Genomic DNA, 105,528 nt, shown 5'->3' on the forward strand with positions numbered 1-105,528 from the left:
CTTGTATCGCACATAGTTTATACATGTATAAACGATTAGAATAATTTAATATGTTTGCCGTTTGTCATTTTCCTGGATAAATAATACCAGGAAAAAGATGCCTGGAAGGTGACGACAATGACTGTTTTTAGGGTTCCGTACCCAAAGGGTAAAAACGGGACCCTATTACTAAGACTCCGCTGTCCGTCTGTCCTCTGTCTGTCTGTCTGTCACCAGGCTGTATTTCATGAACGGTGATAGCTAGACAGTTGAAATTTTCATAGATGATGTATTTCTGTTGCCGCTATAACAACAAATACTAAAAACAGAATAATATAAATATTTAAATGGGGCTCCCATACAAGAAACGTGATTTTTTTGCTATTTTTTTCCGTAATGGTAAGGAACCCTTCGTGCGCGAGTCCGACTCGCACTTGGCCGGTTTTTTTTACAACTACGGTTAAATCAAACATATTGATAGAAGTAGGGTAGATATTTAACCAAATCAAAATAAATCAGTAAATTATTTTCTACTATTCTAAACCAAAACTATTTATTTTTATGAGAAGTAGATGAATGTGGAATAAATTCGTATTTATTGAGAACATTTATTAATCGTATTTATTTATTTTTTATTTATCTACTATTCTTATATGTACTATACACTGCACAATATATCTTATTTATTAAATATTTATAGGAATGTTTCGGGGATGACCCGGCCGTATATTTAGTATAGTTTTAGGCTCCAGTGATAAAAATTAGTATTTATTTACCTCATTTCTCCAACTTCTAGCTTATAATAAATGAACTATTTAATTGAAGTTAAGTGTTACTAAGTGTTGATATTATAAATTCAGGCCTAGGTACATGTTTTAAAATAATTTGGGATTTGAGATTGAGTATAACAAGTCCCTTCGAATGATTGTTTACGCTTATAACCACAGGTTTTTAAAACTGTTGTGATTTTATTTATTATCTTGTCGTATTTAACTAGATCTGCTGTAATTTGTAATTGTTTGATTGTGATATTATTGTTATGAAAGTACAACTTGTTTACCAGAGCTGTGAAAAAAGATTAATTTATTTTAATGTGATTGTTTCAAGTCCTCAACACTTGTAAAGTATGGTTTGTTATGTCGAGGTTTTATTATATCAATAAAAAGTCGGTAATTATTAAAGATGTGTTTTTTTAATTATCATTTTCGTACGTATTCTTCAGATAAAATACAAAATGCAATACTAATAAACAAATTTACCTACCACAATTTCGTTACCTATACGAGGTCGAATCCATGTTATATATAAACTTAATTCGTATGACAATGAATGTGCTAGGAAATACATATAATACATGGATGGAATAAATCGATAAATGCGATATTCAATTGACGATATTTTCTTCCAACGTAATTATTTTTTGGAAAAGACCAGTTTCACAACTTATACATGTACAAAGTCGCGGGAGAAGCTAGTGTAGAACTAAGGTTGCATTAAATTTAATTAAACAGGTACCTTATAAAATAGAAGTCATTTACGGGCTTTGAAGTAAATATACAGTAAGTAATATTTACCCATATTGTAGGGTTACTACATCGTGAAGAACGCTTATACCTGATTTATTATATACACTGCTAAAAATATCGGTCTTCCTACTAATACTACCCAATCCTAAAATAAAAATTGGTCAGATATATATAGATATTTTATAAGTATTCAATATTTCAGATATTTTCGTCTAAAGGACGAGTTGACCCATGAAATGCGAGTGACAACCCTATTTATACCGAAGCTATATCAAAAGCAATATGGGCGCTATGTACAGGCTATATTAAAAGAAAGTGGCTATTAAGAGGCCGTCCCCACTAATAGGCATTCCTGAACGATACAACAATAAACCTTTTACTTCTTAGTAAGCTACTTCTAAATTGCTCTTGAAATAAACTAGATCTAAAATTCAGTTACTATATTTTTAAAATTTTAGATCACGATCAACATTCGATTTAAAAACGATTGTATCACACTTTTTAAATGTTTTGCAATACAGAACAATATAATACTAATTATAATGGAAGCAGAAAGTAGTTCAGCCTAGAATGAGTAGGACACGCAAATACAATTAGCGTTTTGTATATTGTAGTAATCTTCACATTTTTGGTAGCTTTGATGTATTTTTAGTTAGACTAACTTACTGTGGACAGATTACCATATCAGGTTAGGGCTTTATCTATAAAATCATTTAGAAATACTAATTTTTATATTTATCTAAAACTTTCAGGAATTATGAGGTATTGAAGGTGAGAAACTACTGCAATTCAAACCATTTCTGGTCATAATTATTTCTCATTATGTCTCTCACTCTATATTCCCTACCGTCTACAGTTTCAGCCAGTAACTATGGCATCTATAGTTCATACGAGATGAATCACAGGCAATAAGGCCTCAGCGTAAATGCCACGGGAAGTGGCCATTACGCCGACTCTCCTAATGGCCGTTCAACGTTTTAGTTCAATATCTACCCCCAACAAATATACATGCAAGTAGTAGTAGTGCATGGTATAATAATATACTCCGGAGTATATATTATACCATGTAGTAGTGTATTGGCTCAATTTTATAAAAGCGGATGGCTGTAGTCGCCAACATCCGTCGCTACGACAATCTGATTTAGAGTAAAGTGACTAGAATGGCTTAATTTGACCTAAGAAACAATCGTGCCGAGCAGGTCGCCTAAGGTAAGTCCGAGGTATACCATAGTTTATCATACAAATTACTGAAAAATACATATAGTACGTGCGTGCCTATCTAAATTTTATAGGTAGTAATAGATTAGATCGCGTGGTGATGGTATTTTACTGGGGTTTAAAATATACCACTACAGAATACGACCAGAAATGAATGTAAAAAACCCGAAAACTAGAATAAAATTGTTTATAAACGTGTGTCTACCGATCCCTTTGGTTGACCATAGACCTAACCAATCATTCAAAAGTTCGTGAAAATAGGTAATGAGCGCATAAATGAGTTTAAGGTGTACTGAGTGGTTTTAATTTTCACCAGTTTATTATGGCACAACCATCGCGCGTGTACAACGCAAACGTAAACAGTGTAAACACTCGTGTTTATGTTAAACGAGGGAACATAATTGTATAAAGAAACTTTGCGCACGCTTGCGGGATTAAACAAAAACAATTAAATTACCGGATGTTTGTTTACCGATAATTTCCTCGTAGGTGATACATAATTTAAATTGGCTTGAGGTTGTAAGCATTGTTTCATAATGTATTAAAAAATAAGTTCCAGAAATAAAACAAAAAAATTACGTTCTAAAAAGTATGAAACAAGACAAAATTCTTATCAGAAATTATAATAGAAAATATTACTATTAAATAATTGCGACGTAACATAATAAATTCGGGATACTCGTAGCCCCGATAAAATGTAAAGGCTAATAATTTATTATCAATCTAATATTGTCTTCGGTTACCGCGATAGTTACTCATAAAATAAAACTATGAAAACGGATTATATCGCGTATATTGAATTTATAATACATCCCGACGTTTCCCGACGTTTCGAACCCTTTACAGCGTTCGTGGTCAACGGGTGCCCACATAGTAGAGTATGTGGGTATTTTTTGCACTTTGTAATTTTTCCTCAGTCACCCGTTGACCACGAACGCTGTAAAGGGTTCGAAACGTCGGGATGTATTATTAATTCAATATACGCGATATAATTCGTTTTCATAGTTTTATTTTATTATCAATCTAATTAAATGTATTTAAGTGGTACACAAAGCGGATACTGCCCTTACCCGGAGGTATCATGGGACGTGTTCAAAGTATAGGTAGGTACTATGTGCCGTCTGAACTTTTCCAAAATTGCGAAATTTCCTTTAATAAGTTTTTAACATTTTGTACCGGAATCAAAAAAATCCGTTAACAAAATGGATTTCTTAATTTCTTGTGAAAGGTTCCTCCATCCTATTGAGTTATTGGTATCAATGTACAGTAATCTGTAGAGATAACTGATCCTGCAAAAAAAAAAAAAACCGATGCAGGGGGGTCAGTTATCTCTGCACCTTACTGTACTAGTTTATTGAAAACGATTGACTTACTAAGAAAAAAGGTTGCTTATTAATTTTATTATCTAAAATGTAAGAAAACGAAAATCATAATATTCATAATATTAATTAAAATGCAAGATATTCCTGTCTTTAAATATATTTTGTATCAGAATTTGAGGTATAAATTTGATGTTTCATGTGTCCTCTATTTACTGGAAACCCTATTTTAAACAGACGTTCTCACCATGTGACCCAGTTCTGGGCATAGCCTTATTCCTAAATGCGCTTCATACGTGTGCGTCAAAATTATATCAAAAATGTATTGATGATGTTGTCTTTCGCTTTATGAGTTCATCCGTATGTGTGCGGAGACGGGGCGATATTAGTATTGCATTGGTATTATATTAGAAAAAAATTTCGTTTTTGAATACAGCTCCTACGCGACTCCTACCACGGTTAACTTTATTACCGCCTGAGACGCTGCACATTTAAAGCTATTCAACAACTCAACGTAATTAGATTTGTAACTTTAGTAGCACTAGCAACTCAGTTTGAAACTCATTTTGCCAATAAACTGCTGTGTAAGTGTACCTCTCTGTACTCTGCTACCTACTAGAACCTACATAAACTTTCATTAAACAAAGTGACTTTGTCAAAATCCGTGTAGCTGGGGTTCATTTTTGTGCACGCAAAATGTAAATATTTAAGCGGTACGACCGTAGGTAGAGATCCTGACTTTTATATTTAAAATACAGCATTTAAAATCAATCTAAGATTATAATGGGTTACTTATTTTAATATGTCCGAGTCTCACAGGATTTTATTTGTTAAAACTTCTAAAATATTGATTGAATAGGGAGTATTAATGCGATGTCCTGCCGCCAGTGCAGCACTCGTGCACATGCATAGACATGTACATGCTAAACCATAGAGTAACATACTAACTATATACTACCTATGTCTTAAACAGTTTTTTGACAAGTTTTCACTATGACATTGATGCATTAAGGCCGTTTGTTTACAGGTGGCCTACCGCGAAACCCGAAATTTCGTTATCTGCCTCTCTATCGATCGAATAAGCAAGAGTGATAGAGAGGCAGAAACCGAACTTTAGATATTCGTGTTTCGCGGTAGGCCCTGTGATTGTGCTAGTGACGCCCTAGTCCCTAATTTTATTAGTCTAATAACGTAAAACCACCCAACTACAGTCCAAAGTATCCCAACTATGGTCCAAAACTAACTCGAATATCTTGGTTTACTATTATTTGAATTGCTTAGTTCTGAGGCAACATATAGTTGGTCAAACCAAATTGTCAGAAAAAAAGAACAAAAAAAAAACTCATGCTTTTCTTTTGGATGCTGGTACTAGTGTAAGATAAAGATAGTATGATTCTCTGTCTATTTTTGAAATGAGACAGTCCATTGGCAAACTATAGTTTCATAAATGGCGGAAAACACCCAGAAAATACTAAAACTATCATTGGTATTGGTACTTAAGATTCCCCGGCAAGCTCGGCCGAATTGCACCTTCCCATGCAAACGTAGTTCCGCTCTCATTTTAAAACTACGTGTTGGATTGTAATGAAACTTGGCACATACAATGACATGAGGTATATCTAGGTCTAAATTAGTTTATATAGCTCCAGTTTATAAAACAAACGAAATAGAGCAAAAACAAGTTTTGCATGAAAAACTTAAATTAGCAGTTTTTTTTTAGCTATGGTATCCGAAGCTACATAAATTAATTACAGACATAGATATACTTTATCCTATTGTAAGTACAAAGTTTGAGAGCAATCAAGCTAGTCGTTTTAAAATGGGAGCGGAACTACGTTTGAATGGAGAACCGAGCTTGCCGGAGACCCTTGTGTTGAACTTGTGGACGATCATGGTTGTAGTATAGGACTAAAGTTTGGTTGTTTTACATAAAAATTTAAGAATTTGATTGGAGGCGAAATAATAATAAAATTTTCCAAAAAACAACCTACATTTTATAATAATTCAAGTAAATTTGGTGTCATTCTTATTTTACGTATTTTTTGTCATTCGTTTTAACTTATTATGTGGCATACAATCTTAGAAACTATTTTAATTTGTCTAGTATCAATGTCATTCAAAGAAAATGTTTGTAGACTTATATTGACTGCCAAAATAATAACGTTTGTTCAAATATTCACATTACGTAACTTACTTCTTTGTTCATAATAAGTTATTCACAAGTTTTTGAGATCAAAATAGTTTGATTTACTTTATTTTACAAAATAAATGAAAACTGTGCAGGTACCTACCGTCAAATGACGTGACAGGGGACAGAGGCGTTACAGTAAACAGTTTATTTTCATTATTATTTATAAAAACTAACTCGGGGCTATCGCAAATGTGGCTGGTTGAAAAATTGGCCATTAATTAGAATGGTAACTTCAGATTGTAAACAGTACAGTGCTGTAAGACGCATCCATATAATTAGAGAGTACCTATAGGACACATCGGTGGCAAATCTAGAAGCTAGATACTAAACAATCTAATATCTTAGGTACGTTTCCGTAAAATACCTCCTACGAATTAGGTAGGATTGTTTCAAATAAAGCAAAAATTGTTGAAATCGGTTCACATGATAAAGAATTAAGTATCCTTGAAAAACCAAGATACACACAGGTCGCGCAAAGTAGTTAGCCAATTTGCCGATAGATGGCGCTGTACACAATTACGCTTAGTATACTTCTGGTCAAGTCTTTCGTGATTCTATTTACATTTATCTACGCATCAGGGCGTCTACATACAATGCTATAAATAAACTATGTAACCTCAGGGATTGTACACAAATGGAAGCGAAAAAACTGCTTTTCAAACTGCTGCACTCACAAAATTATGCCGAGACAGAAGCCATATTTAACAATATTTAGTTTCAATATTGTGTCTAGATTAAGCCTTAGTTTGTAGTTTTAATTGTAACAAAGTCTGATATTTAAATTATAATTGGTTCCCCGCGATACAGGCACTGCCTAGTGCGGAGACCCCTGGAATGTCTGTAACCTTTAGCTGAAAATAAATGATCTTTATTCTTTATTCTTTCTTCTTTATGAGAAAATTGAAAGTTTGTACGGAACCCTCGGTGCGCGAGTTAAACGAACTCGCACTTGACCGGTTTTATTTTAATAGATAGAGTGATTCAAGAGGAAGGTTTATATGTATAATTTGTAAAGGTTTTGTCGTTTTGTGTAAATTATTTGAACTACCCGTGCGAAGCCGGGGCGGGTTGCTAGTTATACATCTGTTTATGCAAAGTACCTTTTTATAATACATTATAAAATATATAGTCTTGTCCCGTCTGACATTTTTATAAACGATCTCCTAAAGCTGTTGAACCCCAAGTCACGTCTCTAACGTATGGCTGTGTTCGGCAGTCCGTCTGTTGGTCGCAAGAAATGGACTCGAAATTCAAGGCGTAACGTACAGTTGCACACAACACTGAGCCTTAAATTAAAGCAGTAAAGTTTACTACCTATACGAATACTAGTACCTAAACAGTTTGTATACCTAAGTAAGTAGATAAGTAATAACTTTAATTTACAACAGTAAGTAAAGAAAGGGAGCCTATTTCTGCCTCCAAACTGTTATGCAGTTTGGCGGAGGTTGTACTTATATGAAAATATTCTGTTTCCATTAATAAATGTTACTTTTATTGGGAATATCCCAAACGTATCACTCGGACACTGCTGAATCATTTTGCCGCTACGACGAAGTCGTTTGAAGTTATAGCGAAAATCCTGGACTAGCCTGTGTAACATTACTAACAAGAAAGTTCGCAATCGGCCTTTGATTTTGATGCATCTTGCATCTTGCTAGTTAATGCATATTCATACTATTGGTGTTGATTTTTCAGTTACCAGATGTAGCTCATCAATGTGATATGATTACCACCATATGTTGATCACATTCCTAAATACGGCCTCAGTGCCACCAAGTCTCCAAAAGTGGCTCCAAATGGTTCGTGTAATATAACACACGGCCGCTGCGTCGCCAGTTCTCTTCTTTTGAACTTGGCTTGACACGCTGCCGCGTGTCTAGATAAAACTTCCCTGTTTGGTCGCATTTTGTAATCTCTATTATTTTCTTTATGTCGTAAATTCATGAAACCTACGCTACAATAACGCCTACGCTGCAGAATGTTCAATATACTAGAAATTTGCGAGTTACAGTAATTTTTTCCACTTTTCATTCATTTCTAAAGTGGTATCGTTTGCAAACGTTTCTGCTTTATACAAAATTAAGTCATAAATTGGGGTCTAAATGCCATTAATATTAACATCTTTGTAATTCTTTTTTCTTTCGTTAAAGTAACGAATGAAAACCGTGAAATATTAAGTAAATAATAATTATCTAAATATTGACTTACAACAGGATACAAATTTATAGGGGACAGGGTGTCGTAAGTCTTTGGCTACCGGAGTATTGGATGGATACCTTCATTAGCTAGATAGGTGTGACCGTAGTGTATTTTCAGTGTTAGCGCGAGCTGCAAAACGAGTCGAGTCTTTGACGTGCCTCTGTAACGTGACCTGTCGATCCGTAAGCTTGGAACCGTTCTTATACTTACTGACACGTTCGCTCGATCTACTTTCCCGCAGGCGTGCGATTGAAATAACGTGCCGTGACGTCACGGGTTAAATGCCGACAATGACGTCACTAACCTATTTAACGTCCTCTCGTGTCAAATAAATGTGTTGCTCCCGTTATGTGGCATCACTTACCACTCTTACCAGTATATCTGTCGATAGTTACCTGTTCTTGGTACCTAATGCTGCTTATATTCTTGGTAATACTGCATCTTTAGAGTAAAGGTGTACGGACTTCGATATTTTGTAGGTACATCTTACCTGAAAAGATTAAAACGTATTGAAGTCAAAATAAAATTTGAATACTTGCCATTGAGGAATACAAAAACATAATCAGTGAGAGTCGAGAATGTTAAGTACATTCTAAAGAGAGTGTAAAGATCCAGCCTCTTTCATCCATTAAATTTTACGAATAACTTCATTAAAAAATCCATCAACGTTCAATAGCTTTTATTGATAGACCGTATTCAAATCGGCAAATGGAAAACATAACTCGACATAAAGTGTATTACTAGTAGTTCGCACCGAACTGTGAACTCGCTATTAAAAAAATAATTAAGTATTAGTCACTGATAAAAAAAACACTCAAAATGCTGCAAGTTATACCACGCAGTGACGAGCGGCCATTTCGGGCACGGACAAGTTGTAGTGAAGACGTCTGGAAATATATATTGTAAATTGGTTGTTACTATGTATGTAACAAACGAATAATGTTAAAAATACTGGTACTAGTTTTTATCATCAACCCGGTAATATCCCAACACTATCTACTAACTTTTAGGTCTAAGTCTATTCTAAGGGGTCCCTTTTTTTGACATAATTATTGAAAGTCATAATGTAATGATTGTCATATTATCATTAGTCATAATTCTGAAACCGTTAACTTTTCAGGATTTTCCTCGGGTTATCATATAGATAGGTTAGGTTAGGTTTGTTTTATGTCAATCCTGAAAAGTTACGCGTTTCCGAGAAAAACCAAATTATGACTAATGATAATATGACAATCATTACATTATGACTTTCAATAATTATGTCAAACAATAGATACCCCTATTCTAAGAATTCTTTAGATCAGGGGCCCGTTTCTGTCACTGTCAGCAGTGTCAGCTTGTCACTTTTTGACAGCTTTTGTTAGAAAGAGACTTCCACTAGTATTATGTATTAGAAGCTATAATTTTTTTTATAGATAGAGTGATTTAAGAGGAAGGTTTATATGTATAATTTGTAAAGGTTTTGTGTAAATTAGTTGAATTACCCGTGCGAAGCCGGGGCGGGTCGCTAGTCAAGAATAAAGCTTAAATATACAAATACCTAGTCAAATAAACCGAACTAGTTTATTTTATATTATCAAGCTCTCTATTTTCAATATCAAGCCGTTGTTTACATGCATGCATACATTAAACTTTAGTGCAGTAGGTGATCTCTATGAGTGCTGATTTAATCGTTCAATCATTTTAGTTTATTTCTTGAACGTTAGTAAAGGGGCCCACTGACTATCAGTCCGCCGGAGAAAAAACGGCTTGTCAGATGTTCGGAACTGTAAAATTTTCTAACTGACAGGCCGATATCGTCCGGCGGACTGATAGTCAGTGGGCCCCTTTAACGTTTACAGATCGGCAATGATCAAAGCTAAACTGAAACAGTCGAAATGGGGGGTCGTTCCACGTGAACGGCGTTCTCAGTTTCCTGAAATGGATTACAAGTTATCAATCACTGCAATTTCGTCTCAAGGCTTACACTACTCGTATACTTACGAAAAACGTTAGAAGAGTTTTCTATACTGCACGTATACGTATACATGTGTCTGCACGTAGGGTGCTCCAAATCGCCTTGATGCATCAATGTCATATTTTATTGTCTCTGATAACTTGTCAAAAAACTGTTAAAGGCACAGTATGTCAGTATGTATAAGTTACTCTATGGGGCTAGTGCTGCACTCTGGTGGCAGAACATTGCAGTAATACACCCTTACCATTGCAGTAATTTCCGCTACGGATATACTTAATCAGCAGTTAATCGGCAATCACTTCGAATGGGAAATATTTCGTTTGGTTCTATACATTACGACTGAATCAGAGCGCACGGTAACTACGGTAAGTACCTACGTTAATCTGAACTCGAAGCCTTAATGACTTGTGCCATAATAATAAATAGCAATGATTCAAAACGTTACAGCAAAGTAAACTCGATATAGAAACATTTCATGTTGAACAGCGAACCGATGCGTTTTAATCACTCTGAGGCTGCATTGAAAGGGACGTACACAAACAAGCTCAGTAGAAATAAATATAAATAAATATACGTATAGGCTGACCCATCGTATGTGCATTTCTAGAATAGTAAATGTAAACTTTATTGCGTTATAAGTGCGTAAATTATACAATTGATGATGATGATGTATTTCTGTTGCCGCTATTTCAACAAATACTAAAAATAAATTTGTACGGAACCCTCGGTGGGCGAGTCCGACTCGGACCGGACAAGTGTCCGGTTTTTCTTGGGTTCTAAGAAATAAAGGCACAAAGTAGTACAAACATGCGTAAGCACAACTTCTAAGCGCTTGCCATTGTCTTGCTTTCCTTCGTCAATCTGGTAACACAATTCTATAATTCCTTAACTACGTCTGATATCTTTGTTTGTTCTCGTAATCTCGTCGACAATGATAATGCGAATGACAGCATTTCACTTTCCGCTTCACTGAAATGCACGACGTAATGAAAACAGACTTGTTTATCTATTCACAACACAAACAAGATCAAATGTATGGTACTGCCTGAGTAGATACAAAACTATGTTTGGACTGTACTGAACCTAATCATGTTGTTAACCACTACGATTTGGCTGAACACCTATAAGTATGTAGAATAAAGAATAGAATAGAGAGCGTTTATTCGTGGCAAAATAAAAGAAAAAAAAACAACACGTAACACCACTTAACATAAAAGCCACGAAATGGTCAATGGTCTAGTGTACAATCTGTGCACCTACGACCGATCAATTGCATCAGGATAACAAGTTTGAAATTGCTGCTAACTAATGATTCCCTATTGCACCCCATAATCACAATTAGATATAAAGTAGAAAAAAGTAATCTACTTTCACGTCTCTGTAATAATCCTTCGAGAGAACTGAAAGAAAAGTTACGAGTAAAACTAGATGATTACATACGAAAAAAGTAAAAGTTGTTTCTGCTGTCCCCGAATAAAAGGTATAATAAAATTGAGCATTAAGTAATTTGTGATTGTGTCTAAACTTGGTTTATCTTATCAATCACGCGGCGGCTTTACTAATGCTCTTAACTTTTAGGTAAAGAAAAAACATATTAGAACCTAAATCCAAATCCAGCAGTACCTACATACGTGCGTACGATAGATTTGCGAGAATCCTTTGTCAACTTGATGGTTGCTAAAATTGTTTGATCTAGACCTCTACAGAACACATAAAATAAGAAATCTTATTTGTCACATTACTTATGTACAGAAACTACATCCTATTTTCCAAATAAAGACTTACCTTTGGAGGAAAACTAGTTAACAAAATCATAGTACCTAAAAGACTAATCCCAATGAGAAATGAACCACTTTACAGGCGAACCTCCGGCACGTGACATGCATGTAAATAAAAGTGTTTGATTATAGTCACAGCCGAAGGCCTGTATTTGAAATATGCAAACGGATAAATCTTGAGCATTTCGACACGCGTAAGAGCTGAATGAAAGTAAACTTTTGTACCAGTGTTTGGGAAAAAAATATTTTGTTACTTTTTAGGGTTCCGTACCTCAAAAGGAAGAAACGGAACCCTTATAGGACCACTCGTGCGTCTGTCTGTCCGTCTGTCAAAGCCTATTTTCTCCGAAACTACTGGACCAATTAAGTTGAGGTATACATATGTAAGTTTGTGACCCAAAGACGGATATGTAACGTAAACAAATGAATTTTAAACACGGGGGCCACTTTTGGGGGGTAAATGAGTAAATTATAAAATAAAGTTTTTCAAACTGTAGCGTGAAGAGCTCATTGTGAAAATCTCAAATATATATTTTTTATAATTTTACGATAAACAGTTTAGAAGTTATTTAAGAAAATAGGCAAAAAATTACCATTCCTCCCTTTATCTCCGAAACTACTGGGTCAAAAATTTTGAAAAAAATACACAAAATAAATCTTTACCTATATATAGATCACAGGACCTATTAGAAATGTGCAGTCAAGCGTGAGTCGGGCTTAATTACTTAAAGTTTTTGATCCGACCCCTACGGGTTTTTTGAAGACATTTCACTCACGTTTTACATAAAAAATACATGTTTAAATTGTGTAATGTACGAAACCCTTGGAACGCGAGTCCGACTCGCACTTGGCCGGTTTTTTACCTAGACCAACTAGTTATTAAGAAATAGTCGGAAATTAATATCGGACTGACATTATAGGAAGCCCGTAACTTCAATATTTACCTATAAATAACTCTGACAATGTTAACTGTATAACTTTTATACTCGTAAGTTTTTATTATATAAATAAATAAAACTGTAGGACCATTTTACATAGATCGACCTAGTCCCACAGTAAGCTCAATAAGGTTAGGTATTTGTGTTGTAGGTACTAAATATACTACTGTTTTTTTATAATTTTACATTTTTGATCAATAAATGTTTGACTTAGTGTTTTTTCTAAATATACTACGATATATAGTTATATAAAAATACATATAGTTATACATAAAAAACACTCATAACTCAGGAACAAATGTTTATGATAAACTCACAAATAAATGAACTTACCGGGATTCGAACCCGGGACTTCCTGCTTCGCAGGCATATCGAAATCAACGAGTTGGTGGGCGGGCCCAATATCATCGGCGAAACGAAATCCCACAGACTACCTACTATACTATATACTATACTATTAAAAATGGGAGAGGATCGGGCTGTCAAAAGGGAAGCCCGACCGACCGACTGGTGGCCGCCCGGTAGGTCGCCCCAGATAGGTACCTCTGGGGAGAGTGTAGAAGCGGATCTGCTTCAAGCCGATAATTGGCAGGAAACGGCGCAGGATCGGGAAAAGTGGATTGCTCTCGTTTCGGAGGCCAAGACCCCCTTTGGGACGCTGAGCCATAATAGTTAGGCATAATATTATCATCTATATTTACATTCTTCACTCACATACTCGACTTGTGAGTATGTAGATATTGTAGGTAGGTAGTTGTAACTAGTTGCGTTGCGATAACTTTATCCATGAATAAGTATTTCCAAAATAGTGCTTTAAATTTTAGGGGTGAAAAATAACTAGCCAGTTAGTAACTAACTCTCATCCATTAAGAATAGTAAATACGTCAATACTTATCTTTTGCCAATAAACGTAATTAGATACTTAGTCAGCGTGTACAGAATCGATCTGCTATCGACGGTATTGAATAAAAAGGCGATAAGTTATCCTAATTCATCAATCAGGCTCACAGGGTTCGGCATGTCGGGCGTTATGTGTCGGGCCCTGCTCCTACTCGGGTTGGCCTAGCTCCCGTGGGGTAAGCCTAATTCGATATACCCTTTTTGTCGAAAATCCTCTCGAAATCTTAGGCGATTCACATTGGTAAAATTCTAGTCTGAAAATTACGACAGGGAGCTAAATTCAGGGAGCTTAGTTGCTCTCTCCATGCAAAATCAAAAGGCATTTTTCGAATATGAGGAGTGAAGAATATTACGTTTCACCTTTCAGAGAGAGAGAGAGAGAGAGAGAGAGAGAGAGAAGATATGGTTTTCATCTTGCCATCATCATCGTAAGCTAGGAATTTGACGACCGGCCTGGCCTAGTGGGTAGTGTTCCCGCCTGTGAAGCGGATGGTCCTGGGTTCGAATCCCGGTAAGGGCACTTATTTGTGTGATGAACACAAATATTTGTTGAGTCATGGGTGTTTTCTATGTAGTTATCTATATAAGTATGCATAAGTATAGTATGTATTTATCTATATAAGTATGTATATAGTCGCCTAGCACCCATAGTACAAGCTTTGCTTAGTTTGGGGCTTGGTTGATCTGTGTAAGATGTCCCCTAATATTTATATTTATTTTATTTAAATAAATCGATTACTAAAAACTCGTTGTTTTTTTTTCTTACTATCGATAAATTAAATTCGCTCTGTGAGCAAGGTTGGATGGCTATGGAATTTAAGAATTAGACATGATACATTTTTTTTTTCAAAGATCGGAGATATTTTGTTAAGTCTCAATTATGCTCTAGTTATCCAGCTGACCTCAAGTAATATACAAACTTTGTTATCCGCCACTCATGTAACGGGTAATATTGTTACAAAGTTTAAGTAGGTAATTAAGTAAAAACAAATTTCATCGTGTATTTCAAAACTAGCACAAGTTACTTAACTAACTTCCAACCAAATTAATATATAATCAACTCTATGTCCCCTACTAACTTAATCAACTGCTTCTGATTGTATAAAATAAAAGTGTTCTCAAACAACCCGCTTCCCTCAGTTACCACAACTTTGATTATGTAAGACAGTCAATCGTAAATCTTAATTGGGACGTTGGTTTTAGGATCTCATTCATATGGAATCCGGTCATTAGTAGATGTAAGCGGAAACGAATGTTGCCGGTTGAAAAACCGAATATTGTTAATGTTGTGTGTCAACCGACAAGTATGCAAAACGTTGACAAGTTGATAAAGTTGAAAAACTCGCGAAGCTAGAAGATGGTGATGTCAACTTTACCCAGTCTTTCTCCGAGACCACGGGGACAATGCCGTCCTGGAAACGCCGGAGGTACCTAATTTTAAAGTATACACGATTAAGTCCCGTTAAAGTAAATAATGATATGTAAGGAAGTGAACTATCCATTCAAATTGTGTACAAAGTTTTTAATTTTTGAACTGGTTTCAAAACAAAACAGCACCCATCAACAAGTTCATGTAGAGGGGTGCAGAAACTATACTCTGTAGCAGCAGACGTATGTCATGGGGGTATTTTATGGGGCTACAGACCCTATAGGCCCCGGGGTATTTTAATCATAGATTAAAATACCCCGGGGCCTATAGGATCTTCAGTATTCGTTGTCACCCTTATATGCTACCTGGACCTGCCCTACAATTCAGTCATAGAAAGATACACCGATAAAGAATACTGTGACCGCTAAATAGCCTGCCAAGCCTGGCCAAATACCTAAAAATAGGAACCATTGAGATATTGGTGCGCAACGCACATATAAATACACGCATACTCATATACACTCAGCCAAGCAGTTTATTTGGGGTCGACTCCGCGGGGGCCTCTGTAAGTCCGCGGTTAACTCTCTGTGGGTAACAAAGTGCTCTGTAAATATTCCTTGACTTTGCTACGTAAATATATTTTTTATTCCGAAAACGTGTTAAATTTACATGATGTTGTTTTGTTTTTGCAGAATAAATTAAAAACGCCTACTTTTATAAGAAATTTTCAGGCTGAAGCGACACAAAGTAAAACAGTGAATCCTAAACATCATCATATAAGCATTCATCATCATGGGCATCTAATTAGATTAGACGCCCAATATTATGGAGATTGTGCGTTATGTATCTTCCAACGATTTTTTGCTATTACTTAGTTTATTACATCGCCATCAAATATATTGGAGCGACCAAGGTGCTCAAGAGATGTATGGAAGTTACTCCACCGACAAGAGCTAGGCTCTTAAATTAATGATGATGATGATGAAGGTGCTCAAAATATATTTGATACGTCACCTAATAGGTCTATAATATGATATTTTTTTATATGTGTATTTAGGTCGAGCTTTCTTAGATGGTTTAAAGCAAGTTTGTAGGTACTTATATACTGTTAACCTAAATCACTGTTGCTCACGCGAAAAGAAAATTGCATTTGTAACATTTACCTAATTCCGCAACCGCCGCAGTACCGCTAACGCCAGCATAATATTTTCTATAGAAGCATCAAGTGTAAATTACGTACTTCTATTTGTTTATTAGTTATTTTCTTTGAATAAATAGGTGCAAAATGTAGGCTTAAAGACTCTGTATTTTAACTAGTCAACTATGAATAAACCAGAGACTTGCAGGGCAGGTTTTTTGCTTGTTATAACATTAATAGTAATGCGGCCATAAATACATAAAGTAAAGTGGATAAAAGGCAGGACTCGGTCATAATAAGTTGGTATGTTGAACACATTTTTTAATGTGAGGTTGGCATATATATGTTTTTAAAAACACTGCATACTTTGAATAAAATAACTTTAAGCCCAAGCCTTTTATCTAGATTAAATTCTAAAAATAATTTTAGAAGTCGACATATGCCTAGTAGCAGAGTTTATGGTGAGAAGCCTCCATAAAACTTGCAAGACCCGACAGTGGGGACGTAAACTTAGATTGAGTTACCCGCTGCAACTGCTCTCTATTACGTGCTATTACCATATCACTGTTTGATGAATAAACATTGCGAATAGCCCTAATATATATATATAAAATTGATTAAGGGTCCCCGGCAAGCTCGGTTATTCATACAAACGTAGTTTCGCTCTCATTTGAAAACGAGTAGCTAGTTTGCTCTGAAATTTTGTACTTACAATAGGATAAGGTATATCTATGTCTGTAATTAGTTTTTTTATACCACGTCGGTGGCAATAGCATACGGCCTGCCTGATGGTAAGCAGTTACCGTAGCCTATGGACGCCTGCAACACCAGAGATGTTACAAGAAACTACACAATTTCAGATAAAATAGTTGAAAAATACAGCGATAAATTCGTCAGCGATAAGTTTTTCATTCAAGACTTGTTTTTGTTCTATTTCGTTTGTTTTAGAAACTAGAGCTATATAAACTAATTCTATATATATTTAGGTATACCTAGATATACCTCATGTCATTATATGTGCAAAGTTTCATTACAATCCAACCCGTAGTTTTAAAATGAGAACGAAACTCCGTTTGTATGGGAAGGTGAAATTCGGCCGAGCTTGCCGGGGACTCTTAAGAGTCTACAAATAGACAACAAACTACTTATACAACACGAACGTTATTGAGCTTATTTATGAGGCTTAGTAAATTTTTGTAATTATGTTCTACATATTTTTTTTTATTTATTTTTTAGCCTATTTTGGTGTCCCACTGCTGGGCAAAGGCCTCCCCTCGTTTTCTCCACTCGACCCTGTCATCGCCATTTTCCCACCATTTGGGGTAGAATGCGTCCAAGTCGTCCCGCCATCTCCTTTTTGGTCTGCCTGAACCCCGGCCTGTTCTACATATACCTAATAGTAATAACAAACGACTTACCTGGGGTGTTCTCAACCTATTTTAATCAAAATGAGATATTCTGATAGTAATTAAAATAGTAGGTAAATAATAGCATCAACAAGGCCCTCGGTGTGCAAGTAAAGCTTTCATTCCATCGAGTTTATTTTTACAGCGAACAGATGTGGTTTACCACAGATGTAGGAAAGGACAGTCGAGGATTCATCTCTTTACAGAAGTTGTGTATTAGCATTAGCTGACTTATACGAGCATCCCTAATAAAAGTAATTTTTCAACACATGGAAAATCTATGAAATTTACAATAAGTTAATTTAATCTGCTCTAAATATCAAGATTTTAAAATTCCACGTAAACTAAATTGTAAAACGTCATAAATATGATTGCACGGTCAACAATTTGAAGTCGATTTCCCTAATCAGCCTGCCCAATTTAAAGTAAGTTAAAAATTTCGTTAGCGAAGTCATTGAGTAGTGTCGTGTTAATTCAATTCGGGCCCTATCATCTTTAGTAACCTTTGTGACTATGTAGCAACTTAGTTGTATCTTGGGAATAAATTCAAGATTGTGCAGATAGATTAATGTAAATCAAACACGCTAAGTTATTTAAGGCTGTAGAATGGCCACGGTAGAGTTAAAATTGGAACATAACAACTACAAGAATATTATTTTCTTACGGGCTTCGCGATACGAGTACCGAAATGGCGAGAAAAGCTGTAAGAAGAACACATATCACCTACAAAATTTTATAGCGTAGTGCATTTTTTTTCAGCAAAAGTACTGTACAATTTAGGAGGCGTTACTGAATGTAGGAGCTGAGGTGTTCAGCGCGGGCCGGTCAAATATTATTTGGAAAACGAAGCCCCGAAAATTTTCCTTAACGAGAAAAGTTCTAGCACCCATTTTCAGACCGAAACTTCAATGACTTTTTTGACTTGAATATCCAGGCGACATCCTTATAACACTTGCAAAGTTTAGTAAAGTAAAGTAAAGCTTAATTGGGGATAATAAATAAGTAAAAAGGTTACTTTAAAAAAAAAGCTTGGGATAGTACTACAGGTACTTACTATCCCAAGCTTTAGCAAGCACTAGCTACAGGCTAGTGTGTGTGGTATCAATAAATATATGTTCTTACCTAACGTTATGTTACGTTACGACCGTAAGTTATAAGTTACCGCTAATTGTTTTTGTAGTTTTTTCATGTCTCTATTCGTCGTATTTTTTTCTATTTAGAAAAAGGATAATAATTGAAAGATGCTGGTGCGACGTTGCAACACCGGGAAATGGGATATGGCATGTCAATTTATTATTTAATATGGATATTTCGATTTTACAACAGTCAAATATTCTTATAATGTGTCTATCTTGTAATCGCTCATAAAATCGACAAATATGTAATTGAAGTGAATAAAAACTGAGGGCTTGGTCATTTATGCCATACTCGCCCTGCATACTGTGGGTTGAGCGTGTTTCAGGGTTCCGTACCCAAAGGGTAAAAACGGGCCCATATCTAAGACTCCACTGTCCGTCCGTCTGTCACCAGGCTGTATCTCATGAACCGTGATAGCTAGACAATGAAACTATCACGGATGATGTATTTCTGTTGCCGCTATGACAACAAATACTAAAAACAGAATAAAATAAATATTTAAGTGGGGCTCCCATACAACAAACGTGATTTTTTTGCCATTTTTTGCGTAATGGTACGGAACCCTTCGTGAGCGAGTCCGACTCGCAGTTGGCTGGTTTTGTTTCATTTCATTTCATTTCATATCTTTATTGCTATCATGTTCATCATAATACAGGTGTTACAATAAATACATTTGTAGGTACATGACACCCTGGTAGGGCACTGCAACATTCTTAAATCTAGGTGTATTTTTACATTTCTAGTACTAATCATAATATGTACTTAATTAAAATAATATCATTAATACATAAATTGAATAAAAATCGAATTATTAAATATTAAATAATTAAATATGCGTCAAAATATTGGCTTACAATCTTTATTGTTCATGAAGAATTTAAATTAATTAGAATTATACTTTGAAATTTTAGTGTTAATTATATTAGGTATGAGAGTAAAGATACTGGCAGGTAAAAATGAATTATTAGTTTTCCGAAAAAAACTCTTTAGTAGAATAAAAGTTTCATTTCAAATACACATTCCAAGCGACCTCTGAGAACTACTACTACCGCTAGGGGTTGAGAATGTTTTAGTAACTTTTTATAGGTATTACTTTTCTTTGCATTCCGCTTTTATTTCAAGTTTGATTGTTGTTTGTATCTGGGAGCATGGTATTGCCCCCGGCAAAACAAGCCACTCGGACGGACCATCCACATATATTGTGAGATTTGTGAGTTTGTGAAGTTAGGGCTTGTAGAGTAAGAAGCTTGGCTCTACATGAGATCTGATAACTTTTTGACAATGCGAGCCATAAGGTCTTGGCAACATTTTACATGAAAATGTTTTTGGTGGGATTCTTCTTGCTCTTGGAAATTTGGTCATTTGGAAAGAATGCCGGTTTCTATGCTTCCTGGAGACCCAGCGATACAGGCGAAGCCCAATTTGGAGATCCCTGACATAGCCTTCTAAGTCCCAGCTTTTTTTAAACGTCATAGTCCTAGAGGCCTCTTGTTAATTTTTTGCACATAATAAATATTTGCTGTCAGTTCTGAACAGACTATTTACAACTCTATGGACTGTCAGAATATTCCGCGCGAGCATTCAAATTTGAATGCGGGGGGCATCTAAACATTTTGTACCGAAATATGTACTATCGGTGTTTATTACTATAGTACTTTACTTAATGCTGGGACTGAAGGGTGACTTTTATTATGTACAAAATTTGGTACCGCAGGATCAGGACAGGTGAATTACTATGTTCTTTGTTCTATTGAAAATAAACTTTTATTACTTCTTTTTGTACAAGATAGAATCCTACTGCAGATGCACTAATAAATAGAGAGATAGAACCTACGTAAACAAATTAGATGCAATAATAATAATACCTATTAGATATTGTTGGGGCTTATTTTGTTCATATCACCATCTGTCGGAAATAAATTTGGATACCGTTTTACTAGACAGGCGTCGGGTTTCTCATTAAATAACCCAATACTACATCGCTTTCATTCTACAGCCTAGTACATTTGAAATTGCATTACCTCTCAATACTTTTAAGGTAACTGTTTTTCGGCCACTAGTTGCCTGAAATACAGATTTTCATTTCATTTCATTTCAGTCTTTACTAAAGTAAACACCATGGTAAACACTATGGCGAATGCTGCCTCTGCGGGCGCCCGACACGGTTAGGGGCAGCTTCCGCTTGGTGTACACCGTTTACAATTTATTATGTCGAAAATTTCTCTACCTGTTAGCTTCCGCTACACATACACTACCAAAACTAAATTAAGGCGCTTCGCGCAGTTTTTGGCCAAAAACTGTTACTTTTTAGAGCTTATAACTTCTAAATGAGTCAACCAAAAATTATGAAAAAAATATATATGCATCTTCACTCTATGGACAACAATCGCAACATTTGACTTTTTTCCTGAAATTTGTAGTTTCACCGAAAAAAAAATAACACGACAGGCCGTTTTGCGGCTAACTTTGCTTATAACTTCTAAACGGCTTAATCGATTAAAATTATTTTTAAACTAACAAAAATGTTTTAACAGGTTCTACAAATGCAACATAGCTTTTCTTAATCAAAAAATATTTTCTTAAGAAATCGAACGTTTTTCTACATTTCATGCGTATGCAGCCTGAAAATGGCGTGGCCGGCAGTCGTGTGCCAGCTTTGAGACGAGAAGGCTGTGTCGCTCGTCGCTCCGTGCCTTGAACAAGCAAAGTGCTATAATATCGGAGTTATTGTGGCCAAAGAATAAATAACTGCAGAGCGCTGATTTGGTTGCGACGCGCATTAGCGAGCGCAACACGGTATTTTGCGGTCTATTACTATGAATGTAATGATAATATCCGTATATATTATACTATAATATACGTATGTTTGAGAAAACTTCATTTGAAATAAATAAATAAATGTTTTCTAACCGACATATTATAATGTTAACCACTAAAAAAATAAATGACTGCAAAGCGCTGATTTGGTTGAGGCGCGCTTGTAATAAAAACCGGCCAAGTGCGAGTCGGAGTCGCGTTTCAAGGGTTCCGTACATTACTCAAATTAAACAATTTATTTTTTATGTGAAACGTGCGTGAAATGTCTTTAATAAACCCGTAGGGGTTGGATCAAAAACTAAATTATTAAGTCCGACTCACGCTTGACTGCTCATTTCTAATAAGTTTTCCTGTGATCTATAGGTAAAGATCTATTATGTGTATTTTTTTCAAAATTTTATACCCAGTAGTTTCGGAGATAAAAGGGGGGAATGCTCATTTTTTGCCTATTTTCGTGAATAACTTCTAAACAATTTAAAAGTGCTTGTTGCTAGGCCTATTTGAATAAAGAATATATTTAATTGAATTGAATTGACTGTTTATCCTAAAATTATAAAAAATATATATTTGAGATTCTCACAATGAGCTCTTTCATTTGATATGTAACACGATATAGTTTGAAAAACTTTTTTTTAATTTTCTCTTTTACCCCCCAAAAGTGGCCCCCGTGTTTAAAATTAATTTGTTTACGTTACATGTCCGTCTTTGGGTCACAAACTTACATATGTATACACCAAATTTCAACTTAATTGGTTCAGTCGTTTCCGAGAAAATAGGCTGTGACAGACGGACAGACAGACAGACAGACAGACAGACGCACGAGTGATCCTATAAGGGTTCCGTTTTTTCCTTTTGAGGTACGGAACCCTAATAATGATGATATTCCCACGTAATGATTGAGAAAACTTCGAACTTCGTAAAATAACAAATTTGTAGTAGTATATGAAGCTAGTAGGTGCTTTAATTTATAAGTTAACTATTAATGGCATTATTTATATTAATTTAATACGGATACAAAAAAACTGTATAAAATAAACGCACTGTACGCCTCAATTTAGTACATACCAAGCTTTAGCTATAAATCTTAATCCGTCGATTTGACTTAGGTATTTATTTGTAAGAAACAGATAAAACACAAATTAACTAACTGAGGCTTGTAAAGTATAATGCATAAGGGAATATATTTTTATTATAATTTACGACCTCCACTACACGCATGATCTACTCATACTCAAACAACAAAATATCTGCATAAGATACACAAATACGAGGTATAGCGCCAAATGCCGCGCGCCTCTGGGCTGTAGGTTATTCTTTGAACCTCGTTCCGCCGCAGTCGCCGCACCGAGACGAAATTCACGTACGATCGCAGTGAGCGGGGTGCGGGTACAGAGACGCTGAGACGCTCAAGGCCAAATAAGCGAGAATCGTCTTAATGAGAAATTGAAGAATTCATACTAACGTTTCATTATTTGCAGAATTCAAGGGGACAGGAATAATTCCCAATTGCAATCGGGTCTAAATAATGTACACAATCACTCACTGAACATTGTCTTAATAAGTACGTATAACTTATGAATAAAATCATAACGGTTTTCCAGTCAAGAACCAACATTTTGTAACCAAAGAGAATATGACATTTGACTGCAGAGAAATGACATAGACTAATGTGTGTGTAGACTAACCTATGGTTTTACTACAAACTATGGAGTGTAGAAGTAAAAGAACGAAAATATCTATGTATGGAAAGTGTCCATCAAAAACATTAAATAGGCGGCACCATACACCGAAATGAAATGTCATAGACCTTAGTATTGTATATAGATGTGCACCCGTGCGACCGTGTGGTACAGTAGTTTTAACGATAGGATGTATCTTTTATCGCGTCTCACGTATAGCGGCGTCCCTCTTGTTAGCCACTAAATTAGGATAGTGTAATAAGCTCTTTAAACCTTGCCCATAATGATTGTCAATGACTTGTTCTTTTTTAACGTACTACATTCTGTCACTGTCATGTCTTTTGTCATACAAATATCAAATATAAGTAACAGTTATATATAAGTTACTCTATGATAAGTAATTGTCTTATTTATAATATAGTTATATTGTTCATCGTTATAATTGAGAATCCATCATAATATATCATCATATGGCATCGAATTTCTCAAATAGACACAGCGAAAAGCGACGACTTGGATTGTTCTTAGCTTTGTATAATAGTATATCTTTCAGTGACATGGATACCTACTTCCCGAATAAATAAACGAAGAGTGCTTTGATTTGGAGTGTTCAAGAAAGTGCGTATCGGATTTTTGCGCAGGCATTACATGTTCTGTGATACTCAGTACCTACCTATATACCTAAAAACTTGGCCCAAGGAAGCACACCAGTGAGTGAGCCTACAAAATATTTCAAATATGAACTCATTATCACCCTATTGAGATAAGCCTATACTACAACCCTCACTCATTTTATACAATTTTCCACAACCTGCAAACTGCTCTTTCAATCTTTTCATCATCTATTTTTCTTAGAATTATTTACTCGGATGTTTAAAAAAAAATAAACGCCGTGCTAATAAAACATTTAGTTAATTACAACCATCAGAAAATAGTTTTATATGTTCACGCATTAAACTCTCTGAATGATTTTCTCGTAAGTGCTTCCCTATAAATCGCAAACGGCGCGAAATAAATGAGTGTTTTATACCTACCCATAAAAATCTGCCTTTGGCCGAGAGTCTTATAAGACAGGGGTGTCAGTGGTTCGTTAACATTGAACCGGTAAGATTATGATTTTTGTTTTATAGTTTTTATAGAGCTTGATCAATTTAATTTATTTTAGAGACATGAACATAATGCATAGCTTAACCCGTAATGATATATTCAGCTCGGGTTCAGGCTTCGTCATGTACAAACCAATGATGACACCGGCAACAGTCTCCGTAAGTCCTAGGCATATTTTCATACGAGTATATTCCGTGTACGAGTACAGTACACCCTAACCTACATAAATCTTATTATCCCATATAGGCTGGTGAATTAGCAGCGGTTACTAGTCCATTAATTTTCCTGTATTTAGACGTAAGCCTTGCGCCCAACAATAAGGGCCAAGTATACACCAATTGGCAATTATCCCTTTGCATTTTCGCTAGCGCACGCAGAGACTCGAGCGGCAAGTATCATTAACTCCGTCTTCAGCGAGTGTGTATGTGAGACGTGGTTTTAATTTCCGTAGGAAATGCTGAACAGTAGAGGTAACTTTATATAAATTCTACTCGTTTGTTGATAGAGAATAGAGATTAGCGTAAAAGACGTGTCTGATTTCTTCATGACGCCTGTCAAAAGGTGTCCAAGGCAGAAATGTCGTGTCGTTGTTAGCTAGCGTACACATGCAGGCCGATTTTATAAATCTTCAATATAAGGAAAAGAGCCTTATGTTTGCGTCTGTGCGTCTAAATTACAGAATGAATGTCGAATGAGATTGTATTTCACGATTCTTTTATACAATCACAGTGTTTCCTATCAAAATAGGTAAAACTTTTGTGATTATTAACAACTACTCGTGCGGACCAAATACAATTATACTGTAACATTTCTACTACTTATACTAATACATGTCAAATATTATGTATATATGTAAGTGGCCAAGAATGAATAGTTAAATCCCAAAGGTATCAAAGCCAAAAGCATATATAAGTACATATTGTGATATACACTGTACCCGTTGTAGTCGTTCGCATAGAGTTTGCAAACAAAGTTCGAGATAGATCTGATAGATCATTCCTGGTTGATGAGAAAAAGTTCCGGACACGTGTCATTCGAGTCCGGCTTCATTTTGCGGTGCTATTGGCGAGTCGATACATCTTTGACCGATTTTGCTTAGTTGTTTGTTGTAAGTATTGTAACGGGCTTGTGTGTGCAACGTTTTGTGTAGGATGGCACGTGTAACTCGTGTAGCTGTTACAAAACGTGATACATACAGTTTTATTAAAACCAGAGAACCTCTATTCAAAAGTGTAGAAAAAAAAGTTTTAAGTAAAAATGCGTAGGTACATTTTCTAAATCCATATTAATTTTGTGAATGCAAAGGTAGTATCTCAGTCTGTAATTCCGTCAGTGTTACCTTTTTATGGCTAAACTATTTAAACGATGTGTTATCTTTTTCATAATAGTCCTTGCAAGTCAAATGTAGCATTCCATCATAAAAAATATTCCCTTTTTTGTTACTTTTTGTTGACTGCAGCTTATCTAGAAGTAAATTAAATCGAGGTCTGCGCTGGCAATCCCATAATTTAATAAATTCGCTCGCGACATTCGTCAGGCGGAGAAAAACTTGGAACTTTTATGGCATAAATTTAATCAAAATCACCAATATTAGATGTTTCCTAGATAAACTTTTCATATTCCATTAATACCTACCGAGTTAAGAGTTGAGTTGACTCACGCTACTAGACCGGGCCGGGGCCGGGCCGGAGCTTCCGGCGCTTCGTTTTCTATAGAAAGCACCACGTGATCACCGATCAGCCGTCATAGAAAATGACGTGTCGAACGCCTCGGCCCGGGCCCGGCCCGGTCTAGCGTAAGTCAGTCTTTATGGTAAACGGAGTCCGGGAGACTAGCCCAGGTGAAAGACTTGAATATAGCCAATTCATTAAAAAAAGTGCCAAAATCAAAATATTGTATTCTATCATTTTTTTATAAAATGGTTCGTCTCACACGAGAACCCGGATTCCCCCTATAATAAAGATTTAAGAGTCATTGGGCACTGTGAAAAAAAAGAGATCGCAGTGAGTGACGTAGTTAATTATTTCTTTTTTTATTCAAGGCTCATACCAGAATTGGTTGAATGTTCCAAAACCTTTCAGGACAGACAAATGTGAACTAAATCTGATTACTAACTTATTTTGACGTACAACCGGCCCTAAAAGTTTATGTTGAATGTCTTTTACAAGACCCTAACCCTTACATATAAACAAACTAAAAACTTTAACTAGTTTTCACTGTCTTTAGTTCTGTTGGCCCCACGTCCCGGGTAATAGGAAGTTAACGGATCTACCACTTAGGCACCAATAATGTCAATTTATGTAATGAACTTAAGTACGACCTATTATTTTTTTATAAGTTTGTTGTCTCAACAATAACTTTATATCTCGTAGGTGTTACAATTTACCAGTCATTAACGTCATTATTTAACATCAAATAAACTTAGCGGGGTATCGTAGGATGCAGTAACATCTGAGTAATGGTTTCTACAATAATGCAACCGCTTTTATCAAAATTTTCGTAAGAAATTTCTCAATTGAAATCGGGTCTTTATCTTGATGAACGAAAAGTAAAAAAAAATAGTAAAAAATATATTTTTTATGGATTTGTTTCATTAAGTTGTCACACGGCTAGTAATGACGTTTTTAATACCTAACATCCCTCTGTTTAATTTATTTACCACAAAAACTACCAGAAAATTTAATAATTTTACTCTTCGCATACTTGGCAACGTCCAACATACTGGACTTAGCAAAAGTGCCGTATAATCGACAATGGGAAAAATACTGGACATTACACTTTTTAAGTGTGTTTTACCCATAAATACAACACATTTTTCAACACTTGCTCAAAACGACGTTTTTATTCCACGGATTTTTGGCTCATAATCCTAGATATTAAACACGCGTGCTCTTTCAGTGTATTATTCCACTCGTGCTTTTTCATTATATTATCCGACTGAGTTAAGAAGCTAACTGATTGCTAATAATATGCATGGAAGGGGCTTCTTTAATTGGCCCGGCTGGCCCGTCCGCCGCGCCGCCCGCGGCCGGGGCGAGCGAGGGCCGGCCGGCAGTACGAGTATGACAGATGACACACGATACTAACTGTTTTAACTATTAAAATTTGATTAATATGAAAGATTCTTTTTTTTCTCGCAAGTGTGTTGAAAAACGTCGTATGAAACGCGTGTGCATTGGTCATTATACACATCGGCTTTCTTATTGCGCGCTCGCTTACAGCTCGCGCGCACAATATCGCCTCGTGTGTAATGACCAACTTAGCACACTTGTATCATAATGTACTATTATTGTAAATTATACTGCAACGTAAGAAATAATTAGTAACCTATTATACTTTTAACGCTGCATAATACTGTCATATAAATAAATATTGAAATATAGGAAAAATGTCAGTCTGACGCATGCTTCCTTGCAAGCTCTACGTTCTGTAGGACTTTGACAAAAATATTATGATCACACTGGTACCCAATATTTTTTTATTTACTTAAAAAGACCATATTATTTACTTACGCTACCAGGAAAGTATCGGTATGCTTTAATATTTGGTGCAGATTTTTTTTCTTGGGATGTCCAGTATAGTGGACGTTATCGATTTAAGGGTTAAAAAAATGTGAATATGTCAGTCTTTGGTAGTCTAGCGGACTTCATCTGACCATCTTAGCATGAAATAGGAGATACAATACTACAATAGGCCCTTGCTCAAAATGATTTTTGGATGCAGTAAAATCACAGACTACATTTACTTTATAGTAAAATGGAAGAGTTCCATATTATAGATATACTTCTATAATTACTATACTAACCTTATTCCGACTACCGCGTCGGTTAGTTCTTGGTAGTTATTGCAGATTTCTCGCTTGATACGAATATTTTAAAATTACTACTTGTTTTCATACGGAAATGTTACAAATATTAGTAAAATGTATGTGTACTACATCAAAAAATATCTTCATCGTTGCACATTTTGTTAGCTTCTTATACATATGCCGTATATTTTAAGCTAGTGACAATAAAACTCAAATGACCCACTGTAGAATTAATATTCAACGCAAGAAAGGTCCTTCAAAGGCCCGAGGGAGTAATAAGTCTGAAATAAAACAACTCCGTATTTTCAGGTAATTGGGTCGGCCCGCGGGCTGACAAGTCTTCGCCTGCTATTTAGCCTTTAACATCGCTAAAAGTGTACTTCCATTTGAAAGAAGATAGCTTGCTAAATAATATTCATACAAGTATTGTTTGAGTATTTACAACAGGATCGACTTTTACCTACTTGTTTTCTTTGTCTTGAAACATATTATTATGGGGATTAGGAGCTAATAACAACACAGATCAAATAATACAAAATCAAGACATACGGATAATAACCAATAACTGACACTTTTTTTTTGACCTAAGAAAATAAGAGTAGGAAACCCATTTCTTAATCTTCTTACACCGATAATGTTCAGTACTAGAAGTTCTTTACATTATTGATTATCAGTCATTAACTGTGAGTGACTAAATTAAGAAACTTTAACTTCTATCAATTTAAACAAAAAGTTCAAACAAAATAAAACGGAGAATATACCTTTGTTTCATTATACCCTCGTGGTCACTGAAAATTCAGACTTATAGATTTATCCATAACAAAATTAGAGGGCGAAAATACCCTGAATGGCTCCGAGAAAAGAGGTTACGGCTGTGCCTGCTTTGTTTATTTTACTCGACTTGGCGGGTACACTCCCGTGGCCACTAGGTATAATATTTTCGCATTTTATGCAATATATCATTAAGCTTTATTGAACTTACTGTGGGACTTAGTCAATTTATGTACATAATAATGTATTTTAATAACAAAACTTCCGTGAGACACAGACATATTAAATATATGGGCAGCTTTTGGCGAGCTGACGGTGAGTGGCGACCTGGCGACAACGCGGACCCCTATTCCAGAGGGCCCTGTCATCTGGCCCTCGCCTCTGAGCTTGCCTTGACTGGCCGGCCAGAGTGGAGTCGCAAGAGCGGGACCTATGCTCCAGGTTGGAAGTGTAAAATGTCATGACGCCGGCGGAATGCTGAACGGATTACCGGGAACTGGCTACCGCACTCACCTCTCGACAACTTCACAGCCGCTCTGAAGTGTTGCTCTATTGTCGCACTGTGCGTGCGGCCGTTGTAGGGCCCACTAAATGAGTTGGCAAGTCACCACCTGTCTTTCACAATTTTGAAACTGATTGTCACGGCAGGTGTCCGCTACTCTCCTCCCATAACCCATTATCCAGTCCATCCAACTTGCATATCAATAGTCTATGACCTTAGTTGCCATCGCAGCACAAAAGTGCTGCATTGCAATAGTCTTTGCACCTGGCGGGGACCATCTCTGGATGTATCATATTGTGCGCTCGGGGATGGTATCCGCCATGTGTATCCCTTGCTTTTAGATTAAAATGTCTTAAAGGGCTTCTGCGCTGTTGGCAGGGGGGTGTCACTTCGCAGTTTAGGTACATTTGGCCGGCGCGCCTCCTGGGCAGGCGTATGGCAATAGGCTGCCGCTCGACTCGCGCAAAATTGAAAATGCATAATGCCTTCGAAACCTAAATCTATAGATATTGTTCTGTTTACGGATGTCTGAATAAACGGAAGAACAAGGAAGCAGAAATAACATTTTTTTAAATTCCGAACTATATTGACCGACATATTTTCAAAGGAATAAGTACTTCTGTGGCATACCTACTTCCGTGAGAATCAGATATACTATCTCCGGATAAAAAAAATATGTTTACAGAATCAACGTTTGTAATTCCTGTGCTGTTGGCTTCGGCCACAGAATAACTAATAGTACTTTTCGGCCCCACGCACGCCTCCCAAAGGTCCGGGACCCCATGGTCCCGAGATATGGAAAAGACACACAAATAATAATAATAATATGTATTATTATTATGTATTATATTATAATAATGTATTATTTTTATTTATTTATCACTGTCCTTACCTACATAAACACTATTATAGAATATGATACGTACGTCAACCGGAGACCACATCCATTAAACATATAAAACTCATAGTTTTAGGTCTTACGTAACACGTAACTATTAGAAGTTACCGACTATGCATAAGTAACTATATATAAGTAATTTATGGCTGAATAATAAATTAAACAACACTTGGGATTTATCACTATCTTTAGTTGCAAAATTAAAACTAGAGTATGTACAATTTGTTCCATTTTAAGGTGCTTCGTCTGATCGTAAAGGTAGGTACTGGTGACGTCTGCTGTACAAAGGTCGGCGGCCAGCTGGTGCTGGTGCCGGCGCTGGCTCCACGGAAGATCGCGATTGTGCCTGCTGGCCTAAAGAGCCTACAGGAATTGGGGTAACGGCATACCCTGCAGCAACTAAGGCTTGAAACTCCTCAGGGGTATATGCCTTGTTATTTCTGGGGGGAGGCAAATGAGCCCGCTGGTCGTCAAGACTCTGTCCGTGCTGCTCAATATTGACTTGTTCAGCCCTGCTGAGTTGCTCTGGTCTGTACTGCTGTACTTCTTGTCTGTACTGTTGCGTCTCAAGTTTAATGGGCTGGTCTACCCTTAGGGCCTGTTGTTGCCTGAGAGGTTTCTTCGGTGCCAAGTTTTTACTTACATATATGGCAGAATGGGGTGGTGGTTTCGTGGACTCGACACGGGCTTGTTCTAAACCTAAAGATTGCAAGTCATAACGCGGTCGCTGCTCTGTTCCTCTATACAGAGGTCGAAGGTAATATTGTTCACCAATAACTTGAGCCGGTTGAGGAGAGGCACGCACTTCTTCTGATGCAGGCTGTTCGTAGTATTTTACGGCGCGCAATTTCTCAGGTTCAGGGAACCTTTTCAGATAAGTAACAGGCCTTTCAATGCTGGAGGCAGAGATTCTTTGAGGTTCTTGTCTGGCAGCCTGAAGTCTCGGAGCTTCGACGATTCTGTATTGTTTAGGAGTAGCTTCAGCCTGTTGATATTGAGGAACAAATCGGTAATTGATTTGAGCGCGTGGCTGTTGCAGTTTGGGCGCTGGAACAATCTTAAGACCTTGGGGTTCTGGGTTTTGGTAATAAACTTGTTGAGCGGCAGCCGGTGTTGGCTGAATCGGAGTGTAGCGAAGAGCTTGTACAGTTCGTTGGGCTTGGGGCTGGGGAACGGGTCTGTACTGCAGCTGTTGTTGCTGAGGCTGTTGTTGCTGCACATTTGTTGTCTCTATTAAGTACTGCTGCGGGGCGGTTGAAGCCTGCGGTGGAGTGATTTGGACCTTAGAACGGAGTTTAGTCGGCTTTTTGCTTGGCTTAGTGATGTACCTGTCCACCTGTAATAGTTTGAAAATATAATGTTTTACTTATTTTTGCCAGATGACAAATATCACAAAATCATAATTGATAAACGGCATAAATAAAAAATAATTGTTATTGCTATTATAATTTGTACCTGTTGATATTGAGGTGCAACGCTCTGCGTAGAGACCTGTTGAATCTGTTGTTGTGCATAGGACGGCTGGTCTTGTCCTACAGGCTGCCCTAGTAGCGCCAGGAGCTCTCGGTCGAAAGAGCTGGGATTGGAACTAGAGTCGCTAACTGACAAGGCAGCGCCGACTGACGCTTCACCCCCTATGGCAGAGTAGTGGGGACGGGCGATCACGGCATGGGACGGGTGAAGAGACACCTGAAAGTAAAAAAAAATGTAAATACAAATGTTATTGCTTATAGACCGCGAGGCAGGCACAGATTTCCATGAACAATCGCCTCCCGGGCGATAACTCGTATAGTGGTTAACAGCTATGTATGATGAACCCTCGTGGACGTCAGCTGCCGGTGGGTTAAGGAATGGCAGCCACCGAAATACGTAAAAAAAATTTGTCATCGCCTCCCGTTTGATACTTTGTCAGGTGATAGTTAAGATGCTATTGTGCATAATAAAAAAACGTTAGCCGGTTGTATCGCGGTGGAAAGACCTTCAGCTGGTCCCATAAACATGTAAAAAATACGTACCGTACCTCATTATGATAGTGGTATCAAAATCATGAAACTTTGCATGTAGCGTTCAATCAGGCTTTTTTTATAAACGCCCCTGTTTCCACGCATACTTTGCGGACATGAAATAGTAAGGTGCTTATTTTATACATGTTCATGCTGCCAGCTCACGGACTTTCCACCGCGATATAACCGGCTGACTATTTTTTAAATTCATAATAGCATCTAAACTATCACGTGACGAAGTACCAACCGGGAGGCGATGACTGATGACATTTTCGCCTGGCCCGCGGTCTAAAAGAATTATAAAATGCCTACTATAACACTGTTGCTGTGGGAATTAAGTGGTAGTTGAACTCGTGGTTAAGCATACTTTGTATCGGGTTTATTCGCCCACTCACTACGCGTGAGCGTATTAAACTGTAGAGTTGTAAAAATAAATCCCATACCTAAACTTGAGGTTCTCTCCTAAACAGTACATATCTGATTTATTTAAAAAATACAATCATTTACTACTAGGTTTGGGATGATTGATTAATTAATCAAGCAGATAATCTCCTGAACAAGTTTGTCAAGAATTTACTACGTTTCTGTTAAATAAATACATAATATATGCGATTCCGCTAATGATTAATTAATCACTTATGTCGATAAATCCCTAACGTATTATCCACAAAAACTAGACCATGGCCGCAAAAATTACACAAATCATGCTCCCAAAGCGAATTTAGGCTCACTTAGGCTCAAGCAATCTTTGTAGTGAGTCGGTTTTTTGCCAGGCATGATAAATGTTATTGTTCGGGATTGAAATAAAAGATGAATCCTCTCACGTACCGCACTTATCGAAATTGAAATCCCATTTCATACCCGGAATGCCCTTAATGGCTTTCTCGTAGATTTACAATAAGGAGAAGTTATGTATAAATCTGAAATAAAGCTAACTACACCTGGCCCTGGCACACCTAGCATTGAGTTACGTACGTGCCTCCCTAGATAAAATATTATATCCTGAATATACAAAGTAAGTTTATGCCGCTGCGGCTCACTGCACAGCAGAAGCTGCTGCGGTTGCTGTCAGCTGGTGAGCGGTAGTTTTACAAACATGTTTGGAAGGATTAAGAAGAAAATACAACCTGTCGCACAGTCTGCGGTTCCACATAATACAACTGCTGCAGATTCTCCTTGTGCTGCAGCTGCGGCTCACTGAACAGCTGCTGCAGTTGCTGTCAGCTGGTGAGTGGTGATTTTCTAAACATGTATTGAAAGATTAAGTATAGAATACAACCTGTCGCGCAGTCTGCGGCTCCACATAATAGAACTGCTGCAGATTCTCCTTGTGCTGCGGCTGCGGCTCACTGTACAGTTGCTGCAGCTGCTGTCCACTGGTGAGTGGTGCTTTTCTCTCCGGCTGTAGCTCCAGCAGCTCTTGGGCATTGAGAGAGAAGACCTGGCCTGGCCGGTACTCCTCGGTGGCAGAGCGGCTGAAATGTTCGGTTATAATGGTTATACTCCAAAAATTGTATACTTTGTTTAGATTACATTATTTTTCATTATTATTTACTAAATAAAAGCGGGACGCGTAATTTCGTGCGTTTATACCTAGCTGAGATGCGATATAGTTTACTCGTAGACAACTAACCTAATTTAATACGCCATTTGTCAATTTATTTAAGAACAATTAATAATTAAGCTTGTTGTTTAATATATTAGTATTTGTTGAAATTAATAAAGGCATCTTTAAAACAAATGTTTTTAGAAAGAAAGAAAGAAAGAAAGAAAGAAAGAAAGAAAGAAAGAAAGAAAGAAAGAAATAAAGAAAGAAAGAAAGAAAGAAAGAAAGAAAGAAAGAAAGAAAGAAAGAAACAGAAAGAAAGTAAGAAAGAAAGAAAATACATTAATTTATTTAACGCCACAACAGATTACATATATGAAAAAGGAAACATACAGACAAAAAACATTGGACGCTAAAATAGGACCCCAATCAGCATAATGCCGCGGTAATCCGCGGCGCTGGTTTTCAGTGGGGACCTGACTTAAAACTATTAGTTGGTGGCGACACATACGCCAACGACACAAAAAAAAACAGACAAAAGAGTAAGTAACTACCTCAAAAAACTATACATACTAAACAACAAAAGAGAAAAAATAAAATAAACAATAATTAAATATAAAATACACAATGAATTATATATAAAAAACATAGAATGAAAACTAACAAAAATTTACAAAAAAAAAAAGAAATTGAAACTGTAACCGAAAAACTTTAAGGTTTATATTTTCTCATATGCTGTCAATTTAGATGATACATACAATTTTACATAACATACATAATACATACAAATGAATAATTTTGTTTACCCCAAAAGCCATACCTGTTAAGGCAATGTTAAGGCGATGTTAAGCCTTAACAGATATTCTAGAAAAACTTTTTTGTCCCTTAATAATATTGACTTCCTGAGCCATCATAAATAGGTTATTCATAAATCCAAAAGATAAAGCAAACCATCCTAGGTTTAAGTATTCGATAGATAGTTAAAATTTTATTGTTAGAAAGTTTCACAGGGTTTTGTTACACAACTTGTTCATAATAACAGGTACGACTTTAAATAATTAAATAATTCCAGAAAACTAACTTTCAGATAAAGATTTCTAGAAAGCTATCAGTTTTGTGAGTTTAGGATAATATAAGGCACATATTATTATTTGATTGAATTACTTGAGTAAATTCTAATTAATAAACTTTGAGAACTGATATAATGAAGGTGACCGTCAAGTGAAGTTTGAGACCCAAATCAGTGTCCGAGTGATATTGGAATCTGGAACGTATGTATATTTGAGTTCACTGACCACTGAAATTGGCAATAAGTTAAAATAAAGGATTTTGTTATAAATGGAATCAAGGCCTGGTTGGCACGTAGCCAATAAAACCTGAATAGATTGGCATATTTTATAAAATTGTCTTATTTTTCAGAAAAGAAAAGACCTTTTTACTAGTTATCGTTTGTTTTAAAAACTAGATTTTAGTTTCTGGGCCTTTTATATATTAAAAAATAAATCTGAAATGTATGCTAATTCGTTACTAATGGCTTGTTATTCAAGAATCGAGAAGGAAGGAAAGGAAATATTTTTCTTAAGATTTCCAATATTATTCATTTAAGATTTTAAGCGAAAGCAAATGTCGTGTCTTACAGGGACCTAAAGAACCTGGCCGAGGACCGAGAAAACTGGCGCATACTCCACCGACAAGAGCCATGCTCTTAAATTATGAAAAAAAAAAAAAAAAAGATTTTAGTCTTAGTAGCCTCTTTATTTTGTAAGTAAATTAATACCTTTTTTTACGAAATACAATAAACCAATAAAAGTTGAAAGTTTAATAAATTAATTCCAGTGTCAGATTATTGATTACCTGAGTCCCCTGTCATCATCTTGGGGCTCTTCTACAGGTGCCACTTGTTCCTGAAAAGAAAAACAAGAATGTATGAAGTTACATGGATTAAAAAAAAATTCATTCACTATACACTGATTGAATTTTTTACCATTTTTAGGGTTCCGTACCTCAAAAGAAAAAAAACGGAACCCTTATAGGCACGAATTAATAAACTAGTGGATGTGAAATGACTCCTATTTAGTATGAAAACCAGTGTCGCTAAACTCACACATTCATAGCCACGTTAAAATACGTCACACACTTACAAAATTGCTCTGATTCGTAGCAACTTTTCATACCAAAAGGTTATTACCGGTGGACATTTCTCGAACGAATATCAACTGTAGGCTACATGAGTGACGGTTTAAAATATAATGTCAAAGCTAGATGACATACGACTCTTTCATTATCTCATTCATCTCACAAAAGCTCGCTCAACGTTCACCTAATACAACTACTTGACACCAGATGGCGTTATTTTATATAATTTTAATATTACAGGCGAGAAAAGGGCTAAAAAACCAGTATAAGTAAGGTCTAATTACGCATGGTTTGTTACGGATCTCACGGTCACGTTACACTGGTCTTTTCGAGATCTCTACACGCCTGCGAGTAGCTAACCGTTGGAACTTCTTTCCATTCGACGATATAGGGAGGGGACAGTGTAATCGGAGTGTTTTATCGATATTTGTGTGTTCAGTTAGGTATTTATATTTAATTACCGTATGTTTTAACACATTTAGATGATACTTTATTTATGATTATAATATAGGTAGTGATAATCGTGATTGTATGAAAAATAATATGTAGTACAGTACAACAAATATCTAACTAGAAATTTGTTTCTTATTAATTGACCAACTAGGTTGTTAATGTGAACATTAAATATATCTTAAAGTCAAACAGATAAAATCATAGTTCTTTAAAGGTCTATTAACTCGGTATTGCTGTTATTTTGTAATCACAAATCTGCAATTACTTACATACGTAAGTATTCGTCTTTAACAATATATTTACTTGTAGCAGCATTTAAGGCCAATCTAGACGGGACAACCTGATTAAATTGTCAAATTAATTGTATGGTGTGAAAGCATACATGAAACTGGCTCATCGATCCCACTTGATTTGATTGTAAGATTGTGACCTATCAAATCAGAAAGGGGGGCGGCAAAATTCCAATATTTGACGCTAGTTTGCGTGGTACGGAACACTTTTTATTAATTTAGTGAGCCCGAATGTCACTAATAATTACTAAATTAGTAACTAAGTTTTAGGCGTGTGGACGCTAGATGAGATGTATGGCAATTTTATCCCCAGAAATCTTTCTCTAAGAAATGCTCCTAGCAAATGGTGCTATATTTTTGCGGAAACTAATTTTCTTGCCCAGTAGCATTGATCCATTTATTTTTAATATCGGCATCTTGTGGTAACCGACAATAATTAATAATAAAGAAATAGAAAATATAAAACGTTTATTCATGGCACATTGCATGCATTGTACGCATAAGTGCATTAAGTACCTAGTCTAATTATATAAACGATGAAAATATGATGGATGTAAAAAACAAAAACGTATGTAAAAGAATACGAAGGTTTGAAAGGTTGCCATGAAATTACCCCGACTTAACTTAGTGCTTGATGACCAGAGCTGCCATATTTACTAAGACATTGATTATCCCAAATAATAATTAGAAACGTGTCTAAAATAATAATTTATTACCGAACCAAACATCAAACTTGAAATATCGTAACTTTAACTTTATCGATATAAATATCGACATTGCGCAGCATCTGAGTAGCGAAGTTATTTGACATTTAGGATAGCGAATATTCCAGATCAACGTAAAGAATAGTGACAAAGGATTGTGAACTCTAAGTTCTAACTGATAAAATATAGATTTACTTAACGAACATTCGTAAATAATGCAAAATAAACAGATTTTTCGTATTTATCGGATTATATTTAAATAAATAACCACCGGTGATAGGAAATACCTCCACGTGAAAGATTTTTTAAACCGCTGTGATTTCTGCAGCTTAATACTGCACAATACGGCATTTTAAATTTAATTATCAATTTTTGTTAAGACGAGCGTACGTAAGACGTGAATGTCATTCGAGCATGAAGTTTACACAACAACTGAGCATAGTCTGTGCATAAAGTGAGTCGGTCGCTACTAACTGTCGGATAGACGGGAACGCCCACTTGCCATCTCCATCCTACTCCGTGCTTATAGGATCACTCTTGCGTCTGTCTGTCTGTCTGTCCGTTTGTCACAGCCTATTTTCTCCGAAACTACTGGACCAATTAAGTTTAAATTTGGTATACATATGTACGTTTGTGACCCAAAGACGGACATGTAACGCAAACAAATGAATTTTAAACATGGGGGCCACTTTTGGGGGGTAAATGAAAAAATTAAAAAATAAAGTTTTTCAGACTATATCGTGTTATATATCAAATGAAAGAGCTCATTATGAGAATCTCAAATATATTTTATTTATAATTTTAGGATAAATAATTTAGAATTATTCAAGAAAATAGGCAGAAAAATGACCATTCCCCCCTTTATCTCCGAAACTACTGGGTCTAAAATTTAAAAAAAAACTAAACAAAATAGATATTTACCTATAGATACCAGGAAACCTATTAGAAATTGCAGTCAAGCGAGAGTCGGACTTAATTACTTAGTTTTCGATCCGACCCCTACGGGCTTTTTAAAGACATAAATGATACATTATTTAAATTGTGTAATGTACGGAACCCTTGGAACGCGAGTCCGACTCGCACTTGGCCGGTTTTAAACATTATCTATATGTAATATAATATTTTACTACACTGTTGTTGAATATTCTATGGTTTAGGTTATGGTAGGTTAGGTTAGGAACTAGAATACGGTATGATGATACATTTAGCGATTGAATTTCATTGAGCCATTAATCTATAAACCGTCAAAAGTCAAAGGCTTTAATAAAAGAAAAGCAAAAATGCACTTGGAATTGGCGCTGCAATATCTGGACGGGTTTTTAAAACGCAGCACTGCTTTTAAGCCAATCGCCGATATGGAATTAACGTCCCGGGATGTCATTCCTATCGCTTAAGCCACGGACAAGTGTCTTAAATTACTTTTAACAAGTATTATACTTATAGTATAAGTATATATAATACTTGTTACGTCTCAAAAGGTCTCGTGACACTGGTTATACTAAGAACTGAAATAGACTGTCAATGGGAGTTCACTGTCAGCTCAGCCTCTCTTGCGACATTTGAACTTTAGCTTTACCAATGGATTTACTTAAACAAGGAACAATTCGTGGTGAACGTAGTTTCTGACATTGCTAAGCTTTTTTAAAGGTGTAAGCTTAATGCGGCTACATTAACGCGCGTGTCCTAATTTCTTCATGTCACGTCTCTAAATATAATAATTATAATACTGCGTAAATGTAGACATTCATGTCCTAAAACTTTTTTGCAACATTTGTGCTTCGTACGGAAGCAATGAAGCAACTATGTGTCAATCACCCTAATCAACACTCGGCCATTATAGTAATATGATCATCGTATTATGATTGATGACTGTTCCTCAAGAAATCGAAAGTTAGTTTGTAATCTGGTTTTTCAGTATGAGTTTACGATAATTATGTTAAGGATAAAGCTAGGTATACCTAAATACTAAACATGACATATATTGGTCCATGTATTATACCATTAAGTATGTCCAACGCGACGAATTAGCGATGTGACAATAGCACATATCATGTGTGTCAATAACACATGCGTACATTTACGCAGTGAAAGCCGAGGAAAAATGAGACAATGCTGCTATTTATTATCGGGCATTTTCGAAACTGCGCGGACGCGGCGGTACCTTTTACACAATACCAATAATAATTGACTACTGGATACCTGTTTAGTATGTATTTTTTAAAGCGTCTGATAATTACAAGCCCTGATTATTTGAACGTATATTGAACTAAATAATTTTATTAGATAAATTTTATTAAATAGTGTTAGAAAACGGGTCATTCCAGAAATAAGCGTTACAAAACGGTATGTCTAGTAGACATGGTTTTTCGTCGAAAGATTATCGGGGCATTATTATACATTTCTTAATTTTTTTTGTGCTTTTAAAACTAAGATAACATATACCTACTTCGTTACCGCAATATCTGTGTCGTCAATATGTGTACAGAGCACATTACAAAAAAAATATGACTGTATCTTTAACAATTTAATCTTATGAAATAAAACTATTAACTATTAATATTAATATTTAATTTCATGAGTAACTATCGCGGTAACCGAAGATTTATTAATTTAATCTTACTTTGGCATAAATTTTTTAAGCTTTCCTTTCGCCATACACAATGTTTACATAAAACCCATATTTTTTTTTATGAAATAGGAGGCAAACGAGCAGACGGATCACCTGATGGTAAGCGATTACCGCCGCCCATGGACACCCACAACACCAGAGGGGTTGTAAGTGCGTTGCCGGCCTTTAAGATGGGAGTACGCTCTTTTCTCGAAGGTTTGAAGGTCATATCGGTCCGGAAATACCGCAGGCGACAGTTCATTCCACAGTTTAGCTGTGCGAGGCAGGAAGTTTCTAGAGAAACGCACAGTTGAGGACTGCCAACCATCTAAGTGGTGAGGATGGTAATGTTATCGCGTAGGGCGATGGCGAAAAGAAGCGGCAGGTATTAATCCGAACAATTCCTCGGAGCACTCCCCGTTATACACGCGATAGAAAATGCAGAGCGAGGCCACATCTCTACGCAGCGCCAAGGAGTCAAGCCGTTCCGAAATACGCTGGCAGTCGACAATTCGAGTCGCTCTTCGTTGGATGCGGTCCAGAGGGAGAAGCTGGTATTGGGGTGCCCCTGCCCATAGATGAGAGCAGTATTCCATGTGTGGGCGAACCTGCGCTTTATACAGCTGTAGGCGGTGGGCCGGCGTGAAATACTGTCTCGATCTGTTGAGCACACCGAGCTTTTTTGAGGCTAATTTGGCCTTACCCTCTAAATGGCCGCGGAACTGAACTTCACCCGAAATGTCGACGCCGAGGATTCCAATGCTGGCTGCGGCAGTCAGGGGAGTGCTCTGAAAACGAGGTGACACGACAAACTCTAACTTTTTTGCGGTAAACGCGCAAACCTGTGTCTTGGCAGGGTTAAAACGGACTAAGTTTAGTCGACCCCATTCAGAGATTTCTTTTAGGGAAGTCTCAATTTCAGACACAAGTTTGTTCCGGCTCTCGATGACGTTTTCCCGAGAGATATTGGTGCGGCCGGTGTAAGAGGCATCACCCGTACTATCATAAGCATAACAATGAATTCCGCTGAAGGAATAGCGTGGGTGATAGCACACAGCCTTGAGGGACACCAGCATTCACAGACATGAAGTCTGAGCATTCACCGTCAACTACGACCTTCTGTCTGCTAGAAAGCTACTGACCCATACACATAATCTCTCGGGAAGCCCATAAGACGGTAGCTTCGAAAGAAGTGCTTTGTGCCAGACGCGATCGAAGGCCTTCGCTATATCCAAACTAACAGCCAATGGCCAGCCCTTTGTCTCGATCGCCTGTGCCCAACGATGTGTCAGGTAGACTAGAAGATCACCAGCCGAGCGGCCTCTACGGAAACCGTATTGTCGGTCACTAAGCAACTGGTGGTCCTCTAGGTACCGAAGGAGCTGGCAGTTGATAATGGACTCCATTATCTTCGAGAAAAGGGAGGTTATAGCTATTGGCCTGTAGTTGGATGGATTTGAGCGGTCGCCTTTTTTAGGGATCGGGTGCACCAAAGCTGACTTCCACGAGGTCAAAAATTTTACAGTTCCGAACAACTGACAGGCCGATATCGTCCGGCGTACTGATAGTCAGTGGGCCCCTTAAAAATTAATAATAATTACCTACCACTAAAATGCACGAATGATATACATAATACAGTCGAGTCTAAAATAAAACAACATGAGTCACACTAACTAAAAAAATGTACTGTGACTGTAAATGACGCGATATTTTTTACCGTATTAAAAGAAAATTACGATGGACATTAAAACACTTTGGCACTTTAATATCCGTTGAGAAAATCGAATCTTTTCAACGGCCGTAATGGCGGCCGGCAAAAATTCGACCTTCATAAAATACTTGCAGTAAACTTGTCTCACAGAATAGATATCAAAAGAAAATTCACTACACGTTGCTAATGGGTACTCGTACATGTAGTGGGAATATTTGTCTATTAAATGTAAAAAAAATAGTTCTACCTATAATTATTTCTACCTAAATATGTTCGTTGACTAGGTGCATGAAGTCGCGTTAGATTGATTTAAAAAATGGCACAAGCATTTTGTATTTATTTGAAAATTGTCGTTAGCTTTTCTGTTGTTAAACAATATTTACATATGGGTATGGTAGTGTATGGTAAAAATAAAATATAAATTATTTTTACACTGCTAATACAAGTATTGACATCCAAGGGTAATAGTTCGAATATAATAAAATCACCACCCGCGTCCGGAGCTTGGAAACACGCCGGTGACAGATGTTCACTGTTCAGTGCGTGCAGCACCGCGCCGATAGTTCCGACTCGAAGTTTGCTGCCAGTTGTACTCGTAAACTATTATGGCTAACTCCCTCAACTTTTTCCGATAAAGTCAAGCAAACTTCCGTTTCAGATTTTACGATAGTTCTAAGTGGAACCGATAAATGAAAAGATTTATGTTTATTAATTTTCTTAAGAGAGTTTATAGCATCCAATCCCTTTACTCCTCCATATAAAAGCGTTTTACTTATCTCCTCTCCGTCAGATCTTCACATAACATTTTACAATGACTCGTTTACGCTACGAGCTGTTCGGCTGTGGAACGCCATACTCATACTGTTAGACATTAAATGTGCAAAAATAAGCTTTGAAAACCTACTGAGGAATCATTACTTGTCCCTTCCTTAATGTGCTGCTGATGTGTATTTTTTTTTATACCTAGTCGGTGGCAAACAAGCATACGGCCCGCCTGATGGTAAGTAGTCACCGTAGCCTTTGGATGCCTGCAATACCCTGTATCAATACTAATATTATAAATGCGAAAGTCTGTCTGTCTGTCTATCTGTCTGTCTGTCTGTCTGTCTGTCTGTGTGTTCCCTCTTCACGCTTAAACCGCTGAATCGATTTAGATGAAATTTGGCATAGAGATAGGTTGAGTCCCTGAGAAGGACATAGGATAGTTTTTATCCCGAAAATCATCCCTTAAAAAAGTAAAAAGCGGGGTGGAATTGAGATAATTAATGAAGTGTCTGCTATAATATGCTCAAATTGAATAATTGCTATAAGATTTTCTCCAGGCGCTATTCTTACTCTAGCTGGGGTTACTAAGTCCACGCAGACGAAGTCGCGGGCAAAAGCTAGTATATTATGAATGTGTATTTATTTGTATCAATCATATATTTTACTATTTGATTTGGATGTATTGATATACCTAACATGTACCCTGTATAAAACCTTATTTTATGGAAGAGATCGCTCACAGATAAGACCACCTGTTGCTAGCTTTACCTACATTGTAAATCTATTTCGTTTTCTTTTGTGGTGCAATAAATAATACTAACTTACTTTAAATTATTATATTCCTTATAAGATTGCTTAATCTATGAGCCTTAATTAATTTAAAATTAATTTAGCGTGTTCCGCTATTTATTTTCGCAACAACTTATCTCAGACAATAGTGAGAAGACTTCGCAGGGAACAATGCCAGATAGGAGATAACCTAATAGCAGAATGAGGCTGATTAGAGTATTAAAAGATGATCTACTCGTACTACTTATATGATGGCTTATGTAACATCTAAATATGTTACATTAAAATACGGTTGGGTCAAAGATGATAAGAATTTGTATATTTATTTTTGTGTATTTCCTAATTTTTTCGACGACTTTTAAGAAAGGATTATGGTTAGAAATTTAATATTTTAATTGAAATTTAAAACTATTAAGAAGTTGCCACCACCAGCACTTTAGCGCTTTGACAATAAAAGCGTGTTTAGATATTTGTGAGCACCTTGGCCGCTCCCATATATCTAATGGCGACTGTACTAAGTAAAATGTTTATTAATAAAGAAAAACATAAACAAATAAAGAATATTGTCAGCAATAGCCGTAAGTAATTTTGCAGTGATAAATCGCGTTTTATACACATATATATATGTTTTCTTGTTCCCCCTGCGTACGGGATTTTATTTCGTTAATCAGGAGATAGTCATAATTATTTGGGCTAAAGTATAATAACATACCTAATTTATAGTACGAATAATGTCAAACGAATGGGTCAAAGAGCTTACGACTTCATTTCCACGAGAAATGAAGTGTGTGTAGCCGTGTGCGATACAGTAGCACTGGATAGCCCACGAAGCTTGGAGGTCCTGCCTGGGTTTAAATCCTGGTATGAGCATTTATTTGTATGATGAGAACAAATGTTATTACTGAGCTATGAATGATTTAATTTTCTAAATAAATAAGTTTATATATATTATATTATATCATTGTCTTATTAGGTCCTCAAAAAATAAAGGCATTGAAAATGAACAAAAGTAAGGTACCGATTTATTTAGCCATCATCACAATGGCTAATGCCTACGTCTAGTTTTATCTCAGCAACGCTAGCCCTCTGCTAATTCTAATTGCGACATAATAAGATGATGAGGGCTACCGTTTTTGTGCTCACCAGTTGGCGCCACTGTAGTGTAGGTCCAGAAAAACAGATCTCAAAATTCTTCTATGCTTATTTTTATAAAATCAATACGTTCTAATATACACAAAGGTATTTTAACGTTTAACTAAATATGCAATTTTTTTAACCTGTTTAATTTTGCATATATTTTAGTTGGCACTTGTTTTAAACCACTAATATTTATTGAGCTGTATCTATTGAGTACCATGATTAATCAGAGATGGACAAAGATTTACCACAATTATGAATAAGGAGTGAAAATTCCCGATAAAAATGCTTGAAACCTCCAAAACTTATATGCATTTGACATTTTGAAAGACCTCCATCTACACTAGCGCCCCTAGCGGCGAAATTAAACGCGGTAGCCCTCATAGCAAATGATTTCCCTAAGTAATATTACACTGTTTATTTTTCTACATAACAAATGATCTTGCTAATAGTTATTAACGACTGTGGTCTATGAACACGTCTGGCTGTAACCGCGGAATAGAAAGAACATTGCATTGTAGCAATTCGTGTCAAACCCGGGCTTTCTCTGCGAATCCGGTGATTAGGAACATCAATAATGGCAACCAATTTTACGATGTGTAATAAAAACGCCGTGTGTAAGTTAATAGAAAACGGATAGAGGAAACCATCATTGGACAGTAGCGATCAAATCAGCTTATAAAACGTCAAAACGATTAATTGTGACTATGAAGGTGACGGTCCCGTCACAATGAATACACCTACCATAAAATCATGTGCATCTGTTGGACACACGCACACAAGCATGACAGCCAAGCATGTAAAAAAAGTCACCGTCGTAGGTATGCATTAGAAAAAACAACATGAATGTGAGAATGGCATAAGTACATATTCCGCCTAAACGGTGTGAATGATTACTTAATTTCATAGGCATTTCTATAATTATTAGGATTCAACAATATGTTGTAACTGTGATTTACATCGACCGACGTTAAGTGCAACAATAAATATTTTAAATAAAATTCATAAGAATTCATTCGGATTGGCAAGCATATTTGGCCCAGTGCCTAATGTCGCACGGCTTCCATATTTGCTTCGAACTTTGCCTCCGGTTCTATTTCCTGTATGTAATATACCTACTGACAAGTACAGGGCAGATGTCGTGTCGAGGCAAATTTTGCATATCCGCTGGCATAAAGTACTGGCTAGTTGTGACGAAATCTAGGACACAAAAGTGAAAGGGCGAACTGAGGACATAAGCCGTTGCAAATAAAGTCGCAGGTCTAAGTCATAATGGGAAAGACAGGTATGCACGTTGAGGTGTGCATATTGTTAGAAGGATTTTTAGGTAACTATATTATATTTAAAAGGTATATTTTATTCTTGGTAGAATATGTACCTAACTATGATATTTTTAATTGGGTAAACACTCACCGCGCAATTAATTTCGACAACTCCGCGAGAATTGGTGATTCTGCATAAACACAAAGCAAGTTGAGAGTTATAGGAAAACTTTCTGGCAAAGTTAAATGATTACTAATGGAATAAAGCTGTGCTAGCCAGAAAAGGCGGTGACTTTGAAAACTGCACCAACATAATGCAACTAAAGATGAATTAGACAGTTAGTGTCAGAGAGGTTGGTAATTAAATATAATTATATTTGGGTGTTATTTAATCGATCTGCAAAATATTCCTATTTTGATGAACAAAAATATATATTTAGTCAGCCAAAATGTGTATTTGATCAGCAACTTAAGGTTAGCAAGTATTTCAAAATCAGTTCGCAATTAATGTGATAATGAGCTGCTCTAAATTGATTTGGTTGGCAAATTAATTATTTGATCGGCAGTAAGCGATCCACCATTAATCAAATTTTGTTAAGCAATCAGTGGGTAAGCGGATTATTTCATTTTGGATTACAATTTAACTGATCCGCAAAAATTTGTTCTAACTTAACCTAACCCACTTTTCTAGTAGCAGTTGGTTTCTGTAAAGGTCGCAGTTCTAACCTAACCTAACCCACTTTTCTAGTAGCAGTTTGTTTCTGTGAATGTCGCAGTTCTAACCTAACCAAACTTAATTACTTCCCATTATATTTTATATGTTTAGGTAGGTACTTATTATACGTACGTACGTATTTATTATATTTTTGTACAAGTTGAATAAATTTTACATTTGCAAGAAGTCTCAAGTGTTTACTCAGTGATGATGAACGCACAGCTGTAAAATTGTACTATAATACCATACCCGCTTTATTAATAAAATTTATTCATAAAATGGGTAGGCACTTTTGCAGCTCGCTATACGTAAAAGTAGCATTTTATTTCTGACCGTATTCTTGTCTGTATCGATCTTCTTGTCATTCTAATTGAGTATTTTACTTGCACCGTTAGCGTGGTTAAATTTGAAGCGCGCCGGCACGTGCGATCGCTGCCTGCAGTCGGGAGTGGAATGACACCTTAAGTGTAATTTAGCGAGAGCGAGGTAAAAATAAATCGTCGTTGTGGTCAGACAACATAACGTCCTAAAAAGTAACTAGGTAGCAACAATTTTAACATGATATTTGTTATGAAATTACGAGTACCTACTTAGGAACAGGCCAAAATCTGATGAAAAGATTCTTTGAAAATTTCGAATAATCCTTTAATTCAAACTTGATCCGATCCCGAAAGTAATTTTGAGATTCGACTAGATTAGATTAAAGATAAATTAGGTATTTTACAAGGGCACATGATAGTTTATTGCCCTGTCGACTTCTAGCTTTGCGTTGTTAAGTGGAAATCATGATACATGTACTGTCAGTTGTAAAGACTCCATAAACGTTTTTCTGGAAGGATCTGGGTCAGTAGTTGTCTGTACATTGTACGACAATCGAATTAATATCCTGTCGCATGTCCTATTCAAGATTTATATGGTTGATTTCCCGAAGCTGATAAGCCAAGGACTACCTATACATGTATATTGCAGGAAGCTAACGTTTGTCTAATTGCATATGCGACAAAATTAACACGCACAGTCGCACATGATGTTTAAATTCTGGTCTTGTATATTTATCGCAGCAAGTTTATCTCGGAAATCTTGGCCTCCAAGAACTAGTCAATTTATTAACCTCGACAGTTATAGAGTCCTTGTACAAAAATGCTTATATAGTTGGTCAAGCAAATCTTGTCAGTAGAAAAAGGCGCGAAATACAAATTTTCTATGGGACGATAACCCTTCGCTCCTACATTTTTCAAATTTGCCGCCTTTTTCTACTGACAAGATTTGCTTGACCCACTATAATTTACCTGTTTTCTAGCCGTCCTGTAAACGAGGTGACCCGGTAGAGCCTCTTCTTGCGTTTGCCGTTTGTCCTTGTTTTGTTCAGGCTCTTTTGTATCCTCCTGTTCTTTCACATTAGCTGCGTGAGCGAAGAGGATTATCGCTGGAACAACGAGATAAGAAATATTAATTTCGCGTATTGCCTTTTTGGATTTTTAAACCCACTGCGGTGTACGCTAAGTATGTACTAACAATTGTGAGCCCATGTAAAAAAATATATTTGACTTTGTGTAATGTAGTGATAACTCGATGAGGATAAAAGTTGATCTTTATTTCAATCAGAGGTTTAACGTCACACGTCACTCACACATCGTTGTGCGACTTATCATACGTCGCACAAACTTCTGAGTCTTCTGACTGTCAAGTTTCTTGTTGCGTTTATTAAGTACTAATATTTATGTAAGCCCGAGTTAGCTACGACGAAGTTAAGAACTAGACCGTTGTCAATCGAAATAATTTGTTGTTCGGCAATCCATTGTGCATCATCGTCGTCTTTTTGCTTTGTTAACATGGCCGATAAACTCTCGTGTTTCTAGATTCCGTTTGAGCACTGACTTGATATTTACTAGTCTTGCGAAAAACATAAAAAATCACACACACAAAACATACCTACTTTGTAATAAATATTAAGACATCTCTTAATAGTTACCTCTTTTCATACTCAATTCAGCTCCTTACATAAATTTACTGGTTCCGCAAGGTCTGCAAAAGAGATGAAATTCACGACAATCACGACCGAAGCAAGGTCCTCGAATACGTTTTTAATTATCTACTTTAATAAACACGGCTACAGAGGCTGGATTACGATCCTATTTTTTCTTGGATTTTCTTAGATTTGTTTATATTTGGACGAATATTACGGATTAACTTAACTTTCTCTTTAGCTTTTTTATACAAAATATTTTTATTCGCCTCGAAATACAAACTGCTATTTCAAGCTTTGTTTATTTTATTAAGTTTTTAGGAAAGAACGCATTTAAAATAATGAAAGCGCCTGATTTTTTTATGAAGTGGGAATTGACACAGGCAAATTGAAAATGAAAGACAATTTTAAAGCAAGTTACACCCATAAAACAGTACAGTACAGTATACGTACAGTTTAGCTCAATTATAGAAAAAAAATGTGACCAAATTTTTATACTTAATGTAAACGATATAAATAGGTATCATCCTACCTGTAAGTCTGAAGAAAAATATTTCTGGTGCAAGATTTTATACAACTGAATGTGCTGTGTTACTGCCGCCGAATATAGGTAGACACGCAGAAAGGGTTTTAAGAACTTTAAATGCTCTTAAAACCACAAATAAATGTTAACAAATTTATTGATAGTACGACTATTAATTAAGGTTTCTCTTTTCAAGAACTATATTTTAGAAATAACAGATCAGTTCTTATTTGTAGCATTCTGTAGGTTGTGTTTTAAGGTTGCACAACACATAGCTCTCTCCTACGCTGGAGTGTTCGCAATTAGCCACGAGGGGAAAGATTTAATGACCACGCCGTTCCCAAAGGTCAAGAGTATTTATTTCATTTTTCCTAATTGGAGTTTATATTTATGGACATGCTGGGATCAAATATAACAACATCATTATTTATCGTTTAACTTAGATTAAATGGTTTATTGCGGGTTACGTTGGTAGCATGATCACCGGGATTTTCTTTCTGAAAATTTTACGGTTTTTATTTCTTTGGACAGCATTACATAATTCTGTGTTTATTATGATATATTAACTACTAAATGACGCTAGTCATTTCTGAAAACTAAAAGCAGCCGACTTTTTATTTGAATATGTCACGGTTTTGGTCAGTATGGATCAAAGATAGATATAACTCCGTAATAGATGGATACAGTCTAAGAAAAAAACGTGCCTCGAAAATCACGAAAATTTGATTCTCGATCAGATGGCGCCACTAGTTTTGGCCTACACTCGTATAGAGGGCGTTGACTGTTTCGTTTGTTATTTATAATTTTAACGCATACCAGTGAAAGAACATGGGTCAAAATCATATAAAAATAATTAATGCAAATAAAAAAATCATTTATCCATATTTAAATACATTTTATCGTATTTTTATAAATATTTATTTTTAGTTTTAAAGTGTGTCGACAGATGGCAGTGAATTTACTGGGGTTACAAAATTTACTATGACAGTACCGCTCTAGTATAAGTTACTCTATGGTATGGATACATGTCCCTCTGCTGAATCCGATAAGTAGACACAATTCATTCAGCTATGTGAAATTGATTTGTTTTGTTTTCATTTTACCAACCATTAACTGGCTAAATTATCTAATGGACCGCGAGCCAGGCGCAAATTTCGTCAGTCATCGCCTCCCGGGCGAAAACTCGTATAGCGGTTAACGGCTATGTATGATGAACCCTCGTGAACGTCAGCTGCCGCTCCGTTGGTGGGTTGAGAAATGGCAGCGACCGAAACGCGTAACACGGTCTTTCCACCGCGATACAACCGGCTGACGATTTGTTTTATTAACAATAGCATCTAAACTATCATCTGACAAAGTATCAAACGGGAGGCGATGACGCCGATGACTGAAAAGAATTTTCTTTTTTACATGTTCATGTGACCAGCGGACGGTCTTTCCACAGCGATACAATCGGCTGACGATTTTGTTTATTCACAATAGCATCTAAACTATCATCTGACAAAGTATCAAGCGGGAGGCGATGACTAATTTTTTTTATAGACTTTATTTGCTGCCATTCCTCAACCCACCAACGGAGCGGCAGCTGACGTTCACGAGGGTTCATCATACATAGCCGTTAACCACTATACGAGTTTTCGCCCGGGAGGCGATTGGTCATGGAAATCTGTTCCTGGCCCGCGGTCTATAAATATAGTATCCTTTCCCGTGAAATGTCGTATGTCACTACAAGATTATTTTAGCTACGGTAATAGTAATTTGTCAACGAAAATAGCTTAAATTCCGGCGACCAAATGCCTACACAAATCCTTTGAACTATTTAGTCCAGTACAAAATCACGTGTAGATACTTACCGATTAAAGCGAGACATCCAAAGCACGCCGATAGTTATCACAGTTATATAGGACCGCGCAAAACATAGCGTAAACATTTTAGTTTAAAGCTAGTTTCGCATGATCTTTAAGCCGAGACGATATCGTATTTGTAATTAATGATGAGAATCACACAAATTCGCATCCAATCTATTCTAAGATATCAATCGAACCTCAATGATTGTATTGTAAGTTGACTTAAACAACTCGTAGGTGACAAATGTTTCTCGAACCATGGTCAACACTTAGTAGGTGCTGAATTTTAGTGTCAAATTAGATTTTATCATGATATTTTATGTACCGTGTTTGGTTATAATTTTGTATTTAGGTACTAATAATATAAACTTTATTAACAAGAATAAAGATTGCTAAGATATATGTTAGTAATAATGACAGTAATGATATGGCTATTAAATTTGATTGGAATTAATGTGTAGTACCTATAGAAATTGGAATGAAACAAGAATTGAAATTATTTGTTATTTTATCATTCTTATATTTGGCCGGCAAAGAAAGTACAGCAGGGGCAAAGTGTCATGAAATAACCAGATCATGTAAATCTCACTTAAATTTGATTGATTGTGAACTTTGTTGAACTGGTTAGATAAGGTCGTCTACTTCTAATGAATACCGCGCCATGCTTAGTCCATTTAGTTGCGACCGAAAATATGCAAGTTGCTCTTTCTTAAACAGGCTCTTGTATTCTACTTATTTCCTATTACGAAAAAAAAGTTTACCTGGGTATATGTACCGTCGTCCACATAGTAAACTGACAATTCACATAATAAGATAAGATCTATTAATATTCAATTGCGCAAAACCATCGAGTGATCGCTTCGCTCGCTATACATATTTAAGAGATACCACCAGGGGTAAGACAAAAAATCATCCGTATGCCGAAGCATTACGGGCGACTTTTCATCTTACTCCGCATGAAAAACCCGTCTTAGCCTTAGCCTTAACCCAATCTTAGCGCAACGCACCCTACCTTCAAACATACTAAATGGCTAATGTGTATATCTAGCCTTATTATAGTAGGCTGACCTACCTAATACCTACCTACCTAATACCTATATACCTACCTACCTAGCTAGCACCTATCTAATACTAACTAGATTTTTCCCAGGCTTAGGGAATACAAATAAGGAAATTGCTGTAAATGTAACGGAAAGTAAACAGTTCACGTTTTAAGCGTATCAAGGTTCACACCTTTATGCAAAGTTTCGTAGTGACTTCTTATCACTTATGTTTTATAGCTCCTGCCGGTGACTTCGTGGGATGGTGATGAATGATAATAAAACCGGCCAAGTGCGAGTCGGACTCACGCACCGAGGGTTCCGTACTTTTTAGTATTTGTTGTTATAACGGCAACAGAAATACATCATCTGTGAAAATGTCTACTGTCTAGCTATCACGGTTCATGAGATACAGCCTGGTGACAGACATACAGACGGACAGCGGAGTCTTAGTAATAGGGTCCCGTTGTTACCCTTTGGGTACGGAACCCTAAAAACTACCCCATGTCTATCCTTGGGCCTCAAATTATCTCCATACCAAATTTCATCTTAATCTGTTCGGCAGTTTAATCGTGAAGAGATTACAGACAGACAGAGTTACTTTCGCATTTACAACATTACTTACTCGTAGTTGAGATTAGTTACAAGTTGTCGTTGCAGCAACACAACTGTTCGTTGACAGAGTTAAATGGCAACCATTAAATAGTAAAACATATAGTAACCGCGTTGTACATAAAATTTATTTGTCACCGTTTACGGTGGGGAGAATACTTCGGTTGGTAAAATCAAATCCCTCTATTGTTGCATTTTGTGAGTCTTATAAAATTTATGCCCTTGAAATTTACCTATATTAGGAACTAAAAAGTACCGGCAGATGTAATTTCAAGTCATAAATACATACCTATATCTATAGATTGTTTAAAACGCATATTAGTCTAACGAATTAGTAACGATTATTATAAATAACAAGGTCACGACCACAACATAACATTCGTGTATTGACACGAGTAATTAATAAATTTAATATTGTTAATTAAATAGATGGGTACACATGTTGATGAATGGAATATGCCAGCAAAGTTTGAAAGCTTTGTGAATAACATCTAGGGTTACTCGTAGTTGCCCTAGTTCTCATGCTTATGCCAAGATCAGCTAAGTATCACATCTAGTTTATTTAGGTAGGAACTTACTAATATTCAGCTTTGTCAACAACTTCGCTTGCGTGGGAGTGGGAATAATGTTTCAGTTATTGTGTAATGCTTTAACTAAATATGTAATTCTTATATTCACGTTACGTTATTAAATGCGAGTACCGCAATTTATACATCACAACACCATTTATTACAAATAAAGGAAATTTACTGCGAGAATTCTTTCTTCGTACAGAAAAGTCGATAAAGAAAAGTTTGTTTCCGGTACGCATATTAATCCAAACGTGAAGGCTCCGTAACTTTTAAAGGTAAGTCAAATAAAGCAACATGATAAATTGCTTAGCAAAAATCCTCGTTATTGCTCATAAAAGTATGAACTAACTACGCGAAATGAAAACTCGACTTGTGCGGTGCATTATGGTAGCGAATGAAGCTAACGGCCATGAAGGAAGCGCCGCGACGCCGCTGAATTATTTGCGTGAATTTACTTACTTATGTAGGAAATACATTTTCTTCTATACACATTTTTAGTAAATTCGACATACGAATATCACCAAGTAAAAATAAAATAAATAATGAGATAAAATAAAAGGTAAGAAAAAAAATATTCATCATTTTACCCTATACCTACCCCAGGATCAAAAAAGTTTACTATCACAAATCAAAATCAGTCGCGATTTTCATACCTTCGATCGTTTTCTACACTCGAACCGTCAAAAATAATTTATCACACTTTGATATTGTTCTACGCAGACTGCGTTATTATCCTTTTTATGATATCTATTGTTTCAGAGTTCCTTTCCTACTACATAAGATACTATACATAATATAAAATCGTAAATGAGTCATTACAATAATATACGAGGACATAAAGCGTCAATTTATTGAGGACTTACTATTTGTTGCTTCTCTGTTCTTTCTATATTGGATACCTAATATAGTCTTGTCTAAATTTTTAAATGATATTTACATTGTTTACTATACGCCAAGTTACTATTATAAATACACACACATATATATAATTAAATTTAAAGAAATATCTGGATCGTAAAAACAGATTTTTCGTTTCTAATTATCTTTTTCGCCCTTAAAAGATAAGATCATAATCGCCCACAATTCTGGTACAGGCCAAATAACGTCACAAGCATACCAGTTTTGCTGAGATCTGTTACATGTTTTCTTTAATGTCAGAAACAAGAGCGATATTCTAAATCGGTATGAATCCGAGTTGATTATACACATTATTAAATAACTCTAAAATATGTACTAAATACATTATTCACGTGCCTATTTAATGTACTTACTGCTTGTGATGTTTTATATAGAATAATGTACAACGAATTCTTAAATAAAAGCAAACGTAGGTCTCCAAGCCAGAACAGTCTCAAGAACAATTGAAAACTTGTTTAAAAGCGAACCAAGTCGTTTGGTCAAGTTCCTCTCAGGCCATACCAAGCGCGACTAACTCGATATATGTATGTATACGGTGATTAATTTTTTTCATTCTCCGATGAAATGTGCCAGTATCACTAATATCGTAAATTTTCCTGTCATATCACTTTTACTTTACTCCTATTTGTCAGTTCGTTCCGATAAATTCCTGCGATGATCATATTAGTTAAAGAACGATAAAAAAATCGTTTGTCGTGCGCGGTGGGTAGCGTCGCGAGCGCAGAAAGTCGAAAGTGATTGCGTGCGCTGTTGCGTTCCGAGCCAGTAAAAGTAAACTCTTGCTTCCTAATCGCTAACAATGGCACATATTTGGGACACTGTGTCAGTATTTCGGAGGTCGTCTTATTCCCACGCGAAATTGTATTACGCATTCTTTCTTAGGCATCAGAGAAAGAATCTAATTAATTTACACGGTCATCGTACATGCATCAAACATAGACTTTTTTACCTGAAATCACTTCATAAAAATAACAGAATAATGGAAGGGTCAATACAGCAATTAGGTTTACAAACACCTGTAGACATAATAGTCCAAAGTTAAGGGCTATTAAGCCCAACTTTCTGTCCGTACCCGTAATTAACTGCAACTACTTCTTACATACGCTCGTTTATTCGAATTTAATCCAAAACTATTTAGAATCGATTACAAAATAATTTATTAACTGCTCACTCGATGAACACAAGCTATCCATCGCTGATTTATTGAGATGCGTAAGTACAAGTCTACGAGTAGACCAAGACCAAGTAGACCATTTTACAACGTATAATGAGTTATCGTTACATTGTTTCTCTCTTGAAAGAGATACGAGAATTTATTAACTCGATCTAGACTACAGATTCAATTTTACAACGGCAAATTCGATTTTAAGTGCAACAAGAGATTTTAGTTTCGTTCCGTATAATTTCGTTTAGGATTATGAACGAAAAGGTAATAAAAAAATATAAGTTTTTAGGAAACTCTCGCAGAGGTAAGGCTTAACTTCGGTCCACAATCAGTCTACTTGAAATTCGATACAAGCACCCCACTAACCCGGGGTTAACCAGTTAAACCGTTAACCCAGTGTCAAATTGTACTGGTAACCAAGGTAACTCCAGGTTTAACTGGTTAACCCCGGGTTATTAGTGAATGGTGCAAGTGGCCCTTACACCCTTACATTCATAACTAACAAATGCTGACTTAGCCTAAATATTATAACATCAAACAATTTACAGTAAATTCTAACTTTATTACATGCCTTTATGAATAAAAAATTTCTCGGTAAGTAGGTTTAGCATTGCTTAGGTGATATTATGTACGTTTGATAAGATTCAAAAGCGCTATATCCTGCGACTCCATTAATCACTGTCTAAGTTCATCGTGACACATCCCTAGTATCACAAAGTAATTCTGCCTGACCTGACCTACTGACGAGCTAATGTGACACTGCTTATTCCATCCATACCTATTTACCTATTAGTAGATAAGTCGATTTCTTTAAAGTCACGGAGGTAGTCCTTCAAAGGCAAATATGTAACAGAAACATAACATACTTTTATAATTAGACCAAAATTCAAGAAGGAAGTGTGTCTATGGCCGTTAAGTTTAAAGCTATTTATTGGAATTTCTTGAATATTCTTCTTCTTCTTTGTCGTAACCTTATGGCTGAGGGACGTGACGAGTGTGGACACTCTTCACCAGTGCTCTCCAGGCCGCTCTGTCTTGGGCCCAGTGCATGCTAGCCTGCAGTGTAGGCTTTGATATATGTATGTTCTTAAATATACATATATCAAAGTACGTAATATTCGTAGTTAAGCTTGACGTGAAACATCACGAACTGTTATAATTAATTTACGTTTACAACGATGTTAACAACGATATCTTAATTGCAGAAACATTTTATTCATGTAGCAACACTTACCTAGAAATCATTGTTATTACATTTTGACGGGTAGCGAGCGATTTTACTGTGATGATATTGCTGTGATGTGACTTTATTCTCTTTGTTGCAAATGAAAGAGTATAACTGCTGTCTTTGGGCCGTTGTTATGAAAACCGGGGTGAGTTCACAACAACGTACCTATATTAAAAAATTGTATTATACTTTATTATCCCATATCTTATTTCCGACTCAAAGTGGGTTAGTCAGGTTTATCAGTATACTAAACTAAGTGGTTGTGTTGTGTCTAGTTTATCTAGTCTCACAAGCCAATTCCAACCTGTACTTACATCAAACCGATTTTAGAAATATTTTTTGTTTTTTTATTTATTTATTTAGAACACATACAGTCATATATGGAACATATTTTAAAAGTGCATAGTACGCACATAAATCTTACTACTAAAAAGACCTGGAGGTTCATAAAATATATATGTAACAGAAAATTGGTATACAGCAAGCATAAGCCTAAGGCACATACAATATGAAGCAATAGTACTTCATTAACACTATACAATAAAAGTTTGTAATTAAAAGTAATAATTACAGCGACGGACAAAAACGGAATATAGAATTCTTAAATGCGTGGGACCAAAAACCACATATAAATTGAGGAACTTTAGCTATCAACATTACAATGTTAGATAATCTTAAATAACAGATATTATATTCATGATTCCTATATCATTCTAATATCGGTTTGGTGTAAGTACACGTTCGTTTTGTGACGGGCAATATATGTAGGAGGAGGTTAAAACTTATTGTTTAAGACATAATATATCTCAATAGGGGATATTACTGCAATGTTCTGCCACCAGAGTGCAGCACTAGCCTTTTTAGTAAACCATAGAGTAGGTAACTTATACATGTTGTACCTTTAACAGGTTTTAACAAGTTTTCAGATATAATAAAATATGACATTGATGCATCAAGGCGGTTTGTTTACAGAGGACCTACCGGGAAACGCGAATCCGAAATTTCGCTATCTGCCTCTTTATCGCTCGAATATGCAAGTGACAGAGACGTTATATAACGAAAACGAAACGACCCTCAGATTGTGGTAGTGGCGCCCCCTACGCACAATTTCGCGTAATATTCCCTATAGCCCAGCCAAGTATGTCCACACGTGGTAATGTATCATAGCCCATAATAATATGTGTCGTTCTCAAGTAAAAGGTACCACATTGTCGCTTATCATATGGGTGAAATTTGCTTGCATCTCTATACGAATAACCTGCCAGAGCGTACCTTTTACTTGAAAAGGACACATATTTGCTATGTAAACAATCTGACCTTATGTTTGATGGTTAGTCATTTCATTAATCAGACGGCTAATAAGCAAGGAAGTGGGTATTGTAATAAGGTGCATGTCTATTATACTCTAAGTGTCAATAAATAACTGTGAATGGAATGTACGTAAGAAAATGAGATACAAAATACAGTCTAAAGCACCGTTACGTTACGACACATTTCCTTGAAGAAAACGTGCGGTTACACCGTATTTATAACATTACAGGGTTTCCGTAAATTATGCGGCATAATATAAATACCTACACATAGCTGTAATTAGATGTTGGGTCAATAACTTAGCAAGGTTTAATCCATTTACGCTAAACGGGTCCAGCCGAATCCACCACTGATCACCCAGACCTCAGCTTGAGCTCTGTTTATCGAAATTGAAGAATTACTCTTTGCTAAAATTAAATAACAAATACCTAAAGCAATTACATTTAATTACCTAGTGTATAAAGTACCCATGCCATATATTCTACTGATAACTACTTGCTCCGATAGATTTAGACCTCTCACGTACCCCATGGATTTGCCATTACAAAAAACACCATATAAGTAGTTATCAAATCATACGAAATTTCACAAGAATCAGTTGAGACATGCGATCTGGGGGCCGATTTTTTAATTTCGAGCTCTCGATTCGTGATTTTCCCTTCAATATATCTCCACTACTAGGCATTTAAATTCTACTAATAGAATTGAAAACGAGTGGTCAATACCACTAGATTCCCAATATTTATTGCTCAGATTTCAAAATTATCAATTCGCCGTATCCCTCAGACACAAAATCGAGCGCTCGAAATTCGAAAATCGGCCCGCTGTAGATGAGTACAGCATTTTTGCCCAGAATCGTCGCTGGTGCTCCGCGGTCGTTCGGTCAGATATTTGGACCGCGAGCCAGGCGCAAATTTCGTCAGTCATCGCCTCCCGGGCGAAAACTCGTATAGCGGTTAACGGCTATGTATGATGAACCCTCGTGAACATCAGCTGCCGCTCCGTTGGTGGGTTGAGGAATGGCAGCAAATAGTCTATAAAAAAAATTAGTCATCGCCTCCCGCTTGATACTTTGTCAGATGATAGTTTAGATGCTATTGGACCACGGTCTGCAATAAATATTTCAATTTCAATTTCAATATTGTGAATAAACAAAATCGTCAGCCGACTAACTAATTACTCAGTGAACAAGATGTACACCAAGAGTTACTAAACTTAAAGAATAATACTGGATATAAATAAGTACCTACCAACTTATAGTTATTGCGCAAATTATGTGTAAGTGCATTTGAATATACACGTCGGATCAGATTAGCCTCATTTGCATATCACTAAACACTTCACCGATCTGCTTAATTCGGATGATATTAATGAAGATGAACTATTATAGCTGTGGTGGCATCCGGCACTGTAGCTGTACATAATATATTGAGTTAGCTGCGTATGACAGATTGCACGCGCAGCTAACTGCGTATGACATATTAAAAATGTGTAATTGGATAACAAACAATATCGATTAATCTCTAGTAGGCCTTCTGGTTGACTAATAAAGAATATCTTGGCATAATATTCGTAGATGCAATAGCCGCAGCACGCTTCGGGGCCAAAAAGTATTTTTTTTTACCTGACTTGGGCTCTATTCCTCTAGGGGTAAATAGAGCGCTAGGACTGTGTGGGGGGATGGTAGCCCGGGGAAGATCCAGGACCCTTCCGCATTACACAAGTGGCGATCGCAAACTGGAGAACAATGACGATATATTTAAAAATCGCAGGGATCCGTTAGACGAGGGCAGCGTACGACCGGCCGGATGGTTGGACAGAATTGTGGAAACTATACTATCTCACGAGCTCTGGAATGAACTACATAGTCTAGTGTTCCAGTTCAACCTATTCGGCTTCATAAATCAACCGGTCACTATCAATAGCATTACGTATTGAATGTACTAATGCCAAGGAATTCTAGCGCCTCACTAAATGCCACTGGTCGTTCTGGTTCTTTGAGCGATAATAAACCCTTTTCCGTCGTGACGGACACATTGAAGGTATGTTGTTAACTTTTTGCGAATAGAGTTCAAACGATTGTTTGAACTATGTCGGTTCTTGAGATCACGACTGTTCGAAGTATAAATATGATCATGATTATAGCTACATACTTTAATTTAATAATCATGGTAAAGTTCCTATTAAAATATTATAAAATATTTACTTGAGTATAACCATACCTTTATACCTTTCCCATCGCATCACACAACAACACTATTACCATACAGGTAACTTATTTAATATATCCTGATTATGTTTCCAGCAGTGTATATATATAGTAAAGTCTTGTAAATAGGTAAAGAATAGTTAATTAGGTTTAGGTACTAACATTAGGAACGTAAGTCTACTAATAAACCTGTATGAATCCATAGCTACTCAAAATAAATATTTTTCATTTTATTTCATTTCATTAACTTATTGCGTTTGCTTAGCATAGCGTAACTTACGCATAATTAATTAATTCATTAACATATGTTTACTTAAATTTTCTGGGCGGCAGCGGATATCATAAAAATATGTCGCAGATCGTTAGGCTTAGTTAATTTTATTATGATATGGGAAATACAGGTTGGTAATAAAGAGCACCTATTTGATGAATTTTTGACGTGTATTTAATGAATAATGATACTTTATGTTTGACTAAGAAAGTCATAATAAGTATAAAAAGTAATGATTATTTTATAGTTATAAGTTTATGAGTAACAAAGCTCTTATAAGATCAAGATAATAACAACCTCCGGGGTAGCTTTTGGATCGTGCATGAATGAATTCTAACATTGAGTGACATCACGATTGGCGCCGATCACCGGATGTCAAAGTAGACCTCAGTCTGAGAAGGCCTTAGAACGGCGCGAGTCCCAAGATAAATTACGGAGATAAGTAATTTATTGCCACAATACTGCCATCTTTCATATAAATTACTGTTATTCAAAAAATCTCATTCACCAGTTTTATCTGGTGCAAGGCCGCGCATTAATTTACAGGCATACTTATTATGTCATTGGGAAATAGACAAATTATATATCTGAGAGGACATTGATTAGATGGCACCTCAACTTGTCTAAAACATATTTAAGTGCGGTCTCGCATATAAACCAGATATATACTCAATTTACTCTCAAAGTGGTGATTAACACCTTAATTATGAAAATTATTGCAATTTAAATGCAAATGCAGGAATCCTGTTACTTGAAAGCTTCCTTATTAAGTCTGGAAGCAATTTGTTTTGTCGGATCATTAGTCAAATATTTGGCAACAGTAGTACTGTACTTACCATTGATATTTAAGAATGACAATAATCAAATAACTCTTAAGGGGCCCACCCATTACCAGTCCGCCGGACGATGTCGGCCTGTCAGTTATTCGGAACTGTCAAATTTTTGTTCTAACTGACAGGCTGATATCGTCCAGCGGTCTGGTAATGGGTGAGTGCCTTAATAATCAACAAACAACTGCAGTTTTAAATTTTTAGACAATTTGAAATGATATTGTAAAAACAACACAATTCTTAAATACCGACCTTGTTTTGGAAGTAAGGGATTCGTTAAAGATTATAGCATAAAAACTTGTTTATTTATTTTTATCCTCCCTGATTAATTTTATACAACGTAACTAGTTTAAAGTATATTTATGCATCTTAATTTTCATAAAATGAAACATTTTCCAGAGAATTTTATCGGAAGCATACTGCTATTTTTCTAAAATGTACTCAAAAACTACATTAAACATGTAAAGAAGTGTTACACTTGTCCTCAGACGACTAATCTAATTTTCCAATACGCATGGACCGTGATTACCTTTTATATTGTTTTCGAAAACAATATAAAAGGTAATCATGGTCCATATCCCGGTCAATATAAGTCTAGTGAAACTAACCGTGAATTATTAAAAACTGTTGCGTAATTTAATATTACTACTGCTTATATTTATTCTTATACTTGCCGTTGTACATTTATTAAATATCTTCATTGTTTTGCGGCATTTAATTGCTTAGTAATAGTCCGTAATGTGAAAAATGTTGCGATTCTAAAAATGACTCTCCCGGCAATAAATCCACTGAAATTGTAAACATAAATAAGAGAAGTGTGTCAAGAACGTCATAATTCACTCACACTGCGAAATTCCTCCTTAATTGAAAATCCACTACTCATTTTTGAAACCTCTTATCAAGTGTAATTGTGAACGTGAAAAAAGCAACCTTACGGTACCTAATATATAGAACTGAGGTTTGAAAAACTGTATTGTTTAGAGTTATGTGTTGCGAAATCAGTTAAATAGTTCCCCGTTTAAATCTCGAGGCGTCCTGCACGTAAAGTCTGTCATGCGAGTAACTACCGCCTCTAGCAAATTTGGTTTTTTACAAACATAATTTTCTATTATACGGCCCACTGTGATCGGGGTTCTTTGTTTGACGATGTTATTATATTAATCAGTATTCTTATTCTTTTCCTGAATAAGTATTATTCCACTGCTTAATTTCAGAAGCATCAACTGAAAAGATTTCTTAGTACACATCAGAATCATCACAATTCATTCATAATTATATCATGTATTCCATAAACTACTATGTTTACTATTGGAATACCTAATATTTTGGGCATACATCAACATAGTTACAGCACGTCAAAGCCGCATTTACGGTTTATGCTCGTTCTCGTTGTACGTGTCGGATTTCTTAATGTTATGTTAACTTATGTTAAACAGCCGTAAAAATACAACCTCATAAACGGCAGATTTTCGCATGATAAGTTTACTTTTATCATGTAATATGTACACAAAAAGTACTGTTGGCTACAGATACGTATTTAGTTATTATTACGGTAGATCAGTGATAAAAACAGAAAATAATAACTATAGTAAAATATATATTTAAATACATTTATAATGTTGCTGCTATGCGTTATGTTTGCGTATGCGTTTCTATTTTCTGTTCATAGAAGCGGAACCCTTCTCTACTTAAATATTATGCCTGCTTTACGTTTTTACTAACATACCTACACTTTTTTTCTAGTAGCGGAACAAGAGATCTCTTTCTTGCTTGATTCATCCGGTAATTTGTGTTCGGAGACTTTTTTACCGTATTTTGAACAAAAAACGATCGGTGAAAGATTAATACTAGAGTAATTTATACTTAAACTAGTACTTAAATAAAAAGGGATAAAGTGTGGATTCCCATCATAATAGCAAGAAGATTAGACTTTTTAGTAGTAGGTAATACGTCAGTTTTATGAGCTAGTCTCACGACAGGTGGTGGTAAAAATATAATCTCATAGATAGCTTACTTTGATTGCTCTATAGAATAAATGGTATGGGAAAAATCGCAGGCATGGCGATAATTAATAGGTTAAGCTAATTATCGTTCAAATCTTGTGTCAACACTTAACATGCTTTGGTAAATAACTGCAGTTTGAATAATTTAAAAGATAATAAAAATATCCTTTATTTCTGCTATTAAGAACTTAAATAAATAAACTTGAAATGTAAAATTTAGGCACTTAAAATTTATATTTAAACACTTTTAATTACTATCTTCATTTGCAATACTCGCAATCGCCTCTGCGGCGACCTGCCGATTACTACTTAAGTAAGCCGCCTAGCTTTTTTCGTCACATCCTCTACTTTTGTCATTTCTTACTCTGTTTGCTAGCTTGAGTCCGAGCATTCTCCTTTTTAGGGTTCCGTACCTCAAAAGGAAAAAACTGAACCCTTATAGGATCACCTCGTGCGTCTGTCTGTCTGTCCGTATGCCACAGCCTATTTTTTCCGAAACTACTGGACCAATAATTAGGTTTCGAGCCGACCTCTACGGGTTTTTTTAAAGACATTTCACTCACGTTTCACATAAAAAAATACATTGTTAAAAATTGTGTAGGTAATGTACCGACTCGCACTCGGCCGTTTTTTTCGTTATCTTTTGAGAGACCCATGTTTGACAGTCGTGTATGTTATTAAGCACGGTAGTATTGCCATACCTTTTTCTTTACTATATTAACAGTAATTAAACCAATTTTCATAATTTCCTTATATCCATAAACAAATTACTTCTTCCAAGATGTAGATATTCTTCTTTGTATTTTCTTCTGTACTATTTTCAAACGACACTACCTATCTGTGTACGAGGTATATATATATATGTACTTTTTCACGTATTCTATTATTTAATTATTTATTGTAATAAATTCAGTTTCTCCATTAGCAATATAATATACAAACATATCTCTTCAATATATTCTTCTTATATTCTCTTCTTCTTGTCTTAGATTTATTCATCTTTAGTCCAATTTTTTTCCCGTCCACTGCTAATAAAACAAACCTACTATAGGTATTTATTAATTTCTTAATTGTAGCGACAAACGTCTTCATTGTTTTAGTACGCTATGCGTTACTAATCAAATCTACGTTGTCTATGTGGATAGAAGCTTTTGAACAATAATGCAATAATTATACAAGCTTTATATATTGCACAGTGAATCAAATGATTTATAGGTGTTTGTGTTAATCTGATAATAGTGATAATTTATCCATACATATACCTACACATGCCACGATAGCAAGGGTATATTCGTTTCATGGGAACGAGACCATTTCTTAAGAAAGTAAATATATAAAGCACAAGCACATTCTATTTCTGTTTGTCATATTAGTGTAACTTTTACAGGGGAGTATATAGAATCTTTGTTTTCATTAACCAGCTTTACGTTTCGAGAGTAAATTAAAATAATATGTGCCTGTAGAAACGTATTTTCGAAAAGCGTTCACGATTAGCTCCGATCACGTGCCACGGTAAAGGAAAACGTGTGAGAATACAATAAGGCCCCAGGGATCGATTTTGCGATTTACATTTATTTTTGAGATTCGTTTTTAGGAACCCCAGTAGGAAGGTAGTAGGTAACACTTTTTTAACATTACAAGTACAATTATCCCTTGAGTAGGGACTGTAGGGAACTATGAATGCACCCATGAGGCTGACATGTTCACCTAGCCTCGTAAGACCCAGGGCAATTTTTGCGCTTTTGAATTTGGAACTTTCTTTTATTTCTATATGAGTTCAAAACTCGAATTTAATTTGTACTTGTACAAGTACACGAGGCTAGAGTGTCCAAAGCCTCAATAAAAACCAGATAAGAAAAGTACAAATATAGTTAAGTATGTCGAAATTAGTAGGTAATGCCTAAAAATCTAGTAGGAACAAACATTATGTTCTAGAGATGACGAGGCGAGTACCTCATCTCAGTCTAAATTATTTATGGAGACTTGTGAAACTCGGAGATTCTAGTCAGGCACCTTTGCCTACATCATCAATTTTGTCCACACAGTTAGTTTTATCTTCATCAATACAATGTAAAAACTTAAAACATCAAACACTTTTATAATAACTCAATTACATGACCGGATTTTGTTAACCACAAAACACATAGACTTTTTGTAGCAATACTTCCTATCTACACTTGGTATCATGGCATAATACGCCCGCTACAATGAAGTATAATTACGCACGCTCAAGACAATCGTGCGACTGGCCGCGACAATCCCTAGCCTCACAAAATAGTGAAAGCCTACTATTACCGCTAACAAGGAAACATTTTTGTTGCAAAAATATGAAAACTTAAATTGGCGTTTGAGAGGCGATAATATGTGTCGTAAATACCACATTACGGGTGTCGGTTTACATTTAGAGAAATGTGTCTGGAAAGCATGCTGTGAAGTGTGACGTCTCGACTGACGCTTGTTATTTTGATTTGTAGAGTTCAGTATTAAAACCAGTTTATAAAATTTAACGAAAAAACTAGATATAATTTTGTATACAAAACTTCAACCACTATTTAATCGCTACTCCAGTTTTTCCGTTTGTCTAGACTTTAGGCAAAGGTGTTTGCTTAAGTTAAAGTTTTATTTCGGGATTTTCTTAGCTAGATTGAAAAAATATAAGATCACCTTAACAATGCAAATACCTTTAAAATTATGGTAATGGTACAATATAATAATATAATAATGTATATAACTATTTATCGAATACCTAGTTTCCAGCGCTTTTGTAGGCATTTTGTACGCTGCAGCCTTTGTCCTGGGTTAGATTGAACGATGAATACAATGGTCCTCGCTAAGGCTTTCTGTTACCTGCTTTACCTTGGCTCATTTATTTTGGCAAACAAAGAAAGCTTTTGTATGAAACAATACAAACATTTCATCCCGGTTTTGCCTAGAACCTTAGTGTTTTAATTACGTATACTGTACTTTATACTTACATACACATGGACTCTTTGTCAATCATACTTTCTTTCTTTATTCCTTATTTCTTTATTGCACCATAGTAATTACAAGATGTTAAAACATGTAAAAGTATCTCATGGACCCGGAACGGGTATGGCAGTTAAAACTTAAAACTAGGACTAGTGCTAATATAAATATTAAATTAATAAAAATTCTAATAATTTACATCGTAATATTAGTTGGTACAAATATCGGAATCATTTAAAAAATCGTCAACTGCATAATAGTTTTTATTAGCCTTCAACTTTTTTGCAAACGTTTCGTCTCTCTCTTCTGACCTATAATGTAGCTTGGAAGATTGATGTAATATTTTGCAGCGGCGTATAGGGGTCTGTTTCGGAATAGTTCTAGATTTGGTGCAGGTAGTTGAAGTTTGTTTTTTAACCTTTCATTTTGCTGTTTTTGGTACAAGTGCATATTTTTTTCTTTATTCTAAATCAAAAAGCACATTATGTACAAGCAGGAATTTGACCCGATTTTTTCCTTTGAGTGGGCACTGCTCGGAAATTAAAAGATAGAAAAATAATAAACGGTGGTGGTCTAACACTTCTGGTATCATAAAGGTTATCCTCATTTTTTCCAATTAAATCAAAATTCATGCGGCGCACTTTTTACTTCAAATTTGTCGAAATCAGATGGAATGGCCCTACAGTCGGTTCCCTAACATAAGTATCCACTTTTTTATACAATTAGTATGGCAACTTGGGTTGGGGCACCGACCGTACTTTAATTAGCTACGAATAACTTATCGCTCGGGTTATTCTTATTCGATAATAAGCAAAACGTTACATTTTTCTACATAATTCAGATCGAACATTCAATTTCTCATTACTTCTGCAAGAATAAAATTAAACGAAATACGTATTGAGGGAGCGCCTTTGATTTGTCTTTATTGGCGCCACCGAAATAAATGGTTTGTTTGAGAAGGGCGACTAATTGGGAGTCTGAATTATTTGTTGCGGAAGCCAAGAACAGACAGCTGGTAAAGGAATTAACAATATTTATTTGAATAAATATTTGTTCTAGAAATACAATTTGTATATATGAAGGTATATTATTATTATTATTTTCTTTATGGATATTTGTTTAAATATAGTATTATAGTAGTCTGACTTGGATCTTTAATATCCACTCTTTACAATCCTGCACCAAACTGTCTTTGTTTGGCCCAATGGTTGACTGGTAGAGAATGCCTCAAGGCGTTAAGTCCGCCATTTGTACTCTTTTTGTGTAAATTTGTGCAATAAAGTTTAAATAAATAAATATGAATGCAAGGGGTTCCAATGCATACTTACGGTTTTCATGATAAAATTAATGTAGGTAATATATATTTTAAACAAATGTAATCGTTTAAATGGAGTTCGTCAAAAAATTAAGGCCCATTTTAATTGCAACCACATTATACCATTAGGGCAATAGTTTTTAATGTATTAGTACTTATAGAACTCGCACTAGCTTTTATGTACAGATCGGTAACTCCTACATTTACAATTATTAAGTTATTTTTTTTGAAAAACTAAAGTTTAGTTACCTACATGTACTCTTCTCACTGTATTAATTACATTATTTTAATCATAGTAGATTTTTCCAACTGTCCCTTTCATTTATGTTTTTTTTTTCAAAACTGTTCTTATTGGTTAAAGTGCATAGATTTAATTTTAGTATATCCAATAATGGCATTAGAACAGACTCCGATGCAGTGCTTGAAAAGCAACAATTTAATTTACCTACAAGTACATGAAGACACAGACATGATAAGGAATATTTTTTAAGGCAGCTCCGCGATTTTCCGCTGTGCAGGGTTCGTTTCTGTCCTAAAACAATTGCTTTAGATTTATGGAAGTTTTATTGATTCCGGAAATAAAGTACATCCAAAATAGGTGACCCACTTGGGTTTATTGAAGTTACCGATTGTTCGAGGGATAGTGTTTTGTAGGTAATAATAATGTAAATGTAGTACAGCACAGTACATATTAACCTAAACTCGACTCTTGGAAACAAGAATTCCTGTTCCTTGTAAAGTATAAAAAACAGGCAAGCAATTCTGTTCCAACCAGAACGTAAACAAAAAGCAAAATTTTTCTCGCTTTTCACCTTTTACCGTAGATTTTTAATTACTACCCAAGAATCCAGTGCCATCAATCTCGAGGTGCACCCCGCGATTACGGCGCGGACTCGGAACATTAAACAAATGACGTGCGACAGTCGCATGCCTCATGCCTCGAATGTCGGCCCTAATCGCTAAGCGAGTGGACTCAGTATAAAAATATACATTAATACGAAGCTAAATTTAAATACACACTTATTAAATCTTTACACAAAAAAAAACCGGCCAAGTGCGAGTCGGACTCGCGCACCGAGGGTCCCGCCTTTTTAGTATTTGTTGTTTGTTGTTATAGCGGCAACAGAAATACATCATCTGTGAAAATTTCAACATTTGTTTAGCTATCGCGGTTCATGAGATACAGCCTGGTGACGGACAGACGGACGGACAGACGGACAGACGGACAGCGGAGTCTTAGTAATAGGGTTCCGTGTTTACCCTTTAGGTATGGAACCCTAAAAAGCAATTTAATAATGAATATGAAAACGCCCATTTACAGTATCCACATCGTCGGATGATTTCTTTCCTGCTTCAAATTGACAATGACGACGATGAGTGATTTTTTCCATACTTTATAATGCAATAATGCAAGAAGACTGCAGATACACGACAAAAAAGATCTATATAAGAATAGCTCAATAGCTGTAAATCGTGCTGTTTTCGAAAGTGTTGATAAAATTAATTCGGGCTTCCATAATTACAAAAGTTAATCTACATAAGCACAGGTATACTTTGTGTATGTTCCGCCTTTTTTAGACTTACTTTGCACGCTCCAGTTCTGCATAAACCTCATAGTTATGATCGGGTCATATCTTTTTATTTTATAAAACAAATATCCTTATTATAAACTGAAATAGATGTCATACATTAAAGAAAAAGTGACGCAGCTCCTCCAGTGGTGAAGGCCGGATTCGAACCGGCGTCTTTAGCAATCCGGGATAACGCCTTGAACCCCTAGGCCACCCCGCCACGACGGAACCAGTCCCAATTTCTCGACTATATGCCATCTTACTAAGACTAGGCGTCTTTGACCAACTCTAAGGGTGAGCAGTACGCGCTTGCACCTATACGTTTTCCTTACGGAATTACGATATAGCAAGAGATTGGTGCTGCCATCTATACACAACTTTGGGAACAAATCAAATTACACACACAAACACAAATAAAAAATATTTAATAAAATAATTTGATTTGTTCCCAAAGCACTTACTAAAAGCTCTAGAGATAAGAGTTTCACGAGAAATAAGAGAAAATATAAAAGGTCAAAGACCAAAATAAGTATTAATCGAAGCAATATAAAATAAAAGACTCCTTCAGGTAATCTGAAGGACCAAGCTGCCGGTACGATATAATATTTGTAAAAGTCGATATTTATAAGTGTACCGAATTTTAGGAACAGGACATATTAATAATAAGGAATTGCAAAAGTACCTATTAGAGTATAACCTACGTTTAATAAACTCTCTGCACGGCAAAAAAAGTTTTTAATTAGCTACCTACAATATAATAAAACATCCTGACCCTCAAATAATTATCCTTGAATTTCGCGGTTTTATCCGAATTCTCAATAGTACAACGCGTAATGCCTCCTCTACACTATCGGCAATGATCGTTGATAGTATCATCGTCTATCATCAGCAAGATCATCGTGCAAGCATCCACATGATCACCTGTACAACGCAACCACACGGCGATTCCCTTTTGATGCGTGCCCAAAAAAACCGACAACTCATGGGTCGCAGGCGATCATGGCGATGATAGACGATGACTGGCTGGGACTGCCGAGTATGTCCTCTTACACTATCGTCCCCGCCAGTCATCGTCTATCATCGCCGATAGTGTACAGGAGCCATAAGAATGTAGATACAAAAGAGAATTAATTACACAAAAGATTTATGATAGGTAATAAACAGTGAGAACGGATTCCAAGGCCGGCTTGCGGGTGCAGATCCGGATCCCACAATCATTAATCATTCAAGGTCTCAAATAAATCTCACAGAATGTATAGGTAGCAAAAGGATATATTTTTCAGGCACTACATCCTTTTATTAACACAACGAGTGCCGGGAACCCCATCGGCGCGTCGCTTCCCTCTACAAAGCGGGAAAACGCTGGGATCGGCTCGAGCACTATACATAATTTATATAGAGATTTTGTTCATAACTTTTGGTATATAGCAATTCAAACTCTCGCGTTTAATACACATGATCATTATTGTCATTAACGGATCTAACACGATTAAATTTCATTATTTTACCTTTAAAAAAATGATGAATCATAATGGTAATATATGGTATGGTATAACAAACATAGAAAAATTACAAAGAACTCAAACTAATAGAAACATTATTTAATTATGATTATTTCACACCTACAACTAAAATATATAGCGATACTAAAACACTTACACTAAAACAAAATCATGTTTATAAAACCTGTGTCTTAATTTATAAAATTATAAATAAACAAGTACACTCACAGATAACACTCTTAACTAACAGCGAAAAAGGCCCACGGGACAGCCGACGCTCAAATAACTCAGCCTTATCAAAAGCGCGAACAAATCGGTTTGGTCAGAAAAATTTTACTCGGGAAGGACTGAAGCTCTACAATAGTTTACCAATTGAAATACGTAACTCAGCATCATTGAAAAAAAGGCTTAAGTGTCATATTTTCAACACTATATTAATATAGAATATTACTTTTCCTTAGGATAATAACCAGGGACCGGCCCGCTATCCCTTATCGGGGTTTTATAAGGGTATTGCATAAGGCTTAACTCACCATACCCTTTGCCAGACGAAACCCTTTGTTTTGGTTTTAAAAACCCTTATATAAAGCTACCACATTTGAGTAATCGGTAACCCAAATACCCTTACAAAACCCTTATCATTCGCTCACCAACACCTTGCATATTGCTTATAAGGGTTAGCCTTATAAAGGGCTTCCCTTTTAGCATCTAAGCGTGCTAATTTAAGTCGTCTACCTTGTTCATAAAGCACACATTACTTCGAATCCGAGCGATCGTCGGCGGCGACGGCGGCGTTCTTTGACTAGGCACGTATTTTCTTTCCTTTTCATACACTACCGTAGATATATACTAATCCTGTCTCTTTCACGCAAAGGGAAACCTTTATAAAAAGCGCTTAAAGATAAGGGTAACCCTTATTAAGAGCTAGCCTTATTTTTGGTTAGCTTTTCGGTAAGGGTTAGTCAAAGGTAAGGGTATGAATGGGCTTGCAGTTCAAAAGGGAAAGTCTTTCAATGTGTTAGCCGTGTTTAAGTGTTGCCCATTGAAAGGGTTTTATCGCGGAAAGGGTTGTCCGGTCCCTTTAATAACACGCCAGCTTGCGACCCCGCTGTTAGTAATTGGCTACTGTATTTTATGGGCGCCTGCAACTCTAGAGGTGTCGAATGCGCGTTGTCATTCTTTCTTTTAAAAAACCTATACTATAGGTATAATAACAACATGTTAATTTATGCATGCATAATTTATTAACAACTTTTTTATATAAATCTTTCTCATTTAAGTGAAGTTTTGATATATCTTCTTGAGAATAAAGATTCTTAAACCTGAAATTTAATCGCGTTAGACCCGTTAAAGACATTAACTTTTGGTATATCAAAACTCAGCGTGAGACTCCTAATTCTCCTAAATGATAATTTGATTTCAATTTAGAGTTAGATAAGTCTGCAGCTATTTTGATAGCCCAGACTGTGCAAGGGTTATTTTAAACGTCAAACTTCTATGAAATTATGACTTATAAATAACACTTGCACAGTCTGTGCTATCAAAATCGTTGCAGAGTTATCTTGGTTTAACTCTATGCTAACACAAGCATATATAAAAATATGAAAAAATATATACCAACTAGGGAACCTTTACGAGACCGAACTGCGCTTTAAATGACTTCTTTTCAAAGACTAATTATTCTACAATCAAGGTCGTAATAGTCACGCTTGGCATTTTTGCAAGATGTATTAATATTGATTCAAATTATAAGTTATTCATAATGTGCCTAACATTTTTTATTACAGCAGTTTTATACTTGTTTAGACTCCAATATCTATAGACAAAAGTCCAGTCAGGCGTATAAAATAAACGTTATTTATTTCTTCAAATTTCAAGATGTCAAATTAAACAATACAATTGTCAAGATAAGGCGTTGAAGTAGTTTCATTGAAATTTGAATTCAATATCAGTTAATTTCAATATAAGAACACAGATCCAATTTGCAAGCCATCACGAGAGCAGCACAAAAGCTGACATAACCACGAGTCAACTCTCATCGGAGATGATTAGATTTACGGAACCACGGCTTCGTCCTGGATTCAACCAATCGTGGCGAGCTAATGACATATAGGAGGCCGAATTTAGTCCAATCGACGAAGACATATTTCTTATGTTTTTTTTTACATTATTATGTAAATATAGTCTTTTAGTATTGTCTAACGTAGATAAACTACAGGGGGCTGTTTCTGTATCGACGATTTGATATTATGGTTTTCATATCATGTTCAATAAGTGCGAGCTAAATGCCTTATGAGACGACTCCTGTTTGCATTTCGCAAGCACCAATCAGCGTGACCCGCTAACGCTGATTGGTGCTCGCTGTCAAGGTCGTGTCAAAATAAGATGAAGACAATATCAAATTGTTATAACAGAATCGGCCTCCGAGTATACCCACTATATCACACGGGTTACTGTAATACTTTTTCAAATAGCATTAAAACGTTAATAGGTACTACGCGTGGCTTACATTTGTGCCAGACATGCGCTTCAAGCGGTAAGCTTAAGTAAATAAAGAACACTTGTATGATACACTCTAGCACAATAGAAACTGATCACTTCGTATTAAATTTAGAAAATGAGCCGTTTTAATTGCTCTTTAAAGTACTTGGTCTCAGATATTTTTATTTATTTAATACCTACTGATATCACAAACGGTGAAAAACAAAGCGACCAGATTTGTGTGCCGGCAGCCGACAATAAGTGTTATAGTTGTTGATCTAGATTTTGTATAGTTATCACTTACCTCAGTGGTAATTTTTTTTTTAATATAAATAAATAGACAAAAACCCGTCACCCGTGAACATGATGCATATAACATGCATCGGGAGCTCATAAATAATACAAAAGGTAATCACGGTCTATATCCCGGTCAATATAAGTCTAGTGAAGCTAACCGTGAATCATCCGTGAATTCAAAACTCTAAATAGACAAAGATTAAATTCAGGGCAGAATTCTAGTTAAGGTACTGTACGTTCTTCTTATAAAAAGCACTGTGATACTGTGAGCATTGTAAACGTACATAACATATGTACATCTTCGTTGAGTGGAGTACCTACCTCGTATTTGTCAAAACAATTTTGAATGCTGTTTGGATTGCTAACTACGTCCGTATAACATTTGATTGAAGGCTTGAATTGTCCTTCTAACTTTGTGGCAGCGACAATCCGATATCGTGTTGACTACATATATTGCTACACTAGTATTCGCTACATATATTCGCAAATTCTGTGTAACCTTTTACTAATCTGCTGAACTTAAGTCATGATAGGTACTTTTTCGTGCTATATATAAAGATATGTTTAATAAAAATGGAAAGTATAGGTATAGACTAAGAGAAGGAAGGGTTCTGGAAATGTCCGATGAAGTGAAATATCTAGGTTTAACACTAGATAAAGAACTGAACTGGAAAAAGCATGTCGGAACTACCATAACCAAGGCACTGAGGGTGTTTGGAATGTGTAGAACGGCATATGGCAAAACGTGGGGTTTAAACCCAAAGGTACTGAGATGGATCTATACCATGATGGTAAGACCTATCATTCTGTACGGATGCCTGGCATGGTGGCCAAGGACACTAAAGAGCACATGCAGGGATGCCCTTACGAAAATACAAAGAACGGCGTGCATGGCTATTACTGGCGCGTTTAGAACGACGCCAACAGCGGCGATGGAGGTACTACTAGACCTCCCGCCGCTGCACCTAGTGATACAATCTGAGGCGCGGAAATCGTTACACAGGCTGGCTTTGACAGGCCTCTGGAGCGATAACAAGCCAAAGACTAAACACACAAACATGGAATGTGACAATTTCATGAAAAGGATTACGAATATGGGCTGCGATAAGATGCAACCCAAGTTTGTGTTCCGTAAGAATTTTAATGTTAAAGTTCCAACAAGGGCTGAATGGACCGAAGGTCTTGAAGCACCAATGTCTGATGAAAATGACATCATATGGTACACAGACGGGTCCAAGACAGATTCTGGTACTGGGGCAGGCATTTATGCAAATGACTTTAGTAGTAGCATAAGCATGGGCAATTACGCCACTGTCTTCCAAGCCGAGACATACGCTATAATTGCCTGTGCACATGAGAATATAGTTAGGCAAACCCAAGGGAAGAATATCTATATTCTCAGCGACAGTCAAGCTGCACTCAAAGCGCTTAAGGCACCTAGAGTGGACTCTAGACTGGTATACAATGGCATCCAAGCTCTGAACAAGCTTGGAAGGCAAAACAAAGTGCAACTGGTGTGGATCCCAGGGCACGAGGGATTCATGGGCAATGAAAATGCAGATGAACTTGCCAGAGCCGGATCTGCAAACAACCTTATAGGTCCGGAACCATTCGTGGGGCTCTCACAGGGAACCATCACAACGGCTATCAAAGACCTTACTAAGACCAAACACCAGGAAGAATGGGACAGTCTGACGGGTCTAAAGCACTCAAAGCTCTTTATACAAGGGGTAGACTCTGGTTGGAGCAAAAAGCTTTGGAAACTTAGCAAACGGCAACTCCAAATAATAACGGGGGTGTTTACTGGCCATTACGGGGTCAAGGGAATCCTGACCAAGATGGGGCACGCTGACAACACCGATTGTCGTATGTGTGGCGAAGAGGAAGAGACAATAGAACACCTTATGTGTGAATGTCACGCCCTCGCCAGACAAAGAATGAAGGACTTTGGAACAGGCTACCTGGTACCAAAGGAATTCAAAAAGCTACCCATAAGGTCCATCATCCGGCATATGGAGATGGTGGGGAAGGCTCTTGAGTAGCGGACGGATCTTTCCTAGGGGGTAACTGCACAAAAGATCCCTATGGGTCGAAGTGTATCCGTAAGGGCCCCCGAAACCATAAGATAAGATAAGATATAGACTAAGAGAAGAAACTGTAACAATATTTTACGTATGACCGTTTGTTTCATATTTAAATAAATAAAATAAATAAATAAAATAAAAACTAGTGCTTAATGGTACCTTGGAATGTAGATTATATATAGGTATTTTTCACAACAGAGAGTTGCAAAAATTTCATGCGATTTAGTCATTAGGAAAAGCAATTTATTTATTTCCATTATAAGGGGAACCCTACAGGCCTCAGGCCTACATGTATTGATTGATTACGATTGATGATAATTTTTGTGTGGGCTAAACAGCATTGAGGTTCCACATTTTCGGCGAAGTTAAATAAAGGCTGGGAAAAAGACCTGTAAAAAAAATACTTTTGTCCTTTTTAATGTTATCGTCTTATCAAGTTGGTTGCTAAAATGTGTGATTACCTTTGTTAGTAATTATTTAGGTATAATGAAGAATACACAAGGACTTTTTAATTGATTGAGGAAGTAGGATAATGTTTTTTGAATGTACATAATTTCAGGATAGATTATCAAGAGCTAACACCAATTAAGTATGTACATATATGGAAATATAGATCTCGTGATTAATCTAGCAAATCTACTAGTATGTTTTTTTTACCATTCACTAGGTATATGTAATACTATCTTCTGCCCGCGACTTTGCCTGCGTGGGATAATGATGATCATGATTATGATTGATAAAAAATATCCTATGCCCTTCCTCGGGCCTCAAACCTTCTCCATACCAAATTTCATCTAAACATTTCAGCGGTTTAAGCGTGAAGAGGTAACAGACAGACAGAGTCGAACTACATGAGAATGATAAAGCTATTCATGTTAGAGTTTTGAATGATTCACGGTTAGTTTCACTAGACTTATATTGACCGGGATATAGACCGTGATTACCTTTTGTATTATTTATGAGCTCCCGATATTTCGACGCAGTTACATGCATCTTGTTCACGGGTGACTGAAGATAGCGGGTGGGTGTCAAAGTTGTGTAGGCAGCGCTCGGTCTACCCTCATTCTTGCGCGTCGGCTGCGTTCGCTTTCAACATTACCATCGGTCGCATTCACACTTGTTGGTCTGGTCGCGTTCACACTCGTTGGTCTGTCCAAACACACTACACTCACGGTGTCACTACGCGTGTTTGATTCGGATATCACTGGTTTTTTGTGTAGTGTGTTTGGACAGACCAACGAGTGTGAACGCGACCGGACCAACAAGTGTGAATGCGACCGATGGTAACGTTGAATGCGAACGCAGCCGACGCGCAAGAATGAGGGTAGACCGAGCGCTGTCTACACAACTTTGACACCCACCCGCTATCTTCAGTCACCCGTGAACATGATGCATGTAACTGCGTCGAAATATCGGGAGCTCATAAATAATGCAAAAGGTAATCACGGTCTATATCCCGGTCAATATAAGGCTAGCTATTCATGTATCTCTGACTTTAAAATTATTAATTACTTAATTAGCTAGTCTGATTTTTTATTTTTCAGATATAAGTGGTCGAGCCAGCAGTAGCATGTCTACCTACAATTTGTATAAGCCAGGTAAGTACAACAAAATTTACCTAAAAGTCCTAACGGCATTGTTACGTAAATTTTAAATCAGATCCACTTGACAACATACACCTCTATTCATAATATAGGTAATGTAAATCCTGCACTCAGTGGTGTAAACGCAGTAGCTTGCCTTTATTTATAGTCAGTTACATTACGGTAAAAGAACAAAATAATTCGTAGGTAGTCGTTTATGACCTCATAGAGTCATTAATACGAACCGCATTGGGTAACACTGCACTTATTTTGGCATCACACGGAAGTTTCACCACGCAAGCTGACCGTATGTATGCAAGTGGCATCGTTGCAAAAAGGCAAATTACACGCCGGACTGATTGTCGCAGAAATTAAATTACTCGTGAACGAGTTGCTCAATTCATAGATTAAAACTGATTTGAATTCTCAATATGGGTCAGGTAGCAGTTTTATTACTACAGCACGCCTGGTAACTCCCTGAGGGCTGATTTAAAATAAACAAGAGTTATGTAGTCGTGCATCTACTTGTAATTGGAATTGGCAATACAGGAATGGATAATGTCATATCAGAAGCTCGTTTTAAATGCAATTTATATTTTAGTTATTTTCAGTGTAGCTACTAATTTTATCCTGGCTGTTATTACGTCCCATTAACCATCCCTGTCATTTCCCATTGCCTATCATTTCGTAGTATTTTTTTTTTATATGTTTGTACAATAATGGCTCGATACTTGGCGTACTGTGGTTATACTATACTAGGGTCCAACATGGAAAATGGAGATTACCATCAGGAGCCTTAGCAGACAGCGGATGCAACGCCGAATAAGAAAAAGAAGCTGTTATATTTCGAGCCGCTTGATATGTTGCCGACTACACGCGACTAATTACAAAAAACGGGTCAAGTGCGAGTTCGTTTAAATCGTGCACCGAGAGTTCTGTAGAAACCTTACATTTTGTAACTATAATCACGAAAGACTTTTACCAGAATCATAAGTAATAAGCTATATAAGTTTTTGACGACCGGTCTGGCCTAGTGGGTAGTGACCCTGCCTGTGAAGCCGATGGTCCTGGGTTCGAATCCCGGTAAGGGCATTTATTTGTGTAATTAGCACAGATATTTTTTCCTGAGTCATGGGTGTTTTCTATGTATTTAAGTATTTATATATTATATATATATATCGTTGTCTGAGTACCCATAACACAAGCCTCCTTGGGCTTACCGTGGGACTTAGTCAATATGTGTACGAATGTCCTATAAAATTTATTTATTTATTTATAAGCGTAATTATGTATCATCAAATTGGCTAACTAATTTGCGCGACCTGTATGTTTGTTAGTTTGTCTGGGATAATTCTTTATAATGTGAACCGATTTCAACAATTTTTATTTTATTTGAAGGTGGTTTTAATGTAATCTCATAGATATTTCAAGTATAATAAACACTCGCAAAGGGGCTTAAATTGCAAATTAAATTACAAAATGTTTTTTGATAATTATAAAAAATATATTCAAGATAGAATCATTTAGAATCATTTAGAATCATTTAGAATCATTTATTCATCAATTGTGCATTACAGGTAATGAATACAGGTGTTATAAACAGTTTGTTCTCTGTAATATGATAGAGGTGTGATTATATTTTTCCTGTAATATTTATGATAATGTTATTATTGTGTAAAAATTTCATAATTTTTGGTTGGTAAACTTTGGAGATAAGGGGGGGATTGGTATTTTTTTTAACATTTCCCTTCATAAGGCAATTTTTTTAACAAAAAAATGTTTTGTAATATTCAGTTTGAGCTCTTTCAAATGATATCCCACTCGATCTAGCAACTAGACTTTTTAATTTTGCCCCCTCTTTACCTTGGGTATTTTCCATAATTAATAAAAAAAAATATTGAAGGTTAGCATTCTTCATGACTATTCCAAATTTTAAATCAAAAGCTTAAGTAGTTCTCGAGATATTTAGCTATATGACAGACAGACGGACGGACGGACAGAGTCGCACCATAAGGGTTCCTTTGTACCTTTTTGGTACGGAACCCTCTACTACTCTACTAAAATATCAGGAAATACTTTATGTTTTTATTTATTTCAAATAAGGAAATCATAATAAAAAAAACTTAATGCTGTGAGGTGAACTATTATATACCTATTTAACACAGCAAAAAAGTTGTTTCATAAAAAACTTCTCTTACTTGCAACCGATGCGTTTTAAATCAATCTAGGTACCTACAAAGGTTCAAAAGTTCCGACTAATAGCTAGTAATTACCGGCTAGGTCACGCTCATTAGCATGGCGGGCGCATCTCTGGAGAAACTCGGAGAAATACCGCCAAGGCCTTATCACGGCTCAAAAACCCTACAAACGTACGCATTTCAAGATCGCCATCTCGGTTTTCACTAGAAAATTATACGTGTGAGTGGAATAATTTAAATGTCACAATATATTTTCATTTTATGTCTTTCACTTTAATGTCAACAATCTTAGTTTCTTAACTAAGTGTCGAAAATCTTGTGTGTTCTTATGTATCTTTATATATTAGGGCATTTGTACCCGGTGTGCGTTGAAAGCAGGAAAAAGCTCAATTTTAAAAACATTACCTATTTTGATTTATACTGATTTAGGTATTACACGAGGTACCTTGTCAAAATAGTATGTAGTGTTAAGTGTCCTATTAGTAATTAAATTATAGATAACTTAAAACAGTCGTCCCTTACGCATATTTTGTGATACAAGTGTTCGTACCACCGGTCAATCAGCTTGTGAAAAAGGTCGACCTTGTGTACACTGTTCGCCATAGATGTATGTGAAAATTTGATTTTGTGTAGTTCACCTTCATAAGGTTCCGTTGTTGCCTTTGTTGCGAAACAAAGCACTAACCAACAGCCGAGTTGCCCTTGTTTTGCGTTACGTACCTACCACTGACGAATCTTAAGATCTAAATGGCTTTAAGAGGGAACGGAAATTATATCAATCACGTTTCTTTGATAAAGTCGGCCGCAAAAAATCCACTCACAAATATACCAGGAAGTGATCTAGATATAGGTATCAACAAACATAATATATCTCCAAACCCAGTGGTCAGGTGTAATTGGTCAAATGTATTGGACATAGGACTTTGAATATTGTAGCAGGAACCAACGCCTAGTCTAGACCCGAAGACTCGTTAGTTCGTAATATCCTGTCGCTAGGCGTCGATGCCGCCGCGATGATTACCGAACGCCCGGTATCGGAAAAACATTAATTTACCGATATATTTTCCTGAAAGTCGAGGTTTCGTAATTTTACGTATTAAATATTTATGGCTAGGGAAGTAAAAAGAGTGGAATTAACATTATCTTGTAACAGACACCGTTACCGGCTATTTGTTAGTTAGGTGGAAGCATTTGTATTGTTGGGCATTCATTTCGTTTGTAGATAACTTTAATTAGCATATTTTACATAAATATGTCTAATAAGAACCGATCAGTTTTGCAGCTTTCATTACATTTTATTAGTTCACAAGTTCACGCAAGATAATACTCCATTGGTTACTTGAGACGCTGTTATTATGATACTAGCTTTTGCCCGCGACTTCGTCTGCGTGGAGTTAGTAATTTGGGAAGCTTATTTTTTATCCAATCTGATTTTTATCGATTCTCCATATAAATTTCCACCCCCCCCCCTTTTCACCCCCATAAACGATGATTTCTGAGATAAAAACTACCCTATGTCCTTCCCCGGGACTCAAACTATCTCTATACTATCTCTATACCAAATTTGAGCTTGAAGAGGTAACAAACATACAGACATCATTCTGGAATGCCCTCTTACTAGATACACAGGTCATGTAGACGATTTTAAGATCCTGTCAGATGAAGCAGTCGCGTACCTGGGAAGGGCGAAATTCAAACTAACCATAAGTTTTGTTTTTAAATTATAATCCAGTGATATGTACATATGCCATACGATAAATAACAGACAGACAGACACACTTTCGCATTTATAATATTAGTATGGATTGATGTTTTACTATGTATCAGTATTTTGATATATGTATTGCGCTGGAGCGCTGCCAAACTTCAAGGAAAGATTTCGATGTTGATTCTGGTAATGAAGCTCTTCGTTTGAACTTGTCGCCGGTTTAAGTAAATAGGTACATTTTGAAAGTCTATTTTTGTATCTTAATCTCACTGTTTGATCTATGTGCAAAATTCATTTAAAATAGAATAACGATATTTTAATTTTAATTAATTGTAACCCAGTACTTATTTTCTATTAAAGTAATAGTTCTCCGACCTACAGATTATAAAAATACAACAAATACTAAGCCATGTACAACTAGGTAACTTTCAGGCTTCACGAAAAAAAACAGGATTATGAAAAACATACCCCTTTTATACACCCGCATGCATAGCTGAACGGAGTGATGGGGATTTGCTATTTAAATTAATATTGCTTTCGAAACTACAAAATACATTTACGGTATATCTATATCTCATCAATGTAGTGTCATGCAAGAAACTTATAAAATGTAATATAGGTATTGCTTACCTAGTCTTACATTTTAAGGCACATCAATACACTAATTCCTTTATGTATCTATCTCTATTGTATAATTTAAAAACTCTCCTACGGACCTACGTTACGTGGGAAAACCAAAGTAAATAACCATAATAGTTCCAGGAAACTACCTACATTTCAATTGGCCTACGCCCACAAAAACAAACTCGGAACTAAACGCCACCATTTTCCATAGGATGTAATAAGCATCAATAGGCGTTGGCTAACATCGCAAAAAAAAATGCAGGTTTGCACATAATGCATATATGACCTCCGTCACAATCGGCGAAGGTTCGCATGAGAACCTGAGATATGTCTAGTTATTGTCTGTCTGTATTGTTCAATTCGCACATGAGATAAGGTAACTACTGATATGCGTTCATGTTACGCGTGTTGAGGTAACAAGTTCCTAACTAATGACAATTTGATCTTTGGATAGCTAAATTATTAACGAGCTGCTTCGAAAGTATTTTATGAAGTAATGTTTTAACAATCCAGTTATACGTACCAAATACTTATTCGAAAACAAAGTTATTACAATTCCGGAATATCTTATTACTTCTTCCTATCGATTACTTTTGAAAACATATTGTGTTTCAGGAAACGATCTTTGTTCTGGGAATGTTTCGTTATTTAAATAATTGGGAAAGTTTCTTGTACTTTCCCCAAATAATATATTCATTAGAGTTTCTAAATGAAACAGGAATGTGAGTTCTCTCTTACATTGCAGCTCGATTATAGCTTGATTAATTGAATTTTTGCTGCTTTGTCCCTACACCTACACCTTAATAGATGATGATGATGATAGATTAATTACCCACCCTTTGTGAAATTGATTTTTTATAACAGTACAAAGATATCCATAGCAAAATGACGCCTCTATTCATTATTAATTCTTCTATAGTAAATAATAGTTTATTGTACATTTATATACCTAATAGTGTGTGACACACTAGCAAATTCCCACGCTATTCATAAACGCACTCTTCATTGCTACAAGAGCAACTTGAAATTCAAACAGCACTTAACTTCGCCATAAAAAGACCGAAGCAATAAAAATGATATTTAAAATTCTATGCACATACAAAATTAGAGTTCGCGTGTTTTAACAGCATGTGTCGCGTGTATAATTTGAGAAAAATACTTAATGGACGGCTTGGAAGTTTTTAAGGGTTGCCTAACTTCCATACGTAATATAGGTGGTACCTAATATTATAAGGGTTATACAAGCTACAAGAATCTAAAGTTAAAATTTGTCCCGATTAAGTTTGCGCCACAGTACTTTCTTATTCTGCTCCCGAATTTAAAATTAAGTAAGTGTACCGAAAAAAAAAACTGTAAACTTCAAATGAAAAAAACTGATGCAATTGATACGGATTTTTGGAATTTGGATTACTAGAATATAAAGCTACTTTTAATTTAAATAATTATCAGTTTTTTCTTATTATTAAGTCTGCAGGAGTGAGAAGCTTTTTCCTAGCGCATTCAGTGGCAGCTTTGTCCGGACCATCCCAGCACCTGCTGAAGTTGTTAAAGTTTTTTGGCTGTTTTATCCTTCTCTTTTAATACACTCTTGATTTGAGCCCATGAATAATCGAGAGAACGGCACTGCAGGACGTATGGTGGTCTTACTTTGCTCATCGTCTATTACAAAATGCGACTTTTTGTACGAAGGAAATTGTATGATTTTTGACTTGGCCCAGAAATTAAAAACGCAAGTTTTCGGTAACTTTAGCTATCCTAACTTTTGTACGAATCTATATACTATGTTTCTTTATAGTTCGTTTCACTTAAACCGCATATATGTACCCCAATTTTTCACGATAAATATGACTGCATGCGGGGGCGGGCGCAAATTATATTACCTAACAATCTTTCTGATGGTCATAGGGTCACTTGTCCTAGAGGTCTGCCGCTTCGAGACCTCTGTTCAAGAGACAACGTACAAAATTATTTATTTATATTATAAAATGCACGAAACTTGGAGGTAATTTTAAGTGTATCGAAAGCAGGCATGGAGGATGTTGAAAATTTTCTTGCCATTTGGAAAATATTAAATTTCAGTGATCTCTTCTATTCACCGGTGTAAAGTCGCATGGTGTAAAACCAGAATTATTTATATTGGAATATATAATAGTTTAATAATAGGACTTTTAACTGCGGTTAGAAAGCTGTCGTCATCTTGCTTGGAAATAAAATTACAGCCGTTTGAAATTTACAGTTTTTTTTTCGGTACACCCCTTATAGATATATAGTTGATCGACTATAAAAACATATGGGTATATAGTTGATCTACTATACAAGTTATTCGAAAATCTCTTTTTGCAATCAGAGTTCTTATTGCTGATTTTAATGTGGAATACTTTTTGAATTGATAAAACGCTAACACCAGCTTTTTTGGACTTTACAAGTAATTATGTACTCCACTACCCTAAAGAAGAAAAAAAGAAAAAGAAAGAAGAAGAGGTGTTTGGAAGAGATCGCTCTTCAGCGATAAGACCGCCTGTTGTCTATGATAGTTTGTGCTTAATTTGTATGTCATGTTCTTTTTCATATTGGTGAGCAATAAAGAATTATATGTACACCAATTTGTTTTGCTTTTGATCTTGTTATGATATGATCTTGACACGACTTGACAGTGTATCTCGCTCGCGCGCTATTGTAAAGGTCATATAAAAACAAGATCAAACCCGTAACAAAATAGTTAAGTCAGAATTGGCCTGTAGAAGTAAAATCCAATGAAATAAAATTATTTAATAAAACTAAAAATAAATCATATAATAAGAGATAATAAAATGGCCTACAATGTAGGACCCCCTGTAATTTAGACGGGCTAAGCATAATAAATGAGGGCTAACGCGTATGAATTCGCCGCTAGGGGCGCTAGTGGTAGGTAGGTGGTGGTAGGTGGTTTTTTCCATAGTTCGAAATGTCAAATGTCACTTGTCACTTCAATGACTGACTGCTGTTCTCACAGAACTAGGATGACAAAGAACAACTGTCAGGCTTTAAAAGTGCGACCAAAAATGAAATGCAAGTGTGTGCGTAAATTGTCTATGTGAGATCAAAACCAGTGATGTCAAGTTACAGCATATTAATAATCTATCGGTGTTTGACTGCTTTATCGACTACTCTTTCAATGTTTCTTTTTTATTAAAATAAAATGTCTCAACTATTACTATTATTAGATCCTATTAGCGCCTATATTCAATTTTCTTTTATAGCGGACGCAAAGTAAATAACAAAACTAATAACCGAGTGTACAGTCAGCATCAAAGTGGTCAAATTATGTATATCCTTAGTATATTCTACAGTACCTACATATGGTGCTACTTAAGCAAGCGTTGATAATAGCCATAACATACTACCGCACCGCACCGTTACAGCTTTAAAGCAGGTTTCTCGTCGTATGCGTGTGTGTGGTGCAACGTCGTTAACACAAACAGATGCCAACAGTAGGCGCAAATAGTTGACTTACCACAGAAAATATTAATTTCGCCACAATAAATAATAGTACTACCGTACAGAAAGGAAACTTCCTACAAAACCGAAGTTTGACAGCGGTTCAGGGTCGAATCATGATGTCCCTTTTTAATATATGGCACTATCCCTTTAGGCTATTTAGGGTTGGCAAAATTCAGATCATTATCTTATCTGTGACCACTGTGTGCACGACCGTGCACGCAAAGGGACGTCAAGTTGTGCCAACCCTAATAAGTGCTCGGAGCAATGCTGAGCCGAACAGAGCCGAGTTTGCCCGAAGCTAGGAGTTTCTCACCCCTGAGATCGCGCCTTTTTCTACTGACAAGTTGGATTGGGTGTGTATACGCTGTGTGCAAGTATACGCTGTCTTGTGTTTCCTTGTGTTGGCGGCAAAGTCGTAGAAAAGTGGCTAAAATGTAAGTAAGTACCTACTGTGTTGGAAAGTGAAGTTTAAATTTACCGCTAAACATGTGCACCTTCAAAAAAGGTATTATAACAATCGTTATTATTTTAACTCGGTTATATAGGCTAATATCTTAATGATGTAAAAAATAGTTAAATATATATTGTACCTATTATACCGACAAGTTATCGATACAGTCATATGAACATTTTGTCAAGCCCTAGCGTATAGTAACAGTTTAAGTTTTTACACAAAATATTCGAAATTGTTGACTAATATGATAAAATATTAGCACACAACTGAAGAAAAACTTATAATTAATTGTATAAACCGGCTTTTTACACTTTTTATGCTGTTAATTTGACAAAATATCGTTATGAAAACTTCGCTCGGAATTTCATAATTACCTGTGAAATGAATGTTTGCCTGGGTTATTTCGCCCTGTGATACAACAATCCGGCACACTACACGACACCATCTTCACTACATTACTTTATTGAACGTTTTCTTCCCGATTTCTTTTTATTTTCAAGTTTAAAAAATACGGCAATGCGCTCCGGGTCGTCGAGAGCCTCCCCTGTCACTCAAAAATGGTCACGTTTTCTCATTTGTAGTCTGACTCTTTCGCACTCATGGGATGTTCATATACGTGATGGCTCCCTTTCCCACACTTCAGCTGTCTTTATGCGTAAGCATAAACATTCTAGGTCTGTGGCTGTTCTTTAGTCTTTTGGACCACCATCAACAGAGGCGGCAACTGGTGAGCAAAAAAACGATAGCCCTCATTATAACTTCACTCAACAACATTTTATTGAAATACATAATTTGTAGTAGTAGGTAGTAATCACTTTGTTGTACACAACACAGGTTTACATAAAATTTACAGAAATAGAGGCAAAGGCGAACTGATTCCTACAAGGGGATTTGATGTTGCGAATTCGATGTAGATAACGAGAATGTCGTCATGTAAAAAATAATTAGGATGCCTATCGAAATTCCGATCGTTAAAACAAGTAGGAGATAATCGTATTTGATAGGTACTAAGTCGTACGATTGCACGATTGACCCCGGCGTTACACAATGCGAATACCCTACATAAAATAATGATCACAATCTATTGCGAGATGATCAGGCGGAACTCGTATTTATTTATCATAAAAATGTATGGAAAAATTACCAGATGCATAACAAGAAACAACCACTAAAATTTAAAACTGAAAAAGGAAAAAAGAAACCCTTTATAAATAATATCATAGATACGTGAGGCTGATTTCCAATGGTAAAAAGATCTACTGTTCAACCCAACTCGAAATGCATATTTGGCCATAAAGCATCAGCCCTCTAAAACAACAGCTACTTCAATCCCAAACGAACCATTGATTTCAGGGATATGCATAGGTAGCGGATCTTTCTAACTTTCTATCTAAGCGCCACTTACACCATCCCATGGGTGAATGGTGGAAGTGGCCCAAAGGTTCTTAGACCAACTAGGCCTACTTTGTAAAAAAGATACTAGATAGTAATGTTTATAATTTGTAAGTACATATACATACATAGAGTATTATACAAGTTGTCATTCACTTCTTGGTCAGTTGTGTTACATCGCTGCGTCACTTTGTGTTAGCATATTGAGGAAATGGTGCAAAAAGTCCTACCCGACAACAAATAACGAAATAAATTTCCGGGGCAACTAATACATCCATCGAGGTGTGGATATATATGCCCCATATTTACATTTTATATTGAAACCCCGTTCTGTTAATTCGTAAAAAAATATTTTATTTTATATTAAAATTCTAACTAAAATGCTTTTCTACTCACATATATATCTCATTTTATAACAGAATCGTGAACGCAGTAAGTCAAACTAAATTCGTTTTTATTAAATTGCACGCGAAATGCTATAAAAAGGACTTGACAGTTACCTTATTGCCGTAATTCGCTAAATTACCAGACAAAGTTGAAATTGGAATGGAAAATAGGGAAATTCAAATTTTAATTATGAATATTCATGTACATGCTAACTGCAACGGTAACTGTACTACGGAAGTTAATGAACGGCCAGGTTGCTAGTTTGTGTTCGTGACATTTCAGCTTTAGAATTCTTTATTTATGTACTTAGCTGGTGAAAAGGGCTTTAAAAAAATATTTATATAAATTTAGTAGGTACTCGTAGTACTCGTACCTACAATATTATTTCTGGTACCTACTAAAATATATCTGTATTGATCTTGTAGTTAATGAAGATTGTTAATATGTATGGGTAACTACATTCAATGCGTTAACATTGATATTATTTCATAGTTAGCCTTGACTTAGGTACTAAACTGCATGGAGAAATTATGAATGAATTCATTGACAAAGTCGCCATGCACTTTTGCGGCTGATGGTATATAAATTTATGTTTTTCTACGTTTTTTTTAATTGTTTACCGCAGGTCAAAAAAGCTGTTTCGCTTGACTGAAAAAAGAAAAGAAAAACCATTGAAAGGAAAACTTTTTTAAATTCTGCATTTCACAGGAACTAAAATCTCCTTGAAAACACAGTTTTCCCGCGATCTGACCAAGTTTCCGATGTAGTAACCTACTTTCGATAAACAAATGGGAAAACGTTCTATTTTTAAACGCTCTCAATCGTTTCCTTATCTATAGACAATAGAAAGATTCGCATACATTATGCGTTCACATCGGCCATCGACGCGAAGAGCCATCGTGGTTTACCTTTACGTTTTCTTTAGCATTAGATGTAAATGTAACTTCATAGAACACAGTAAGAATACACTCTTCGTTAAAAAATTTAAATAGCTTCAGATAATGTATAAAAAAAGAGAACAAATAATTTTTACTGAGAATTATAGCTAGTTAAGAAATTTATGTTTGTTGATAATTCGGATGAACATTACTCGATATAATTATTCGTGCGAGTGTTTACGTTGTTAATAAAACATAAGTTTAATAATCTTTCTATTTATATCTTATCACTTTTTTGCAATCAAGTGATAACGTGGAGCCTCTATAAATTCTGCGGTTAGCAAAATGCAAGGTGCAATGATAATGCATCAAAATTTGATTCATATTTAATAAAGGTACCTACTGAATGAGGACACTTAATATTTCCTTAAAAATAAAATAAAGTAGAACAATCTAAGAGCAGATAACATGTGTGTACCTATGTATGTTACTCGTACCGTGGGAAATGAGTATTAGCCGTTTCTACAACCCCGGGCGTTTTCCTCGGTGCACGTGCGTTTATATTATGCGGATAGCAATGACGAGGAAAATCTTTGGCGAGAAAAGTCTGTTGTCAAAACATTTCACACGTATATAAAATCATAAGTAAAAAAAAAACAAAATGTATAAATAAATATTAAATAAATAAATAAATTGACTAAGTCCCACGGTAAGCTCAAGAAGGCTTGTGTTGTGGGTACTTAAACAACGATATACAATATAATATTTATACTTAAATACATAGTAAACATCCATGACTCAGGAACAAATATCTGTGTTCATCACACAAATAGATGCCCTTACCGGGATTCGAACCCAGGACCATCGGCTTCACAGGCAAATAGTTGAGTATTGAGTAGGTGCCTAAATGGTCTAGTAACTATTTAAGCAAAAAATAATTTAAGAAGTTTCAAAAACTAATATTTTTTTTGTTAATTAATTTTAATTATAATGCTATTTTTTATGTTTTTAAGTAAAATGTTAATACTACTTACCGAATATTACAAAAATCTTCGTCTTCATATTTTCAGCTAGCACTATCACAGCTCCAAAAAATAAGTAAAAAATAATTTAAATTTAATTCGTTTTGAATCAGTTCGAAATTCGAACGCGGCGGCGTGATTCGCGCGTCACTGCCGATCCGCGTGTGCGCAGCGCTCGCGCCGGCGCCGGCCGCACGTTCACTTTCTACGTAGTGGGGTCGCCCTACGGGAAGACAAGGGTTTGTTGACATGCTCACAACCAAACAATTGACATGCGCATAACTCGATTATCAGCACGAAAACAAGCGCGATATTAAATAACTTTATGCTTTATACGGAAATCGTGGCACGTGGATATTGTACTAATTCTATTTCCAAGTAAGATCATTGACAGTTTATTCAGTAGGGGGGGGAGGGGCGGTAGGGATAGTAGCGGAATATTGGATATTATTGCTTATTAATTAATTCTGTATTATATTAGTGATTTAGTGAGTGATAGTGTGTAACATGATACCATTGTATTAGTTATTTACAAACAATATTGTATTACTTGTAAGTAGTAGGTACGTATTTACCTATGCTATTCAACGTGATACGAAGTTCTAAATTCTTCTACAGGCCCAGGGGCTACACTTAGAAAAATGAAAACTTCATCTCTGAGCAAAGTACACTCTCTGTACACTAACGCTAGGAAAAATGAAAAGTATATATTTGTTTTTCTACGATACATCATTTTGATGTTGTCAGCATCGCCAGCGTCGAGAGCTTTCAGTAAGACATGGTTATTAATTAGATACCTAACACTAAATTGGGCTCCAAAGCAGCAGTTAAAGGTTGCATAACCAAGATAAGCCATAAATAGATAACAATAGATTGCTAGAATGTAGGTATAACGCCAGGAAATTAGGCCGACTTGGACGTGTCTTACCGATTACCGAGAGGATTTTAACCCGTATCGTCTAGCTTCTATCACTCACGTTCTAAATCTTAAGAAGCAGAAACACCTTACAATTTCGTCTACCTTTTTTACAACAAGACAATATATTAGGTAATCTATTGAACTGACGCTTTAGCAAATGCTGGGGACGATCCGTATTTGCATGAACTGGTAAATTTAATTAAAATACGTAATTTAGAACGCAATAAATTCTCGACTATTGAAGTATTCATTGTTAACCTTTTTTGGTTCACCATTTTTCTCGGTGGATTATACAATGGATAAAAATATCTCAGGTTGAATAAATAAAATAGTACAGATATTACCCGAAAATCTAGAACATTACGAGAAACCTATAAATAAATCTATTTAGAGTATTAACTATGGAGAATCAGCCTCAGGTCTTATCCTAAACTACTAATCTTATACACTTATAACATTATTTATTAGTGATACACATACCTAATACCTAATATTTATGTAATATCATATACCTATCTCAGTTATACGTTAAGTAATTTTGTTTTCTTAATTTTAATGTTAAACAAAATTTGAAATTGAGTATCAAAATTGTTTGTAATTTATTTACTTGACACCATACTGTTTTATTTGTTATTCTTCGACCATGTTAATGTACATACATTATACCTTCTCTAACGGTCCAGACTTTCAGAAGGTTTCTTACACATACGCAGTAAGTAAATACTTTTTATTGCACCAATAACAAATATATGCATTTTACATGCAAAACTACAAGGAAAATATAACTAGGTAACAACAAGCGATCTTGTCGCTAAAAAGCGATCTCTACCAGACAACCATGTAATTGTTTTCAAAAATACAATTAGGTATAACCATTAGGCACGGGAAATAGATTTATCATACACTTTCTAACAAATGAAAACGAAGCTAGAAAATAGGTAAAATTATCGGAGCATGCTGCAACGCTAACACTGATGCTCGCCATTGATAGCCACTCCCTGTTACACACGATTTCAACGAGAACTAATTACTCCTCATTTTATAGGTTTTATAGCTACGTTTTTAGCTAGTCCTTCCGTTTTGGTTACGGAACCCTTACATTATTCCGTCATGTCCGTCAGTCCGTCCGTCGGTCTGTCTGTCCGTATGTCACTGCAATTTTATTCAAAAACTGTAAACTATATTTTAACCCTTAAATCGACAAGGGAAAAAATCTCAAAAAAACTGTACCTATTGTATTGTTTTTTTGGTGTTATTATGTGGTTGTTTATTGTAGAAAAATCATTAAATAAAATCTATTTATGTATAATAGTTTTGAAAAAACACATGTCAAGTATAATGGACGTTGCCAGGTTCGGCGTAGATTTATGAAATAACCGCGTAATGATTTATCATTACGTCTTAACGTCCAGTATTTTGCACGTTGCCGAGTTGTGCATAAGGTTTTAATAGTCAAATTCTTTTTTTTTTTAAATAAATATAGAATATTTTATTTCATTTTTTATTAGAAATACAGCTACTGATAATATCAACTTTTGGAATAAATTTAAGCAAAACCTATTAGTTTTAATTTTTTGTTGTTTCTACAATAACTTCGTAACTCGTAGGTGGTAAAATTTCATTGTCATTGACGTCATTAAATCAAACTTAGCAGGGTATCGTAGGATGCAGAAACATCTGAGCAATGGTTTTAACTATAATGTGATAGTGCATGCGCTTTCCTCAAAATTTTCGTAAGAAATTTCTCAATTTAAATCGGGCCTTTCCTATAATGAACGAACAGGATGATGATGATGATGGTTCATTAAGTTGTAATACGGCAAGTAATGACTTTTCAAAACGTTTTGAAATGCCTAACATCCCCCTGTTTTGTTTATTTACCAAAAACACTACCAGAAAATTTAATAATTTTACTCTTCGCAGACTTGGCAATGTCCAAAATACTGGACTTAGCAAAACTGCCGTGTAATCGACAACGGGCAAAATACTGGACATTACTCTTTTTTAAGTGTGTTTTACCCATAAATACAGCAGATTTTTATGTAATTCGTACTGCCACGTAAGAAATAGTTAGTGACCTATTACGTGTTTTAACGCTGCATAATACTGTCATATAAAAAAAAATGAAATATGGGAAAAATGTCAGTCTGTCGAATGCTTTCGTGCAAGCTGTGCGTTCTCTAGGACTTTGACAAAAATATTATGTTCATACTGGTTCCCAATGTTTCTATATTTACTTAAAATTACCATATTATTAACTTAGGCTACCAGGAAAGTATTGCTATGCTTTAATATTTGGTGCAGATTTTCTTTCTTGGGATGTCCAGTATAGTGAACGTTATCGATTTAAGGGTTAACGGATGTAAGCACGACGAAGGTACGCCCTTAACTTGTATGGTTATTTCATATCGTATAGTTATACTTTACCATAGCTTTATTTGACGTTCATAAGCGCATTGTAATAATGCCTAATTGGAAAATAAACTATGGTTGGTCAAACTAAATTGTCAGTAAATAAGAACAAAAAAAAACAATACTCATCCTTTTCTTTTGGGTGCTAGTACTAGTGTAAGACAAAGATAGTATGATTCTCTCCGTCTATGTTTGATTGAAATGAGACAGTCCTTTGACAAACTATATCTTTTTACCAATATTCTCGGAAATGTTCACCTTATTGTATCAAAACTAGTACGGGAAGTTCTTCGTTATGGTCAAACTCAAATTAAAAAAAATCAAACCATTATTGTCCTGTTTTAGCGGACGGGAAGTGTTCATTACTGTATTGTTTTTTTACTATTTAAAAACATGTATCCACTGAGAGAAATGCAAACAGCCAATTATTAACTGTCTAACACACTACCGCACCGCACCAAGGTCACGGTGCGGTGCGGGAGCGTGTTACGGATTTTATAGCCGCGGGCCGCGTCTACACGACCCGGTCAGCTTTCATTTCAAACTATAGGACAGAGTGATAGTAAGATGAACGACCTTACATTGTCTCGTTTTAACAAGACCGTCAAATAAAGTATGTAAGTTCTCACGTCATAACATTAAACTTTAACTTACTATAATTTACCTTTTCCTGATCCTTTTCCAAAATTCCGAATTACCCGTTATCCCTTATTGTATGTAATCCTTTAATTCCGTTTCCTCGTTTTACTCGTTTGGCTGAATGCGCCAGGAGCGCGATGCCATATATAAAAAAAAAGTATGTAAGTGTGTGGTAAGTAAGTATGTATAAAGTTGGTCAAGCAAATCTTGTCAGTAGAAAAAGGCGCGAAATTCAAATTTTATGTAGGAAGATATCCCTTCGCGCCTACATTTTTTAAATTTGCCACCTTTTTCTACTGAAAAGATTTGGTTGACCAACTATAACTTATTTTTTAAGGATCTCATGCGTGCACATGCAGCTTATAATTGCACAATTATTATTTTTTACTGCACAATTGTATTGAATGAACAAATATTGAATGGTTACTGAATGGCAGAATAAGTTGTGCCCTTATCTTTTAAAACAGAATTAAAGAGGGAAATTGTTTTGACGTGAAGGTTCGATTTGAGTGATTCTTGATGCTTAAATAATGATAATTTGTGGTATTTTCCTTACCTTATTGTCGATGGCGCTTACGCCATTATTAACGATGCTCCGATATAAATACAATGCCGCGCGACCCTGTGCGGCGTAAGCGCCATCGACAATAAGGTCCCTTTTCATAGAAAATGCCCCATATTACCTTATACCCTCGCATGTTTGGAGAAAAGCACTATATATGCCTCGGTAGGAATAGCAATTTGTGGATTCGTCTTCTTTGTCGGAACTCATCCGCGAATTGCTCTTTTCCGGCCTCTGCAATAATGTACTATTATTATCTTATCTTTATTCTGAAGGTACGGAATTCTGGAACTCTCCATTATGCGTTACCGATTCTTAAAATGAGACGAAATGATTAATTATGGATGTACAGCATCTTCAATTACTTATAGAAGAAGTACTGGGTATTTTAGAAGGTTATATATAGATCTGCTTGATGGAGATCGTAGAATACCTTTTTAAACAGTTTTTTAAGTCGCTTAAATAGGTACCTAATAAATTAGGTATTAGTAATAATGCCAAGGCTTCCTTTGAAATAATGATTTTATTCAATTTCGTCTGAAATAAAATCTAAATCATAAAATACATCAACATTATTTGTATACCTATATAAGTACGACATGAGATAAATCACCCAATCCCGAAAGATAATTGGCTGTGACAATCTCTTAGCCAGATAAATGGGATCCTTACAAACGAATATTAAGACGGGCAGATGCGAAGTATTATTCATCCTAATATTCCTTAACAGCTAACGAAACCTGAGATAAAGGGACTAAAGGAATAGCTATAGATCTACCTATCTATAAATCGAAGAACAATTTAGTGTTGCGTAGGTATCGCGAGGTAGCATTGTGATTACTGCTAAACACTTGCATTTATCCCTTATGCTGTCAACTGTCAACATATAGAATCCGAATACACAGGCACGCTCTTGTAATACTTGTGGATTTGCCACCGTCCTGTATGTACTGTCCGCACGCCAATTCCGTGCATTCGGAGGTCGAGGAAGTGGGAGGGTGTGCGCCGCGCCCGTACGTACAAAACAAAATGACACTAGGTACTCATGACATGAGACATTGTGACACACACCTAGTGACATTGTCATGATGACGCCCTAACACTCCTCAGCCGTGCACGGAATTCGCGCGCGGACAGTAGGTATGTGGTTATACCCTCGTCATCCTTCACAACGTATTTGGAGTATTTAGAGAAATATTACCTAGATCAACACATTTCTACGTTCACACGTGTCAAATTCTCATTTGGTTCGCTTTTGGTTTATACTATAGGTGGATTAGTCGACAAATTTGCTAGACTAGGTCCGCACCAGGACAGTGTTGCATATAAGTTTGTACCTATGCAAATAACTTTGCAGACTGTGTATTGGTGTGTCGACTAACTATAGTTTGCATTTAGCCACAACCAACCATTTCAAATCGAATTAAAATTAAACTATTAGTGGGCTTGTCCCACACATTTGTTCATACACAAAACCGAGTCATATTTATCATTTAAACTTAATAAATAATTACCGCAAACGCGAATTGAATCTGAAATATATCATTAAATATTTTCACGTATAGCAATAAAAGTCTCCGAACAAATTCAGTTGACTGGCCAGGATTTAAATAATTTACCATCTGAATGAGAAATGAATTTTATTTAAAGCTAGGGATGTAATGCTGATAAGGTTCCCGGTTTAAATGAGACATAAAAGTGTTGAACTGACATAAGAAATCATCTAATTGTAAAATTGTGTTCATTTAGGTAATTAATAGCCGTGGTAATGATTAACGTCCGCCAGGCGGCGTCGCCGCGTTCTCGTAATTGTTCAATCCAGTCATGGACAGCCATTTATGTTGTTTCCTGTTTTCAAATGTCACGAATTTCCACTACCCGCTCTGACTAGATTAGATTTTTTACTATTTCCTCTGACTCGAAGACCTGATGACATTGTGTATTACTTTTCTGTTTTATTTAATTTACTAACCTCTTTTAGTTTCGGACCTTCTATGGCATTTCTTTGTATTGCTCAGCCTGTACAGTACAGTCTTATTGGTCAGAATGAGGTGCTAGCACCTAGGAGCGTAATAACCCAGGCAAATAAAGGGTTACACCTCGGAATAAGCTGGAAACTCGTGTACATCTACATTATGGCGTTCTATAAAATCTCGTGTGGTCGTCGAAGAAATTCAATGTAGTTGACGAAAATGTAATGTTTGCGAATATCAAGGTTTCTATAGTTCCAATTATGTTCACATCTAGATAAACATTGTAGAGCATAAAATTTGCGACACGTCATGTTCCAAACATATTTTCATGCGCTCAACCGTTTTCAAGATAGAGGGCGCAGAACGCGCAGTCATCAGCCATAGGTACTGGTACGTACTTACTGGAAAGCCAGGTCACAGAAAATTTCGGCGAATACGAGTAATACCACTGGCACGCCTAGCAAAGAGGATATAATAGGATAGAGCGGTACTGTCATAGTAAATTTTGTGCCACCAGTAAATTCACTGCCATCTATGGACACACGATTAAAACTAAAAATATCGTAAAATGTATTTATACATATATGGACAAATGTTTTTTTATTTATTTGTAATATTTGCATTAATTATTTTTATATTATTTTGACCCATGTTCTTTCACAGTTATGCGTTAAAATTGTTAAATAACAAACTAAACAAAGGTAGTGACGCCATCTGATCGAGGATCAAATTTTCTTGATTTTCGAGGCACGTTTTTTCCGTAGACTGTATCCATCTATTACGGAGTTATATCTATCTTTGCGCCTAGTTTGCGAAAACATACTTATAAAACTTTATTCTAGTCGCTCCTTAACAAAAAGTAAACCTAATTAGCTACGACTTATTTACCTTCACATTCGAATGACCTACTACTACGATGCTATTTGAAGACATCAATTTTATTACTGCATACTAATACTTCTGTACATTACTAACTCAAAATTTCACCGTGAGTAGGTTGAGCCATTACCAGATTCGCCAGACACTATAAAAGTGAAGATGTCGCCGATTGCAACATCCGCAGTATGAAAGTACGGTGTCCAGCTACTGTGCTCCCGGCCTTGCGATGACGACTCATACTTAGTTACGAGTATTACACTCATGATACACGCCTTTCTCTTAAACTGATCTATGTAAAACAAGGGCTTGACACTCTTTGATAGAGGAAGATAGTCTTATTGCGATTCCTATAAGAGGAAAGAGAAAATAGAGTGCCATGCTTTGTCCTTATCACCGACCGGGTGGCATCATAGTTAGGAGGCGATGGCGAAATACCGAAATTTATAAGAGTGAAAGAGAAAAAATCCTATGCTGCCCTAATTTTATATGAATATTCTTTCTCTTACCCCCGGTCGCTCGGTGGCGCGTCTATAACTACTTGTATATATAATACTATGTCTGTGATGTAAAATAATAACAAAATAAGTTTCATTAAGACTAACATCTAATATTTGTACTTTGTTTTACAGATCATTGAAAGAAAAGTAACTCATTAGCCAGTAGCTTACATTTACAAGTTTTATAACTATCATTCGTACAAAAGTCAACAGGGATTAATAAAAATAATATTTTTTATAATTCAAAGAGAGCTAATATCTCTCAGAGAGATTAGCTTTGCAATTAAAATTCGTGTCTCATAATTATATTAGCTTTGTTCTAGCTCAAAACGAAGCCCCAAGTTCTATACCGAAATCCACACAAAGTTCTTTACATTTTTTTTGGTTTATTAAATATCTGACCTTTATGCCCCCTAATTTACTGACCTTGTGTTAATCTTCTTTCATATCAAAACGTTAGTGTTACTAAAATAAATGTATGAAAGGAATGCAAAATAATATTATTTATTTCTTACAGTAATAGGTTGCTATGTGAATATTGTGAACTGTGGTGGAAAAGCACGTCATTTCAGCTTAAAAGATAAGTTTACACTATCGTGAACAGACACGGAGGCCTCATTCGGTTCATCTCCATTCCATCTAAATCTAATTAAAATTTACTATGACTATCAATGCTTCGCCTTCGCACAAATTGCTTTTCGAATTAGTGGAAAAGGGAGTACAATTAATCAATACTATTTCAATATACAACTAGCACGTTATATTTTCATTTATGAAGTAGTGAAGGATTGTTGATTTAATTTTACCCGTAACTTCCGTCTTCGCGGCAATTGTGCTCTCGGGCCTATAATATTAAATCACTTTCTCCGAGAGGCCTATATCGAGGTTTCGGGCCAATGTTCACAAGTGATTATGAGTTTAAACCAACTATACGCCGAAACTATTATCACGTAATTTGTGGTAAACTGATGGTTGACATCTGTTTAATAATACCTATTGAAATAGGTATGTAATGCACTAATTGCCTTGTTATTAATTGTTAACTTACATATAATAATTAATATGCAATACAATCCAAACAAGTTTGTGCTTCTTTTTTACGTCCGGCCCGGCCTAGAGTTTGCGGCGAACTGCACAATAGACACTTATGTTTGTTTTAACATATTGTGGATACAAACCACACCGACACCGCAAAAATATCGATTTTTGTCGTGATTATAAGTGTTGCGTTTGTATAAAGATTCCTTCAGACGTTAGAAATAATCTCGTCTTTTTTTGAAGGAATAAAAACAGAAAACCGCCAATAAAAAATAACCTTCTTATTCGGGCCATAAACGAAATGATTGAGAACTTTTAATAATAGTTTCAACGTTTCAGTGTAATAAATACACATACTATACCTTTATATATTAATAATTATGGTGTTAAATGGCTGCTGCTACTGAACGACAATAACGTACTCGTAAACCACGCAAGTTATTATTCTAAACAAGGGTTTTCATCCTCACATTGCTAAAGACGACTTTACTGATTATGAGTATTGCGTACGCGATAAGGTTTATTTTAGCTCTACGGTAGCTGCAAAGTTAATGTATAACAATAATCGTCTTGTGTAATTTAATAAGGTGTTCAAAAGGGTTAATATTGTTTACGCTGTAAACTACTACTATATACTTGATAGGTGGGAAAACTTTGCGGAGAAAGACACTTAATTCTATCTACAAACTAATTTTCTTAACTTTTACAACGTTTACTGTATAGCTTAATTTTATTATGTATAATCGTTCCAGCGTTTAATTTTGTAAATAAACCACAATTTGCTTTACGTAAAGAAATGTTGGACGCATTAGGCGCGTCGAACCCAATTAGGCATTGTGGCGCAGATAGATCCGAAATTAATCAGCAGATCAACTTGATTAGGGCACCTAATCGTGTGGCTCTGGGCTTTTCACAACTCTTATATCGAGCGCCCTGCCATGAGACAACCAGAATAAACGCGATCGCCGACCACACATCATTGTTACGCATCTCAAGTTCAAAATACAACAAAAACCACGAGCTCACGATCGAGACATGTTTTGGTGAATTAAATATCTACCTACATAGTTAGAGCACTCCAACTAGTCCAAATATGTTCACGGTCGTCGCTAAGTAGTTTGTAATTGTATTACATGTTTGTATATCTATTTGTAAATAGCAAGGACCGTAAATAGTTAGGTTGTAATTTAAAAGCCTGCCAAAATCACCTGCCAGTGTGAAAGACGACCTCTAAATATTTTCTTTTTTGCATTCAAACTAAGGCCGAAACTTGCGCCAACTATTTTAGGGAACATATTTATCGCGAAAAATTGCTTCTTCAAAAACATTATAATTTTACCACATAGCACATCCTGCCTCGCACAGCTAAACTGTGGAATGAACTGTCGCCTGCGGTATTAACTTTCAAGAAAAGAGCGTACTTCCATCTTAAAGTCCAACAACGCACTTGTGGTATTGCGGGTGTCCGTGGGCGACGGTTATGGACGGTAGGCGATCCGTCATCTGTATATGCAATATTTTCGTTTTTAAAATAAATACCATTTATTTTTCAAATTTCAAATGTTACATCAGAAGGGTAACAAATCTAAAACTACATAAAACTAATCTTAAAATATTAGGAAGAATTATATAGAGGATATTCATTTCTGATTTGGTATATTTATGTTATCTTTATTTCGACGGAAGTTAAATATAACACGAGTGAAGGACTAAGTATCTAAAGAGCACTTGCAGACTCAGACCTAATTAAAATTCCAGCTTATAGAGACCAGTTGGGTTTTAGAGATCCTTGCGTACTTACAGAAATATCGAAAGTAAACGTCACTTACGCGAGCAAGGTCGAGAGATTGTCCATGCTGAGATTCTTGCAATCCCAAACTGCATTATTTAAATTAGGCACTAAGTGGCCATCTAGCTACTGTTACTGTGCATTACATACTCTTATGCATTCTTTAGCATAAACCAAAGGTTCAGTTGTACAGTAGACGATGGTAATAATAAGGCCTATTTTTACCACCCGTTTGACTTGTTTAATATCGACCCAGCTTGTAAAACGGATAGTCGTGGCTTGGATTCCCGGGGAAGTTATTTATTTGTGGGCATAGACATATATATTATTACTTCGTAAAGACCGGCCTTACGAGCACTACGAATGGGGCCGATACAGTCAAAATCGCATTTAGTAACACCAACGCGCTCAGTCGTGTGGCGAATTGCTGTTTGTGGGATTTCATAGATATGTATTTGTTACTACTCAGTCGTGTATGTTTTCTATAAATTGAAGTATTTATATACCTTTATAGTTTCATTTAAGTATCAACCTGATCATGACACAAATCTGATTGCCTAAAAATATATTTTATTTAGTCGATTTGTATCAACTGTATCTACAGTCAGTAACAGATGTAAAATAATGTTTTCGATTTACCTATGTGCACAATTGCACATTGCACAAACAAGTATATTAAAATCAGCGCAGTCCATCTCGCTCGCACTGATATATTGGTGCGATCGAGTTCACGCAGTCGCTAGTGTAATGTCAAATGCCAAATCATGGTAGCCGTGCAGTTGGTGACAGATCGGTTGAATTATATTTCCGTCATCGTACCTTTTCAATACGTTTTATTGCCTTACCTGCCTTTGAAGGAACATTAAATCAAATTGAGTATGGCTTAGCGGCAGTCAAGTTATATATCATCTTGATACAAAGTTACAAACATTTATAGAGAACTGTCAGGCCCGTTCTGGTACGTATGCTTTCACCCTTTACATTACTAACACATAACTTAATACCGCAGAAAAAAATCCATGTGAGAAAAAACCGGCAGTGCCTTCGGACATTAATAAGCAATCTTTTGTGCCCCAGAGGCATTCCACGAAAATGTCGCTTATAAAATGCTTTTGCCTTGTATGGCAGCTAATTCAATAAAATCCGTAAAGCTCGAGAATAAACTGCTAATTTGCTAGCAAAGTCATGAAATATTACCAGACCCAATATCATTTTATCAGCCTTTTCAGAACTATTAGAAGAACTGCGTTTCGTAAGGGACATTCTCGTGGAATGCACCCCCAGCACTGCTAGTGAAAAAGATGGAGACCTCACTAAGTGCACACCTCCACCAAAGTATTTTAAAAATCTGCAACTTAAACAACTCTAGCTACCGGTTTAATTTTTTCTCTTTCCTTACTCTATTTACGGCCAATCTATCCGTTCGTGACAACCGCTTCACTCATTAATTATTGTACCACTAATTGTCAACTGCATTACTTTTACCGCATTTACTTCCACTAGCAATTGTAAAATATTTTACCATTTCGGTAAAAAATTTAGAATCCGTTGTAATTTTCTAGAAAATGCCCGAAAATGTTTGGCCATTCTACGGGAAATTAGTACCTACCTATATATACCAGCGGTCACAGTAAAGTCGGCAAAACTTTTGTTGTATCTGCAGCTGCTACAAATTATGCACTTTCCAAGGAAGGGAAGTCTAGTGTAATATTCAGAGTGGTAACGTTTTGTTTTGTAATGTATTGTAATATAATGTTTTGCCGAAACTTCTATTAAGGCCATGAAACGTACCTACAGATAGAACTAAACATTTATTAATTCAATTAATGTTAGCTAACAAAACCGCCCACGAGCATTTACTTTGAAATACTTCATTAATCTTCCTAATAGCCAGTAATGAACCTATTTAAAACATTAACCCAACTTTGATGAGGAGGCCGATTCAATACAAATAATGTAAGGTCAGCGAAAAGTTCTTTAGGACAGGGATACACTGGATGATTGTCTTAAATAATATTATGTTGCTAAATAATCAATACCCACGGTGTTACTTTAAACTAAACCTTGTAAGTTTGTAAGTTTGAATTGAGAACTCCGCCATCGATCGTAAAGGTTTATAAGATAAAATATTGTTGAATTGTTGAATTAACAGAGATGTATTTTAGCGATGGCAAGGTAGGGAAATACAGCGGTCTCGGCGCCGAGTATAACCGTATAACGCCGCGCCGGTGCGTTTTCGAAACTATGCCGCAGGGGCCTTTTTTAGATTTAATATAGTTTTATTTTAGATTTATTTAGTCTTATTTTAATTTTAGTTTAGTTTTTAGTTATAGTTTTATTCATGATGTACCTGATTCTTATATACAATTATGTAAAGGATAAATTCGGGTTTAAGAAGAAAATAAATAAATAATTACTAGATTTTCCCCTTACATTTTCAAGAAAGAGAACTAATATCGTCACAACATATCCAGCCGGGCTATGATGCTCGACTGTATAAATGATATAGCTGTATAAATGATGATAAAACTGACATTTTATCCAGTTTTGACGTCTTATCCACTTTTGACAACGATAGCCGGTAAATGATATACTGCATAACATGGTCGTTGGATAATATGTCATTTGTCTAAATTTCCACCTTAAAATTTGATGATAAGTGGATAAGTTAAATGATATATATGACACTTGTCCAGATTTATACATTTTTATACACTTTTGTCCACTTTGACAGCAATAGCCGGTAAATGGCTACGATTGTTGGATAATTAGACATATAGTCGATTTTTGACGGCTAGCCTTTGATTAATTTATCGTAGTGCTCACTGGGCACGATAAGTGGAAACACATGGACTTGAATACTAGAAGGGGATTTGAAATGAAATGAAATGAAAAGTATTTATTTGTCAGAATATGGTACATTGATGTGATCTTAAGTTAGAATTAATGCAAGTTCCATCATATTCTACCGTGAAGTTTGGTTTAAGGTCTTTTTGTGAGGATAGTACATCTTCGTTTGTTCTGCTAAGATCAGCGAAAAAGACTTGTGGAATATAAATTGTGAAATATACCAGTTTTTGGAGTTAAATATCTTATGTATCATTTGAACCATGGGTTCAAAACAAAAAAAAATATCGTGAATGTAGAGCTGTAGAAAGACATTCAATGAAAAGTCGTTTTTGACTTATCGCTAAAACTTCCCTTCTTAGTAAAAAGACGTACCTATGTACAAAGCGTTGCGAAGGTATGCACCTACTCCCTTTTGCCTGTTATGTTATGTTGTTACTTACTAATAGGCTCCATTCAAGGCAGCCTATTGTGACGGACGGGTAACTACGGAGCCCTACAATGAGCATGGCCCGACATGCTCTATGCCTTTTTTTCAGATATTCAGCACTTATGGTCACGGAATTAATTTAGACCAATCGGAATTGTTTTATTGTCTATGTCACCTATTTTGTGTGTTTTTTTACTAGCCTATACATATATAAGAGTGTTCCACTGCTCGGCAAAGGCCTTCCCTCTCACCGCTATTTAGTCCTATCCAAATTGTCCAATGCACACTCCCACTTCTTTTCTAAATAAGTGTCCTGCCATCTCTATTTTGGTCTTCCTCTGCTCCGAGGTCCATCCTGTGGGATCCAGTATGTGGCTAGTTCGTTAATTCGGCCAACGTGCCCTGCCCAGCCCCATTTAGCCCACTTATAGCTTTGCGACCTTCATGCCCACATCCACAATACCGGTTTTGGATCGCAGTGCGGTGTTTATATGTAATATGCTCGGTTGGTCGGTTCTACGAACATCCAGCATGCTGCGTTCCATTGCTCTCTGACAAACCTTGAGTCTGAACTTTTCAGTTTCAGTTTAAGACAAAGTTTATGAATAGGTAGGATAGACATTCCGACCAGTTTATTTGACAAAGAATATCTGAATTTATACCAAATTGACCTGAATATCTATTCAGGTGCTGAATTTCTTAAAAAACAAGCGCACGTGTTGTCATCATGGTTTATGAGATACAGCCTGGTGACAGACAGACGGACAGTAGATTCTTAGTAATAGTCCCGTTTTTACACTTTGGGTACGGAAACCTAAAAAGTAACCACGGAACACACGTAGGGAACTTTTGAAATGTTTACGTTTCCCATTCGTAAAGTGTTCTAACAGCAAAATCCAACTATCTATATCTCTTTCGCTCATTACTTTTCATATGTATGTGGTGGTCGAAAATCGTGGGTTCACCCTCGGGTTGTGCTTTAGGTATGAATTTCGGTTAGGGTCCGTTTCATACAGACAAGTGGTTAATAAGGATATTCGCTGACTTTGAATATGTTTGACGAGGAATTATTTTCAAAATGGCATAAAATCGTCAAATGAAGGAGTTTAATAATAAATAATACTTCGTTTTAAATAACATATTAACTATTTACTTAAATAAAACAAAATTGGGCGATATCGTGAGTATTTTTTGAGAAAAGTTATCTTAAAAAAGAAAAAAACGTTAAATGCTAAAAAATTTGCATCTTTGGTGACAGATTGCACAAAAACTATAAGTGATAGCACTGTGGTGTGTATAAGAGTTTAATAGCAAATTTATTAAGGATCACTTCGTTCCTACACACTTTTTCTGTATCTTGAACGGTTTCCTTAAAAATTGAGAAAAACCGGGTTACGGGCCCGGGCCCGGTGGGGGGGTGACGCAGAGGGGGGAGGGATGGGGAGGGTTGATGAAAAATTACTTCGGTCCATAACGTACATATCCCAATTTAAAAAAGTCTTCCATTAATTATGCCGTAATTTTAGCTAATTTCCCTTACCTAATGATTGACGCGACAGTATCTCGCCGCGAGATAGACTACCCGTCTTTCTGTATGAATTAAAGGGGGTCGGGTATTTTATTCAACATTTTTATAGAGTGTGCCATCAGGAAACTTGTAGAGTCTGGAAAAGGAGGAGTTACATTTAATGGAAAGAACATACAGTTTATCCGATTTGCTGACGACATCGCTGCACTGGCACATACGCCTGGGCAGCTAGAAGAATTACTATCTGAAATGAATACAGTTTTTGACGAGTTCGGACTGAAAATCAACATTAAGAAAACTAAAATACTTGTAGCTTCAAAACATACCTCCAATAACCTGCAAAGACAAAAACCAATCAACTTAAATAATAGTCCAATAGAACAGGTAAAATCGTTTAAATATAGGTTAGGCAGCATAATTACTAGTGATTCCAGATGTACACAAGATATACTACTAGAATAGCGATGGCTAAAAAAGCTTTTAACGCAAAGAAGTGCCTATTTAAAGCCCGGATATCAGACAATATACGCAAAAGGCTCATAAAAGTGTACATCTGGAGCATTGCACTGTACGGAAGCGAAACGTGGACAATGAGGCAACGTGATAGGAAGAGGCTGGAGGCTTTTAAGATGTGGTGCTGGCGTCGAATGGCTAAGATCAGTTGGACTGAAAAAAAAACCAACGAAGAGGTTTTACGTATAGTAGGAGAAAAGAGGACTTTGTTAAGAACTATAGATAATAGAAGAGGAAAGATGCTTGGGCACCTGATACGACACGACGAATTTATCAAAAACATCATAGAAGGGAAAGTTGAAGCAAAG

General features: G+C 36.0%; 1 protein-coding gene across 1 annotated transcript; it reads right to left on the reverse strand.

Moving 5' to 3' along the window:
* Nucleotides 1–30,806: 30,806 nt before the first annotated feature.
* Nucleotides 30,807–89,367, reverse strand: LOC134755851 (transcription factor SPT20 homolog). Its single transcript, XM_063692487.1, has 6 exons — nucleotides 89,207–89,367; nucleotides 48,046–48,182; nucleotides 36,041–36,090; nucleotides 33,920–34,115; nucleotides 32,093–32,326; nucleotides 30,807–31,973 (listed from the first exon to the last, which is right to left on the reverse strand). Exons 1-6 carry the CDS (start codon nucleotides 89,232–89,234, stop codon nucleotides 30,870–30,872), a joined length of 1,749 nt encoding a protein of 582 aa, XP_063548557.1. The 5' UTR covers nucleotides 89,235–89,367; the 3' UTR covers nucleotides 30,807–30,869.
* Nucleotides 89,368–105,528: the final 16,161 nt, after the last annotated feature.

Source organism: Cydia strobilella, chromosome 1 (assembly GCF_947568885.1).
Source record: "Cydia strobilella chromosome 1, ilCydStro3.1, whole genome shotgun sequence".
Taxonomy (NCBI): Eukaryota; Metazoa; Arthropoda; class Insecta; order Lepidoptera; family Tortricidae; genus Cydia; species Cydia strobilella.

Bases quoted from the DNA above. Each gene is read 5' to 3' on its own strand.
- LOC134755851 (XM_063692487.1), bottom strand. From the start codon at position 89,234: ATGAAGACGAAGATTTTTGTAATATTCG. The intron at 36,091-48,045 runs GTAAATTATAGT...TTTTCTTTTCAG, and splicing joins ACAGGACGGCTAGAAAACAG to GAACAAGTGGCACCTGTAGA. The intron at 32,327-33,919 runs GTTGTATTCTAT...TTTTACTTTCAG, and splicing joins AGCCGCAGACTGCGCGACAG to GTGTCTCTTCACCCGTCCCA.